Source organism: Ursus americanus, chromosome 35 (assembly GCF_024610735.1).
Source record: "Ursus americanus isolate L20-20 chromosome 35, mUrsAme1.1.p, whole genome shotgun sequence".
NCBI lineage: Eukaryota > Metazoa > Chordata > Mammalia > Carnivora > Ursidae > Ursus > Ursus americanus.
In genome coordinates, this window is record NC_142161.1 from 5,508,638 (window position 1) to 5,645,048 (window position 136,411).

Sequence of the window (136,411 nt, forward strand, 5' to 3'; positions counted from 1 at the left end):
ACGTATATTTGCTAGTTTTGTCTGCTAAGAAGTCCTGAAAGAAGGGGCACCACGTTAACAATAGGCACACCTAATATCCAAATGTTGGTTTCTAAATACCATTCTTCAATAAAAAGAACTACGGTTCATTGGAAAAATGACTAATTCTAGGGCTGGACTATCTAACTCAAGATAAACCTGGAGCAACTTGAATTTCTAGAAAGTTAGGGCTAAAATAATAAGCAGGGGGATATCAAAAGGATGCAGGAGCCAACTCAAAAGATGTCCTAATAGCCAAGGCTGAAATAATTTGAGCAATGTAATAAATAACAATGATATTAGATTATAATGCAAAGAATAAAATAAACCTCTCTAAGTCCATACTGACACAAATAAATGGTTGAATAAATAACTCACTGGGGGAGAAGCAACAAGTTTCCTTTAAAGAAGAATTCCAGGGGTCCTTGGTGGCTCAGTCATTAAGCTTCGGCTCAGGGCGTGATCCCGGAGTCCTGGGATCGAGCCCCACATCAGGCTCCTCTGCTGGAAGCCTGCTTCTTCCTCTCCCACTCCCCCTGCTTGTGTTCCCTCTCTTGCTGGCTGTCTCTCTCTCTGTCAAATAAATAAATAAAATCTTAAAAAAAAAAAAAGAAGAATTCCAGTTAATAAATGTAGAAGGAATACGTGAAATAGAAAATCACCATTAGACCATCACATTAATAATTGCTACAGGCAAGATCCATTGATGAATGCTAAAATCAGTAGGTAAAACTTTAAGGAAGAGCAGGATATTTGCGGGCCTCAAAATATCTGTTCCAAAATATACTAGTTACGGTGAGGGTTTTAAAATGCAATCCCAAATTCTCCGGTACCCCTTGCTCTAAGAGGTAGAGCTTCCTCAAGTCCTCTTACTTTGAACTTGGTATGGACTTAGCAACTTGTTCTAACACATAGAGTACGGCGAGGGGAAAAGAGCAACTTTACAGTAGAGAAACCAAGCAAACACCACCTTAACCAAGTAATCGAGGTTAACATCATCTGCAATAATTCACGTTGATATCAGATGCCCCGTGATAGGATACATTGAGAGGCACACATCGCCTTTGTGATATTCTTTCCCAAACTCCATAACCTCAGTCTAACCTAAACTGGGCAACATTCTACAGAAGATCTAACCACAAATCTTGAAAGGGGTTGAGATTTCAGTTTTCGTTCGGAGGAAAAACACTCGCATATTTACATATTGATGACAGGAAGGGAGTGGAGCTGAAGCCCTAGTAGAGGGAGGGGCCGTGCATTCTAAAGCTTTGTGATTCTGTAACCTTTGGAGACGGAGCCCATGTAGACCCAGCACCCATCTGATGGGTCACAGGCCTTTCCCTCTCCAAGGACAATAATTCTGTTTTTCCCTTTCCTACACCCAGGCAGTTGCTGTTTGTGTCCTGGTCCAGGCTGGAGAATCTGAAGAAGAGAGACCTCCTTTCTTCCCAGGGGGACCGGGATCAGTTTCAAGTCCTGCCCAGCTGTGCCATTGGTAAGTGGCTGCCTCTCCCTCCAGACTGCCCTAGGGGTGACCAGTGTCCGGATTATCACCCGGGAGTGCCCGGAAGGTGCCTGACACCAGGGGGCAGCAGCATCCAAGTGGAGGGTGGGGTGGGCAGGCAGGAGGAGGAGAAAGGTCAGAAAAACACTGCCCCTGTGCCTATGTGAACTCCACATCCGCTTCTCTTGTGTGTTTTCTCAGAATGTCCTTCATAGATTGGCTCCCACTTCTCAGAATCGTCAGTCGTTTGGCGCTCAGTAATCATAGATTTGCCTCATTAACTGTATTTTTAGGGGGCTTTCCCTGTTTCCCCTGCCAGATTGTAAGGTCCTAAAGAGCAGAGCGAGTGTTTATATTTATAACTCTTGATGCCTCCTTGTGCAGAGTGAATAATAAAAGCTGACATTTTGTGACGCATATTAGGGGAGTGCTTTCTGTGTTTCAAGTCCAAGTTTGCTGCAATCCCAAACTAAGGCTCGGAGGTACTCACTGAGAATAGCTGTGACCTAAATAGGTAACAGGGGTGCTCACTCTGCTCCCACCACCTCATCAAGCCCTTACATAGCTCAGCTCATTTAATCTCTCCCAACAATCCTCTCCCAACAATCCTCCCGACAACTTCCTATTATTACCCCTGTTTCCTAGATGAGGAAACGGAGGCACAGAGGGCGTAAGTAATGGCTGAAGTCACAGCTCCCCAGGGACAGTGCTGGAATTGGAAGGCTAGATCCCAACTCCAGGTCCAGTGATCTTTCCCACCATCCTGCAGCCAGTTCCTTATCACACGGGTGAAATCATATTAAAAGTAAACATCCAAAGGGGCGCCTGGGGGGCTCAGTGGGTTAAGCGTCTGACTTAGGCTCAGGTTGTGATCTCGGGGTCCTGGCATCCAGCCCTGCTTCAGGCTCCTCACTCAGCGGGGGGGGGGGGGAGTCTGCTTGTCCCTCTGCCTCTCCCCCTGCTCATACTCTCTCTCTCTCAAATAAATAAAGTCTTAAAAAAAAAAGTAAACATCAAGGGCTCCCTTTAAATGAGGTAGCCAGACAGCCCAGAGATTGAACTTCAGACTTTTTTTTTTAAAAGACTTCATTTATTTACTTGACAGAGAGAGAGGGAGAGAGCACAAACAGGGGAGCGGCAGAGGGAAAGGGAGAAGCAAGAGAGATAGAGAGAGAGAGAGAGAGAGAGAACTGACAAATACCCAGGACCCTGGGATCATGACCTGAGCCAAAGGCAGGTGCCTAAGGAAGTGAGCCACCCAGGCGCCCCTGAACTTGAGACTTTTAATCAAAGGTCTTGGGATTCATGCTCCTGTCTGGGTATCAAATACAGGAGTTGGACTGGCACAAACAGTGCCTGAAATCTCTTCCAATTCTAACACTCCAGGAATTTATATGGCAAATGGCAGTGTGCAGAGGAGCCTGTAGGAGACTGCCCACTCAGGGTCCCTAAATAAACAACAGGACGTCCTCATCCCCTCTGACGTTGTGGGGTGGAGAGGGGTACACAGGCTGGGTGTATGTAGAGATGAGGGGCAGAACTTGTTCTGAGCCCCCACTGAACCCTTTCCCCTCCATTTAAAAAAAATTTTTTTTATTACGTTGTGTTAGTCACTATACAGTACATCATTAGTTTCTGATGTAGTGTTCCATGATTCATTACTTGCGTATAACACCCAGTGCTCCATGCAATGCGTGCCCTCTACTACCCATCACCAGTCTATCCCATTCCCCCCCCCCCCGAGGCCCTCAGTTTGTTTCCCAGAGTCCAATGTCTCTCGTGGTTCATTCCCCCTTCTGTTTACCCCCCTTCATTCTTCCCTTCCTTCTCCTACCGATCTCCCTGCTATTCCTTAATGTTCCATAAATGAGTGAAACCATATGATAATTGTCTTTCTCTGCTTGACTTATTTCACTTAGCATAATCTCCTCCAGTCCCATCCATGTTGCAGCAAATGTTGGGTAATCGTTCTTTCTGATGGCTGAGTAATATTCCACTGTATATACGGACCACATCTTCTTTATCCATTTGTCTGTCGAAGGGCATCTTGGCTCCTTCCACAGTTTAGCTATTGTGGACAATGCTGCTATGAACATTGGGGTGCATATGGCCCTTCTCTTTACTACATCTGTCTGTATCATTTCCCCTCCATTCTTTAAGTCCTTTAAGGATGTTGCTCAGTGGGGTGCCTGGGTGGCCCAGTCGTTAAGCATCTGCCTTCGGCTCAGGGCGTGATCCCTGAGTCCTGGGATGGAGCCCCACATCGGGCTTCTCCTCTAGGAGCCTGCTCCTTCCTCTCCCACTCCCCCTGCTTGTGTTCCCTCTCTCTCTGTCAAATAAATAAATAAATAAATAAATCTTAAAAAAAAAAAAAAAGGATGTTGCTCGGCCTCAGAGAGAGATCTTCTTCATTCTTTGTCCCCCAGGTGGCAAAGGGCAGAGGAAGAAAGCGGGCTAACACCTTGGCCTGCCTTGGTACCTGGCCAGCCGCCACACCTGGCTGTGTAGACAAAGCCATAGTCCTTAAACTCAGCCAGGTGCTGGAAGGCTTTAGGACCCCTAACAGGAATGACGCTGCAGAGCACGAAAGGTTTTTCCAAGGCAGAAAAGATGAAGTTTCGATTGCATTTTGGATTGTTTTGGATTCTTTTCTCCATCCTGAAAATTCCAGTACTTCCCAATTTACCACCCCATTGGCTACCAGCTGAAACCATGCCTGGTTTTGGAGTTTCCCAGCTTTAGGTGGCCCCGGCTCCATTCTGTTTCCTGCCTCCATCAAGACTCCCCGTTGTTTCTTTGAGGTTGTAGTTGGTCAGAGTGACCTTCTCTTGCTCTCCCAAGAATGTAACACTCTGTCACCAAAATTCTTGTTGGCTTAACTGTTCATTAGGCATACAGAATTCCATGCTAGTATGCAGTTTACACTACGAATCCATCATTTTTATTTATTTATTTATTTGAGAGAGAGAGAGCATAAGCAGGGGGAGTGGCAGAGGGAGAGGGAAAAGCAGACTTCCTGCTGAGCGGGGACTCCATCCCAGGCCCCTGGGATCATGACCTGAGCCGAAGGCAGACGCTGAACCGACTGAGCCACCCAGGCGCCCCATTAATCCATCATGTAGCAAACACTGTTTTTACAAGGAGTATGGAACTGTAGGAAAAGTGTAGGTCTTTACTGGGATTTAAGAGGCATATAGAACAAAGGCCTGTCCTCCAGGATGCTGCAGCTGCAATAGGAGTCTGTCACATAGCCACATTTATTTTTTCACAAAGGGTTTATTTTTTAAGTTTTTTAAAATAATTTTTAATTAATTAATTAATTAATTTATTTATTTATTTTTATTTATGTGACAGAGAGACAGCCAGCGAGAGAGGGAACACAGCAGGGGAGTGAGAGAGGAAGAAGCAGGCTCCCAGCGGAGGAGCCTGATGTGGGACTCGATCCCAGAACGGAGCCCGATGTGGGACTGGATCCCGGAACGCCAGGATCATGCCCTGAGCCGAAGGCAGACGCTTAACGACTGGGCTACCCAGGCGCCCTACACAGAGGGTTTATTTTTTAAAGATTTGATTTATTTATTTTTGCAAGAGCGATAGAGAGAGAGAGAGAGAGAACTGACAGATACCACAAATACCTCAAAATCCAGAAAAATGACATGGTATTAAAAAATTACTAACTGGGCCCCTGGGTGGCTCAGTTGGTTAAGCATCTGCCTTCAGCTCAGGTCATGATCCCAGGGTCCTGGGATCGAGTCCTGTGTAGGGCTCCCTGCTCAGCCAGGAGTCTGCTTCTCCCTCTCCCTTTTTTTTTTTTTGTTTTAAAGATTTTATTTATTTATTTTGACAGAGAAAGAACCAGCGAGAGAGGGAACACAAGCAGGGGGAGTGGGAGAGGAAGAAGCAGGCTCCCAGCAGAGCAGGGAGCCCGATGCGGGGCTCAATCCCAGGACCCTGGGATCAGGCCCTGAGCCGAAGGCAGACACTTAACGACTGAGCCACCCAGGCGCCCCTCCATCTCCCTTTACCCCTCCACCCCACTCATGTTCTCTTTCTCTCAAATAAATGGATAAAACCCTTAAAATTTTTATTTTAATTTAAAAATTATTAACTGCCTGATGTGAGTTTGTATGACTTACATCTTTGTGTGGCCATACCGGGGCAGGCAAAAGGCATTATTTCTGAAAGCCATTTCAGCACAGGGATGGCAAGCAATAGCTTAACTCTGTGTGGAAGTTGCCACACGCCACATAAATCTATCCCACTAAACTTATAAGTAACGTGTCTCCAACCCACCTGCCCTTTTGCTAGATTCCCAAACTGCCCTTGGCTCCTCCAGCGGCACCTGACGCAAGGGGAAGTGTGACAGAGGGAAGTCTGAAGGGAAAGACACAGTAGTCTGACCCACTGGGGTTAAAATACTTTTTGCACATTTCACTAAAACATAAGCCTGCATGAACCCATGGCAGGGGCCTGTGCTTCGGGGGCCCCTTCAGCCTCAGCTTCCTTAGCCCACAGTACACATGCCTTTGGTGGGTGCTGGCCGGGGCGCTGGGGCAATCAATCAGTAACCAGATGGTTCCCCCCAGCCCTCCTTCTCCTGCACTAGGCATAAAGTTCACTCTGATATGCCTTGGACCTAGCTTCACATTAGGACGGTTCTCCCCCCTTCTTTTTTTGAATGATAGTTTCCCATTGCATGAATGAACGTCCACATTTTGCCACGGCAAACAAGGCTGCAAAGAGCACCCTTGCTCCTCTTTTTTTAAGCTCGTGTGAGAATATATTTGTAAAAGACATTCTTAGAGTATGATTGCTGGGCTCCAGAGTATATCCAATTAAAATGTAATGGACACTAATTGCTGTCCTTGGAGGTCGTGAGGACACGCCAGCAGGGCCTGAGCGTGGCCAACACTGCGTTAGCAAATGTTGCTGGTTTTTGCCAGTCTGTAGGTGAAAAATCTTGCCACAGTTTTGATTTGCATTTCTCTGACGAAGAATGACAGGGGGTATCTTTTCATATGTTTAAGAACCATTTATATCTCCTCCTTTGTGGACAGTTTATATCCTTTGTCCATTTTTCTATTGAGTTAGTCTGTGTCTTATTGATTTGTACCAACTGTTTAAATATCCAGGAAATCAGCTCTTGGTCTGTGATGTAATTGGCAAATCAGTTTTCTCAGCTTTTCATTTGTCTGTTGACTCTACTTAGGGGGTTTATTTTCCCATGGGAAAAAAATGCTACATTTATGTAACAGAATGTATTTTTTTAAAAAGATTATTTATTTATTTATTTGACAGACAGAGAGGAGAGAGAGAGACAGAGAGACAGTACAAGCAGGGGGAGCAGCAGAGGAAGAGGGAGAAGCAGGCTTCCCGCTGATCAGGGAGCCTGATGCGGGGCTCCATCCCAGAACCCTGAGATCATGACCTGAGCCGAAGGCAGCTGCTTAACTGATTGAGCCACCCAGGCACCCCTGTATTTTTTTTTTTTTAAGATTATATTTTCAAGTAATCTCTACACCCAACTTGGGACTCAGACTCATAACCTGGAGATCAAGGGTCACAGGCCCTACCGACTGAGCCAGCCAGGCGCCCCTATGTAATGGAATGTATTAAACAAGTTTTCGATGACTTCTGATCTGATGTCATTCTTAGAAAGGTCTGCTTCTTCCAAATATAATAATAAAAAAATCCTCCCATGGCTATAGTATTTTGACGATTTCATTTTTAATATTTAAATAGTTGATTTTTCAGGAATTTGGTTTGGTGTATGAGGTGAGGCGTGGCTGTTTTATTTTCGCTCAGAAGGCTACCCTGTTATCCCAAGATCTTTATGGAAAATTCATCTTATCTTCACGGACTGAAGGCTATCTCTGTCATATACTAAATTCCAGCGTGTAGTTGCTCTTCCTTTCTACATTGTTGGTCTGTTCCCCTCGACAGTTCGTCTATCCATGCACCAAGTTGCTAATAGTGGCTCTATATGTTTTCGTTTCAAACTTTTAGCTTCCTGCACTGTGAGAGAATACATTTCTGTGGTTTTCAGCCACCCCCCTGGTTTGTGGCAACGTGTAATGCTGATGCAGTGACAGAGCTGGGGTTTGAAGGTGAGTCTGAGCCCTGTATTCTGAGCGGGGGGAGCACAGGGGTATTCATCCCTGTCGCTGAGAGAGTGTGTGAGGGGAAGAGCAGGGGAAATTACTATAGCCCCAGTTTCCTTGGGCCTTATCAGCCTGTGGGTGTTACAGACAAAGGGGTATGCTGGCCATTCCGTGTCCCTTCCAGTTCTTCTCTTTGCTCTCCAACACCCTGCGCAGTGTCCAGGAGGCTGACCTCAATGGCCTGCCGTCACCCTACTTCTTTGTCCTTTGGCTTCCGTCTGGGTTTGGCCAATGCCAGTCACTGGCAGCAAGTTGGAAGTCTGCTCCCTCCGCGCTGGGTCACAGCTTGTAGCGGCTGTGCGTCCTTACGTACGGTCCCAGCTCCTGTCTTGTGGCCCTCTACAGCTCCAGCTCTGGTCCGTTAGCTGGTTCCAGTAACCACTTCTTCCCCTTTCCCTTTCAGGCCTATGGTGGTAACAGCTTCCCCCACACTAACCCTAGAACCTCTTACTGGTTTTCCTTCACCCTGCCCACATCCCCAGAAAGATCCAGTCTGTAAACTTCCTTCAGCCATTCCTTTTGAGGGGACCATGTGCTTCCTATTGAGATCCTGACCAATAAGGGGAGCCATCACTCTCCCCCAGAGTAACTCCAGTTTCCTTGGCTCTTGCCTCTGCTTGCTTATCTGGAACCACCTCAAGTCCTGACCATTCTTTGTGCCTCTGGGAAGCTACTTCTGTTCCAATGGGAGCCCTCCGGGGCAAGCTGCTCAGGATTCTGGCAAAGTCAGGGAGAAGCCTATCTCCTCTCTGGGTTACTCCCACACACAGGTCCCAAGCAGGCTGCCTGGATCCCAGGGCTCCCCACTCGCACCTCCAGCAACTGGAATAGGCCTATCTGTCAGGCTTACAGGGCAGGCCCCTCCTTTAATCACGGAGCTTTCTCTGGAGGTTTCTCATTCCTTATGCAAACAGGCTCCTGGCAGGGTGTGCTGCCCCGTTGCCAGACATGCCGAGACAGATCAGATTCTCCTTAGACTTGAGCTGGGATCCTTCCATACAAGGTTGGGAAGGTAGATTTGGGCCAGGGCAAGGAAAGCCTCTAACACAACTGAACAAGTTTTAACCTCTGTTGTAGGCAAGGAACCACTAAACAGATGACGCTGGGAGAGGCTTGGATCAAAAATCGTTGAGAGCTTTGCACATCGCCACCTCAGTGCCCCCGTCCCTGCTCTCCCTGTAGCTGAATTATCCCCTCCCCAGAGAGGCCCCATCGGGCACTCTTCATCAGCACACCTTGCTTTTATTTCCAGAATATTTATCATCCCCTGATATCCCAGCTGTTTTCTTCTTTCTTCTCCCCGTCCATGCAGGCCAGGAGTTAACGTAGTCAATGCTATACTCCCAGGGCTTGGCTTATAGTAAACAATAAATACGTGTTGAATTTGTTGAATGAGTGAATGAGTTTCGCCCAGTGAATGAATTTAGAGGAGGAAGCCCAGAGAGGTCAAGGACTCAGCTACCTGCTTAATCGTGCACAACTCATCACTGGTGAAGTCGGGACTGGAGCCAGGCTATTTAATTAAATCGACTACATCCAGGAGGAGAGGCAGGAGGAGGGGCTGGGTAAGCAGGAAGGGTGAGGAGAGCCTGATCCAGGGGCCAGGCTGGTGACTGTGGAAAAATGAGGGGATCTCTGGGAAGCTACGGTGATATATGGGCCAGAGGTGAGGTGGGGACAAGAGACAAGATCCCGGAAGGGAACATTAAAAGGCATTGGGTATCTATTCGGTGCCAGAAAGTGTGCCAGGTGTGTACCCGTACCTGTGTGGTCTCATTTACAGCCTGTGTGGTAGGTATTATTATCCCCATTTTTAAGAGCTGAAGAAATGGAGTCAGAGGAGTTGACATAAATTACCCTCTTTTATCCATTTATCAAGTCCCTGACTCCTAAACTTGACCTCTTTCCATCCTCCACACGGCAGTTTTGAACCTAGGATTAAACCTGAGCATTTTCCTTGAGGATGCTACTGTGCGTGGGGTCCCCCATCAACTGGAAAAGGTCAACAAGAGTTACGTATTTATTCAGGGAAGAGTGAACAGCAGGGGTAGGGGGCTCTCACCTCGCTTCTGAGGACAATCGGAAGCGTGAGGAGGCAGGAGCCTCTTCTGAATGAGGAGAGCGGATAGAGGTAGAAGAGTGGAGAGGCCTTGACAGTTCACCCTGCCGGTCTGCTTCAAGGTGCGCGGAAGAGGCAGGACGGGGCGGCAGGTGGGGCAGAGCAGAGGGCTGTGGAGCCAGAGGTGAGACACATCACCTCTTCCTTTTCAGGATTCCAATCTCCAGAGAAGCAGCAGGGGTGGGGGCGGGCTGGGACAGGATGGGCTGAGTCCAGTCCAGACTAGGAGTAGTGTGAGCCCCCTCCTCTCCCCAGCCGGGCCCCTTCCTTGCAGTGGGGTGCTCTTGGCCCCTTGCCTGCATGTACACAAACAGGCCATGGCCCCGTGGGCCAGATGTTCCAGGGCCAGCCTAAAATTGAAGTCCACTGCCCTTTGTCCTCATAGGTACACTTGTGCCTGTTAGAATACAGGTCTCATTTGGGGTTTGTGAAATAAAGGTCAAGGAAGCCCGGGGACCCAGACTGTGCCCTTCCACAGAGCCAGGTTCTGTTCAGGCCGCAGGGCTGCATAAGGTGCTCTTTGTGCGGGTGATGCCTGCGGGGCAGGGTGTTGGAGGCGGGCCCCCCAGCCCAGGGCTTGTCCCTGACCGCTGATGCCAAGCGGTTGGCTGTGGGTCAAGGGTTGGGGGAACCCTCAAAGGCGGCGTTACAGGCCAGACCCTCACTCCCATCCTGAAGCCTCCCCTCCGGGCATTACTCAAACTTGCTGAAAGGGGCTTTCATAAACAACGCGAGTCTGAAAACTCGGGCGGCTCTCCCGCCCCTCCAGCCCCGGGGGCTTCAGGAGGGTCTGGGCTGCCTGCCAGCCCCGGCTGTCCCCAGACTTGGGGGTGGGGTGGGGAGGCGGTGCCGTTACCCTCAGCTTCCTGCTAGGTTTCCAGCCCGGAGTTTCCTCAGGCCCCGGCCTCCCCGGCTCCCCACCCTGCACTCCCTTAACCCTTTCCTCCGGGGGGAGGAGTGGCACAGGTCCTCTCCTCCGGGGAGGGCTGGGAGGGGCGCGGTGGGAGGAGCTGGGAGAAAGTCCCAGAAACCAAGCCCCCTCTCCCGCACCCGAACGCCACTCCTTCCCCTTCCTCTTCCTTCCACCCAGGAAAGGGGAACGTGGAAGGAAATTAACTTTGACCCCTGATTCTGGCTCGGGGCCTAAAACTCGGGTGGAAGGCGGAGGTTTCGCAGACCCCCCCGGCCCCCTCCCTCAGCCTCGTCGCCCCCTCCCCCGGCCTTCCGCGCCCCTTCTAGCCACCCGGCAGACGGAGAAAGGGTTCATCCAGCGGGGGCTGGCGCAGCGCTGAAGGGGGAAGGCTAGGGGCGGAGGGAAGGGCGGCGGGAGCCCCGGCGGTCCCACCCCCAGCTGCAGCCCCTGGCAGGAAGAGATTGTCGCGGGAGCCGCCGCCAAAAGGGACGGAGCTCGGGCGGACGGGCGCCCGGGCGGTGGCGGGTGGGCCGGCGAGCCGGGAGGACCCGGGCCCCGGCGGGGGGCGCGCCGCTCGGAGGAGGGGGCGTGGCCTGGGCTCGTCGGGCACCCGGCTGGGGCGCCTCCCGCGCAGGGAGCCCGGTGACACTGTCGGCGCCCTCCTTCCAGGGGCGGGCGGGGCAGCCATGCTCCTGTCCGGGGGCGACCCTCCGGCGCAGGAATGGTTCATGGTGCAGACCAAGTCCAAGCCCCGGGTGCAGCGGCAGCGGCTGCAAGTGCAGCGCATCTTCAGGGTCAAGCTGAACGCCTTCCAGAGCCGCCCAGACACCCCCTACTTCTGGCTGCAGCTCGAGGGGCCCAAGGAGAACATGAGCAAAGCCAAGGTAAACAGCTCGTCCCCACCCCCACCCGCCCCTTCCAGCGCGACCCCTCTCGCGCTCCCCTGCCCCGGGGAGACAGGGGTCCCCAGAGGTTCTTGGACCAGGATTCGGCACTATGGCGGGCAGGTAGTGGGCCGGTCTCCTGCCTTTCCAGATCTGCAGCCTTGGTTCCTTCCCTCTGGTTCCCTTTTTCCTTTCTGCCTCACCCCACTCATGCGTGTCACTTCTGTCCCTCAAGTGCGCTGAGAGAGCCTCCATGGCGTGTGTTCCCCCATGAGCCTTCCAAGGCCAGGACCCCAGCATCCATAGCCTGCTCCTCCATCTGGGGAACAACTTGAGGTCCAGCATTTCTATGGCCTCTGCAACACCTCTTTGTTCTCCACCAAGACGCTGGAAGGCCCAGGTCCTTCTATCTCCTTTTAAGTCTCCTTAGATCCTGGGCTGCCCCTTAGAGCCTCTCAGAGTGCTGGACTGGAAGGGCCCTTAGAGACCTTTCTAGAGAGATGCTGGCATTTTACAGATGAGGTTTCAGGGATCGGAGAGGGTAAAGGGCTTGCTGGAGCACACAGTGTCAGGTGGGGGTGGGGGGGAGGGTGGCAAGTCCTGGAACCAGAACCCAGGGCTCTGGGCTCCCTGCCCCACACTCTTGATGCCCTAGGCAGCCTCTTGCAGGGGCGTGTGTGTGTGTGTGTGTGTGTGTGTGTGTGTGTGTGTATGCAGCTGCTCTGGAAGGCAGCAGCCCTTGGGGATGGGTGGGAATCTTGGAGGAGGGCTGTGGGCTTTCTCAGATGAAAGAGTCTGCTATGTGGGGCTGGGCGCTGGACAGGCCAGGTCACAGTGCACCTCTCTTGCATTCTCCCTGGCTTCTCTCACAAGCTTCTTCTCCACTTGGGCCTCTCAGGTTCCCTCTGACCCCCAATCATGGCCAAGTTCTCCCTCTTCCCCTAGATTCCCTTATCTTTTCCTGGTAGGAATGCTATAGCTTCCCTGGGTCCCAGGCCACCCACTCCCAGTCACCTCTCACCCTGCCCACCCCCCCTCCCGGACCAACACACACCCCTTCCCCAGATGGGTCTATATCAATATCCTAATTGGTCAAGGCCATGGGTGGGAGAGCCCAGAATACACTGGCCAGTGGCAGGCAAGCGGCTGGAAAGTTCCTCCCTCAGCCCCTCCACTGAGCTGCTTCGTCAGCAGTTTTTCCAATTCTGACAGAGGTGCTGGGGGACGGGAGGGGTGCCTGCCCAGAGAATGGATGGGCAGGAGCCCCTGAAATTCAGACTTTTCAGTAGCTGGAATAGGGTGGGTTAACAAGAGGAGCCTTTGGGGTTGTTTTGGGTTCTTAATCTTTTTATTAATTTGAAATAGAACAACTCACCCTTTTTGGGATTTGTACTTTCAGAGGTGACCAGCGTCCCTGCCCTCTACTTTAAATCCCAGATCAGCTTCTCCAGGCCTGTCTGCTTCTGCTCCCACCGCTGCCCCGGGCTTCCTAGGGCCACTGATCCCTCCCTCACACCCCGGGCCCTGCTAATGTAACCAGTGGCTCTCTTGATTCCCCTACCTGTCACCTCATTCCCCTTTGTCTTCCCTTGGGGGGAAACATAACACGAGGGTCTTCTGGGTAAGTCCCTCTCTTATTGCACAGAATGAGCAGAAAGAAGAGATGGTTGGAGGTTTGGAGCAGGAGAGCAGGGAAAGTGGGAGGATAAGGCTTTGTCCCAGGAGTCAGGAGATCTGGGCTCCACCTGTTGTCACCAAGCTATGTCTGGGATAGAGAGGTGTGGCAGAGAGAGTTTGAGATCGGGGTTTGCTACCCTGTCACTGGGTGACCTGGGTTAAAAAATTTACTGTCCCTTGAGCCTATTTCTTCACCTATAAAATAATAATGTAACACCCATATCATGGAGGGGTTGTGAGTCAGCTGAAATAATGCATGCCTAAGTACGTTTGCAAATGTGGAGAGCCATGCGGTATAGATAACAGTTATCGTTATGTCATTATTTTTCAAAGATTTATTTATTTTGTGGGGGAGGGGCAGAGGAGGAGGGAGTGAATCCTCAAGCAGACTCCCCACTGAGGCCTCCATGGTGGTGGTCGTGGGGGCCTTGATCCCAGGACCCTGAGATGGTGACCCGAGCTGAAACCAAGAGCCGGGCGCTCAGCCGACCCAGCCACCCAGGCTCCCCATAGATGTCAGTTATTACTGTATAACTTTGAACGAGTGCTTTTGTCTCTGAGTTTTGGTCTCCTTGTTTGTAAAGTGAAAAGCTGAAATTAAAGTAAGATGAAATGCTCCCCAAGGTCCAGCAATCTGAGACGTGACAATTTGTCAAGTATTAGGATGTCCTGTGGCTTCCATGTGGAGGTGCTGTGGCTGACCCCAATCCCAGCTGTAGGGACAAGGAATCCTGCACTTTGATAAATGTGCTATAAAACACAGGCCAACGGGCAGAGAGGACCTAGTGAGACCAGAGGCTGAAGGATGGGAGAGGGGTGAGCATGGGAGTGACTAGATGGGGAGAGTAGGGGTGAAGGAGACAGGCTCACCTGGAGAAGGGTCTGGGTATGTTTCTAAATTATATGCGCTGGCTTTCCAGGAAAATGTCCGTAGAACTCGAGTGCCTTTAAATTGTTATCTTGTGGTGGGATTTGAAAAATAATGAAGACATTGGCCGGAAATCACCTCCCCAGACGGCAAAAAACAAACACTGGGGTGGCTTGGCCTCTCTGAGGTGACATCAGCAAGTGGAAAGGAGGGTTTTAATAATGATTAGAGTTGCCAACGGACAGGCCCTGCTCAGCCCTCTGTCCTTGGCAACAGTGAGGAAGCATTGAGCGTAGAGAGGAGAGGTGAGGTGACATTTCACTTTTCTCCTTTCTGGAGATGATGGAGGGAGGTGAGGGGAGCCAAAGACTGGGTTGGGGGAGCAGAGGGACAGGGCGTGGTTTGCTGACTTTGGGCTTGGTGGTCAGATGGAAGCTTATCTGTCTCTTGCTCCACACTGTCAGGAGTCACATGGAAGTTGGTGGCCAGGGATATGCTGGAGCTCCCAACCCGCTGTTAACACTTTGGGAAGTTTGCAAACCAGTGGAGTCCCGTTGGTTGTTTGATATCAGCCATGGTGGGAGTATTTATGCCATAGAAATTGTCAAATGCTACATACAAATCAGGGCTATCTCCCCCCACAACCCCCCCATCGGCTGATTGCTAAACTCTTACCACACACCCAGTTGTGTTTTGGGCAACTAATCTTTCCCTTTCTTTTTTTAAACTTAATTTTTCTTCTATCAACGTAATGCACAAATAAAAAGTCCAATAGTAATGCACAATAGGACACCGTGATTCCCTGCCTTGTCCCTCCCAACTCCGTCTTCGGTGCTCTTCCTCCTAGACAGTATTCTCTTTCGCATTTCCTCATCTCCGCATTCCTAAAAAAGATATATATATATATATATATATGTAGGTACTATTATCTTTTGATTAATTGATTTTATTTTTTGTGTGTATTTATTTATTTTTCTATTTTTTTCAATTTAAATTCAATTAATTACCATATAGTGTACTATACGTTATAGTTTCAGAGGTGACTAATTGATTTTAGATCTCCCTCTCTCTTTTTAAGATTTTATTTTTATTGCTAAAATTTAACAGGCTGTCAACATCCAGTATTAAGGAGAGCGTGGAGCTATGGAATTCTGGAACATGGTGGACAGGCGTGGTAAAGGTCCAATCCATTTCGGAGAGTAGTTTAGCAATTTCTATTAGTGTGAAACATGCAGTTACTCTTTGACCCAACAATTACACTTTGGGGGAGGGGTCTTCTTTCTTTAGCATTTTTTATGTCTATTTTTTAATTGAAGGATGTTTGACACAATCTTATGTTAGTTTCACAATTATACTTCTTGTATATACTCACGAGGATGAAAATACGTCCATCAAAAGTTTCACTTTCATATAGCCCTCCCCCCAAAAAAGATTTTATTTTTAAGTAGTCGCTACACCCAGCGTGGGATTTGAACGCACAACCCTGAGGTCAAGAGTCACACGCTGTACCACCTGAGCTAGCCGGGAGCCCCAGTTTTAGATACCTTTTTACTTCCTGTGTTGGATTTAGTCCCTTACCTCACCATCCCTTCTTTTCTCCCAATATAGTTATATCTCAATTTTCTGTCAGACCTGCACTTACTGTTTGCATCGTCATGCCTGCACATGTGTCATTCACATCACTTACTGTTTGCATCGTCGTGCCTGCGCATGCGTCATTCACATCACTTACTGTTTGCATCGTCGTGCCTGCGCATGCGTCATTCACAACACTTACTGTTTGCATCGTCATGCCTGCGCATGCGTCATTCACATCTGGGCCTTGCCGTGTACTCTGCTTGTTTGTTTTCTTACTTTTTTATTTCACTAAGGCTAAGATCCCCTTGTTTTTCAATTTGCTTGTTTTTCTTTGTACCGTAGCCAGTTCTTACAACTTCAGTAGCCTCTCACTACGTTTTTCCAGAAGGTCGATCTACGGGTTCAGGGTGTTGTTGCGGTCCCAGCTTTCTTCTTGGAGACATCTTTCCGTCTATCCAGGACTGCACAGCTGTCCTCCGAGACTTCAGTTGGCTGTCGTTCTTGGCATCCCTTTTTTCTTTGTCAAATTCCTTGTTTCCTGGACCGAATGTCTCTATCTTGGCTTGGTGGAGCATGTCCATCGGTGACGTCATCAAGTGAGAAAGATGGTACAGTGCTAGAGAGCATGCCGGTGACTGCTCTCAACAAGCTTGTGTCTTGAGTCCTACCCTCCAGTTCGAACTAGCTGTCCCCCATGCGTGCTGATGCTCGTAGTCTTGGGACAGTGCCCGGCATCGAGGAGATGCTCAGTGACCATTTGTTGAATGGATGAATCCATTCTGAGATCTCTCTTAGCTGGAGTTTGTCTTAGCTTTTTTCCTATGTCGGATCTCCTTTCTTGGTTTCCTGTGTTGATTTGCTGGAAAATGCTCCTCAGCAGCTTCCCGAGAAAGGTACCCCCCCCCCCCCAAAGGTTTTATAGGAGGTAGAATGTTGGAGGAGGTAAAATGATATGCATCTTGGCACATCTGCATTGCACATCTGAAGGTCACTGGATACTGATAGTTTGCTTGGTATTGAATTATAAATGGAAAATAATTTTCCTTCAGAAATGCAGAGGCATTATGCCATTCATGTCCTGCTTTTGAGGCATCTGAAGCTCTGCAGGTCCCAGGTCCTTTGTGTGTGAAATGTTTTCTGTCTGGAAGTTTGTAGTTTTCCCACTGTTTTGAAGTTTCTCGGTAAGACCCCTTTGTGTGGGTCTGTCTTTATCGATCTGCGGTTACTCCTGTGGTCCTCTGTGGGCCCGTCTCTCTGGGCACTCGTGTGCTTTAGATCTAGAAAATTTTCTGAAACTGTTTTGTTGATGATTCCTCTCCCCCACCCCCGGTGTTTTCTCTGTCCTCTCTTTCTGGAACTCCTCTTCAGACATTGACCTTTCTGGCCTGGTGTACTTTTTCTTATTTTTCTTCCTGTTCTCCAATTCTGACTTTTTGCTCTGTTTTCTGGAGATTTCCTGAAGTTTATCTTCCAACCTTTTTATTTTTTAATTTTTTAAAAGATTTTATCTATTTATTGGAGGGGAGGGGCAGAGCGAGAGGGAGAGAATCTCAAGCAGATTCCCCACTGAGTATGGAGCCTGATCTGGGGCTCAATCCCATGATCCCGACATCATAACCTGAGCTGAAATCAAGAGTCAGACGCTCAACTGCCTGAATCACCCAGGAGCTCCACTGCCATCATATTTTTAATATCTAAAAGTCATTTATGGGAGCGCCTGGCTGGCTTAGCTGGTGGAGCGTATGACTTGATCTCGGAGTTGTAGGTTTGAACCCCACATTAGGTGTAGAGGTTACTTAAAAATTAAATCTTAAAAAAAAGTCATTTATATTCTCTGAATTCTCTTTTCAAAGGGGTGCCTGGGTGGCTCATTCAGTTAAGCGGCCATCTCTTGGTTACGGCTCAGGTCATGATCTCAGGGTCCTGGGATCAAGCCCTGCATCGGGCTCCATGCTCAGCAGGGTCTGCTTGAGGATTCTCTCTCTCCCTCTTCCTCTGCGCCCCCCCCCCACTTGCACACACTCTCTCTCTCAAATAAATAAATCTTAAAAAAAATAGTATCCTATTCTTGTTTAATGTGCCAATGTTCTCTATTACCTCTCTGAGAGAGCAATGATAGTAAATGTTTTGAAGTTTTCTTCTCCCTGCCTAGTTTCTCTTCCTTCAAATTGTTCCCCGCCCCTTTCTGTATGTTTTCTTTTCTTTCTTTATTTTTTTTTTTAAAGATTTTATTTATTTATTTGACAGAGACAGAGACAGCCAGTGAGAGAGGGAACACAAGCAGGGGGAGTGGGAGAGGAAGAAGCAGGCTCATAGCGGAGGAGCCTGATGTGGGGCTCGATCCCATAACGCCGGGATCACGCCCTGAGCCGAAGGCAGACGCTTAACCGCTGTGCCACCCAGGCGCCCCTCTTTCTTTTTTTTTTTAAGTGGGCTCCATGCAGGGCATGGAGCGCAGTGTGGGGCTTGAACTCAGGACCCTGAGATCAAGACCTGAGCTGAGATCAAGAGTCAGATGCTTAACGGACTGAGCCACCCAGGCGCTCCCATATGTTTATTTCACATTAGAAGCTTTCCTCATATGGTCATCCTTGCATGAGGCTGACACTTAACTGGTTTTGAGCCTGGTTGTTCAGAGATCTGCGGGCACTGTCTGTTAGGGAACCTGTTTCGTGATCTTTAGGTCTTTGCTCTCTGGCTGGCCAGATTTCCAGAATGTATTTCTCTATTCTCTGTGCTGAAGGGTCACAGTCTGGCTGCTGAATTGTTGAATGGGAAGAGTGAGTTTCTCTGCACTCAGCTCTCCTTGTAGAAATCATCACTTGGCCCGCCTCCCGTCCTTCACGTTTTTGGGTGGTAGCCACACCCTCAAGTATGGTGATCAACCTCTAATCCCGGGACCTTGGTTCTGGCCTGCTAGTTTGTCTAGAGAACAAACCTCCAGGGGTGTGGAAGTACTTACCCAACCTTTGTGTAGGGTCTGGTTGGTCTCCTGGCTCTAACTGCTCCTCAAACAACTTTTTCAGTCTGCTTATTTATTTATTTATTTATTTTCATTTTTAAAATTTATTTATTATTTATTTTATTTTTAAGTAATCACTATACCCAACGTGCGGCTCAGATTTACAACCCTGTTGTTTCTTTATCTTTTTTTGCTGAATGGTGTAGACAGTGCCACGGTTAAGACCCCAGACTTTGGAGTCAGAGTGCCTGAGTATCCCAGCCTACTATCTATGTAACCTTGGACTTGTGCCCTTCCTTGCTCATCTAAAATGGGGATGGTAGTAATTTCCTTCTAGGGCTGAGAGAGGAATAGATGAGATCATGGGTATATAGAGGCTGACGCACAGTAAGTATTCGATGGATATTAGTTCACATTTATTATTTGGAAAATAATCTTAGTTTTTAATGTATCTTTTAGTTAAAAAATATTGAACAGTTAATGGAACAATAACTATTTTAAGCTCTTTGCACAAAGAAAAAGAAACCACCCACAATCTTCTTCTCCAGCACATCTCTTCATTTTTACATATTGTTTTTCAAGTCATTGGAATGTAGGATGCTGGGGTGGGGATTGGTTAAGATCTGCGACAGTTATCCCGCACCTGGTCAGATTCACCCTTGCTGGAGCGTAGGACCCGCAGAGGTTCTGGGTGGGAGAGGTTGGCTTGGGATGTCTATCAGGTTTTGAGCTGGTTTTGGACTGATCACAAAGGGGTTAGACCAGGGCCCAAGTGCCTAGATGTCTTTCAGGCCCTTCGGGGAAGGGGTTGGGATCTGTGGCCTGGCCCAGGTAGAAGAGGTAAGCATCGTTCTGAGCAGGATGGTCTGAGGAGGGGGCTGGAGTGGTCTTCAGAATGGGCTGCTGGAGATCTAAAATGGAGCCTTTGTTCCCTAATGGAACTGTTAGGGGAAAACAGGAAGAGGGATGACTGTCATGGGCGTGGGGATGTGGAGGGACAGGAGGGCCATGAGGGCGAATGCAATGAACACGGGTTGGCTGATTAAGAGGGGGTGCCTATGCTGCCTTGGAGCTCATGGGTCCGTGCTGGGGCAGGTCAGCCATATGGGGGAGCCCCAACCTCTCCCCTCCCCACGGCTGGTGAAGACTGAGTGTGTGAGCCCTGTGAAGATGAGGACTTGGTCTGCCCAGAGAGCCAGAGGCCTTCCTTGTGGTTAAGCCATTGTGCATATCTGCGGGGTTCCCCTGGATGCTGGCCCAGTGACTTACCTCCTCCTCTGTTCCCTCTGGGCAACAGAGTTACCATGGTTACAGGTACAGGTTGTGCTAGAGACCTTCTGGAGGGGGATTAAGCCAGAATCCCACAGGATTACCCTGTAGTCACTATGCAGTCTGAGGAGGTGGAAAGAGCTCTGGTTTCAGAGTCAGACAGATGTGGATTGTGTTCCCGGCCCATCAGCCTCTAGCTCTGTGTCCCTGGGCAAGCGAAGTGTCCCTTCTGAGCCTACAGAATGGGAACAGGCTATGTCAGACACAAGCCTAAGCACTCCCTTTGTATTAACTCATCAAAGCTTCATAATAGCCTAGTGTTGGGGGGGACTGTTTTCCCCATTTTACAGATGCGGAATCGCAAGCACGGGAGGGTAAACAATTCGCCCCGGGTCACATAGCTTCCTGGCACGTGGAGGGTACTCAGTAGCGTGCAATTCTCCTTCTCCTGGCTGGCTTGCATTTCTAGAACTGGAGAAGACCGGACCTTAGGGGTATCTCACTTCACTTGCCATCTTACAGGCCAAGGGACAGAGGTCCTGAGAAGAAGGGAAATTTCCCACAGTTAACCTGCCTAACCTGTGGCAGACGAGTTGGAGCTAGAACCAGGGCCCCGACTCCAAGCCTAGGTGCTTTCCCCTTCCCCTGGGTGCCTCCCTCATCCTGTCTGAGAGCTCCCTGGGAAGAAAGGAGTGTGTGAGGGGGCAGGACCAGGAGAGAGGGGCTGGCCATGGGGGAGGTATTTGGATTGCGGTAGGCAAGGGGAGGGCATGTCCTTTGCGCAGGGCAGTCCTGGAGGGTGGGGAGCGCAAGCCAGTGAGTGCTGGCCCTTAAAGGAATGACTTCTTTTGTGCTTCTCTCCCCACTGTGGCTTCAGGAGTACCTGAAGGGCCTGTGCAGCCCGGAGCTGTGGAAGGAGGTGCGCTACCCGCAGGCCCTGCACTGCGCCTTCCTTGGGGCCCAGGGCCTCTTTCTCGACTGTCTCTGCTGGAGCACCCTGGCCTACCTGGTGCCTGGCCCCCCCGGCTCTCTGATGGTGGGGGGGCTGACTGAGTCTTTCGTCATGACCCAGAACTGGCTGGAGGAGCTGGTGGGGCGGCTGCGCTGGGGCCCTGCCGCTCTGCTCACCCCCAGAGGAATCTGGGAAGCTGAGGTGACCAGGGCCTTTGGGGCCTTGGTCTGGATCCGTGGTGACCAGTACGCAGGGGATCTGCTGCAGCTGCCCCCAGCAGTCCAAGAGCTGCTGCTGAGCCTCGTGCGGGATGCTGCGGGCAAGGAGGACATCATCGAGTGGCTCAGCCGCATCGGCCCCTCCGACTCGCGCTCTGACCCCGAGGTCCTGATCTGCCCCCCTCACCAGCAGAAGGAAGGCCCGGCCATGGTGTCTGTGGGAGACGGTCCTGGGCCCTTCCTGGAGGTGGGGACACTCCAGAACAGGAGTCAAGAACATTCAAAGAGATTAACCAGCCTGGGAGCCACCAGGGCCCTTGTCGCAGCCACCCCAGGCCAGAACACACAGCAGGAGGCCGCCAGCCAGCTGGTACGGTAAGTTCTGAAGAATCTCTTTGCTTCTTTGATCCTTCCCCTGCTCCCCCATCTCAAGGAAGTAGTGGGGGACTTAAGTGGTCTAACCACCCTTCCAACAAACCTGGGCTTCCTCCAGGGTCGATTCCAACAGCCACGGTGGCACAGACAGCGCTCGAGACGAAGGGCCAGCGCGAGCCACTGGCAGCCAGGACTCTGCAGCCCACACACAGGCCCTGTCACAGCAGAGGCAGGGCCAGAGAGTGGAAGACAAACTCCCCTTCCAGCCTCCCGTGTCAGCCCTGGGTGTGTGCCCGCCCTGGAAGGCCTGGACCCCAGGGCCAGCCTTTGGGCCCTTGTGGCCGGGGGCTATCGCTGCCACCTTCTGGAGGATCAATGAGCTGCACTCCCTCCACCTGGCCTGGCTCCTGTCCCAGGCCTGCTTCAGTTTCCCCTTCTGGCAGAGGCCGCTGGGCCCCATTCAGTTCAAGCTACCAGGGCAGAATCCTTTGCCCTTAAATCTCGAGTGGAAGCAGAAGGAGCTGGTTCCTTTGCCCAGCATGGAAGGCCCAGACTGCCGACCAGATGCGGGACCCGGAGGAGATGTGGCCCTCCAGAATTGCCCGAGGCCGGAGACCCCCCAAAAAGTCATGAGTTTATTGGTGGTCTCGGGGGGCTCAGGTGTCAAGGACAAGACTAGCTCCGGACTTCCGCAGATAGGGCCACCCTCGACCTCTGTAGCCCAGCTGCAAGCTGGAAGCGAGCCAGGGGATCAAGGAAGTGGGCAGTGGGATAGTAAAGGGCCAGAAGAGGGGCCCTTTCCAGCACCGCCGCCAGGGCAAGGAGTGGCTACAGCTCAGGGGGGGCCCGTGGCTCAAGGGGAGCCGAGCGCTCCGTCAGTACCCGATACTCAAACAGTGCCTGAAACTCTCGAAGTGCCCATGGCTGCAGCAGTGGCCACAGCGCAAACCCCACCCACGGATCAAGGGCCGCCTGCAGTCCCCAAAGTGCCTACAGCCCAGACGACGCTGGCGGTCCACGCAGAAACTGCCGCTCTCGAAGTGCCTTCGGCTCCGACAAAGCCAGCAGCTCAAGGGGTGCCCACGGCTCAGAAGGCAGCCGGGGCTCCGCCGGCACCAGCAGCTCCAGCGGTACCTGCCGCTCCAAGAGCTCCCGCGGCTCAGAAAACGCCTGCGGCGAAGTCATCACCTGCGGGGCCCAAAGCACCCAAAGCTCAAACTGGGCCTGCAGCCAAAACGGGGTCTGCAGCCCCCAGAGCACCTGCCGCCCCCAAAGCCTCCAGAGCTCCCAAACCACCTGCGGCTCAGAAGACGCCCACAGATCCGGGGCCAGTCTCGGATCCGGCCAAACTCCTGAGCGAGGGCCAGCCTTCGTCAAGGGGCAACGCCTCCTTCCCAAAGGGCCAGGGGGAGGCCGAAAGGCAGGGTCCCCAGTCCGGCAGCACCTCGGCTCCCAGTAGTAAGCACCAACCTCAGATGGAGGGGGTCCTGGGGGCTCGGGAGGGGGCCCCGAGGCAGCCGCCTCGCCACCCGCAGGCGAACAGCACAGTGACCAGCTTTCAGAGGTACCACGAGGCCCTGAATACACCCTTCGAGCTGAACCTGTCGGGGGAACCCGGGAACCAGGCGTTGCGGCGAGTGGTCATTGATGGCAGCAGTGTGGCCATGGTGTGAGTACCCGCGGGCGTGGGGTGGGTGGGGGTTCTGGGCAGCTGGGGCAGGCATCCCTGGGGGGCCAGAGTGTGGCATCCCCTCTTGACCTCTGACATGGGGTTCAAATGGGGAACCGGTGGGTGGCTACGGCGTGCTAGCAGCGTGCTCGGAATTATTAAGACAGCCCTTAGAAAGGAGATTTCGGTTCTCCCTCTTTGATAGAAGCAGAGCCAGGCTCGAAGAGGTGACGAATCTTGCCCCAGATTCCAGAGCCTAGTAAGGGGCCTGGCTGGCCTTGGCTTCCCATCTGTCCCCTGCCAAGGCCTGTCCTGCTCCCACTGCTGCCTGCCCCACGTGGCCTGGTGTCTGTCAACCCCAGGCCAGCTGTCAGTGTTGAGCCCAAGCCTTAAGGCCTGGCCCAGGTGTCCTTTGTGCAGCGTTTCCTGCCTGTGCCCATCGGCCCTTAGAGGCCGTCCTGCCGTACACGTGTTAGCCAACGTGTGTGGAGGACTGTGGTCGTTGCCCACACAGGACAGTAGTTACCATGCTAGCGCGCTCCCAGCATGCAGTAAGTGGCGATGCGTGTTTGTCTGCTCTCAGCCCTGAGTGGAGCTCTCAGGTGTAGAGGTTGCCTTCTTTTTCCTCTTTTTTTTTTTTTTTTAAAGATTTATTTATTTATTTATTTGACAGAGATAGAGACAGCCAGCGAGAGAGGGAACACAAGCAGGGGGAGTGGGAGAGGAAGAAGCAGGCTCATAGCGGAGGAGCCTGATGTGGGGCTCGATCCCATAACGCTGGGATCACGCCCTGAGCCGAAGGCAGACGCTTAACCGCTGTGCCACCCAGGCGCCCAATTCTTTTTCCTTTTGTCCTGGAGGTCCCCCTGCCACACACACGCAGGTGCACACAGGTGCATCTGCCACCCAAGCGTGCGTGCACACACACACACACACACACACAGTGTAGGTGAGTGAACCTGGTAGGTGTTCCCAGAAGGTTCGATGATGGAGGAAAGGGAGAAGGGCCTTGCTGGCTCGATGCAGGGGGTGTGGCATTGCCTGCTCTGCTCCCTGGCTGGTTCTGAGGGAGGGCGGGGAGGCAGGGCCATAGTCTTCAGGTGGGACTTGTTCTCTCGCCTTCCACCACCCCCACAGGCACGGCCTCCAGCACTTCTTCTCCTGCCGTGGCATTGCCATGGCGGTGCAGTATTTCTGGAACCGGGGCCACCGAGAGGTCACTGTGTTCGTACCCACCTGGCAGCTGAAGAAGAACCGGAGGGTGAGAGGTGAGCTGCCTGCTGTCTCTCTGTCCCGACCTTGGCCTCTGCCACGTGGCCCTTCCTCTGAGCATTTCCGTCTTCTGCCTTTCACCCCCAGAGAGCCACTTCCTGACGAAGCTGCACTCCCTCAAGATGCTTTCCATCACCCCCTCCCAGCTCGAGAATGGCAAGAAGATCGCCACCTACGACTATAGGTGTGCTAGTCCCAGGCCTTCTTTCTGCAGGGCTCCGGGGGCTGGGCTGCTGTGTCAGGTGGAGTCCTGCCTCCCCCGCCCTGGGGGAGATGGAGGCCAGAGTGTCCGAGGGTCACGTCGGAGAGGATGGCCTGGTGCTTGGGCCCTCTGCAGGCAGAGGGAGGGACACAGTGAGGAGTGGGCTCCAAGCTCGGCTCTCCCTGAGGCCAAGGGAGAGTCCTGACTTTGGGACTCTGCAGCTCCACTCCCTCGGTCAACAGGCTTTCTTCCCCCATGACCTATGGGCTGAGACCTTCTACTTTGGGTAGGACTAGCCCAGGGGACTTCCGGTGTTTCCAGGAAGCTGCTTGCCCAAGTGACTGGTTTGGGGCTCCAGTTTGGGCTAAAGTTCATGTCTCAAGGAACGGCCTCAGTCTTTTCCTCCTCGCAGCCCTGGCACTGGGAGGAGGCGTGTGCGTGACTGTATATGGTTGAAGCCCTGGCTGGGCTCTGAAAATGGAGTTAGACTGGCCCTGTCTCCTGGCTAAAGCCCCAGTGTCTCCCTACTTGTCGATCTGAAGCACCCAGCCCCCAGCGTGGCTGCAGGACCAGTATGCACGGGAGAGGTCGGGGGGCTGTGATGCTGCCTGTGTTGGGGCAGGGAAGGCCCTGCCACAGTCACTGGTCCCAGGCTGGAGCCGATGCTGGGCACACACAGGTCTTGGCTGCCCTTAGGCACCTCCTATACCGGGCAATGAGAAGTTCTGTTCCTCTCCATTTTTCCCAAGACCTGGCATCCACCCAGCCTGGGGAGGGCTGGGCATGGTAGCCCAGGCATCCCTCCTTCAAGAGCTAGGCCCTTTGGTGAGGTCTTGAAGGGCCTCTAATTTCAGTTCTGGGTTTGAGGGAAGATGGCTTTTCCGCAAAGGCCCCTCTGCTGGGCACTTGTGGAATAGCACGCTTGGGGCCACCAGAATGGCAACGTTCCGGGAAAGCCGAGAAGTAGGTGGCCTTTGCTTTCTTTCCTGGTCACAGCCCTCTTTCAAGGAGAGGTGATCCTTGGAAAAGTGGATATGTTTATTCAGGTATGTGGTTTTATATATGTTTATATGCTATACATACATGCATACATACAGGTGTATCTGTAGCGTGTATACATACATATGGATGTATGTATATCTGTCTTGGCACGTATGGGAATGTTGTGCACTGGTGAAGAGGAATAAGGGAATATTTGTGTGCACGCTGTGGCAGGCACTGAGGCATACTTCAGTGTCCTATCTCATTCTGTTTAATCCTCACAGCAATACAGGGTAGGTATTTTATGTCCATTTTACAGACGTGGGAACTGAGGCCGTAAAAATGCATGTGTGAATGCGGACGAGTGTGCAGGCTCCCGTGTGCGTGTCTGTGCATGTGTCTGTGAATGTCTGTCTGTTAAACAGGGGTCCGTGTTTGTATGTGCAGTTGGGGGTGTGCGTCCAACTTCGCCCTCCCAGGGGCTAGTGGTGATCCAGATGGCTGCATAGACGAGGGGATGGGCTCCTGAGCCCCGGCTCCCCGACCACCAAGGGCAGCATTTTTGGTCAGCACACCTCCGCGTGACACTGTGAGTTCATTTGCCACGAAGGCCTGGCGAGGGCGGGTTTCTGGGTGGTTAGCAGCGTGCCCTCTCCCTGCAGGTTCATGGTAAAGCTGGCAGAGGAGACAGATGGCATCATCGTCACCAACGAGCAGCTTCACGTCCTGATGAACAATTCCAAGAAACTGATGGTCAAAGATCGGTGAGGTGATCCCAGGGGCTGGAGCCGTTCCTTCCCTGTGGATGTCGGGCAGCCCCTGGCACGGGCTGCTAGGCCCGGGAGAGGGGCCTTGGAGCCGTGCCCACCGGCCCCTGCCTGGGAGGAGATGTGGGTCTCAACCTCCATACGGACACCCGAGGAGCAATGGGCCACAGGTGAGTCAAGGCGTCCTCTGTGACCGTGTCTCCTCTCTCCCGCGTCTAGCCTGCTGCCCTTCACCTTTGCGGGGAATCTCTTCATGGTGCCGGATGACCCGCTGGGCCGTGATGGCCCCACCCTGGACGAGTTTCTGAAGAAGCCAAACAGGTAATGGGCCAGGCCTCTGCTGCCTCCCAGCCCCTTCTGGGACTGAACCAGAAACTTCTCGGTCCTAGCCAACATTTGTCTAGTGCTTAACAATGAGCAGAGTGGTTCGATTTTCCAGGTCTTTACACTTCTACCACATGTCGATGCAGCCGTAAACCAGCCGTGGTATGGTTTTTCAGTTTTCCGGTTTTGCACACGTGCTCTCTGCGTGCACGCTGCCACAGCTGGCATTTGTACTCAGCGTTTTATTGTTTTTTCCCCAGATCTGTGCCGTGTGAATTCGCGCGGCTCATTTTACTGGCTGTGTGGTGTTCCATTCCATAAGTTCCCAACGGATGTATCAGATCTTTGGTTGGGGCTCATTTGACGTTTTCCAGTGCTGCCGTGGACGGCCTCGTTCCTGTTTCCTGGTGAATAAGGGCAGCTGTGCTAGACCACATTCTGGGGGATTTTTCCCCTATCTCTTATCTTGGATTCTCACAACCTGAGTTAGACATACATGACCATTGTCCTGGGCCAGCTTTGCAGTAACTCAGATGTCCTGGTGTACGTCCCCTCTGAGCTCCCTTACTGCCCACCTCTTAGTTCCCGGGGCCCAGCAGGGAACTGTGGTCAGGACCGCACGGACAGGGCATTGCTTCCGGGGCCAGGGCCCTCAGACTCATTGCCCTGGGTTCGGGAAAAAGTGCTGTGGAGGACGTTTGTCTGCTGTGCCCTCCCAATCCCTTGTCAGGCCCCGTTCCCTCTCTTGACCTTCCCCTGGCTTGCTCATCGTTGGGGCCGAGCGGAAGTGCCAGTCGCCTAACTCCTACCAAATCGTCGGCTTAGACCTGGTTGAAATGTCGCTTGGATAATGAGGTTTGGTTGGCCGCGCCTTCAGGGTGTAGCTGAACCTCTGATGCGGGGGCCGGGCACGCGCTGGAGGTGGAGGAGGCACTGGTGGGCAGGGTCCCGACAGAGCCTCTGCCGTGTCGCTGGCTGGCGCTTGGCCCGGCCTCAGGGACACTCGGCTGCAGGGTGAGGCTCCGCAGAGGCGGGTTTCCCTGTGGGCGCCCCTCCGTCCTCCACGAGGCCCCTCAGCGCCTCCGCTCTGCTCTTCTGCTGTAGGCTGGACACCGACGTTGGCAACTTCCTGAAGGTGTGGAAGACCCTTCCTCCCAGCTCGGCCGGCGCCTCTGAGCCGAGTGACGGTGCTGACCCTGCGCCTCGGGAGGGTCTGCGGAATATGGAAGAAGTCAAGGAGGAGAAGGGGGAGGGGCAGGATGAGCAGCAGGGGGAGGGGCAGGTGGTGCAGGAGCCGCCTGAAGAAGACGCCCCGGACTCCTCACTGGCCTCTGTGTTCAGGGCTGAGTGCCCGTCCCTTTCAGAGGAGATCCTCCGGTGCCTCAGCCTCCACGACCCCCCTGACGGGGCCCTAGACATCGATCTCCTGCCCGCGCCGGCGTCTCCCTACCTGGGCATCCCCTGGGACGGGAAGGCTCCCTGCCAGCAGGTCCTGGCCCAGCTGGCCCAGCTGACCGTCCCCAGCAACTTCACTGCACTCTCCTTCTTCGTGGGGTTCATGGACTCCCACCGGGATGTCATCCCTGACTACGAAGCTCTCGTGGGCCCCCTGCACGGCCTCCTCAAGCAGAAGCCGGACTGGCAGTGGGACTGGGAGCATGAGAAGGCCTTCCTGGCTCTGAAGCGAGCCCTGGTGTCCGCCCTCTGTCTGACGGCCCCCAATGCCCAGCTGCCCTTCCGCCTGGAGGTGACAGTGAGCCAGGTGGCCCTGACGGCCGTGGTCTATCAGGAGCACTCAGGGAGGAAGCACCCCATAGCCTATACCTCAAAACCCCTCCTCCCCGATGAGGAGAGCGAGGGCCCCCAGTCAGGGGGAGACAGCCCCTACGCAGTGGCCTGGGCCCTCAAACATTTTTCCCGCTGCATCGGAGACACCCCGGTGGTCCTGGACCTTTCCTATGCCTCCCGGACCACTGTGGGCCCCGAGACGCGGGAGGGCCGCAAGGTTTCCAAAGCGTGGTTGATCCGATGGTCCCTCTTGGTACAGGACAAAGGCAAGAGGGCCCTGGAACTGACCCTACTCCAGGGCCTGCTGGGAGAAAACCGACTGCTGACGCCCGCGTCCTCGATGCCTCGCTTTTTCCAGGTCCTGCCTCCCTTTTCCGACCTGTCCACTTTCGTCTGCATCCACATGTCGGGCTATTGCTTTTACCGTGAGGACGAGTGGTGTGCCGGCTTTGGCCTCTACGTCCTGTCTCCCACCAGCGCCCCCGTCTCCCTTTCCTTCTCGTGCTCCCCTTACACACCAACCTATGCCCACCTGGCAGCCGTGGCCTGCGGCCTGGAGCGCTTTGGCCAGTCCCGCCTCCCCGTGGTTTTCCTCACGCACTGCAACTGGATCTTCAGCCTCCTGTGGGAGCTCCTGCCCCTGTGGAGGGCTCGAGGCTTCCTCTCCTCCGACGGGGCCCCGCTACCTCACCCAAGCCTGCTCTCCTACATCATCTCGCTCACCTCCGGCCTCTCGTCCCTCCCGTTTATCTACCGGACCTCCTACCGGGGCTCCCTGTTTGCCGTGACGGTGGACACCCTGGCCAAGCAGGGCGCACAGGGGGGCGGGCAGTGGTGGGACCTGCCGAAGGACGTGCCGGCCCCCGTCGTGTCCCCCCACACCATGGGCAGGAGGCCCGACTTGCTGGCACTGCAGCGGAGCGACAGCACTCTGGCCGAGATCATCACCAAACTGCGGGCCGGGCAGAAGCTGCCTGGCTCCTCGCCCTTCAGTTCAGTCTTTAACTCCCTCAGCCTGGACCAGGAGAGCGGCCTGCTCATGTTCAAGGGGGATAAGAGGCCCAAGGTCTGGGTGGTCCCGAGGCAACTCCGGAGGGACCTGATTTTCTCCGTGCACGACCTGCCCCTGGGCGCCCACCAGAGGCCCGAGGAGACCTACAAGAAGCTGCGCCTGCTGGGCTGGTGGCCCGGGATGCAGGAGCACGTGAGGGACTACTGCCGGAGCTGCCTGTTCTGCATCCCCCGGAGCCTCCCTGGCAGCGACCTGAAGGTCATCGAGTCCCCGTGGCCCCTCAGGTCCACTGCCCCCTGGTCCACCCTGCAGATCGAGGTGGTGGGCCCCGTCACCATCAGCGAGGAGGGCCACAAGCACGTGCTGATCGTGGCCGACGCCAACACCAGGTGGGTGGAGGCGTTCCCGCTGAAGCCCTACACGCACACGGCGGTGGCGCAGCTGCTGCTGCAGCACGTGTTCGCCAGGTGGGGCGTCCCCGTGAGGCTGGAGGCCGCCCAGGGCCCCCAGTTCGCTCGGCACGTCCTGGTGAGCTGCGGGCTGGCCCTGGGAGCCCAGGCGGCCTCCCTGAGCCGGGACCTCCAGTTCCCCTGCCTGACCAGCTCGGACGCCTACTGGGAGTTCAAGAGGGCCCTCAAGGAGTTCATCTTCCTGCATGGCAAGAAGTGGGCGGCCTCCCTGCCCTTGCTGCACCTGGCCTTCAGGGCCTCCTCCGCCCAGGCCACGCCCGTCCAGATCCTGACCGGGGATGAGGTGAGGCTGAGCGAGCCCCTGTGGTGGGATATAAGCAGCGCCAATATCGAAGGCCTCAAGATGGACGTCTTCCTGCTGCAGCTCATCGGGGAGCTGCTGGAGGTCCACTGGCGGGTGGCCGACAAGCCCAGCGAAAAGGCGGAGAACAGGCGTTTCAAGCGGGAGAGTCAGGAGAAGGAGTGGAATGTGGGCGACCAAGTCCTCCTGCTGTCCCTCCCCAGGAACGGCAGCAGTGCCAAATGGGTGGGCCCCTTCTATATCGGGGACCGCCTGAGCCTGTCTCTCTATAGGGTCTGGGGCTTCCCGACTCCGGAGAAGCTTGGCTGCATCTATCCCTGCAGTCTGATGAAGGCCTTTGCCAAGAGCGGCACACCCCTGTCCTTCAAGGTCTTGGAGCAGTGACCGGGGCGGTGGGAGAGCCCCCCCCCCCCCGCTCCAAGGTCCTGGGCTTTTGCTGCTAGGCCTCCCCCAGCCCTGGGAAGTGGTCTCACAGCCCCCTGGGGGCCTCGGTTGTGCCTTTTGTGGAGAAGTGAATTCACAAAGCTTCGCTGAATTGCCTTGAACTGGGGACCAGTGTCCCTACAGAAACATCCCCAGTTTGGGGTATTGGGAGAATCTGTCAAAGGCTGTGAGATATGGGCCTCTGGCGACTTCACCCTGGGGTAAGGGTAGGCCCGGCTCCGTGTCTTTCCCCGAGTATCCCCTTCGTCCTGTCACATGTGGGTGGGTATGTACACATGCCCCCCAGAATCTTACTTCTGGTGTGATTCTGGGCCTCAAAATCGGAACTACATTCCCTCCTCTAATGTGGACTCTTCTGCTGGATTGTTCATGTGGGGAGCCTTTGCCCTTCGAGTTGTCACAGCTGACACAAATCCCTGAGGTTGTTATGGCTCATTCCCAGTCTCGTGGCCACCTTCCTCAGGCCAGGCTACGCCTGCCCCGCCGTCAAGGAGAAGCTGGCAGTACGGGGCCCGAGGCTCGGAGCTGGGGTAGGAGTACGGCCAGCCACACAGAGTGTCCTGCTTATCAGCAGGGGAAGGGCAGGGGGAGACAGCCTACCTCAGTTGGCTCCAGCCAGTGGAGACAAGTCCCCATCCCCTGCTTCCATGGCGTCAACCATACAGAAATCAAAGGATCTCGATGCCGAGTGTGGCGTCTCTACCTGACAAGCGACTTCAACTAGACCAAGGGGCCCAGGCCTCTGTCTCAAGGGGGCAGGGCATCTGAAACGAGCAGTCTGGCACACGGTGACGTGCTGGTGTGGCTCTATGTCCCAACCCCACCCCAAAGCCCGCAGCCCTCTCCTCCTCCCATGGCTACTGTACCTTGCATCCCCGGACCCTGCACAGTGTGTGACTGCTTTGGCTGGATCACCCCATCCCCTGCACCTGCCTTCTGTGTGGAGCAAGACCCAGCTCCCTCCGAGCCACTCTCTGCAGAGATCATCTTGTAGGGAGAGTGAATTTCTCCTAGGTGTGTGTGCTTACACCGACCCCTCCGAGTTGCTGCTGTTTCCACCGGCAGAGTAATTCCAGGTGAAGACCAGCACCGGATCACTCTGGCGGGGCCTCTGCGTCGTGTTATTTCTTCAAAGCTGAGCCAGTGTCCTGGCCCGGCCCAGGTTGCCAAAGCACTTGGCGTTGCTCGAGCTAGGCATTACCTACCAGCGCATCCAGTCTGCTTGTTTTACGGCTAAGGAGAGAGGCCCAGAGGGGGAAGCGATGTGCCCAAAGTCACACAGCTAGTTGGTGGCTGAGTGGAGACCAGGATTCAGCTTCCTGACTCTCAGTTCACTTTAAACAGGGTTCTGGTGACAGGTTCAAGGGAGAGAATCCCTCAGAATCCTCTTCAATTCCCCGTCTCCCAGCTCTGTAGACAAACTGCTTCGATGTTGCCCTTAAACCATTTCCAGCTGCTTATTCTGTCCAGCAGAGAATGACTGGGTGACAGCTGAGAAATTGAACCAAGAGCTGTGGGATTGTTAGCAGATAACTTCTTTCCTTTTTTCCCTCCGCTCCCCTGGCTTCTCTGCCTCCCTCCAGTGGTATGCCAACCTCTTCCCGCTCCTCGCTCCTCCGTGCTGGACCCACGTCCCGCCTCCCTCCCCCACCCCAACTCTTAACCACATTTATGATCTTATACCCTTTTATATGATTTTTTTTCATTCAATTTGTCAATAAATGGATCCAAATGGAGCCCCTGTCTAGTTCTTTTTAGCTGCGGACTCAATTCTGGGAGTAGGGAGGGTGGGAGGTGGTCGTGGGTTACGGCTGCTGCCCGCGGAGTTGAAGGCCTGGGCACCACCTTTCCGAGCCCATCTGACCCACGCTCTTGTTTTACAGATGAGGAGAGCGGCACCCAGCAGCGATAGGCCGGATAGGCCGCTTTGCGGCAGGGCTGGGAGGGGGCCCGGGATACGCGCTTCCATGCTGGTGCTCTTCCCAGTTCTTGTCTCGGAATCTGGAGGAAGGCTGGCGTGGGAGAATGCCATCAGCGCTGGCTCGGCCACGTGGGACTGGACGCAGGATAGAATCAGGCTTGGACGTTGACTCTGTATGCTATCTGTGTGAGCCGTTTCCCGAGGCCTCAGTTTCCCCATCTACCTGATGCAGGGTAACGATTCCCAAGTCATGGGGTGGTGCGAGGTTTACGGAAATAACCTGTGTAGAGGCTCCTGTGGTGCTGGGTATGGCGTAAGCCTCCTTCTCTGCTGTGGACGGCATGTCCGAGTCCCCCGAGTCGTATGTTGAAGCCCTGTCCCCTGGGAGAATGCTGTTAGGAGGTCTTAGATATTAGAGGTATTAGAAGGTATTAGAAAGGCTCTCCGGAGGTAATCAGATTTAGATGAGGTCATTAGGGTGGAGCCTCCTTGGTGGGACTCGTGTCCTTATAAGAAGAGAAAGAGGCTAGACGGTGCTCTGTCCCCACTATGTGGGGCACAGGGAGAAGAGGGCCATCTGCAAGCCCAGAAGTGGGCTGTCACCAGGCACCGGATCTGTCGGCACCTTGATCTTGACCGTGCAGCCTTCCGAACGGTGAGAAAGAAACGCCTGTTGTGTGAGCCCCCTAGTCTATGGCGTCTTGTTACAGCAGCCCAAGCTGACTGTGCCAATTGCACGCCAGCTAGCATTTCTCTTCTTCCTGTCCCCGGACTCATGCTGTTATTGACCTTCAGGCTCAGAGACCTTGCTCATGGTAGCCAAGCTTCCCAAAGTTGGGCCTCTGCTTCTTGTTGCCTTTTTCACCTGCCCAAACTTTTTTTTTAAAAGATTTTATTTATTTATTTTTAGAGAGACAGAGACAGAGACAGAGAGCGTGGGGTGGGGGGAGAAACAGAAGGAGAAGAGAACCTCAAGCAGACTCCATGCTGAGTTTGGAGCCTGTTGCTAGAGCTCCATCCCAGAGATCAAGACGTGAACCAAGAGCAAGAATCAGACACTTAGCTGACTGTGCCACCCAGGTGCCCCTCACCTGCCCAAGCTTCTGTTCAGCACTGGCAGGCGTATGGGGTGGTAGGAACGAAATGTCCTTCCTGAGAACTCCCCAGTTCGTATATACTCTGTCATTCATTAATTATGGAGTACCACTACGTGCCAGGCCCTGCCTAGGTGTGGGGTGGCTAGCAGGTAACCTGAGTGATATGGTCTCTGCCCCTTTGGTATCCGCACCTAGGTGAGGGAGATGACTCAAGATGATTCAACAAGCAAATCTGGTGCAGGGCGGTAAGAGAGCGTGGCAGAGAAGGCGCCCTGTGGCTCAGGCACCTGGGATCTCAGCTCACAGGCCTTTCAGAGAGGTCCTGGTCTTCCCTGACCCCTTCACCAAGAGCAACGCACATGCCTGTAGTACAGGTCAGCCAGTGAGCGGCACGGAACCCCTAAGTGGAAGGCTGATCAGCAAGGTGGTTCAGCAAAATCTGTTTGCTACTCAGGATGACTTGAAGCGAGAATCGGATTTTATCCACATTGGCTTCTGAGCCCTCTGATAGTGAGATTTTTCTTCTTCACTGTTGAACAACTTCAAGGTCTGAGCAGGATTTGAGATCCCTCCTGTCTTTGGGGGAGTGAATAAAAACCGTTTGTCTACAGCTAAGCATCATGGGCACGGTAGACCACCAGTCACCGCTCCCCTCATTTATACCCATCACGATTTTCCCTTCTTATATGGGGCACTGGCAGGCGGGCTTCCCACGTCTCTGCAGAGAAGTTACAGAACAGCCCAGGATGCAGATAGTCCCACGACGTAACGTTCCACACTGTATCTCGTTCCTATGTTAAAACTTAACATAAACTAGCTGGTGAGATAAGGACCCCTAAGCTTTGCTGTACCACGTTTTCTGAGCAACCATTGACTAAGCCCTTGTGTGCAGGGTAAAAGTGAACACATCTGAATGAAAGGAGCTTTGTAACAGGTAAATGGCCACTATAAAACAAAACAAAAATCCTACCTGCTTTTTAAAGATTGCCCAAGAATCCTTGAGACACGCAGCGGTTTAAATTTGTTTACTAATCTAAACGGTAACAGTAACTTCCGTATATTGAGGACTTGCTTTGTGCCAGGCACGGCTCTAAGGGTTTTCCAGCCCTGTGGAGCAGATCCAATGATTTTTTCCATCGAATAGAGGACAGAGAGGTGAAGTCACGGAAGGCTAAGCGAGAGGCTCACTTCTCACTGCTTCTCACGCGAGCATGGTCACTTGGTGGCTCAGGTTGCTTCCCGCTACCTGCCTTCAGTCTGGGGCCTCTCCGTCTTTCACTAACGTGTTACACAGTGTCAGTTCAGATTTCTCCATTTCGGGTTAGCTCAGATTAAGATGCTTCACAAACGAAAACCGGTCCCGATATACCTCGGGTAGGCCCAAGAACGATTCTCTTGGCCCTGATCAATTTTGACTTGAAAGCCATTCCTTCTTTCTCTGAGGTGTGCTGAGAAAACAGTGATTTTGAATTGCTGCTTGGCCATTTCACAGTACGGTAACCCTGCCCATGCCCAGAGGCTGGGACATTTTCAGGGGTCAGAGCTTAGGTTGCCACACTCCCCCTGCCCCCACCCCGCCCCAGGTTCTCTCTTGGCTTTTCCTAGGAGCACCTTTTAAAATAATCACTTAGGTCCATATATACAATGGAATATTACTCAGCTATCAGAAAGAACGAGTTCTCAACATTTGCTGCAACATGGACGGCACTGGAGGAGATAATGCTAAGTGAAATAAGTCAAGCAGAGAAAGACAATTATCATATGATTTCTCTCATCTATGGAACATAAGAACTAGGATGATCCGTAGGGGAAGAAAGGGATAAAGAAAGGGGGGATAATCAGAAGAGGGAATGAAGCATGAGAGACTATGGACTATGAGAAACAAACTGAGGGCTTCAGAGGGGAGGGGGGTGGGGGAATGGGATAGACTGGTGATGGGTAGTAAGGAGGGCACGTATTGCATGGTGCACTGGGTGTTATATGCAACTAATGAATCATCGAGCCTTACATCGGAAACCGGGGATGTACTGTATGGTGACTAACATAATATAGTAAAAAATCATCAAAAAAAAAATCACTTAGAGCTGAGCCCACAGACATTATAGTGACCTCTGGGCCAACCACCTTATGAATCATAGGTGCTTGTCACCCTGCTCTCTACCTTCTGCTCGCTCATTCGTGACCAAGGACAGACAGCTGCCCTTCCCTTGGTTCATTGCGTGTACCCCCACCCCCAATTCTGGGATTTGCAAGTAATAAATCTTGTGTTTTTCCTTCGTGTGCGTGTACTGAAACTGCACCTTCCGTGAAAATGGCCCAGGGGTTTTCAGTCCCCTGTGGTGAGAGCTCAGACAGGGAAGGAGTGACCTGCCTTCGACGTCCGTGTGGGTGGCTTGGGCCTCCTCACTCAGCGGGTCTTAAGCTGCGTATTTTTAATTTAATACACCAGCTCCAGGTCCCCCAACAGAGGACAGTGCCGCTTTCGCTCAGCTAGTACCTGGGGCGACTGCGTAAGCCTCCACATTCTTGCAGACGGTGACAGTGAAGCAGGAGGTTTCCAGCGGCTGGACTGCCAAGGATCTCAGACACCACACAAAGAAATGTCTCATTCTGAGACTCGGCCCCATCCCCTAAAGGGCTTTAGGCAGTGAAGTTCATTTACGAAGATCATTATGGCAGCGCCAGTGTGGAGAACGGGCAGAGGGAGGCACAACTGGAGGCCAAGGGATCAGTTAGACAGCTTTTGGGGAACCCAGGGGCACCTGGGTGGCACAGTCGGTTAAGCGTCCCACTCTTTATTTCAGCTCAGGTTATGATCTCCGGGTTGTGGGATTGAGCCCCACACTGGGCTCCACTCTGGGTGTAGAGTCTGCTTAACATTTTCTCTCTCCCTCTGCCCCTCCCTCACCTAAAAAGAAAGAAAGAAAGAAAGAAAGAAAGAAAGAAAGAAAGAAAGAAAGAAAGAAAGAAAGAAAGGAAGAAAGAAGAAAGAAAGAAAGAGAGAGAAAAAAGAAAGGTTTTGGGAAACTCCATCTGAGAGATTGGTCTTTTGAGCCCGGGTGGGTGGAAAACAATGAATGGAACTCATGAGTGTAAGTGATTGGCTATGGGGAGTAAGGGGGAGGGGAGAACCGAGGACAATGGCTAGTGCTGGGTTAGGGCAACATGGAGGCTCCATTTACAAAGAACAGACAGAGAGAACAGATCTAGGCAGGAAAGACTATCATTTTAGGAGGTTGACTTTAAGGTGGGATGCCCAATGTATGAGTCTGAGATGTAGGAGGAGATCAGGGATAGAGATAACCAGTATGGAAGCTGTCAGCACACGGATGGGAATTCAAGCTTTTCAGGGTATGTCAGGACAGAAGGACTCCTAGGGCAGAACCTTGAGGAAAACCAACCTTCAAGCCATGGGCAGAGGTAGAGGAGCCCGAAAAAGAAACTGGAGCCTGGTCAGGGCAAGCCCAGAAGGCGTATATTCAGGGAAACTGACGCAGAGAGTTCTATCTAGTAGGAGGTGTGGCCAACAGGCTCAAATGTTAGGGAGAGCCTGAAAAACAGAAGGACCAGGAAGTGTCCATTGACTTTAGTGACACGGAAGTTGCAAGTGACCAACTGAGAGCGGTTTAGGTGGAGCAGTGGAGGCCACAGCTGACTTAAGAGGTGAGAAACTGGTGGACATAAATATTTGACTCTAAAGAGGAGGAGAGATGATGCCAGCTAGCCTTGGGGGCCTATAAAGCCGAGGACAACTCGAGACCTACAGCTATTTCCATTCCTGTCTTTTTCTCTTTCAGATTTAAGATACTTGGGTCTAGTTAACTGCTGAAGGGACAGAGTAGAGAGGGAGAAGTTGCACCTGCAAGAGAGAAGCGAGGAAAAGAAAAAGGGGATGTCTGGAGGAAGTGAGCTCCGTGACTGGTGGATGGAGATGGCTGCTCTGACAAGAAGAGGGACCCATCTTCTACTGAGCCAGATAGGAGGAAGGAGAGATGAGAACGGTGAGTTTCTAGATGTGGTTGGTGGTGAGAAGGGTTCCCGCCTGGTGTTTCTGCTTCTTCAATGAAGGAGGCTGTCTCCTGCTAACAAGAGGGGTGGAGCTGGTGGTGTGACAGGTTTCGCTTCAGCTGGATGCTGGGGGGGATGAGGAGAACACTTGGCAGAGGAAACCACAGAAGACTTGCCTGGAGGCTTGAGGACAGGGGTGGCTGGACACCATGAGTTTAGACCTAGAGTGCAACTTTCAGTGGTGGGACTTTCTCTGCCACAGTCAGCTGCCAGGATGTGGCATAGGGAGGTGGGACAGCTGGCTTCTATGCTTAGGATCCTTAAAGTCCGGGGAGATTTTTGTACCTGGAGAGGAATACTAACTGCCATTTGTTATTTGATCTATTTACCTCGTAAACCTACTTAAGCAAAATTGTCTAAATGATTTATATACCCAATAATCCAAATCTACGTGTTTTACAAATATAATGATTTAAACATTGATTGTAAAAACGTAAATCCTCGTACATATTTCGATAGGATCACCAGTATAATGTATTAACTGCTCGAAAAGCATGATTTTGGTAAAGCACACATCCTACAAGGACCATGACATTTATTATACCTACACTTACAGTTATTATGAAAATGGGTTTGGAGACCCAAGAGATGGATACTATCTCAGTTTAGATATCCAAGAAAAGAAACTTATCTCAGTGCAGATGAAGTTTTGTATTACTAATCCATGAATTCTTGGTGGGGACCTGGGAACTGGATCCCCTTCTAAAATGATTAAAATTGGAGCGAGTGTTTACCTTGAATAGTGTGGGAATTCTTCAAGCTCACATTTTTTTCACATGATAAGTGTGTTGTAGCTGGGTGCCTTTCCTTTAGATAATGCCATCTTTAAGTTTAATGACAAGGATATTCCAAGAAGGTCCATGTTCCATGCAGATGTTCCAAAAATGTCCATGCCCTGATTCCTGGAAACTTGATTATGTTTCATGGTGAAGTGGACATTTTCATATGTAATTAGGGTTCAAATAGGGAGATTATCCCGGATTATCTGGGTGGGCCCAATCTAATCACATGATCACTTAAAATCAGAGAACTTTCTCCACCGAAGTCAGAGACATGGATGGGTCAGGGAGATTCAAAGTGTATGAAGGACTTGGCCCAACATTGTTGGCTCAAAGATGGTGGACCTCAGTGCTATAGCTGTAAGAACCTGAACTCTGAATGAGCTTGAAAGTGGATTCTTCCCCTTCAACAAGGAAGGCAGCCCTTGTTTTCGACCTTATGAAACCCCAAGTAGAGAGTCCAGTCATGCTCTGCTGGACTTCTGACCTACAGAAAATGGTGAGATAATGGGTAGGTGTTACGTTGAGCCGCTAAATGTGTGGTCACTCGTTGCACAGCAGTGGAAAACCAATACAACAATTTCATTGTCATCATTTACAAATTTATGTAGCCCATTTGCACTTTCAAAAACATCTAGTTGTTTTCCCCCGATATGCAGTTTCCTCCTCTTCCTCGGTATAAAACTTCTGACATTTATTTAGCTGAGCATAGCTGCCTGGAATAAAGACTCTACTTCCTAGCCTCTGTCCCTGGCCTGGGGTGGCCAGGTGTGAGTCAATTCTAGCCAATGAGATTCAACCACAATGTGGGATGCACCGTTCAGAAGGCTCCTATAAAGGAAAGTGGTGTGCCCTTTCTTCCTTCTTCCTTCTTGGGGGGCTGTAAGGCTGATGTAATGGCTGGAGTGCAAGGAGCCATCTTGGGCCATGAGATGGCGTGCTAAAGACAGTAGAATGGCAAGAAGGGAAACTGAGCTGTGATCATCATAAAACTGCAGTCTGGCCCTAGACTCTATGCATGAATTCTTCTATGTGAGACAGAAATAATACTCCTTGGCTAAGCCATTATTATTTTGGGTTTACTGTTACTGCAATCTCATTGTAATTAGTATCGTAATATAGAGGCTCCCTTTCCCCAGAGATGAAGGATCAAGTTTGAGTTGGGAGCAGTTATCTTTTGGACGTCTGACTAATTCATCATCTTGCAAAACACTGTTGGACTCCTTTTCTTCCTAGGGGTAATATATGACCAGATGGTGCCAATTCTTCTTCATTCTTGACACAGTTCCAACTTTCTGTGGAACTACTCACAGTTCTAGGTGTCCACCCCTCCTTACTTACACAGATAAAGAGAATGAGTGTACCTTATGAAGAGATAAAATGCCTACTATGTTTATACTCTTCTACTTATCAGCATTAACTAAAAATATACCATTATATTTGTTCTTCTCCACTTGGTATATTAACTATCTTTTTGCACGTTTTATAGTGACTTTTTCCGTTTTGAATCTGCTATAGAGTCATGGATTTTCAAAACTCACCTTGTTCCAATTAATTATATTATCTTCCTTTTTTTAAAAATTAAAAAAAATATTTTTAAAAAATATTTTATTTATTTATTTGAGAAAGAGAGCAAGAGTGGGGCTAGGGGCAGAGGGACAGGAAGAGGGAGAAGCAGACTCCCCACTGAGTGGGGAACCTGATCCCAGAACCCCAAGATCACGACCTGAGCCGAAGGCAGGCGCTTAATTGACTGAGCCACCCAGGTGCCCCTATTATTTTCCTTTTGATGATCAAATTGCCACAGCATGTCAGGTGGGAGCATTTTAAGATGGATTCCTTTGCCTTTTCAGCTCTACCTTATACAGTTTAAAAAGTGTCCTTGCTTTTTGTCATTAACCACATGTCCCAGGACTAGAGTCATTTAAGACGTGGAGCTATTTATTCTCCAAGGAACACTGACTATTTATTTATTTATTTATTTAAGATTTTTATTTTTTTTATTATTTATTTTTAAAGATTTTATTTATTTATGTGACAGAGAGACAGCCAGCGAGAGAGGGAACACAGGCAAGGGAGGTGGGAGAGGAAGAAGCAGGCTCCCAGCGGAGGAGCCCGATGTGGGGCTCGATCCCAGGACTCCGGGATCACGCCCTGAGCCGAAGACAGACGCGCAATGACTAAGCCACTCAAGCGCCCCTAAGATTTTTATTTTTAAGTAATCTCTACACCCAACATGGGGCTTGAACGTACAACCCTGAGATCAAGGGTCACGTGTTCCACTGACTGAGCCAGCCAGGCGCCCTGTCCCCTGAGTTATTTAATTTAATTAAATTAATTTAATTAATTAATTTATTTTTAAAGATTTTATTTATTAATTTGAGTGAGAGAGAGAGAGAGAGCGAGCACAAGTGGGTGGAGGGGCAGAGGGAGAAGCCGACTCTCCCCTGAGCAGGGAGCCCAAGGTGGGGCTCCATCTCTGGACCCTGGGATCATGACCTGAGCCAGAGGCAGCTGCTTAACTGGCTGAGTCACCCAGGTGCCCCTCCCCTGGGAGTTATTTTAAAGATGAATAATATTTGAGGCAACGATCCAGGTGCTAAGAATGCATATCACATTTTTCCTGATGTTGTTTCTAGGCTACTTTGGTGACAACATTTGAAAAAGTTATTTCTTTTGAAAACCACAAATTCACATTGGTATTTCCTATTTAATTCAAGCATTACTAATTTCCTTTTTTATTTGACTCGAATATACAATCTTACATTTCTCTTCTCAACAACATACCTGCTTGTATCCTGTAACCCCTGACCCAAATTGTAATGGCATCTTGTCTCTTCAGTGATCCAGCAGTTTCTCACTGACCATCACTCTCCAGCTGCTTTACTGATAGGTTCGTCCGTGCTGGGAGAATGGGACAGCGCGGTAAGACAGAGAGATTTTATAATACCGGCAGGGGAGTGGTTGAAGGGATGAATCATAGCATCCAAGATAACAGGAAGTTTAAGAAAGGAGAACAAGAGAGCACAAATCAGGAGAAAGAAGAGAGGCTGAGGGACCGTCTGGAACAGGTACCGTGAAGGTAGCCGAGAGAGCTGGGAGGTGACGGTCAGAGTGTGGAGGGGACGAAGTTCAGATCACAAAGGTGGAGCAGTTCTAGGAGGTGGCCTTGTCAGTGACACATTCCATGCCTGGAGATCTACACTTGCTCACGTGTGACTTTCCACCCCTACCTCCAGCTGTCTAAGGAAGCTCAGTGCACCCGCTCTTGGCTAGAATGAGCACACACACCCTATGTCTTGGATGGGGGGGAGGGCCAGAGTCCATCTGGGACCTAGCACAGATGGATACCCAGGTTCACAGCCTGCTGGCTGCCTCCACGTAAATGAAACCTGTTACCATGTTCAGGCTGGCCACATGCCCTTCCTGCCCCACCAGCCACAGGCTCTGGGCCGCTCTGTGATCTTCCCCACACTTTTGCTGGTGCCTAAGTCTCCTGTCCTAGCCCACGCAGCGCTGGCTCGGCTTCTGGTTGTGCTGGCCAAGATCCGTGATGCTGGCACACCTCATAGGAAGGAGCCCGCAGGGTACACTGAGGCTGGTCCATCTGGGCCCCAGTGGGGGCCTGTCAGGCTCACCTGTGCCACCTGTCCCCAAATAGCACTGAGTGGAGAGCTGGGGGTGGAGGAACAGGAAGAGCAGAGTCTGCAAAGTAGCACAGGACTCCCTACCTGCCAAGCCCTGCAGGCACAAGGAGATGCGGTGGGAGGCTGGGGGTGGGAGGGGAGATAAGAGGGGCCAGGTCCCCAGACACCACAGCTCTACTCTTCACTCTTCGCCTTGGGTGTTAGGCACAGGGTCCCATGCAAGAAGGGAGAATACAGGCAGCCAGAGGGAGCCTCTCTCCTACCCCAAAGGTGCCGTTTCTGGGGCAGGAGAGGGCAGAAGGCAGAGGTCAGAAGTCAGGGGTTAGATTCCGGACCTTGAAAGGCTTGAGCGTTTAGAGTGGGAAAATGAGGAAGCCAGAGAAGCTTGAATATTTCCAGCCACCCAATAGGTTCCCCCGACGGAGGCGCAGGGACACCCGGTCCCCAGGGTCCAGGGGCAGTAACACAGAGCTGGTGGCTGCCTCTCGAGTCACATCAGGGTCGTTGGCAAAGGCTGAGATGACAGGCCATGTGTTCAGCATCAGGCTCACCTGGGGAGGTAAGCCCAGTTAGCACTTCTCCCCAGCCCTTGTCCAAGACCCCCACTTTCCTGAGGGCTTCTTCTTTTCTCCAGGCCTCAAGGGACTGTGTAATCCTGGGAACTTGGGGCTCAGTGCACTCTCACAGGAGGGCTGAAAGGTGGCCAGTGTTGGCCTCTACCTCCTCCACCGTCTCTGCTAGGCTGGTCCTTTCCTCCCTTGCTCCGGCCAGCACCCCCTCCCCCACGGTCAGTGGAGGGTCTACCTAGGAGTCACAGCTGAATTCCACTTATCCCCCCCCGCTCCTGAGCCAGGACAGGGCCCCAGCACACAGGTCACCTGGACAGTTTGGCGGTTGTACACCTTCACCACATGGAACCGGAAGCTATAGACACCTCGGACAGGGGCCACGAAGGAGCCTGAGGCCCGGTCAAAGCCACCACCCTCATTTACCAGGACCTGTGGGAAGCAGACTCTGCTGAGTAGGGCTCAGGAAGCTACTGGGTTGGGGGGGGGGGCAGGAGTAAGGAAAAGAAGGGGTGGCAAGTAGACAAGAACAGGAGAAAGGCACAGATTCAAAAGAAATGGTGAGAAAGGGCATGGAGGGATGTGGGTAGGAGTGGAGGGAAGGGAGATGGGCAGTTGGGCTGAGGAGCACCTGGTCACAGTGGGAGGCTTCTCCTTAAGGGCAGTTGGTTCCAGGTCCTTACAGGTCGTCCGTACAAGGGTAGGGGGTTACCTGGTCGAAGTAGATGGCCCCACTGGTGCCATTGCTGATCTCTCCTGCTGGCTCATGGTGGTGGCTTCGGACTGCGGCAAATGCCACTCTTCCGGGGGGGGCCTCTCCCAGGGCTGCTCCCCCAGGCCCCCCTGCAGCAGCTCGCCCAGGTTCACAGACCACCAGGCACTCACCCTCCAGGAGGACAGGCTCTGCCCCCTCTTGGGCCCACCCACACCCTAGGGCTAGAAGCATCAGGGCCAAGGGCAGCCTGGGGCTGGGCCAGTGTCGCTTGGCTCCCAGCATGGCTGAGTGGCTCTGTGACCTGCAAGTCCTCCTGTCTTCTATCTCCTCTCACCGTTCCTTTCTGTTGGCTCTTCTCACGGACTCTCACTACCTCTCACCCTGTTCCTCAGCCCCCTCTTTGGGTCTCACTGTTCCCTGGTCTCAGCATCTCTCTCTCCATACCTCTCTGTGTCCCACGACTCTGTCCTGCCTCTCTCTCCCGCTGTCACTGCAGTTCCCTCCTCCTTGGCAGGGCATGAAGTGACAGCAGCAGTTGGGCTCAAGGAGGGAGAGGGGGGGATGAAGCAGCCAGACAGGAGGGCTACAGCCAGAACCCAGGGCAGCCCCTCTGGAGAGCACTGAAGGCTGCATCTGGGATGACAGACAACTTGGTGTATTCGTAAGCGTGTACACGTGCCTGTGAGAACGTGTGAGTGCCTTTATGTGTGTGCGTGTGAGCGCATGTGTGTGCAAGACAGCCCTACAGCCCCTTCCTTCTCCTTGTTTCTCCCCTCTTCAAAATCCCTCGCTAGTCAACAGCCCACTCAGTGGCCCTTTTCCGCTGTTGGAAGAAGGCGGGAGCCCTTGTCTTTTCCCTACAATCGTTTTGGTGCAAAGTGCTTGGGCCAACGGTGTCAGTATCTTGTGACCCTGGGCCAGTCTCTTTCTCTCCTTGGTCTTCCATATCTTCATCCGAAGGTAATGGATTAGTTCCTTTAAGGCCCTCTTCACCTCCAGCTCTCAACTCTTCTCTCCCCAGACACAGCTGCTCAGACGAGCGAGAGCTCAGACGTACGGGGACAGACAAACCCATCAGGCAGGCTTGGAAGCGGAGCCGGAGGGAGCTGCGGGCCAGTGGGCGGGCCTGGGAGGCGGGGCCGGGGGCGGACCGGGGGCGGACCGGGGAGGAGCCCGGTGGCAGGCGCGCGCTAGGGCCCGGAGCCGGCCCAGCGCGGGGTGGGGTCTGGCTGACTCCACCCCGGGCCAGGAAGTGACTCAAAAACTGTTCGAGATGTGGAGAAGACAGGTCCCAGTTGGGTGAGGACTTCGGGAAGGCCCGCCCAGATTCGGACCCCCCCGCCCCCCGCCCTTCTCCACCGGGCCTGGGGCGCGGGCGAAGCTGGGGCCAGCAGGCACCGAGAGGCGCCGGCGGGACTGAGGCCGGAGCGGGCGGCCGAGGCGGGTAGGCGCGCTCTCCCCCGCGCCCGGGCCGCGGGAGCCGAGCCGGAGGCCCCAGTGCGGAGCGCGGCCGGGGGGAGGGGCGGCCGGGGGCGGCGGCTGTGGGCGGTACCCGGCCTGGCCCCTGGGCCCCGGGTGGGGCCGTAGCGCCACGGAGAGGAGCGGCGGACCTCGGAGGGAGGGGGGTGGGTGGGAGGGGCTAGAACCTTGGACATGGCAGATCGGGGACTTCAGAGGACATCCCAGTTCAAGCCCCGGTGAGGATTCGTCTTTAAGAGGCCGCTTTGGACCCGGAGACTGCAGAGACCCTGAGGAGAGAGACTGTTTCGTCATCTGTCCACTTCTGGTCTCCAGACAGAGCTGGAGCCCCCCACTCTTCCTGCTTAGGGCTGTGGTCAGCCTTTTCCAAAGGCCAGATGCCCATCCCCAATAGGCAGCCTTGTTTGCCCATGACTTCCACTCGGAGAGAAGACCCGGTTCCGGATAATCTGACCTTCCCTTCCTAGATGGACCCAGGGTGTTTACTAGATCGCTAACTAGGTGCGACCTGTTGATAGCTGGTGTAGGCTGGGAGACCAACATTTGGGTTGAGGGGACGAGGAGGCTCTGAGCTGCCTTCCCTCCTTCCAGGGCTGGGTAGCCAAGCAGCCATGCCTACCTGGGGGGCCGGCTCCCCGTCCCCTGACCGCTTTGCCGTGTCTGCCGAGGCTGAGGACAAGGTGCGGGAGCAGCAACCGTACGTGGAGCGCATCTTCAGCGTGGGGATGAGTGTCCTCCCGAAGGACTGTCCTGAGAACCCTCACATCTGGCTGCAGCTGGAGGGCCCCAAGGAGAACGCCAGCAGAGCGAAGGTGAACACCCCTCTCTGACCCTTCAGGGAACGATGACTCCCTCCCCTACGCGGAGGCAGAGGAGAGGAGGGGCTGCTGGGGAGGATCTCCAGTCACTCCTTGGTTGTCTTACTGGCAACCTCAGTGGCCCTGAACTTTGAGGGACTTTGCAAATCTGCCTTTCTTTGGAATTTTGGTTTCATTTCAGCCGTGAGGAGCCAGGTTCTGCCAAGACTTAGAGAGAGGTGATTGATCGTGTTCAAATCAGTTGTGCTGTTGGGGGAGACTGGAGATAATCCAGTTGGGCAAGCAGGCCCCACCAAGGAATTCACTGGGGGATGGGAAGCCAGTCCCCATTGCTTCCTTCGGTCAGAGGTTCCAGTACAGCTCCACCACCTACCAGCCCTGTAACAGAGTCTCCCGTTTCCTTATTTATGAAATGTGAATAATAGCAGTGTCCACCTCATTGGGCTTATTGCGAATGAGATAAAGCATGAGGTCAGCGAAAGTTCGCAATGACAGTCATTGTGATGGAAATATATAACACGCATACACACGCATACATATTTAGAGAGACAACCTTGTTAATTATAATCAGTTAATTATAATAGTATCTTAAATAGAGGCAAGTTCTAAATGGAAATATTAGCCGTAGACTATCAGCTGAGAAGGGGCAGAGGTAGATTCTTGATCCCTTTTTAATCCTCGCGTTTGGCAGGACCTGTGGGGCTCCATTGCTCTGCCCAGGCATCCTGGAGCTTGGGGCGGGGGGTGCAATGGGCTTGAAGAGGCTACTGGGCCATGTAGAATTCTAGCAGTCTCCACCCCCACCCCCCGCCCGTTCCTCCCCCAGGAGTTCCTGAAGGGTCTTTGCAGCCCAGAACTGCAGGATGAAGTCCACTACCCACCCAAACTGCACTGCATCTTCCTGGGAGCCCAGGGCTTCTTCCTTGATTGTCTGGTCTGGAGCACATCAGCCCACCTCGTGCCAGGGCCCCCCGGTTCGCTGATGGTCAGTGGCCTGACCGAGGCCTTCGTCATGGCTCAGAGCAGAGTGGAGGAGCTGGTGGAGCGGCTGAGCTGGGACTTCCGGCCGGGGCGCTCCCCTGAAGCCTCTCAGTGTGCTGGAGTGCGGAGAGACTTCTCTGCCCTGCTGCAGCCCTGTGGGGATGCCCACAGAGAGGCCCTGCTGCAGCTGCCCCTGGCTGTCCAGGAGGAACTGTTGAGCCTGGTGCAGGAGGCATCCAGGGGGCAGGGGCCCCAGGCACTCCCCCCCTGCGGCGGGGGGAGCCCAGGCCCACTGGGTGCTCAGTACCAGGGAGTCAGAGCTCCCTCGAGTGAAGGCGGGGAGTCCCTGGACCCTGGACCTACGGGGTGGCAAGAGTCAAGGGGAGAGAGACAGGTTATGGAGAAGGAGGGAGGGAAGCAGGGTGGTCCCAGGGAGATGGATTTGGAATGGAAGGAGCTGCGTGGGGAAGAGGCCTGGGATAAAGACGGGGCCTTCAGATCACAGTCAGGAGGGGGAGTGGCAGGGCAGGTAGGGCCCCTGACAGGAAAGGCCGTGGGCAAGGAGGGGGTGCCTCAGGACAGAGGAAGGTCGTTCTGTGTCCAGGGTGAGCCTGCTGGTGCCCAGGGCCCCTGTCAGAGGGCAGCTCAGCCCCGGGGAGCCTCCCTCCTCCAGCGGCTACACAACGGAAAAGCCTCACCTCCAAGGGTGCCTAGCCCTCCACCTGCGCCCGAGCCCCCGTGGCACTGTGGAGACCGAGGAGACAGGGGAGACAAGCAGCAGGTCGTGGCTCGAGGTCGTGGGTCTCCGTGGAAACGAGGCACGCGTGGGGGCAACTTGGTGACCGGCACGCAGCGTTTCCAGGAGGCCCTGCAGGACCCTTTCACCCTGTGCCTTGCCAATGTGCCCGGCCAGCCAGACCTCCGTCACATTGTCATTGATGGCAGCAACGTGGCCATGGTGTGAGTACCCAGTGGGCCTGAGGATCCTGGGGGTGGGGATGATCCGAGCAGTTTTACTGACTCGGGACATGTGCTGAGTGGCCCCTCCTCTGGGGCCCCAGAGCGCTGACCCCTTCGCACCGCAGGCACGGTCTCCAACACTACTTCTCCAGCCGGGGCATCGCCATCGCTGTGCAGTACTTCTGGGACCGGGGCCACCGGGACATAACTGTCTTTGTGCCTCAGTGGCGCTTCAGTAAGGATGCCAAGGTCAGAGGTGAGTTGGGCCTGCTCTTTTGTAACCTGGGATAGGCCCCTCTTCGGCCTGAGGATAACCCCCTTGTGCTCCTGTGTTTCTCCAGAGGGCCACTTCCTGCAGAAGCTCTACTCCCTCAGCCTGCTCTCCCTCACTCCCTCCCGAGTCATGGATGGCAAGAGGATCTCCTCTTACGATGATAGGTACTTGCCTCCCTCCTGGCCCCAGTCTTGAGATTCAAGGAACACCCTGGGGGGACCGAAGGAGAGACAGAAGCGCCTGACCCCTTGTGCTGTCTCTAAGCCCGGGTAGCAGGAACATGGCCGGTTATTCCTCCGTGGACCTGTACGAATGGGTCAGTACACCTGCCTTACAGGCGCGACGAAACGGATGGTAGACATTCCTCAAACTGGAGGCTGCCCTGTATTTGTATAGTGCCTTCCTCTCTAGAAAATACTAGTTTAATGGAAAGCTGGGAAGGCTGGTGACGTAAGTAACTGACAAGTACCTTCTGACTGCCCACATTTCCAAACATGTAGAGAAATTCCCCAGCATTCTGGAAGCACCAGGGTAGATGTTCAGAATCACAGGTCAGATGAAGAGACACACGCCCCGCGCGCTAAGACTACAAAACACATTCGAATAGAAAGATCACTGGACTTAGAATCAGAAGATCTGAATTTAAGCCCCACGTTGTACTATTCATTGACTCTGCCCATGGACCAGTCTCTTAGTGGGCTCACCTCTTTGTCTTAGGGTCCTCTTCATTTAGTCACCCTCCCTTGTGAATATCAAAAGGGGCTAAGGGATGTGCTTGCCTCACTCAAGGTCCTACGCAGGCATACCGTGATATTCCTTACCTGTTCATGGACCCAGTCAAGTGTGGCAGTGGGTCTCTTCTGTGTCATAACAGAACCACAGACACAGGGTAAGAGAGGTTCACTCTCTTGACCAAGGCTATTATATGGCAGAGGAAAAGTGAGAACTTAAAGCTGCCAAAATGTTTAAATGAAAAATGCAGGGCGCATTATCTCTCCAGGGTACACACGTAGTGGGGAAATGGGCAGATTTTAAAGATTTAATTAATTTATTTTGGAGATAGGGAGAGCAGGTGAGGGGTGGGGTGGAGGGGAGGGGTAGAGGGAAGGGAACAGGAAGACTCCACACTGAGCACAGAGCCTGACGCAGGGCTCCATCCCACGACCCTGAGATCATGACCTGAGCTAAAATCAAGAGTCAGACGCTTAACCAACTGAGCCACCCAGGCGCCCCAGAAATGGGCAGATTTAAAAACCCAGTGAACCAATTAAAAAATTTTACGACGAGTTCTTTATTCTCTAGGATTTTCAGTTTGAAAGAGAAAACTTGTTTCCAGACTACAGTGATTATATATTTTGTCTTTTCAAATACATAATGTTTTCTCCCTAACAAGCAAATGGTATTCTACAAAAAGGCAGTTCCCTTTCTCCCAGTGCTCTTCTGTTTTATGTCTAGATTTCACAGATTATCCAAGATATGGAAACTTTCCACACCAGCATTGACACAGAATTGAAACCGAAGAGCGAGTCAGTTGTAATGAATTTTAAAGGCACGTGTCTGTACAGTTATGTAGGTCCCACTAGGCAGGCAGCCCAGTGCGAATCTGGAATTCTGTCTGGTTACAGTGAGTAACACAGTGGCGCGTGGTGCAGGCCTGCTGAATGAGGAGTGCTGAGCAACAGATGAAGTAACGTGCTAGTAAAATACCCTTAACCTGCGAATGCCTTTGTATATCCTCTGATACCACGTACGTTCATATGTCCTCTCCTTCGTCTCCCAGACAGAAACTCCGAACCAGACATCTGTTACACTGAATCCTGTGCACTAGTCTCCTGTACGCACACTGTCTTTCAAATCCTGCCTGCCCACTTAGCACCTAGCAGTAGGCCCACAGCCTGTAGAAGGAGGTGGGGATGCTGGGAATTAGGGAAGGCCTGATCATTGACTTCAGTCCACACAAACCCCAAACCAGACACAGTGGCAACTTGGAGGAAAGGGAGCCCCCTTCTGGTGAGGGTTTTCTGGGAAGGGAGGGATTTGCCTTTTTTGTTGTTGATTGAGGACCTGGGCTGGGCTGGGCTGCATCTTTTGGCTTCTAAACCTGTTAGAAAAGACCCCCATCCACTGCCTCATGAGTCCCGTCCCAGTCTTATGGAATCGGAATTACTGAAGTGGGGCCCAGGCATCTCTTTTTGAAAAGTTCCCTGGTGATTCTGTTCGTCAGTGTAGTTAGGGAAGCACCTCCAGATGGAGGGAATAGTTTGAGAAATGTCGTGGCAGTCAGACAGCACAGGACATGTTTGGAGAACAGGGTGTTATCTGATCATTGATTTTGGCAGAGTTGAAAGTTTATTAGGAATACCGGGAGAGAGAAGGCTGTAAGGGTGGCTTGAACTGGGTTCTAGAAGGCCTTAGCCGCCAGGCCTGGGCGTGTGGACTTTACTCGGTAGATAAAGGGCAAGCAGGGGGGAGATTTGTTGAGGGGAAGGCAGGAGAGGCTGGAGGGTGGTAAATGGTTGGGGTCAGGGGACCCCCTTATCAGGCTATGCGGTGTCTCAGCTGCAGTGTCCAGATAGCTAACTAAGGTAATGGTAGGACTGGAAAGGAAGGGGCAGAGTGGAAGGCTTTAGAGCAAGAACGTGATGGCTTTGGGACTGACTCACCAGGGTAGGGTGAGAGAAGACAGAGCTTGAGCCAGATCTCACTGTCTCTCACTAATGAGGCACAAAGCGTTGGGTGGAGGATTGTGGCGGGTGGAGGGGATGCTCTTGGGACACCACGCTGGATTCATCTTTGTTTCCTCTCCAACCCATGGCACCTGAATCTGTCAGTCACTTGGTGGTGGGGTCAGGGCGAGGTGGGGGCCCATGTCTCCATCCCCAGAAGTGGGTCATGGTTGTCGATAATACTCCCTGGGGTCGGGGCCTTGGAGACCCCCAGAACGGCTGCCGTGATTTTTGAGACAGGTTCATGGTGAAGCTGGCCGAAGAGACCGATGGGGTCATCGTGTCCAACGACCAGTTCCGGGACCTGGCGGAGGAGTCTGAGAAGTGGATGGCGATCATCAGGGAGCGGTGAGGGACCCCTCCCCTGAGAACACGGCGCGTGCTCAGACCTTCCTCTAAACCAGTTCTGCTCTGCCACCGGGTGAAGACTGGGAAGGGGCTTGATACGGTCTTGAAGGGTGGTGGCCAGTTTTCGGGTGTTGTTGGTCTCAGCTGTCTGGGAGGTTCGTCAGGGCCCCTCTGTGACCATGTGTTCTCTTTCCGCACCCAGCCTGCTGCCTTTCACTTTTGTGGGAAACCTCTTCATGGTTCCTGATGACCCGTTAGGGCGAAATGGCCCCACACTGGATGAGTTCTTGAAGAAGCCAGTCAGGTAATGCCCCAGATTCTCCTAGGCAGCCCCCAGCCCTGGCCTTCTGTCTGCAGGGGCCTTGTAGACCTGGCGACTTGGGGGCAGTGTGAGCTCATCTGGGCCAGCTTAATTCTGTAGTGGTTCGGGTTGCTGCGGGCTTGGCCTTTAACTGCTTTTCAGGGAATCCTGCCATAGGTCCTCCTGGCTGGGCGGGGAGCTTCCCCCAATCCATTTGGAACATGGTTGCTTTTACTTACAGCCAGTTGTATTCCGCACTCCCTCTTCTGGACTGTTAGTAAGCGATCAACGTATCAGACTAGAACTAGATCGGCATAGTGACAGGCTTCACCTTCCTGGTTCTAAAGGAACTGTTCTTCTCCCCTTCAGAAGAGGCTTGATGCTGCCGCTCCGTGGTCAGCTTGGGGAACTTCAGGACTGTGTCTTCAGCCGTGACCCCAGCCCCACTCCCAAGCCAGGAATAGGCGGGCCGTTAACCCGGAGCCCACTGAGCTCTCGCTTCCCTCCAGGGTGGTCATCAGCTCTTCTTGTTCTGCTTCTTCCCAGGGCACAGGGGGCTTCTAAGGCTCAGCATCCTTCCAGGGGCTTCACAGAACCCGGGCAGCAGCAGCAGGGGAGAGAAGAGGAGGAAAAAGGCATCGGTGGCATCCGGAAGACCCGGGAGACCGAGCGGCTGCGGCGCCAGCTGCTGGAGGTGTTCTGGGGCCAGGACCACAAGGTGGACTTTATCCTGCAGCGGGAGCCGTACTGCCGGGACATCAACCAGCTCTCGGAGGCCCTGCTGAGTCTCAACTTCTGAGCCTCACCTGCCCGGCTGACTGGCTGCCACGTCGTCAGCTCCAGCCTGGCCCGGCTCAGCTCTTTCTGTGAGGGTCCTTGTGCTGCTAAGACCCTGACCTAGACTCACTCTGAGTTGGTGGGACTTGATCTCATCTTGAGTCAGGACCTTAAATAGCTCTCAAGAGGTTCTGCTCAGCCTTAAGTTCTCAACCTTGCCATAGCACAGGGTTTCTGTAGGGAGTGGGGGCCTGCTGGGAAGAGCAGGTCCTGGAGATCGGGACTGCCGGCTCCTCCTTCAAACTGAGCTGGGGATGGAGGCTGGGGGGGTGGGGAACCAGGAGCAGGTGGCAAGGAAGCGATGTCTTTCCTCCCCCTGGCTGTGGCTCTGGATGTCAGAGGGACAGGTTCCTTCCCAGGCCTGGCTGGGCTCCAGGGTGCATCGAAGGGAATGCTGGGCCCTGGGGAGGCTAGTGTCATGGGGTCTGGGTCACAGTGGGGCAGCAGGGAGCTGGTGGAGAAGGCAGAAGGAGATGTGGCTTCCGGTCTCAGCTATATCTGTCTGTGACCTTGATGGAGCTGCTTGGCCTTTACTTCTGCCTGTAAATCAAGGGTAAAAATGCCGGCTGGGAAGAGAAATGAGAACATAAGAGGAAAGCTCAGAGGAAAGGTACTTGCATCAAGTCTCAGGTGTGTCTGTCTGTGGCTGCACAGGCTGCCTAACCAAAACCTCACTTCGCCAGAGCTGAGGATCCCCAGGCCCCAGATTTTAACACTGCATCCTCAGTAGCCTATGCCCTATAATGGCTGCGTCCCTTTTGGGCAACCCCCCAAGTCCACATTTACAAAACAATTAGGGGTGACTGTTTGCATTACCAGAATACTCTCAGGGTTCCTATAAACGGCAGCTTTCCTGTTGCATTCAAGTGTTTACAGATGAACAAATGTGTCAGAAAGTCCCTGGTTAGACGCACTTGCTGAAGTGTTGAGTGTTCGCCAAACTGATGAAGCCATGCTCTGCAATGACAATGTTAATGTGAACTGACCCCAGCATTTTCTCTACAGAACACATACGTGGCATAAAGTGAGCCCCACTTCTGCTTTGTGTGTCTGTGTGTGGGGATGGGAGGGTTTTTAGACGTTGGATCAAGATAAACCAGTTATCTGGAAAATGAAAACCGCAGGTGCCCCTGGATTCTGTGCTGTCTGGGCTCTGTGGCAAGTCCCTGGACATGGTCCTTTTCAGGCTGTGATGTCCCCCGAGTGGCACGGCGAGTTAAGTACTGCCACCACAGTTCTTTGTTCCAGCGACCAGTGTGGGGAGCTGGATGATGCTGGAGGAGTCTCTGGGTCCCAGTGTCTTCACCCCTCCTCCCTAATGCTGCTTTGTACCACTAGCCTGTTATTGACCTGAGCTGGGGGCAGGTGTGTTGGAAAGAAGCTAGTTAGGGGGCAACAGTGACTCAAAGACAGCCCATACCCTCTGGAAAGAAAGGACATTGGTTAATATGGCCCAAATTGGGGGCTAGGGGAACTGCTGGTTAAGTTGTGGCTGATAACCAGGGATCATCTGCACTTTCGTGCTAAGGACCCGGGTTGCCTCAAGTGGCCCCAGTGAGATGAGAGGCAAGTCCTTAGCTTCTTACAGACAGGGACGTTGGCTTTGTCCTACTGCAACTTGATGACCTAGGACCCGCGTGTGATTGCTTTATTAATTCACTGCTGTTCAGTGACAGACTGGAGGCTGTTGCAGACTGGGGCCTTGTCTCTTGCTCTGATGGCACCCTAATGGCACTGTGTGGACAAGTATGCAGGGGGACCACAGAATCCACTGTTAATGGATCATCATCTTTCTCATTTTCTCGTCTCCACCTTTATCGGAACCTCATGCCCCAGATTTGTTACCAGCTCTTGGCAATGAAGGGACCAAGAAGGGAGATAATCACCCATTATAACGTTCAAAACCCCACGTAGGGGAAAAAGTCATCTGGCATTTTTTTCTCTCATCTGGACATAAATTCCAGGAGAATCTAGGCCAAAGAGGCAAACCGAAGCCTGTGAAATAATTTATCTTTATTGCCTCAATCGTAGAGCATTCTACACAACATATAGGATACCTGGGACGGTAATGGAACATGTAGGGAAACCAAACTTGGAAATTCTTTTACAAGGAGTTGAAGAGGTTAAGGACCCAACCTGACGAGACTGCAACCTTGAGACGGTGGACAGTCTCTCAGTTAAATAAGGTGAAGCAACAACAATGAGAAGGAGGGCAGGGAGAGGAATCCCTAAGAACCAGATGGTTTCAGGCCTCAGAGGAGTACCTGAACCTACTTATGGTCTTTAACCAGGAAGCCTCTGGAGAGGGCTAGGCCTCAGGCCCTGCCAGGAGCCTCCCCACTTAGGCTACGACTTCCTTCAACGCAGCCCCTAACTCTGGGAAGGAATACTGGTAGCCTGTGGCCAGTGTCCGCCGTGGGACCACCTTCTGGCCCTCTAGCAGCATGATGGCACGCTCTCGTCCAAAGACCGCTTGCACCACCATGCTGGGGAGAGGGATGAAGGCTGGGCGGCCCAGGGCGGCGCCGAAGGCCTTGGCAAACTCAGCATTTGTAGTGGTGGGGGCTGGAGCCACTCCATTCAGGACCCCCTGCACGTAGCTTGCTTCAACGGCATGGGTCAGGATTCCTGCCAGGTCCCTGATGTGAATCCAGGGGAAGAATTGGTGGCCTGGACCGATGGGGCCCCCCAGGCCCAGGCGGAAGGGCAGCAGCATGTGACTGATGGCACCGCCCCCACGGCCCAGCACAACCCCTAGAGCAGGCAAGTGGGACAGAACGGCCCTTAGCCTCCAGGCAGTTCCACTGTTCCTCCCTCTCCCCTCCCCTGTGCCAACTTAGCTCTGTAGCAACTGAGGGATGTGGCTCTCTCTGGGGCTTCCCGTCCCCTACCCCCTTGCAGGCTGGCCAGAAATGGCAGCCTCCTCTCACTCTCTGGACACTCAGCTCCCCTGACTCCCCCACACCCCTGGCCCATGGAAGACATTCCAACCCCGTGTGATACCCAGGCCCCTGGTTCTCACCGGAGCGCACCACCACCTGGCGTGTAGACTCTCCAGGAAGCCTGGCTGCAGCTTCCCATTTGGTTACCAGGTTGGAGAAAAAGTCAAAATCCCCTCCCGGGCTGTCCTCATCATACTCCGCAGTCAGGCTGGGCTGGTAGTAAGCTGCCGGTAGAACAGCACTGGTTTGGCCCAGTGTCCTTGGTCCTGCCTGGGCCTTGGCACCCAATGTTCCTCTTGGTCTCACCTTCCTCGGCCCCTAGGATCTTCCCATAGGAAGACAGAGCCATAGATATTTTCCTTTTGAGCTGCTCCGTGGGTTGACCCATTCTCATCCTGGGGTAACTTACCTTTGGTTGCAAGGCTAAGCCGAGGGGCTGCTAGAGTGTAGTGGTTAAGAGCAAAGATCTGGGGGCCAGGCTGCCTGAGATCTACTCTTAGCTCTGCCATATTAAGCCTGTGACCTCAGGCAAGTTATATAAGCTCTCTGTGGCATCTTTAAAATGGGAATCATAATAGTACCTACCCTTTAGGGTTTCTGTGAAGATTAAATGCAGTAATACATGTAAAACACTTAGAATAATGGCTGACATATGCTCTATAGTTGTTTGCAATGACCCGGTCCCAATGATGAAATACAAGAATCAGGAATTCTATTTGTAAAGAACAGTGCCATGACATGCAAGGGACTTGGGAGTAGGTGGGACTTTTTCCCGGCATCAGGAACAGTGCCACTATCCCCTCTTCCTCTAGGGATCCCCATTTCTCAGTGAAAGTACACAAAGGTCAGGAGAAATATGCATGAATGGAAGGCCTAGGAAGTTCCTGTGTTTGGAAAAGACCAGCGCTCTGGGGCATGTAGAGCTAGAAGGGCCTGAGCTAGGCCCTTCTCACTGTGTGCGACCTCTCTTCCTCTGGGTAATGTAAGGGGTGGCGATTTGGGACATACCTACACCAGTGACTAAGACCCAGGCCTGGGGGGGTTGTGGGGCCTTGTTGATGGCTCTAGCCAGTATCTGGGTGGTCTCCAAGCGGCTGCTGAGAACCTCTTTTTGGAAGGTTTCGTTCCACCTGCAGGAGAGACAAAAGGGAAATAAGCCACTAAATACATACATGCACATATCCTTTCCTCTTTCCCTGGGGCTTAAGACCCCTTTCTAGCGAAACCCTGCATTGTGGTTTAGAGAAATGGTCCATCTCTCCTGGAGAAAGAAAAGGCATATATTTTGGGCATCCTGAGGTATAAGTGAGGACATAAGTCAATGGCTGGGAGGGCAGAAGCGCAGGTGGCCGTGCAGGGAGGAGTGGGGCGGGATGAATAGTTTGGGATTGGAGTTTAGTTGTCAATCTGACATCTCCATTCTCCACAGCTCACAGGTTCTCATCAGGGTCACACGGTCCTCCCCTGCTCTGAAGGATATCAGCTTCAGGGCCGTGGCTGACCTTCGGAGAGGGTTGAGGATGTTCTCTCCCGCCAGGTTGACAGCAGCATCGCAGCGGGGCAGCCCCGACGTAGCAAGTTCATCCTGTCAGAGAAAACACAGTGCTGGCGGGTGGGGGTGGGGGCTCGCCCTGCGCTGCCAAACCAGACCTTCTCCCACAGTTTCCAGAGGATGGACATACCCACGTGATCCTACCGGGCCCCGGCTTTCGGGAGACCAACGTCACTTCGTGGCCCCTGGCTTTCAGCAGCTGGGTTAGGGCTGTCCCAATGAAGCCCGTCCCACCACCTGCAGAAAATACGAGGTATTTATTCTCTCGGGGTCGCCGTCTGTCCCCGCTTGTGGCCCCCTCCTCTGCTGCCATCCCATCTGACTCCAGACTTCTCGCCTCCTTCTCTCCCCCTCCCCGCGATACAGAGGTGACACAGGTCACAGGGACTGGGGAGATACGGCTTCCTGGGGTAGGAGGCCAAGGCTGCTGCACGATAACCTGTGCACGATTCAGTGCCCTCCCTCAGAAACGGCCTCCCACCTCTCAAGTTTTGTTTCAACCTTTCCATAAGCCCGCCCCCGACTCTCCCTTTCTCCCCTCCCTCACCCACGAGCACCCGCATAGCGACCAGGACCTAACCCGCTTGCGCAAGATTTGGTGGAGGGGGTGGTGGTGCTGTTGTGCCCAATCTTGGAAGCGACTACGTCCTCTGTGCGCATGCGTCCTTCGGGAAGCGCGGTCCAATGGGCGGCCGCGCAGGATTGAGACTGGGCGTGGCCCTGCCTGGCAACCCGGAAGAATTCATGGAGAAGGCCGTGTATTTCATTCCAAGGAGTGGCGGGGACGGGCGGGGGGCGGTGGACTTGGACGGGGGAGGAAGGGACGAAGGCCGAGGAGGGAATGTTTTAGTGCAGGAACAAACCAAAACAAAATACCAACCCCCCAAAACCTCTTGACCGAAAGCCTGTAGGTACTCAAACCGCCGAAATCTGGACGTCCATTCAGCCCGGTGGATCAGTAGTAATGCAAGAGAATTCGCCTACCCCTACGATGGATTCCTTTCAACCCTGCCTCTTTATCTTTTCTTCTCCCCCTTCCGATTCCTTCCTGTCTTCTTTTGAACATTCTGAAGTTCCCCTCCTCTTAAAATAACACATCTCTAGCTCTTTTCTTAGAATGCTAATGCCCTCTGTCTTCGCCTGCATAGCCAAACTTCTCAAAAGAGTGGTGTCCGTTTTCTAATCCTTAATTCACTCCCGTCTTTTATTTATTTATTTATTTATTTATTTATTTATTTATTTATTTATTTATTTATTTTTTATTTGTTTTTAAAGATTTTATTTATTTATTTGACAGAGCGAGAGAGCACAAGCAGGGGGAATAGCAGAGGCAGAGGGAGAAGCAGGCTCCCCGGGAGCAGGGAGCCGGATTCGGGGCTCAATCCCAGGACCCTGGGATCATGACCTGAGCCAAAGCAAGACGCTTAACCACCTGAGCCACCCAGGCGCCCCATTTTTTTTTTTTTTTAATATGGAATGCTTTGCTTATTTGCGTGTCACCCTCGCGTAGGGGACGTGCTAATCTCTGGATCGTTCCAATTCTAGGATAGGTGCGGGCAAAGCGAGCGCCGCTCCTGCCTTTTGCCTTTATCATTCATTGACTCTCTCGCCAAGATCACCAATTTCCCGTGTCACCAAAGCGAATGCCCAGTTTTCAGTCATTTTTCTTGACTTCTGTTTCACTGGACACTTGCTGGACACTTCCCCCCTTTGGAAATGGCCTCAGTGAAAGCCACAGCTCTCTTTTGGGTCTTTCCAGTCTTTTTTCAGTTTCTGTTGCTTCCCCCGCCTCCTCTGAGGTCTTAAAATGTTGGTATGTCTCCAAGCTGGGTCCTAAGACCTTCCTTTCTTCCCTCTGCACCTTCTCCCAAGTATCTATGTTGGTGAATTTGAATCTGGACACCTGGTTCCTGGGTCTGCTTTAAAGCCTAAGCAGAGCTATAGTTGTGTTAGTTGCATTATTAACTTAGGTCTACGATCTGTTTTGTTCCCTACTTAATTATGTTATAGCACCTCTTATCAATCAAGAACTTGGCCTTTTCCACCCTTCCTCCCTGTTTACCCACTGACTGTAGAAAACTAATGAGGACTGGATGGTAACATTCATCTTGAAATTATCTGATGTACCTGATGTACCAGGTCCTGATTGACCCCTCATTCTCAGGAAAAATGCATACCTCCAGATTGCCCCCTTTCGGGGTTTCAAGAAATACCTCATCCTCCTCTCACATACTCACCTCCTTCCACAAACATACGTAAGCTGTCCCTAGGCTCAACAGGACAAGGCAGCTTTGGGAATGGCTGCTCTTCTGATAATAAAACTTTCTTTGCTTCAAAACTGGTGTCTCAGACACTGGCTTCGGGTGCAACGACAAGTTTTGAGTTTCGATAACATTTAGTTACCACTTTTTCAAAGACTTGCTAATATCCTATGCAACTTGAATCTCTCCTCTGACCTAACCTCTATTAAAACTTCCCACTAGACATCTCTTTTTGAATGTCTGAATCCTTGTTGATTTTACTTACTAAGTATCTCCCAGATCCATCTATTTCTGTTTATCTCTGCTACCACCACTCTTCTTGAAGTTATTATCCTCTTTTGTGTGAATTTCTGCAGCAGGCTCCTAGTAGTCTCCCTGCTTCTGCGTGTTTCTCTTCTCCAAACTGTTCCACACATTACAAACCGCATGATTTAAAAACTTGTGGGAAGAGCACGACGGTGGCATATCTCTCTTAAAAAAACCTCCCATTGCAGATTTCCTGGATATGCTGGATCAAGTTGAACACATCTTCGTTTAAGTGCGTTGTGTAACTAGAAAATAAAGGAAATCCTCAGAGACCAAAACCAAAGTATGTCTTTGAAGTGAGGCTGTCTTGTGGTTGTTTGTAAGTCTCAGTAACCCAGAGGCTTGGGTGACAGCAGATGATGCCTGGGACCCCTGCACAAAGCTCTTGGTGGGCTATGTCCTAAAGGAAAAAGTGAATTTAAAAAAGCCCACTTAGGATCAAAGAATATGACTAGGAAACTTGTTTGTACAGCCTTGGCTCTCCACCAGGATTGGTTGTAAAAAACTTGTCATCCCTGGGAAGTTGTATATCTGTCTGGTCCTCCTGCAGATGTGGAGTTTGAATTACTTGTTACCTGCTTGGCCTAGGAAGCCCAAAGCCAAGAATTGAAGTTAAGCGTTCCAGATAGGAGCAGATATAAATCCTCCCTAGATTTCACAGGATCCCAATTGATAAAATCCTGCCAATCATGAGCACACAATCCAAAATAACAAAACGCACAAGGAAACAAGCCACTCTGAGGAGGGGTCAGCTGAACCAACACACAGTGGAGTTAGACCAAAAAAGATTTCCGATATTAGAATTATGAGATATAGAATATTAAACTACTAAGTATAAATGTTTCAAGAGAAGACATTAAAAACATGAGAAAGAGACAAGATACTACTTTCTAAAAAGATTTTATTTATTTATTGGAGAGAGAGCACAAGCAGGGGGAGCAGCAGGTAGAGGGAGAGGGAGAAGCAGGCTTCCACTGAGCAGGGACCCTGACGGGGGCTCGATCCCAGGACGCTGGGATCATGACTTGAGCCAAAGGCAGACGCTTAATCGATTGAGCCACTGAGGTGCCCTGCGACAAGGTAATATCAAAAAAATTCCAGCAGAATTGATAAAAACCAATTTGAACTTCCAAAGATTAAAAATATAATGATTGAAATTTAAAAATTCCCACAAGTGAGTTTAAACGGCAGGGAATAGATTTAGTATTGGTTAGGAGACGATTAACTAGATTTGAAGACATTACCCAGAATGCAGCACAGACAGAAAAAAAGGTAGAAAATATGAAAGAGGGGGTAAGATATAAGGAAGATAACGTGAGAGATTAGAACTCTTCCTCTTCTTTTTTTTTTAAAGGGAAATTTTTTAAAAAAGATTTTATTTATTTGACAGCTAGAGAGAGAGAGAGGGAGAACACAAGCAAGGGGAGCAGTGGTCAGAGGAGAGGGAGAAGCAGGCTCCCCAGTGAGCAGAGAGCCCAACACAGGGCTCAATCGCAAGACCCCCCTCCCTCCCCAGGAGGCATGGTCCTTGCCTTGATCCCAGTGTTCTGGAGTGTCCCCCGGGAGAGTGAGGAACACTCGGCTTGTCTTCTGGCCAGCAGCATGGAATGTACAGGGCTTTGTAAATCTCCCCTTACACTCATCTCTTGGTTATCTGCCATAGTCATTATTGCCCGAGCACCTCGCTGCAGTCTAGCACTGTTAGTTATATACCGCTGTTAACAGATTATCTCAAAACTTAGTGGCTTGAGGGGTGCCTGGTTCGCTGCGTTGGTAGAGTGTGTGACTCTTGATCTCGGGCTAGTAAGTTTGAGTCCCATGTTGGGTGGAGAGATGACTTAAAAAAATAAAATCTTAAAAAAATACTTAGTGGTTTGAAACAACAATAATAATACTTGTTATCTCATAAGGTTTCTGTGGGTTAGAAATCTAGGAGCAGCTTAGCTAGGTGCTTCTGGCTCAGGGTCTCTCAAGAGGTTATGGCCAAGATAATGGGCAGGGCTGCAATCGTCTGAAGACACGGAGGATCCTTTCCCAAGGTGGCTCCCTCACTCGGCCCTTGGCAGGAGGCCTTCGTTTCTTGTTGGTTGTTGATAGAAAACCTCAATTTCTTGGGGTGCCTGGGTGGTACAGTGGTTAAGCGTCTGCCTTCAGCTCAGGGCGTGATCCCGGCGTTATGGGATCGAGCCCCATATCAGGCTCTTCCACTGTGAGCCTGCTTCTTCCTTTCCCACTGCCCCTGCTTGTGTTCCCTCTCTCACTGGCTGTCTCTATCTCTGTTGAATGAATAAATAAATAAAATCTTAAAAAAAAAAAAGAAAACCTCAATTTCTTGCCACGTGGGTGTCTCCATAGTGCTGTGTGAGCGTCCTTATGACATGGTGGCTGGCTTCCCTGGAGCCAGTGATCTAAGAGGGTAAGATTGAAGCTTCAGTGCCCTTAATGACCCCCCTAGACTTGGAAGTTCTGTACAGCTGCGTTGACCATGATCTGTTTGTTAGAAGTGAGTCACCATGTCCAAGGGGAGGGGAACTTGGCTCCAACTTTTGAAGGGAGAGGTGTCGAAGAATTTGTGGATGTATTTTATTTTATTTTATTATTATTATTTTTAAAGATTTTATTTTATTTATTTGACAGAGATAGAGACAGCCAGCGAGAGAGGGAACACAAGCAGGGGGAGTGGGAGAGGCAGAAGCAGGCTTCCAGCAGTGGAGCCTGATGTGGGGCTCGATCCCATAATGCCGGGATCACGCCCTGAGCCGAAGGCAGACACTTAATGACTGAGCCACCCAGGCGCCCCTGTGGATGTATTTTAGAAGCACCACAAGCTCTGTGCTCTCATTAGGGCTTCTCTGAGAAGTTTGCAGTCTCCAGGCTATGCTTGGGGATTGTGGCACGATCCTGCTGCTTTCGGGTATGCCTTCTACCTCTCTGGGTCCGGTATCTCTCTCTGCCCCTCTAGCTGAGTTCCTTCTCAGAGAAGCCAGGCAGCATTTATAATCTAGTTTGGACCTTGCCAAATCTCTTTGAGCTCCTTCCCAACACCCAGTAAAACTGGGTAACTGCTCTGATGTCATATCCTGTTTCTTTTCTATTTTTTTTAAAGATTTTATTTATTTGTTTGACAGAGATAGAGACAGCCAGTGAGAGAGGGAACACAAGCAGGGGGAGTGGGAGAGGAAGAAGCAGGCTCATAGTGGAGGAGCCTGATGTGGGGCTCGATCCCACAACGCCGGGATCACGCCCTGAGCCGAAGGCAGACGCTTAACCGCTGTGCCACCCAGGCGCCCCATCTATTCTTTGATTTACAGAACAAATTCTTTGCTCAATCTTCCAAGATCTGATTTGTTGGAACACGTAAAAATTTTTTCTGTCAACAAAACTTTGCCCTTGCAAGTGAATCTTCTACTTTCCAGGCTATTCCAGGCTCTTCTCTATTGTAATTTGGCTTTATTTTCAGGAAGATTTATCCCTTTTATGGCAAGGATGGCTTCTTGGCTTCTAATCCCAGCAAAAATCTCAGGATTGGGGGTGCCTGGGTGGCTCAGTCAGTTAAGCACCTGCCTTTGGCTCAGGTCATGATCCCAGGTCCTGGGGTCGAAGAGGAAACGTTGAGTCTGTTTCTTCCTCTCCTCTCCACTCTTGCTCTCTGTCGCTATCTCTCAAATAAATAAATAAATAAATAAATAAATAAATAAATAAAGTCTTTAGAAAAACATCTCAGAATTGACTCTTATTGGACTGATTTGATTTGTGTGTCCATCTCCGAACCAACCAATGTGGTCAAGTCTGGAGTGTTCTGACTGGCTAGGCCTGGGACATGTGTCTACAGCTGGACCAGGTTGGAGGGGAGCCCCTACTCACTGTTCTCCAGTGTGCAACCCCAGCCAGGTCACTGAGGTATCAAGGGACTCCTCCCCTCTTCAACCACACCCTAGTTATTGACAACCCCTTCTTTTTCTCCGGCTTTGTCTTTTCTTACAGTGAGCTGGGGACTGGGCAGAGGGAGAGGAGGTTCTGCTAAATCAGATGCCTTTAGACCATGGATTCAGGAGGGTGGAGTTTCATCAATATCCTCATGGAGGTGAGGCAGGATTTCCTTCCAGAGCTTTGTGCCCTGCGTGGGAGGGGATAGACATAGGGACAGTGCTAGCTCCCAGCAACCACTTCTCTTCTCCTGGAGGCTGATGCGGAACAGGTCCTGTCTGAGTGTCCTCAAACTCCCCTCAAACCCCATAAAGTCTTTCTTTTTCTGGGTCCTGGGGATGAGTGGGTTGACGTCTCCTTCCTTCTTAGCCTCTCCTTTTACAACCGAACTAGTTAAATTAAACCCTTTGCAGCTCTCACAGTCCATCTGACACTTTAGCAGTTAAAACATTCAAATCTGAGCCAGACAAGAAGACATGAGAAATTTCTGTCTACATCTGGGTGTTGGTGCAAATGCAGCTGGTTTGCCCTTCAGAAGACAAGGGTCTCTTCTGAGTCTGTAGCAATCACAAGGACTTCATTCATTGAAATGGGACTGTTTCCCCCACAGCTGCTTCCTGAAACAGCAAAAGGAGCTGAGCACGGTCCCTCTGGGTGGTGAGGCCATCACCACAGGGCATGATGGGAAGCCAAGACTTGGGGGGGGTATCCTGGCTGCTCCCCTCAGTTTGGGCACAGGATGGGGTGTTTGCTGGTGACAGGCACCTCTACCCTTCCCCTCTGCCACCCCTAACTATGTGGATGTCCCCTGCTTCATTTCGTTTGGGCGGATTTTTGCAACTTCTCTCAGGCTCTGGGATGTTACTTGCTAAATGCAATTCGCACCATCATTTCACATAGTTTCTTATTTAAATATGGTAGAACAAACCAACCAACCATCCAACCAAAATCTTGATACTGTAGACACAGCAGATTAAGGATCCTGGAAACCCCTTCCTCCCTTTAAAGGTAGTCTCCTCTGGGGCGCCTGGGTGGCTCAGTCAGTTAAGTGTCTGCCTTTGGCTCAGGTCATGATCCCGGGGTCTGGGATTGAGCCCCGCATGAGGCTCCCTGTTCCGAGGGGAGACTGCTTCTCCCTCTCTCTCTGCCTCCCCCTCCCCCTGCTTGTGCTCTCTCTCTCTGTCAAACAAAAAAAAAATTCTTTAAATATAGTCTCCTCTGACTCCAGACTTTGTGGTGAAAAAAGCAGTGTTCCTGGAGGCTCACCCTCTGTGGAAGTGCCAGCTTTTCTCCTGGGGCTCCATTGTCTCTTCTCTTCTCTGCCCTCCATGCAAAGTTCTAGATGCTGCCTTCTCCAGTCAGACCTCTGTCCAGATCTCTGTTCCCAGTGGAGGAGCTGATACCTTCTCCCCTCCAGCATCAGCTCCAGCTCTGTCTGTTCTTGGTCTGCACCTGCTGTGAAGACCAAGGGCCCCTGACATCTCTCTGAGTCTGATTTCCAGAGCAGTGAGTGAGAAATGAAATGAGCTAAGGATTGTGCTGGAGTGTGTGTGTGTGTGTGTGTGAGAGAGAGAGAGAGAGAGAGAGAGACAGAGACAGAGAGACAGAGACAGAGACAGACACATCCACAGAAATCAGCCTTTCGTCAGGCTGAAGGGAAATGTTCAGCAGGAACAACAGCTCTTCTTACACCACCAGAGGCCTCACTAGCCCAGAAATGCCATTTCTTATCCTGTCAAAGGGAGGGCCACCGTCTGCAGACTGTTGTCAGTGGTCTGGCTCTGGGCTGTAAAACGGCCATCAGGGGCTTTTCCTGGGTTCATTTCCCCCATGGCCAACAGTGGAGCAGACAGAGGCGAGAAAGCCACACCACATCACGGGAGAGAGTGGTCCTCCTATTTCATTGCTGGGTCACAGATTACTAAACACGACATTTGCAACTCTTAGTGGAGTGTGAAGAACTTGCGAAGGTTCGTCTGGTCAGTGGGACTTCGTGGGAAGATGATGTATGGGACGGAATTCCAGAGAAGAAGAAGGAGGTGGAGAGGAAGCTGCGGGTGAAGTGGCCCCGTATGAGGAAGACAGGAATACTCCTACAGTGGAAGCTTACGCAATGTCTACGGGAGGAACTCACCTTCTCCTGTGAGTCTCAGAATCACAGTCATGGACAATAACGTGTTTGCTGATTTGATGACATAGCGGACTCTTGTGATTGCTTTAGAAGAAAGATCATTGCCAGATGAGTATCAGTTATGTATTCATTGGCCTGCTACTACTATTCGGCACCTGTCTGGGGAGCTCTCGAGTGAGGGGGTGAGGTGTCGAGAAGCTAAAGCATGCTTTTATTATTCCAGATTGAATGGATAGAAGGATGAAGCACGAATCTAAAGCAGCAGAGCTCTCTCCACCGTGGATCACCCGACCAGTCTGAAGAGGAAATAGAGAGGTTAGAGCAGCTGTTACTTTGACGGGAACTGGGTCACTTGACGGAGGGGTAGAATAGGCCTCGTTCGGGCGGAACGCATTAGACTTGATGTTTTTACCTTGGGTTTGGAACTGGGCTGCAGGACAGACCAGGCCAGGTGTGAGCTGCACTTGCTTAGTAATAGTGTTTATGCCCAATTAAATCCAGCATCCTTGGGGAAGAAGGGAGATCACAGATAAAGTAGGAAAATTAGTTAATGAAAAATTGAAAGGTAAAATAGTAAAAGACAACAGCCCTGTAAATTAGGAAAGGAAATGTCTGGATTAATGTTTCCATGCATTAAAAAAAATACCCTCATGGGTGATTAACCAGCATAGTCTAAGAGCCTGCTACAGGTAAAAATACGTCTTTAAAAAATATGGTCAGGGGCGCCTGGCTGGTGCAGTTGGTTGGGCACCTGACTCTTGGTTTCAGCTCTGGTTGTGAGTGATCTCAGGGTCGTGGGATCGAGCCCCACATGGGCTCTGTGCTCAGCATGGAGTCTGCTTGAGATGCTCTCCCTCTCCCTCTGCCCCTCCCCCTCGTGTTCTCTCTCTCTCTCTAAAATAAATAAATAAATCTTTAAGAAAAATATGGTCAGATTGCCTGAGCAATAAGGTAACCAAATATCAGCTAGAAATAAGGTAACCAAAACACTGAGCGGGACTGAGAGCAACTTAACGACAACAAGAACAAAATCCAATTGCCGTGTGTAACACGAATATCACTCAGTGAGTTATCACCGAGTGAGCACATCCCTGTAACCACTGCCCCAGTCGGGAACAGAACATTATCAGCTCTCCAGAAGGTCCTCATTCCCCCACCGCATACATGTCTTGTCCTAATTCCTGCCTTCTCCATCCTCAGCAAAGGTAACCGCTATCTTGACTTCGAACACATACGTTGGTTTTGCTGGTTTCTGAAATGACTAACACGATAGGTCTTCTTTTAAGTCTTGCTTTTTGTCTCCTTCCCAATAATATGCTTGTGAGGTTCATCCATGTTATTGTATGTAACAGCCGTTGTGTTTTATTGTGGGGTGGTATCCCATGTACTATTACCATATCGCAGTTGTATTTATTCGTTCTGCTGTGAATGGACTTTAGATTGTTCCTAAGTACCCTGTCGTTATGAGTGTTCTTGTTCCTGCTTTGTGATGCAGGTCTTTCTTTTGGGTATATTCCTAGAAGTGGAGTTGATAGGTCAGAGGATGTGCATGTTTTCAGTTTCTCAACTGAAGCTGTCCAAGTGGTTGAATCCGTTTACATGCCCGCCAGCCCCATAGGAACATTCCTGTCGCCGTCCTTGGTGGTACTGATATTATCAGTCCTTGTTTGTAGGCATTCCGGTGAGTGTGTAGTGGTATTGCGTTGTGGTTTTAATTTGTATTTTCCTGATTGCAAATGAGGTTGGTACCTTTCATATGTTTATTGGCCATTTGGATATCTTGTTTTGTCAATTTCCTGTTCAAGTCTCTCGTTTGTGTTTCTATTGGGTGGTCTGATTTTTTTTTAAAGATTTTATTTATTTATTTGACAGAGACAGCCAGCGAGAGAGGGAACACAAGCAGGGGGAGTGGGAGAGGAAGAAGCAGGCTCCTAGCAGAGGAGCCTGATGTGGGGCTTGATCCCAGAATGCTGGGATCACGCCCTGAGCCGAAGGCAGACGCTTAACGACTGCGCCACCCAGGCGCCCCATAGAAATTCTGCATATGTGATACAAGGATTTTCCTCCACTCGATGGCTTGCTTTTTTATTCTCTTAAAGGTGTCTTTTGATAAATAGAGGTTCTTCTTGTCATCCAATATATCAAATCACTTTTCCTTTGAGACAGTAGTTCTTTACTGAAGGTAATTTTCAGATAAAATATAGGACATCTAATTAAATCTGAATATCAGAGAAACAATGAAACCAATTTAATGTAGGTATTTCCCACATAATATTTGGGACACATTCTGTTTTGCTGTTGTTGGTCTGAGATTCAGGTTTAACTGGGTGTTCTGTTTTTTCCCCCTAAATATTGCAACTGTACTGCCAGGGGACATCTGACAATGCCTTGGAGACATTTTTGGTTGTTGTAAGTGGGGTAGTATTGGCAGTGGTACTGGCATCTCACAGAAGCCATGGCTACGGTTAAACACCTTTCAATGCACAGGACAGCCCCCATAACAAAAATGGATCCAGTTCAAAATGTCGGTAATGCAAGGTGGAGAAAGTTGCTTTTAAGTTAGTGGTTTTTTCGTGCCTGGAAGAAATCATTCCAAACCCCAAGGTAAAAAGGTGCTCTTTGTCACATTGTCTAGAAGTTTTGTTGTTTTACCCCTCATGTGTGGACCACCTGGAATTGATTTTTATGTATTTGTGAGATGTGGTCAAATTTCATTTTCCCCATGGATATTCACTTGGCCCAGCGGTAAGTACTGAAAGGACTGTCTTTTCCCACTATCCTGCGGTTGTTCCTTGGTCGTAGTCCGTAGATGAATGTGTCTCTTTCTAGAGTCTGTTCTGTTTCATTGCTCTAATTGATTGTCTTTGCCTCCACATCACGTTGTACTAATTACAAGAGATTTAATAAATCTTGATTTCTGGGAATATTTTAGTTTGGGTTTTCCCACAACAGACCCTGATACAAAGATTCAAATGCAAGTAGTTTATTTGTGATGTGACTCCTGGAAGCGTCAACAGAGGAGTGGAGAGGAGAAGTAGAGTAGGGAAGGAAAGAGGGAAAGAAATACAGGGTAGGTTACTGAGCAGATCACCGCTGTGGACACCCGGAGCTTCATGCCACCTGGGGCTTTTGGGAGATGGTGTAAGACGTGCCTCAGAGTTGTCTCACCTGCAGAGTGATGACACTGGGTTAATTACGCACTAATCTCTATCTCTTTTGGGGTGAGGCCCTTTAGGGGCCACTTCTCGTCTGCTGTGTGCACTGGGTGAGTGTGCTCCTGCCCCGGAGAAACTGGTAGGGAAAGAGTTGAGGGTGACCAGAGTAAGAAGCCTTCTGGGGAAGCGCCCTTCAGTGAGCAGTGATGGAGTAGAGACAGTGTCAGGTCGGGTTTCTTCCTGCCCCACACTGAGTTCATTTCACCTTGTCATTGGTTCTTCAAGGTAGCGGTCATTTCGATTTATAGAAAAAGTACACACACACACACACACACACAGACACACACACACACACAGACACACAGACACACACACACACACACACACACACATATATATATATTGGTATCTATCTATAAGAGATGTTATTATTTTTAAAAAGATTTTATTTATTTATTTTAGAGAGAGAGAAAGAGAGCGAGTGGGAGGAGCAGAGGGAAAGACAGAGAATCCCAAGCAGACTCTGTGCTGAGCACTGAGCTAGACGCGTGGCTTGACCCATGACTCCGAGATCACTACCTGAGCGGAAACCAAGAGTCTGTGGCTTAACCGACAGGACCATCCAGGCCCTGCATGTAGGACATATTATTTTAAGGAATTGGTTCACACCATCATGGGAGCTGGCAAGTTTGGTATCTGTAGGTCATGCCAGCAGGCTGGAAATTCAGGTCAGAGTTGATGTTGAAGTCTTGAATCTGAATTTCTCAAGGCAGCCGTCTAGAAACAGACAGGTTTTCTTTGTTGCAGTCTTGAGAATTCCTTTGTAGGGAACTGTCTTTGCTCATAAGGCCTTCACTTGATGGGATGAAGCCCCCTTGCATTATGGAAGTTTACTTAAAGTCTTCTGATTTAAAAGATTTTTAAAAAAGCTTTTATTTATTCACCTGGGTGGCTCAATCGGTTAAGCGTCTGCCTTTGGCTCAGGTCATGATCCCAGGGTCCTGGGATGGAACCCTGTCATCAGATTCCCTGCTCAGCGGGGAGCCAGCTTCTCCCTCTCCTGCTCCGCCTGCCTGTGCTCTCTCTTTCTGTCAAATAAATAAATAAAACCTTTTTTTTTTAAAAGATTTTATTTATTTATTTGCTCCCCAGGACCATGGGATCATGACCTAAGCTGAAGTCAGATGCTTAACCAACTGAAGCACCCAGGCGTCCCAATAAATAAAACCTTGGGGAAAGAAAAAAGGGTTTATTTATTTATTTTAGAGAGACAGCACGAGCAGGGGGAGGAGCAGAGGGTAAATAGACTCTGCGCTGAGCAGGGAGCCCAAGGCAGGGCTTGATCCCAGGACCGTGAAAGCATGACCTGAGCGGAAACCAAGAGTCAGATGCTTAACCCACTAAGCCACCCAGGCACCTCACAAAGTCTGCTGACTTAAACGATAATCACTTTGTAAGGACAGGCTATAGTCCCTCTGGCAGCAGCTGGTCCTAGGGTCACCACGAGTAGTTGCCTTCCTCCTCGGGCACCTATCTCCCATCTCCCTCCTGTTCCACTCCTTGGCCAGCTCTTCTGTTGGTTTAAATTGTTTACCCACTAGGGTAACCCAGACCTGCATCTCTGAGGTTCCTGGGCATTTTGTTAGGGTAGGGTCGCTACAGCTACACGTTTTAGTTGTCAGTGGGCATAAAAGCCCCAAAGAGTGCCTCCTGCTTCTCCCTGCCCTCGTTATGTGGCAACTCTATCTTTGTGTGTTAATAAGGGTGAGTTTTCCATGCCAGTAGGGGAAGTTCACTGTTGCCTAGGGATTCACTCACGATCAAGACAGGCTTGACATGACAGGTGGCAGCCATCACTTTAGATTTTAGTGGAACCCTTACTATAGCCTCAGTCCTGGTGGAAGCAAGTCCCCCAGTCTATGCCTGGGAACCAGGGCTTTTAATTCAATTGGTGTGATCACAGTCACTTGATGTCCCGAGAGCAGATACTCAGTGTCCGTTAGGGTCCTTCCACAGCCCGCCATTCCTGTCCTGCTGCTACGGCTCGAGTTGGTGGAGGTGGGGCTTCAGCTCTCCCTCTGTGTTCCAGTAACCACTGCTTACCCAGCCCCCTTCATGCCAAAGGGACAGTGGTGGCTTCACACTGTTGCCAGCTCTGGAGTGCATGACCACCCCCTCTTGGTTTCCTGTCCCCTCTGCATACAGATCTTCCATTGAACTTTTCCTAAATTACCCTGGGTGATTGTGCCATCTGACAGACAGACCCTTTGACAATAAAGCCTTAAAGAACACGTGGATGTGACTGTTTCTCAGCCCAGAGGTGGGGCTGGTGATGGAAAATTTGCAGTTGGTCATGCAGCACTTTTCAGAGCCTGCAAGCCCAACACAGATAAGCTCATGTGTGAGATGAAAATCAGAGAAGATTGTCATCAGGAAAACCATCACGAAAACGAACGAAGATCTCAGCTTCCTGGCTACCCTGGCCCAAGAACGCAATCCTTTCCTAATTGATGAGGAAATGAACTCGAAGTAATGCAGCCAGCTCCTCTTTTGGGGAGCCATGGTGTGTCATAGCTTTAGAGCCAAGTCACAGAAACGAAAACACAACATTCCAAATACTTAAACTACCCAGGTAAGTTGAAAGTACTGAAAGGTTGAGTAAGGACAGAAGACTTTCATCATTTAATCAAAAACATAGACTCAGTAAGGGTGCCTGGGTGGTTCAGCCGTTAAACATCCGACTCTTGGTTTGGGCTCAGGTCATGATCTCGGGGTCCTGGGACTGAGTCCTACGCTGGCTCTGTGCTCAGTGCAGAGTCCGCTTGAGGCTCTCTCTCTCCCTCTGCCCCTCCCCCGCTCATTTTGTCTCTTTCTCTCAAATAAATAAATCAATCTTAAAAAACAAACAGATACACAAACAAAACACAAACTCAGTGAATAATGGCCCTAGTCACAAATTGCATAACCCGGGCAGAGATCTGTTAGCTGCTTCTTAATCTCGCGTGGCCTGGTAGAGGGACATTTGGTCAAGGGATATTTACAGTGAGAAGAGGAAAAGTCCAGCGTCTTCCCAGGAAAAACAAATCCTGCATTACATTACACTGAAGTTTTGAATTTTCCCACACTGACTGAATGTTTTTGAAAACAAATTTTTAATGAATTCGAAATATTCAATCATATGAATTTACCATCTAAACTTAGTTCCGTGGCTGGGATTCCAATTTTCCAATTATTAACGATGCTGAGGTGAAAATCTTCATTCATGAATCTTTGTGTAAGACATTATCCCTGATTATGTCTTAAAGACGAATTGCTAGAAAGAGTTCCCCTGGGGCAGGGACTCACTATACCCTCAGAAGCCAGGAAAGCAGGCTCCCGTTATACCCGTCTCCATCCTCCTGCCCTGACTTCTTTCCTCTGGCCAGTTCCTCAACTGGTAAGACCTTGTGTTGGGTAGACTCTAGGCTTTTGACTTCCGACTGGTTTGGGTGCAGCCCTTGTGGCTGGGTGTTGCTCACGCAGACCTTGTGATGCTATCCCTCCTCTTATCTGCTCCAGCTCTCTGTTTTTTTAGCAGGGAGTGAGAGACAATCTTCTTTGCATCTCTGATTGAAGGTCCACAGATGGTAGACCTTCTCTTATCCAGGTGGACTGTGAGGAGAGCCCTATGTGGCACCACCTGCCTTCCCTAGATAGCATATTTAAACGGGTGGTTCTCACTGAGGATGATTCCTGCTCCCCTGCCCCCTTGGGGACCACCTGGCAATGCCCTGAGACACTTCTGGTTGGCATAACTTAGTGGAGATGAGTGCTAATCCTGGCACCTCATGGGGAGAGGTCAGGGATGCTCTAAACATCTGACGTCATTGCTTGTGATTCACACTGTTCTTAGTGATTCTGAATATTACTAGAGATAAATCTGGATTGGTAGGTATAGAGTTGATGATTACGGCAAGGATCTGGTGTAACATCTTGTTTAATTCAGAAATACCGATCCTGCCTCTCCAGGGGTTCCCTCTGTCTTCTTTCTTTCCCTAATTTTTCTTCATTATTTCCTCTCTGTCTCTGTCTCTCTCACACTCACCCGCCCCCATACCCCCACACCTTCCAAAGCTTGTAGGCTGCCTAGGCTGGGGGCCGGTTGCTCTGTGCCAGGAGAAGGGAGTGTCAGAGGGAGGACACATGCTCAAGTCTGGAAGCTGGGTCTTTATTGAGGTTTACTGAGGACTCTGTGACTTGGAGGAGACCACTCAGGTCTGAGGGATGTGGCGGGGCCTCAGCAGAGACCAGAGGCAGCACTGGAGTAAGTGGTACAGAGAGCCTGATCAGGTCTGGTTCCAGATTTCCCCTTGGGCTGGCCCAGGATCCAGCCAGGCTTAATTCTCCTTCAGGACCTCATTGATCCAGAGCCGGTAGTGGGAGATTCGGGTGAAGACAGCAGGGGGCTTTGCATTCTTCTGTCCATAGGAGACAATGCCCTGGGCCACCCCAGCACACAGAAGAGGGCCCCCTGAATCTCCCTGTGGGGCAGAGGGAGAGAGGGGAGAAAGAGAGAGCACAGAAGGTGAGCAGGGAAGTCATCCACTACTGCCTGTGGGTCCCAGCTCTGAGTCAAGGGAGACCTTGGGTCAGACCCAGCAGCCCTGGCTTCTCATGGGGTTCTACATCTTGGTATGATGCCCCCTTTCCCTTTCCTTCTTGCCACGCCACGTGAGCTGTGCAGCAGCCTGGGGGGGATGGTCAGAGACTGCATGGGGGGTGGGATAGATGTGCAATGGGCCAATTCCAGTTCCTTCGGCCTATGATCTGAAACCCTGTCACTGGCTGACAGTCTTCCCACCCCATCTCCTTCCATGAGACATTCTGGACCCCAAACAGTGATTTGTGGAAAAGAACCCGCGTTGGAGAATCACCTTAAATGCAGTTTTTCTCTTCCTGGGATTGCCAACACACAGCTGGAGGTTGTGGTCAAAAGCTAAGTAGTGTCTACAGGCCTGGGGATCCATGAGCCTCAGCTTCACCTCTTGCAGAGTGTCAGAGCCTTCTCCGTGCACCTGTCTTCTTCCCCAGCCAGCCACCCGGCACATTCTCCCAGGTGGGACGAAGTTGAACTGGGGTGGAAGGGGGAGTGTCCCCACGGCCAGGGTCAGGTTGGCTTTCTCCTTCAACTGTGAAGGGCATGAGGGGCTGTCAGGGCTAGAAAAGGGTGACGGGGTAGCTGGAGAAAATCAGGGGAGGACAGCGCAAACGGTTTCACATTAGAACTACACCCAGTGGGGTAACTTGGTGGGGTTGGAGTCCGGAGGCAGGTTGGGGAAATTTCAGGGCAATGGGGACCTGAAGGAGAAAACTAAGAGAACAGGAAGTGGAGAAGGGGGAAAAAGAAGCATCACCTTCAGTAGCATGATGTCATGGCGAGTAGTAAGGTCATCGTATTTTGGGTGAGGAAATTGTTTTATGACCTCAAGCTTCTGCCATGTGTCTTCTTTCTTTCGTATGTTATGGGCTCCGAGGGTGACCGTTATGAACCTGTGGTGAGGGAGAAGGAAGGACAAGGAGAAACAGTGATGGTCTACGATTTCTCCTGGGATGTGTCCACTCTGAGGAAAGGGAACTGGAGTCTATCACAGGGGTTACTGGACTCTACCCACCTCCCTTTTCTTGGGCCACTTGTGGCATTTGGGGAGCTCAAGTTTCACTCAGGGAACGGGGACAATTTCCAGGACCCTTGGGAATTGCTGGGGACTGAGCCGGTCATGGAGGATCCAGGGGGCAGGGTTAGCACTTGCTAATTCGGGGAGCCCTAGATGAGGGCCAGCCCTCTGGAGCCAGAGATACCAAAGGAAGGGGGGAGGTGGTGGAGTCCCTGGTAGACCCTGTTCTCTGCCTCTGCTGGAAAGGATGGGTCAAGTCCCTGAGAACTAAAGGCCAGTGTTCTTGGAAAGGACAGAGAGGAAGTGGCCTGGAAAACTGGGTGGGTCCCTGAAAGTCACATATCTCATATATTGGGGTCGGGGAGAGGGGAGCTACTTTCAGAGGAAGGACACTTGGATAGGGCCTCCTTTTTCCTTTGTAGGGCTGCCGAGCTCACAGTGATTGAAGATCAGGGCATTCATCAATTATGGGACCAATTTCCTTAAATTCAAGTCTTGCCTCTCCCAGTCCGGGGACCCCTCCTCTGGCTGCCCAAGCATGAGTCCCTGACTGCTACCCTGGCTGTTTATCTCCCTCGGGAGTTAAACAGGACTCTGTTGTGTCACCTTCCTGCACAGTGGGCAGCTGTCAGCACGAAGTTCCGTCTTATCAGGAAACCACCACAAGATACCAGGTGATTCTGGGGAGTGAGGATCTCCAGGTGGGCCATGTAAGGGCGGGAGTGTGGCTTGCACTCTGTGCCCCCGATGATCTCCCCTGGAACAGAGAGCCCCCAGGGCCTGAACACAGAGAATGCATAGGCTGGGCTGAAGTTGGGAAGGGCTTCTCTTGACTCTCATCCTCACCTTGTACTCTGCCCATCGTCCCCCTCAGGAGGCTCTGGTATCTGGTCTTCCCAGCCACAGCCTCCCGTATGAATTCTCATTCCTTCTTCCAGGTGTAACAGCCAATCCGGCCGCAGATGCCGTTCAGGCATTTGTCACCTCTGTTTCCCCCCCACTCCCATACTGCCTGTGCCTTAATGCCCCTCTGTCACCGTGCAGGACAGGCTCTCCAGGTTCCTGGCTTGACCTTCTCCAGAGGTCGTGAGCAGCGTCACAGAATGGCCACATTACAAGGTAAAATGTAGCCCCAAAGCTCAGAGGATGAAGAGAACGTAGGACCTTCTACACAGTATCTCCCATTGTAGCATGAGAAGATGCCCCTCTTCCTCCCACATGCGGTAGGCTTTCCCTGGTCAGTGGGGTCCCTTGTCCCTGGGAACTACCATAGGCTGCAGAGATTGGGTGGGCACATTGCAGCTGGAACTTCAGTCTGCAGTCCTGCAGAGAGCTCCTGCGACCTTGCTTAAGAGTCAGCTCTATTCAGACTAAACTTTGTTTTGGGGGCTGATCCTGCCGCTTCCAGAGGGAAGGACCCCGACACTCACCAGCTTCAGCTCGGCGGCATAGGAGAAGGAGCAGCAGGGTGAGAGGAGGACGATGCATCTTCTCAGAGACCCTGCCCCGGGGCAGATGCTGCTTCTATTTTCCGGTCTTGGGTTTTATAACCCCAGCAGTGACCGCAGGGCTGGGCTGGTAACCACAGGAACTGCGTGGGCATGGTTTCTTCTCCCATCCTAGGCTTGCAGTCTTTCAGATCAGAAGTTCCCTCCAAGTTACCCTCTGTTTTGCTGGAGGTGAAGCAGAGGCCTGACCTCCAAGTTCTGGCTTCCAGAATGAGACTTCAACCACGGTGCCTTATCTGGGGAGCGGGGGTGCAGGGATCATGTCTTCCCCAGGTAGGGCAGTTTGTTAAAGGCTCTTCAGAAACATGGGTGGGAGAGTCCTTACGTGGAACATCCAGAAACATGTGCACTTTCATGGCCCGCGATAGGAAACGCATTTTGCAGAAGGACCCAATGCACGTACACGTGTGCGTGAGTACACGAGCACAAATACACACACATCCAGATGAATCAGGAATTTCAGGAAACAGTATTTACCCTTGACACGTGCAGTGCTTTCCGTTCCATTCCATCCCGGTCCACTCCAAATTCAAATATGAACAGCACCCCACTTAGAGGATGATTACCTGCAACCTGAAAACCATTGATCTGGGTCTCTCGCTTCCTCCGAACCAAGTGTTCATTGGCAGAAGATCCATGGAGAGTAGATGTGGGAAGGGAACAGACCCTACCGTAGGACTTCACACATATTATCACAACAACAAATGGGATTGGAACCCACATTTTTTGAGAGCCTACGCGTCCTTCATTGTCCCAACTCTTAGATGTATTTGCATAATGACCCTGTGAAGTAGGTCTTCTTAGCTCAGTTTTATGGACTGGCTTTTGAGGCTTATGGATCAGAAATAGATTTTCCTGATTCCGAAGCAAGGGCCTTCTCTGCTCTACCACCACAGAGAAACAGAGAAACAGAGCCCCACTCACGGGGCCGTAGATGGAGAAGAGCAGTTTGCTCCGGGAGCCTGGGGTTTCCTACTCTCACATTGTAATTCAAACTTATTTTGCAGAAATAGAAGGTACACGGATGTCAGTATCTGAGGTTTTACTCTTTTATTCCACAACAACTCAGGAAGTACCATTACTGTCACTTTACAAATGTGGGATCGAGGCTCAGACACGTTAACACGAATATGATCATAGGACTCATTACCATCATAACTGGGTTTCAAGCACGTATGTGTTGTTCTTCCCGGATTTGGAGGAGCAGGGAGTCCAGGGAAGAGTTGGGTAACAGGTGGTGTGTCATTTCTCTTGGAGATTTATTTATTTATTTGTTTGTTTGTTTATTTAAAGATTCTACTTATTTGACACAGAGAGAGAGAGCGAGCACAATCAGGGGGAGCTGCAGATGAAGAGGGAGAAGCAGGCCCCCTGATGAGCTAAGGGAACCCAACGTGGGGCTCCCTCCCAGGACCCTGGGATCATGACCTGAGCCGAAGGCGGACACTTAACCGACTGAGCCACCCAGGCACCCCCCCCCCCCCGCCCTTGGAGATTTAGGAGCCATTTAATTCGGAGATGGGGAAGCACAGGGAAAAGAATACCTTCCCCAAATCATTCTACCATGCTGTTGGTCTCAGCTTGGGCTCGTGACTGGGGTGATCTGTTCCTTAGTAAGTATTGTGAGGTCCTCCGTTGTCCTCAGCTCTGACCCTCTCTAGAATAACTACATTTACACATATTTGTAGAGTCTGATGAGTCCCTGTACTAATTTTTTCACTTTCTTTATCTGACAGACAAAATACAGAATGCCCAGGGGTGTCTGGGTGGCTCAGTCGGTACGGGGTAGAGTCTTTCAGCTCAGGTCATGCCCTGGGGGGGGGGTGCCCTGGGATTGAGCCCTCATCAGGCTCTGCACTCAGCGGGGAGTCTGCTTGAGGATTCTCCCTCTCCCTCTGCCCTTCCCCCTGCTCACGCTCTCTCTCTCTCTCAAATAAATAAATATTAAAACAATACAGAATGCCCAGTTAAATTTGTATTTCAGATGAACAACAAATCATTTTTTTAGTATAAGTATGCCTCAATATTAAATGAGACATAGTAAAAGAAATTGTCTATCCGAAATTCAAATTTGTTTGGGAGTCCTCCGTTTTACTTGCTAAAGATAGCAACCAGGGGCGCCTGGGTGGCACAGGGGTTAAGCGTCTGCCTTCGGCTCAGGGTGTGATCCCGGCGTTCTGGGATCGAGCCCCGCATCAGGCTCCTCCGCTATGAGCCTGCTTCTTCCTCTCCCACTCCCCCTGCTTGTGTTCCCTCTGTCGCTGGCTGTCTCTATCTCTGTCAAATAAATAAATAAAATCTTAAAAAAAAAATAAAGATGGCAACCTTACTCTGGGCATTCCACCATCAGCAGAACAGAGGTGAATCTGGACCTGGAGAAGTCCTGTCCTGTGGGCCCGCCCCAGTTGTACCCCAAATCAGAGGAGTAAATGAAGCGTTTCTAGCTTTCACTCACGCGTGAGAAGTTGAGAGGTGGGTAGTCTGGGGATAGTTCCACAGCGTCTCGAAGACTCAGGCTCACCAATATTCAATTTTGTTTCACCTGTACTGGCAGAGGGCGAGAGAAAGAAATAGGTACCGCTCTGGTCAGGAGCCAATTTCAGAACTAACGAGGGCACTCTGTCCATATTTTCTTCCTTGCTCTGTTATGTGTGTATCTGCAGATTTGAACCAATTTCCTTTTTCTCTGTCCTCTGCCTTCCTTCTGCTCTTTTATAGGTAGGATGCTGTTGGTGATGAACCTTCGGCTTAGTCCACGGTTTATAGACTATCAGTTTGGGGGTCTGACTAAATTAGAGGTGGAATGGGTGTCACCTGGAGATCCTGTACTTGGAGCTGGAAGCAGTAAGTGCTGAGACGGGCTTATTTCAGTGCTGGGGGGAGTCGAGCCTCATTTTCCTTTGCACAAGAGATAGGATTACGTTCTGCGAGGGCATTCTGTTTTAGGAAAGTTACGTATGGAGAAGGAGTGTGTGTTCACGTTGGTCAGCCAAGTGATGGACCGTAGTGGACATTTGCCACGTATGTGGTGGACCCTTAGTGTCTTCTGAACACCCTTCCTATTATTAGGGGAATTCCTAACCATGATTCTCGCTTTCCTAAGGTGGAATCTGTGAACTTTCTTTCTCAGATTCTCTTGCACTTAGGCCCCAATCTTTTGTCCGAGACTCTGCCAGTCGGATGGGTTGGTGTACAATTTGATTTAGAATTGTAACCTGAGGGAGCAGGCACCATGTGGAATTACTTTTTCTAGTGAGGGTGAGTGGCCGAGCGGTCTGGTTTTGCAAGAAAAATTAGATATGGTTCCGGTGTCTGGGGTTGGCTACAGCATCTGGGCCAAGCCCATGGGCTGTGAGGTCTTGGTTGAACAATCCGGTGGTGTATTTCAACGTTGTTTCTGGCTACGTGGCCTCCATATCTGATTCCACAGCATCTGAGGAAGATATTGAGTCTGTAGAAGGAAGAATTTACTAATAATCTGTTGTTACAACATGAATGTGCGGGGAGGGAACTCAAGTCATTCCCCCATTGCTGAAGATAATAAAGCAGAGGTTGGACAGTCTCGTTTAAGAGTCACAGTTACTGGGAAGGAAAGGGTTGGGCCTGATATAAAAGCACTGGCGTTTAATGATGGCAGTGTTCCTTGGCCACGATAAGGCCGAGGGATCATCCCTTCTCTGAGTTCCTGAAACATTTATCATCTGCGCCATTGTTCATGTTGACATTAAAGGCACGCGGCCTGCTTTGCAGTCCGATGGGAAGGCTTGAACCCCGCTTCTGCCACTTGACGATCTGTCCCACTTTAGGAAAGTCCCTTAAGTTCTCAGTCTTAGTTACTACCTCCGTAAAATAGGAAGAATGAGGTGAAACAGGGCTTTTGGAGAATTCAATATGGTGTTAAATGAAAAACGCCGCATGGTTGGTCCTTAAGAAGTACTGATTTTGTCCCCTTGTGTTATCTCTTGTGCTGCCATGTAAACATTTGATGGGTAAGGGGTTCCTGTGTCCTCATGGAGGCTAGTTATCTTTTCCTCTAAATCTCCCTAAACATGTTGCTGAGGAAGCAGACGTAGCGGACTCGAGTCACGTTATGCTTTGTACGGAGTCTTGTTTCACTCTTCGAACTTTGAGCAACCAGGCTGTTTCTTAACCTTGCTCTTTGAGTGATAGCTGTATCTTTCTTTTTCTTTTCTTTTTTTAAAAAATTTGTTTATTTGAGATAGAGAGAGTGCATGAGCAGGGGGGAGGGGTAGAGGGAGAAGCAGACTCCCCACTGAACAGGGAGCCCAATGTGGGGCTCGATCCCAGGACCCCGGGATCCTGACCTGAGTCGAAGGCAGACGCTTAACCGACTGAGCCACCCAGGCGCCCTAGCTGTATCTTTCTTGATTGAGTATGTGACTGAGAATGGGTTTAACCTTCCAGTTGCCATGGAGGGATACAACGGGTGTAAACTTCGCACCTGTTGAAGTCTCTTGTAAGAACTACTATGGAGAGGGACAGCTGAGGGTCCGGGCTTGTGCCACCTGGCATCCGACTGACACAGCAATGCCACTGAGCAGGCACAGTAGGGCATCCTTTATGGCATGGGCTGCATTTTCCTGCAGTAGGCTGGAGCTTGCTGTGCTTGCCTCCTTCGGTTGGTGATGTTTCCGAATAACCAAGGTTTTCTTTTTTTTTTAATAAACAAATTTTTAAAAAAGATTTTATTTATTTATTTGACAGAGAGAGAGACAGCCAGCGAGAGAGGGAACACAAGCAGGGGGAGTGGGAGAAGAAGAAGCAGGCTCCCAGCAGAGCAGGGAGCCCGATGTGGGGCTCGATCCCAGCCCCCTGGGATCACGCCCTGAGCCAAAGGCAGATGCTTAATGACTGAGTCACCCAGGCGCCCCCCAAATTTTTTAAAATTTAAGTTCAAATTTAAATTAGATGTAGAGTTCAATAACCCATCAGTTGGATAGAACACCCAGTGCTCATCACATCACGTGCCCTCCTTGATGCCCATCAACCAGTTACCCCCTCCCCCCACCCCCTTCCCCAGCCAAGGTTTTCTGAACTTAACTGCTACTAGCTTACATTCAGTATCTGCAAAGTAATTTAGAAGGATATAAGCTGATTTAGTCTACTATACCCTGACCTCTAATCCTAACACACTACTTCCTTTTTGAATGACTGCTCTCAGTGCGATTTTTTCAGTGGACAGAGTATGATGAATGGTGAGGTCCTGGGAGATGACCCCAAGTTTTGGGTTGGGAGGAATACGTCTCATGGCCTCACACAGCAAGAGCCAGCTCCCACCCAAGGTGGTTTTCTTTGGATTTTCTTCCGCTATGTCTGTTTTCCATTTACCCGCTGGTGTTTGAGGAGGGAGAGTCTTAGGGTGCCCCCTCTCACGGTTTGGGCAAGCTCCTTTCCCTGGCCGCTTCTTGTCTGGCCCCTGGGCTGCTACCACTCCCCCATAGCGCTCAGCATCCGTCAGGCTGGCCATCACCTTCTGCGTCTCCGAATTAACGTTGTGGCCCTGGTGGCCTTATCTTTTCCAGGTGGGCTCCGGGGGAGACCAGAGAGGCAGCAACTGTTCTTTCCATTCCAGGGGTCTGCATGATGCACATTTAATCTGTGGCTGCTGCCCATGGGAGAGTCAGCGCCCAGAGGCTCAGCCCTCCTCACGGTTTCCGTGCTGCTTCCTGTGGCCCATGCTGTCTGGGTGTCCCTCCTGGATTCGGAGTGGCTTGTCTTCCAATAGTCCTAGAGGGCCTGGTGTCCTCCTTCTACTGGGATCGCCATTCTTTGTGGAGGGTGTCTCATTTGTCTCCTTTGCTCTCCACATCCTATGCTCTTAGTTGCAAGGTGATTCCTTTCGTTCCTTGAGTGGCAGATGCTGCCCAGCTACAGGCAGGTGCCAGTGAGGCCGTCGGGGCAGGTGGGAGGGGAAGTTACGTGAGACGTCGGCGGCACCTGGTGTACAGCACGTGGGGGACGGCCGGCCCTCCGGGTGCCCCCGAGAATTTTCACTGCTGCTTCTGCTGCAAGACGCTTGCGTCGTGTCCCAGGTTTTGTAATTGTGAATAGAGTCGCTAGAAACATTTGTGGACAGGTTTTTGTGTGAACTTCAGTTTTCATATCTGTAAGATACACAGCCAGGCATAGGATTCTAGGTCATATAATACGTGTATATTTAGTTTGCTAAGAAACTGCTGAACTCTTCTCTAAAGTGGCCATACCATTTTGCACTCCCGCAGCAACGGAAGAGAGCTCGTGTTGGTCTATATCCGTGCAAACCCTGGGTATTTTCAGTATTTAAAAAAATATCTATCTATCTATCATCTATCTATTAGAGAGAGAGAGAGGGAGCACGAGCACGGGGGCGGGGGGATGGTCAGGGGAGAGGGAGAACTGACTCCCTGCTGAGCAGGGAACCCGTGAAGGGGCGGGGCTTGATCCCAGGATCCTGGGATCATGACCAGAGGTGAAGGCAGACACTTAACCCACTGAGCCACCCAGGTGCCCCTTAGTATTTTTAATTTTAGCCATTCTAATTGGTGTGTAGTAGTGTTTCATTGTGTTTTTTAATTTGCATTTTTCTAATGGCTAATGAAGTTGAACATTTAAAAAATATTATATTTATTTATTGGACAGAGAGAGAGAGAGAGACACAGCGAGAGAAGGAACAGCAGCAGGGGGAGTGGGAGAGGGAGAAGCAGGCTCCCAGTGGAGGAGCCTGATGTGGGGCTCGATCCCAGGACTCCGGGATCACGCCCTGAGCTGAAGGCAGATGCTTAACGACTGCGCCACCCAGGCGCCCCATGAAGCTGAACATTTTCATGTGCTTATTTGCCACCCATAAATCCTCTTGGGTGAAGTGTGCTTATGCCTTTGGCCCATATTTTAACTGGGTTTTTGTTTTCCTCCTGGTGAGTTTTGTCAGTACTTTATACATTCTGGATACAAGTCATTTGTCAGCCTTGTGATTTCCAAATATTTTCTTTCAGTCTGTAGCTTGTCCTTTCATTCTCATAACGGACACCTTCCGCAGCTCAAAGGATTTAAATTTAGTTGAGTCCAAAAGATGTCGATACCTTCTTTTAAGGATTGTGCTTTTGCCTAAGAATTTTTTGCTTACCTTCAGACCATGAAGATTTTCTAGAAGTTTCATAGTTTTACATTTAGTTTAAGAATCCATTTTGAGTTATTTTTTGTGTAAGGTATGACATTTAGATTGATATATATATATATATATATATATATATATATATATATTTTTTTTTTTTTTTTTGCATATGGTGTCATGAGAATTAAATGAGGCAAAGCAGGTAAAATGGTACCAAGGGGCCCCCGATAGAAGTTAGTTCTTGCCCTTGAATTTTGGATGGCCTTGGGGTGAATGACCTCTTTGTGGATGTGGTGCCGACTCCTAGACACTGCAGACCTACAAGGACTGGGGTACAGTTCACCTTAGGTTTCTTTTGGATCTTCTGGGTGAATCACAAGTCCACAGAATGATTATCAACCTCACCCATTGCCAGCTCTTTATAAACGTATGTCCTTGGGATCTAAATTATCCTCCATCTGTAACCTTGGCTCTCGCTCACTTTGGGATTGAAGAATAGAAATGTCCTTGGGGCGCCTGGGTGGCTCAGTCGGTTAAGCATCCGACTTCGGCTCAGGTCATGATCCCAGGGTCCCGGGATCGAGCCCTGTGTTGGGCTCCCCACTCAGCAGGGAGTCTACTTCTCCCTCTGCCCCTCGCCCTGCTCGTGCTCTCTCCCTCTCTCTCAAATAAATAAATTAACCCCCCCACAAGTGTCCTTTATATGACAGTGATCTTGAATAAAAATTCATTTGAACTATGTAGAGGCCGAGAAGAGGCCTGCCACAAGCCATGACCACTCTCAAAGTGGTAGCTGGGGCTGGGACTAGGACGCAGCAAGAGAGGCACATAGGACATACTGTTGAGGAGATGCTCGCTCTCGGGGTCCTTCAAGTGCCTCCCTAAGCGACTGTCTCCTTAAATTTTGCATCCACATGGCTTTCGTGCCTCCCTCTGAGGCAGGTCTCCTGCAGGGTGGCAGCAGGGTCCCTGCAAGGTCTCTTGCAGGGAAAGGCCTGAAAGACAGAGCAGCCCATGGGGTGGGCTCAGGAGCAGGGAACAGCAGATGGTGAGGACAAGTTGGGAGTGAAACCCTGGACCTGTTATTCTAATTACCGTAAAGAAAAAAAAATAAAGACACAACCAGAGAATTTTCTGAAGCAGGCTGGAGCTGCACTCTGTAAATGTGGTTTTAACAAGCTCTTTATCGCACTCACTGCAGATTCTTTCCTTGGTATGTTGGAATGGTGAAGCTTTTTATGAATTTAGTGCCCACTCCTAATATAAAGGATTTATTAAAGTAAATAGTGGGGAGGGGAGTGGGGGGATGGGGTACCTGGGTGATGGGCATGAAAGAGGTCACTTGAAATAACGAGCGCTGGGGGTTATATGCAACTGAGGAATCACTAAATTCTACCTCGAAACTAATCACACACTATATGTTAATTAAATTGAATGTAAATAAAAAAATTTAAAAATAAAGTAAATGGTGATTTTTTTGGAGAAAATTTTGAATTCCTAAAACTCTGCCTTAACTCCTGTATGAATTTTCTGGAATTACTATAACAAAGAACCCCAACTAGGTGGCTTAAGACGATAGAAATGTATCTGCTCACGGTTCTGGAGGCTAGAAGTCTGAGGTGAAGGTGTGGGTGGTGTGGATTTCTTGTGAGGGCTGCGAGGAGCGACCCGCCCATGCGTCTCCCTGGCTTTGGTGACAGCCGGCAATCCTTGGTGTTCTTTGGCCCGCAGATGCGTCATTCAGTCTGTGCTTTCACGCAGCCTTCTCCCTGTGTGTGTCTTTCCTGCTAGGAGGACTCGGGCCATATTGGATTAGGGGCTCACCTGACTTCTGCACGACCTCGTCTTCCATGAACTGTCCCTGCAGGCTGACAACCGCTTCAGTGTGGGCCCATGCCAACCCCTTACACAGCGCACGACGGCGTGAGCGGGGAAGGTGCCAGAGGAACTGTGGGTGCAGGAGAGACAATTCCCAGGTTCTCAGGGCAAGACCTCACACTGGGGGGGTGGTGGTCAGAGGGGCAAATGTTTTCCTGTTGGGCTTTGTGACCTGGGCCCCCACAATCCTGGCTCTGGAGAAGCCGGGTCCTCGGCAAACGCCCGTGTGCCGCCCTCAGCTGTCCGGGGGCCCTCTTCCCATGCGTTGGGGCAAAACCATTTTATCCGACAGTTTCTCCTGTTGACCCTGTGGTGCTGAGACTCTCCTATTGCTCTCGGTGCCGTCAGGCAGGCTCATTTCTTAGGCCCTACCGTCCCTACTGTGCAACTAACACTGTAGGGATAATGATGGGCTGAACTTCTCCGCGTGGCTGGGCCACAAATTGCTCTTTCCATAGCAGGGGTCCATAAGATGCTTGTTCGGTTGGCACTGGTGGCCGTGCTTGGAGTCCGTGCCTGTCAACCCCTTGGGGTCCAATTCAGCCTGCAGACTCAGTGCAGCTCCCTGCGGTCTCCACAGGACACAGTACTTCTTGGAGGCCAGGCTGGCAGGGTAACCTGACCACTCTCTCCACGTCTCCAGTTGTCCAGCTTCCCGGGAAGGGAAGCTGCCCTGAAAACATGCTGCCCAAGGGGTCCGGAGCTGGTGGGGCTTTAGCAGCAATTCGGGAGTGGTCTGGTCTCCTGAGCAAACATTATGCATAATGTCCCTGTTCCTTGTCTTTCATATTTTAAAACTATTATTTAATTATATAAATCTAAAAGGAGATTTGGGGCTAAAAGAAGAAAATACACCTTTTTTTTTTAAAGATTTTATTTTTTCATTTAGAGAGAGAGAAAGACAGAGTGCATGCCAGCAGTGGGGAGCGGCGGAGGGAGAGAGAATCTCAGACTCTGTGCTGAGCGCGAAGCCAAACAAGGGCCACTAGAGCTGGGGGGGGGGGAGGCGGGGGCTCGATCTCATGACCTTGAGATCATGACCTGAGCCGAAATCAAGAGTCAGACGCTTAACTGACTGAGCCATCCAGGTGCCCTAAAAAACCACATCTTTTAATTACTATTTCCAGCGTAAGTTCTTTTATTTTTTGAGATCTTTCCAGGTTTTCTCTCTCTCTCTTTTTTTTTGTGAAGATTTTATTTATTTATTTGAGAGAGAGAGTGCTGCGGGAGGGGCAGAGGGAGAGGGAGAGAGAGAATCGCAAGCAGACTCCTCTAGGAGCCTGAGGTGAGGCTTGATCTCAAGACCCTGAGACCATGACCTGAGCTGAAACCAAGAGTCGGCCACTTAATCGACCAAACCACTCAGGCACCCCTGCTTTTTTCTTTTATAAAAGGTAATTAAAATATTTTCACAGTCATGTTTTATTCATACCACATATATATCACAAATTATATTTTATACATTATGTGACCATTAACATAGGTCTATTATTATTTTTAATGAATTTTTCTTTTAAATCATAAAACTGTACTATTTGCTATTGTGTTTATATTTATGTATTTTGAGTGCTTTTCACCAGTCCTTTTTATTTCATCATACGTCTTCAAGTTTCTGTCTATTGTTCTTTCATGTCAGCCTGAAGGGCTCCATCTAGCTTTCCTTTTTTTTTTTTTGTATTTATGGATTTTTTTTTTTAAAGATTTTATTTATTTATTTGACAGAGATAGAGACAGCCAGCGAGAGAGGGAACACAAGCAGGGGGAGTGGGAGAGGAAGAAGCAGGCTCATAATGGAGGAGCCTGATGTGGGACTCGATCCCGGAACGCCGGGATCATGCCCTGAGCCGAAGGCAGATGCTTAACCGCTGTGCCACCCAGGCGCCCCTATGGATTTTTAAAAAAAAATTGAAGTATCGTTGACACATAATGCTACATTAATTTCAGATGTACAACAGAGTGAACTGACAAGTCTATACATTATGCTAAATTCACAAGTATAGCTGCCATCTGTCACCGTGCAAGGCGGCTACAATACCCTGATTCCCTGTGCCGTGCCTTTCAATCTCATGACTTATTCATTCTGTGACTGGGAGCCTGGATCTCTTCTCCCCTTCACCCATTTTGCCCATCCCCCCGCGAAACTCCCCTCTGGCAACTGTCAGTTTGGTTTCTGTATTTATGGGTCTGTGTCTGCTTTTTTTTGTCTGTTCATTTTGTTTTTAAGATTCCACATATAAGTGAAATCATATTTGATTTGTCTTTCTCCGTCTGACTTATCACACTTAGCATAATACATTCTAGGTCCATCCGTGTTGTCGCAGGTGGCAAGATCTCATTCTTTTTTATGGCCCTTGAATTGCAGGCTCCTGAGAGCGAGTTGGAGTTCATGCCCTGTTTCCCCGTGTGGGGCAGGCGTGGCTGTGGTGTACTCGCCCCGCACAGATGCTGGTGGGCATAGGGTTCAGGGTCGTAGGTCACTTGGACGAGGCAACTTTGGAGAACTTGGCCTAATTCAGATATTCTTCTTCTGGAAGACCTGCGACTCTGTGTCATTTCTGGAGGAAAATGACAGTTGAATCTGGGTGGCTCTGTTGAACTCACAGACTAGGCTGACACTGATATTCTTGGGGCTCTCCCCTCAGCTAGAATGGCCCTGTCCCACGTACGGCTCTGTGCTGACCGCTGTGCCAAACAGACTCATCCTGAGTCCTCCTAGGGGTCATCCCTTCCCCCCTCCCTCCTGAGCTCTGGTGCTTGGGAACTTTCCTGCTCTCCCCCTCGGCACAGGCTCCCCTGGCCGCAGAGCCAGTATTGAGGGGGGACGGTAATGAGAAGGTAGAAGTGGGTGTAAGGACACAAGATAACAACAGGCCAGGCCTGCCTGGGGCCATTTCTAGAAACAGTCATGGGGAGTTTGCTATGGTGCATCTAAGCCCTGAACCGCAGGGGCTGAGACACGGGTTTCGGGGAAAGAGGAGAATTGAGAGGAGGAGGACGAAGCAGAGGGGGAAGAAGGTAAGTTAGTGCAACATTACTCCGAATGTTAAATCCTACGTGCAGATTCTTCCGTAATCTGTAACACCACACAATGTACAGGGTAATTAGGAGGCAAGATTATTAATCCGGCAAGAAAGGAGCCCAGAACAATTCTTCATTCAAGCCAGAGAGGAGTATCTGGACTCCTCCATCAGAGCAGACCAGCTCCGTGGGCAAGAGGAGTCTCACACGCACATGCTGAAGGCACCATGTTTATTGAACTTTGCCGGGGATACAATCGGCAGGGGCTTTGTGCGCCTCTGAGAGCCTCCCTGGAGCTGAGGCTGGGGCCAGGCTCTGTGGAAGCCGGGTCGGCCTAGGGAGGCCTCTGGCTTTGGGACTCTCACACAGACTGGCCAGACTTCCGTGACTATATGTTCTTCAAGATTTTATTAATCCAGGGCACGTATGGGGAGATTCGAGTGAAGACAGCTGGAGGCTTTGCATCTCCACGTCCGTAAGACACAATACCTTGGGCCACCCCTGCACACAACAGGGGGCCCCCAGAATCCCCCTGTGGTTTCGAGAAAGCAGATCATGAGCAAGGAATGTCCTCCCGCTACTGTCACCTTATCCTGGTTCTATCAGCACCCCTGCCAGCTCCAAGATACTCCAGAGTCAGATCAGGAGTCCTGGCTCCTCATGGAGTCCTAAGTTAGGAGATTCATGTCTTATTCCTCTCTGGCATGGAACCACCACTCTAGATCCTGTCCCTTCCGTTTCTTCCTTTCTCTCCTGGAGTCCTCTTCAGCCAACTAGAAGGGAGGGTTAGAGGCAGGGCTTGAGTATATGAGGATGGAACCCAGAGAGAAGATTCCAGTTCCCGTGTTGCTAGGAACCCACAGACTCAGACACCAGTCCCTGTACTAGGGGACTTCCCGCCCCCGCCCCCTCCCAGGAGGATGCTATCTCCCAGGGACTGCATTGTGAGGAGGAAGTGTAGCTGTACGGCCGATCTTGTCTTCCTGGGATTGCCCACACAGATTTGTAAGTTATGGTCGTAAAAGAAATAGTGGTTGCAGGCCCTGGTGTCCATGAGTCTCAACTTCACCTCTCTCAGAGTATCTGACTCCAGCTCCGTCACTCCCGTTCTTCCCCAGCCGGCCGCCCTGCACGTTCTCCCAGGTGGAATAAAGGTAGACCAGGTGGGCAGGGAGATTGTCCCCACGGCGTGGGTCAGCTTGGCTCTCGTTTGTAGCTGTGAGGGAGGGAGAGTAGATGGACCTCCCATCCCAGGGAAAGTGGGGGGTGTGCTGTGGTAGGGGCTCCCTGGGCAGGGCCAAGAGTTGCTCCCCAGGGGGGTGGTGATGACACGGAGTGGGAGGGTGGGATTCAAGGAAATGGTTTGGAAGAGAGAATGAGAAGTGCTCAGGTCAGGAGAAAGGTTCAAGAAGGGGGTTTGGAGACATGCTGGAAGGTTAATGGCACCTTCAGTAACATGATGTCATTGAGTTTGGTGAACGAGTTGTAATTTGGGTGAATGATTTGTTCTGAGACTTCTAGCTTCTGCCATGTGGATTCTTCTTGTTTCATGTCATGAGCTCCCAGGGTGACAGTAATTTTCCTGTTGAGAAGGAAAAGAGAAGCAGGAGAAGGTGCTGGTCTCCTAGAAATGGTCCATTCTGAGCAAGGAGACAGTAGGCTCTCTTCCTCCCCAGTGCAGGGCCATCTGAGGAACTCAGGTCTTACTTGGGGCAGAAGTGCCCCCCCCCCCGGGATCGAAGCCAGTTCAGGAAGGGCCAGGCCGTGGCAGCTATGGGGGACTGAGAGAACTCAGCTGGCAGCAGGACGAGAGGGCCCGTTGGCCTGCTGGGACCTGGCTGCCCTGAATAATGCTGTGGCCTCTGGATGTGGAGATGGCTAATGAGAAGGGGCTGGTTCCTTGCAATACACATCACTGACCATCTTGAGATGAGCAGGGCTCAAGACTCTCTCCTCAGGCCACTTTGAAGCTGCGTGTAACTCTGGTTCCTACAGCTCCTCACATGAAAAGAGAATAAGTCAAAGTTTTCTTTCCTTCCCTTACAATGAGCAGCTGTCATCACGAATTCTTGACTTACGAGAAACCCGCCACAGCTGGCAACGTAACCCCGGTCAGTGAGGATTTCCAGATGGGCCATGTAGGGGCGGGAATGTGGCTTAGACTCAACGCCATTGATAATTTCCTCTGAAACAGAGAACCCCAGGTCCCTAAACAGAGGCTCGCTTGCCTTCAGACAGAGCACTGGGTGAGGAAAATGAGGTGGAAGCCGAGGGCCCACAGAGCTTCTATCTTACTTCTGATGGAGCTCAGCCCTCCATGTATCCTTACTGTTTGCTTTCTTGGCGCCAATCCGCCCCATCAACCAACCCTCAGCCTATTGTCAGAATTTGATGGTTAGTTTTGATTCTGAGCTGTCATTTGAGAGTTTCTCCCCCCCCTTTTCAAAGATTTTATTTATTTAAGAGAGAGAGAGAGAGAGAGAGAGAGAGAGAAAGAGAAAAGAGTACATGCGCAGGGAGGGGGCAGAGGGAGAGGGACAAGCAGACTCCCCGCTGAGTGGGGAGCCAGATGGACATGGGGCTCATACCAGGACCCTGAGGTCATGACCCGAGCCAAAGGCAGACAGACACTTAACTGACTGAGCCACCCACGTGCCCCTAAACATTTCTTCATGTCTTTATCCTGGCCTCCTCTGCATGACAGCAAGCACCAAGAAGAATTGTGAATGAGAATGGTAGCTATTTTGAAGAAAGCAGGTTAGGAGGAGCTTTCAAAGCCGGTTTTCTGATTCTTTCTCCACCCAAGACTTCTCATCCCAGGGAAACTATCATCAACTGCAGGGAAAGAGTCTGACTCTTCCAGCTGGAGATTGCCACCTAGAATACTTGCAGTGGGATCTTGTGACCTCATTTGAGGTCTTCTTTCATAGGGAGTTACACCCTAGACTCACCAGCTCCAGCTTCAGGAGGCAAGAGAAAGGCCAACAAAAGAAAGAGTCTGCATTTTCCCAGTGATGGTGTCCATGGTGAGCTGCTTCTGTCCCTGCCCTCCCTTGCCCCTGCTTTTATAATCCCAGAAGTAAAAGAAAGGGGAGGGCTGGAAACCACAGAAACAACTTAGTCACATTTTTGTTTTTCACTTTGGCCCTGCTATCTTCCTCATCAGAAATTCTTACAACCCTCTTGTATTCTCTGCTGGTGTTGAAACTGTGGTCAGAGCCCAAGAGTCCTGTTTACTAGGATAAGGCATGAACCTTTCTCGTCTAATGTAGCTCTCTTGAGGCAGAATAGCAGCACAGATGGGGGGTAGATAAAATTTTATTTTATTATTTATTTATTTATTTATTTTTTAAAAGATTTTATTTATTTATTCGACAGAGATAGAGACAGCCAGCGAGAGAGGGAACACAAGCAGGGGGAGTGGGAGAGGAAGAAGCAGGCTCATAGCAGAGGAGCCTGATGTGGGGCTCGATCCCATAACGCTGGGATCACGCCCTGAGCCGAAGGCAGACGCTTAACCGCTGTGCCACCCAGGCGCCCCTCTATTTTTAATTTTCTGAGGAAACTCCCTACTCTTCTCCACAGTGGTTTCCATTCCCACCAACTGTACATGAGGGTTTCTTTTTCTCCATATCCTTACCAGCCCAGGGGAGTTGGTTTAGGGGATGTAGGAATCTAGAACAGAGATCAGCAAACTTTTTTTGTAAATAGCCACATAGTGAGTGTTTTCAGCTTTGCAAGTCATACCACTGTCTCTGTGGTAACTCTTCAACTCTGTTGTAATACAACAGCAGCCATAGACGAGATATAAACAAATAGGTGTGAGTGTGTTCCAATAAAACTTTATTTAAAAAACAGGTGGTGAGCCGGTATGGCTTGAGGGCTGTAGTTGGCCAACCCCTGATCTAGGAGATCAGCCCTTTCTTCAATCCAAAGAATCAGTAGAACAGAATGTGGCAGTGAGAGAAAGAAGGAAAAATGGAGAATTTATTGACTACCCATGATACGTTTGGCACTGATAGAACTTTACATGCATCATCTCATTTGTAATAGTCCTTTTGGGTATTATTATACACAATTATGGAGCGCTCAAGCGAGGCTCAGGGTGTCACATAGCAGCAAGTTCCAAAATTTCATATGTCAGATTCTGAAACTTGTACTTTTTCCATGCCACTAATCTGAATAACAAGGGATGTGGGAGGAAGGGTTAGTCCAATAAACAGAGAAAGGAATGGAATGTATATAGAACAGCTGTGTTCTCTAGGGGGTGCTGGGGTTTTCCACTTGTGCATTGAGAGTCACACTTAGTTTGATAACGAAATGATATCTGCACTTGTCATTATTTGAGATATGACTCTGGGCTCTCATTCGTTTACGTGCGTTGAGAAAGGAAAAAGTTCTTTTTTTTTTTTTTAAAGATTTTCTTTCATTTATTTGAGAGCGAGTGAGCACATGAGCATGGGGAGGGGCAGAGGGAGAGGGAGAAGCAGTCTCCCCACTGGGCAGGGAGCCTGATCCGGGCTGATCCCAGGACCCTGAGATCATGACCTGAGCCAAAGGCAGATGCTTAACCAACCGAGCCACCCAGGCACCCAAGAAAAAGTTGTTCTTCATTAAACAACGACATGCCACTGATTAGAAGATTCATTCCTGTTGCAAAGGGGTTAAAAGGTAAAATGTTGTGCATCTTGGAATCAATGAAATATGATATATTGCAAGTATCTCATTTGCTCTCACATCAACCCTGGGAGCTATTATTGTTTTCATTTTACAGATGAGGAACCTGAGGCTCATAGAATTGGAGTCACTTGGCAAGATTTCAAAGCCAATAAATATCAGAACTAGGTGTCAAACACATACCTGTTTGACTTCAATCACATAATCTTTCCGTATATCACCCTGCTTTCCTAGACTGTAAAAACAGAACAACAACAATAAGAAGAAGGATCTAGAGAGGATTTCTCTACCAGTTCCCACAATTTTATAAGATGCAATCCTTATAAGAAGTCCCTTATTTTACATAACTCACAGTGGTTCTGCTTTCCCCAATTGAACGCTAAATAATAGAGATACTGGCACTGGAAGTGAGCTCAGAAGAACCTTCACTCAGGTTCTGTACCTTGGCTTGGGTTCTCTACTGCAAGTTCTCTAATCTGAATATATTTAAAGGCATTGCTTACCCTGTTGTAAGTGGTAAAGGATATTAGTTGTAAGTTGTTAGTAAGCATTATGGCATACGGAGCAAATGTATTAAATTACTGTCTGTAGATATCTGTAATCAAAAGCAGACTCTGGGTGACTAAATAGTTGGTGACATAGAACATATCAGTGGATATAAGGAGTATCAGGGGCTTGATTGGTTGCTTCTAAGTGGACTAAAGAATTTAGGAAAAATAGGGGCGCCTGCGTGGCACAGCGGTTAAGCGTCTGCCTTCAGCTCAGGGCGTGATCTCAGTGTTCTGGGATCGAGCCCCACATCAGGCTCTTCCGCTACGAGCCTGCTTCTTCCTCTCCCACTCCCCCTGCTTGTGTTCCCTCTCTCGTTGGCTGTCTCTGTCTCTGTCGAATAAATAAATAAAATCTTAAAAAAAAAAGAATTAAGGAAAAATAAATGATGAGCTCTAGACTTTCAATTCCAAGCTTATGATCTAAGTAAGGGTCCAGAAATCTTCTCTACCATAAAAGAAACTCTTTTTTTTTTTTAAAAGAAACTCTTGTCTCACGTAACCTCCTGTCTAAGATTTCTAAAAATCAAACCAATGTCTTATCCTGTGGGTGGTTTGATCCTGTCTTGAATCACCAAACTGGCAGGGTCTCTTAGATGAAGTTAAAGCATTAATTGAGACTCTGAAAATTGGAGTGGGAGTATATGTGTGCATATTCTGATGAAGCTGGGATCTCGAACCCCTAAATTCCTCCAACCCTCCTTCGTCCGTAACAGCAGCCTATCTTTTGCAGTCTGAGGAGGCTAGTCTTCCGTCGCTTGAAGAATCTGTAATGAGATTCCCTGAGGTAGTTACTTTGCAGCAGACTCCTGGCTGCCCCCTCCTACCACCTTTACTGCTTCTGGAGCTATAACCAGATTCAATTCTCAACTCCCAGTATATCCCAGACATGAGATCCATAAGGAATTGCAATACGCACCAAAACACGATTTTTGCTAATTGACCTCAAGAGAACCATGAGTGGAGTGGGTCTTAAAGGCATTGGTGTAGGTGTTGGGCCAAGCTGACTTTGTTGATGGGATGCACTAAATACAGATACCAATGTCAGCATATTAGATCAAGCATGTCGACGTGGCTCTAACTATTTGACTAGTTGGTTGGATTGAAAAATGGATCCAAAGGTGGCCTATACTCAGTGAAGCTGAGATGCCAGACTTCTTTGATATTAGAGAAAGGTATTCTAAGCTTTGGGGAAATCAGAAGGTAGAGAAGATTTATTATTGTGAGACTGGTTTACTCACCCCCCCGAAGTGTGTCTAAGGAGAGCACAGAGAACATTCTTTCCACCAAAGCTGTGAAAAATACATTAGGGTGGGGGAGCACTGGCATTTTTGGAGAGTGCTGTGGTGGCTGTTCGCTACAGGCGTGGAGTGATCATAAGAACTCCTGCTACTGGATCTGGATCCCTGAGTTCCGTGGTGATGGGATCTCTGGGTGGGAGAAGCCAGGCTACCAGAGGTACAGTGGGCTTGGTTACTCTAATGGGTATCAGAGTTGAGGCAGACGTCAAGACAGAAGTCCATGACTTTGACTAGTTGACCATGGTGTCCCTGAACTGAAATAGATAGGCAGACTTCTAAGGTCTTAGTTGATTTGTATAAGTAGAAGCATTCTGGATCTGGTGAACAGAGGTCTTAAATATCACAAGGCACATCGACTGGTTGATGAGACTTGAGCCAGCTCACTGACCCAGAGCTCCTTGAATGAAAAGGGTGAACTGCCTTTGAGGAAGGTCCTTGCTGCATAGCCAAAAACTGTGTTGTACATCTTCCTCTTTGCCTTCTTCAAAGCTACCTATGGCCATTTGCCAGTGTGACCATGAATTAGAGAAAAAAAAAATCTGAAACATAATCATGCCCTTTTTGTTTTTTATTACTGGGCCCTGGCTCTAAACTGATATGAATTCCCAAAGACCCCAAATCGCCATGTGAATCACCAGTCAGAGGAGGGGCTTATGGACTGATCAACAAAGTTTTGGCATGTTTCCATCTCATAGTGGACTCAGTGGTTCCCAAATCAACCTTTGACTATTTCGCAAGCTCCAGAATGCACAGGTAGAATGGATATATTAAAAAGTGGCAGAATCTCCACAATGGTTGCCTGAATCATGGAGGGAGGGCTATTATGGTAGAGAAGACCAAGTGGAGCCACCAGAATGGCCTCTACCTACAAAATAGCAAACTAAGAGCAATATTATACTCATAGAGACATTCAGGTATTAGTGCAAGCACCAAATTATAGAAGGATGTAGGGGTGATGATTCCTACCACATCTCCATTCAGACACCTGTTTGGTCTACTTAGTCTTTAGTTATAGGACTTCTGGGCTCTCTGTCTTATGCCTGAAGAACTCTTAATTTTGTTTTTTTTTTGTTCTTTTTTTTAAAATTGTGCTGGTGTTTGAAGGTGTTAGAGAACAAAGTGGTCAGGGAGGTAAAAGTTTGGGGGGGAGTGGAGTCTAATGTCTCAGGGGGAGAACTCCCTCTAGGGTGAGAGATGGCAGGAGAATTTCGTGTTTTACTTTCTCATTTCTGTTGTAGGCTCACGGCAGACCTGAGAACAGTTGGCTTTGTGCTGTTCTCTGCTCCATCTCATCTCCTTTCAATAGCCTCTGAATTGATCCAGTAGTCATGCTAGGCAGTCCTCAAGCCATCCCCTTCCCAAGGGTTTGGGTAGTCCCTTAAATCTGGGCGGCTTCTTTCATAAACCCTGTGGTGCTGCCAGTCTATCAGCAGGCAGCATTGGCCAGGCTGGCAAGAGATAGCTCCCTGCGTCTTAGAATCAAATCTATCAACGGCGATCTTCTCTTATCTGGTGGGCTGTTGGAGGAAGCCTGTTCGTACCAACTGTCCTTTTCACGTGCCTACTTGAAGTTTGATTTGTGGTTGCTGCCAAGAATGGGGTGGGGCAACTGCTCTGAGCCAGCGCGGCAAGAAGGGACAGAGGCATAGCCGCAAGGTGTCTTTTATGCTCTCCCTTCTGTGGCTTCGATTAACCGAAGGGGTGCTACTCAGGACCCTTCATTTAACCTTCCAGGACGTTTTCCCATGCAATCATTCTTCCGTTTGTTTGCTCCTTCTTGCATTTCCTTATCTCTTTACAGAACTATCCAAGAATAACATTGTTCCTCCTCTTAGGTGCCATATATGATTGATATAATTTTGAACATTTGGCTGGTATATTGATACTGCCACGGTGAAGGGACCTAAGCACCAACATCTCCTGGTTAGGACTGATTTTTTAGTGCTTCTAAGAGGATTGTCATAAGGAGAAGAAAAGATGACATTTCCTAGGGCAAGTATCTCTCATTTAGATGCAAAGATCACGCGGTGAAGGCCATATTTCTGTGGATTCTTCAAGTTGCTCAACTCCTTCCTAATTTCATGGCCTTTCTATCCAGTCTTTTTTTTTTAATTAAGATTTTTATTTATTTATTTGACAGAGAGAGACAGCCAGCGAGAGAGGGAACACAAGCACGGAGAGTGGGAGAGGAAGAAACAGGCTCCCAGTGGAGGAGCCTGATGTGGGGCTCGATCCCAGAATGCTGGGATCATGCCCTGAGCCGAAGGCAGACGCTTAACGACTGCGCCACCCAGGCGCCCCTCTATCCAGTCTTACTCCCTTGATAACCACATGACACCTGATTGGCACTATCTCCCTCATCCCAACCTTCCATTCATTTTCTCTTACTAACATATGAGTTCTTTCAGTGACGATATTTGTGTCAGTCTGGATATCAAAATTCTCTATTCCTCCCAGGCTCTGGGTTTCTGGGTGAAATGCCACTCATTCACCCACTTTAGCAGAGTCAAAAAATGTTTTGATGGGCATTTAGTAGATGCCAGACCCTGGCGATACAACAAGGTGCGTCCATATTCTTATGATGACAACACAAATAGCAAAGTGCTGCAATGGAGAGATGTAGAGATATTGCGGGATGGGAAGAGAAGCTCCCAGTCTGCCCTGGGAAGGCGGCAACATTGTCATTCCACCTGAGATCTCGACGATAGGTTATATTTTGCCATTGGATAAATTGAGACATGCTTTCTGACCAGAGGTAGCAGCATATCCAAAAAGGGCTGGAGAAAGGCTGGGTGACTGGGGGAACCACAAGTCACTCAGTATTACTGAAGCACAGTTAATGGAGAAAGGGTGGGAATGATGTAAGAGGAGGCTGGATAGGAGCCAGTTTAGGAATGGCTCTTCTGCTGCAAAAGTGTGGAGTGTGTCCCTACGTCAGCGGTTAAAATATTGTGGTCAAAACCACATTAATACGACATTTACCGTCGCCACCATTTCTAAGTGTGCAGAACTGTGGTGTTAACCATATGCGGATTATTGTGCAATAATCACTAGGAATTCTTTTTCATTTTGCAAAACAGAAACTACCATTGCTGCCCTCTCCTTCCCACAGCCTCTGGCCATCACCAATCTATTTGTCTCTAAGAGTTTGACTGCTTTAGATACTTCATATAAGTGGAGTATTTGTCTTTTTGCGACCGGCTTGTTTCACTCAGTATAATGTCCTCAAGGTTCATCTATGTTGTAACATATGACAGGATTTCCTTCTTTTTTAGGGCTAAATAATATTCCACGGTGTGTATTTATCATGTTTTCTTTAAATGTTCCACTGTAGACGGTGGACATTTAGGTGCTTCTACCTGTTGGGTTGTTCTTTGTTTTTTTTTTTTTTTTTAAAGATTTTATTTATTTATTTGACAGAGAGACAGCCAGCGAGAGAGGGAACACAGCAGGGCGAGTGGGAGAGGAAGAAGCAGGCTCATAGCGGAGGAGCCCGATGTGGGACTCGATCCCGGTATGCCGGGATCACGCCCTGAGCCGAAGGCAGACGCTTTAACGACTGTGCTACCTAGGCACCCCTGTTCTTTGTTTTTTAATTGTGAAATCGATCATCTATACATGTAGGGCTAATAACTTACATGTATGGCTTAGCGAACAATTATCGAGCAGGCGCTCATATAACTATCACCCAGATTAAAAAATAGAACACAGCCAGCACCCAAAAGCTCTGTGTGGCTTCTGATAACAACCTGTCACTCCCACTAGAGGTAACCACTAACTTGACTTCTGGGATAATTATTCCCACCTCCCCCTTTTTTTTCTGTATCTACTTGTTTCCTGAGTTTGGATAAGAGTAAATCTATTTTTACTGCTCATGTATGTAACTCTAGACGATATAATTTAGTTGAATCTACTTTTGAACTTTATGTAAATGGGATGATATGTATGTTTTAAAAAGATTTTGTTTATTCATTTAAAGAGTGGGAGAGAGCGTGCGAGCTGGGGGAGGGGCAGAGGCAGAAGGAGGGAGAGAACGTCAAGTAGACGCCACACCAAGCATGGAGCCCAGTGTGGGGCTCGATCCCACAACAGTGAGATGATGACCTGAGCCGAAATCAGGAGTTGTAGGCTTAACCAGCTGAGCCACCCAGGTGCCCCATGTATTTTTTCGTAAGTTGCTTCTTTCATTTAAAATTATATTTGTGGGATTTGTTAATGTTGTTGTGTGTAACCCTGGGTCATTGTTTCTATTGCATGGATACATAACAACTTATATATTCATTTTACAGATTATGGACACCTGTTTCTAGTTTTTGATTATTACAGATAATGGCAGTGAAAGCATTCTTGTATCCCAGTGCACATTTGTGTGAGTTTCTTTATGGCTGTAAGAAGGAATGCAATCATTTGGTCCAAGCATATGCATACCTTCAACTTTAATAGGAAATGCCAAACTGTTTCCTGAATCATTGTACCGGTTTATGCTCTCACCAGCAGCTTGGAGGACCTCTCTTTGCTCCATATCTGCACTAACATATGGTATTTGCAGACAATTTTACAGAAAATTTCTTATTGGAGAATGACACAAACATATCAAAGTATACAAATTTTGTGCCAGAAGTCCTAGGGAGAGCAATTAGGCAAGACAAAGATGTAAAAGACATCCAAGAAAGCAAGAAGCAGAATTGTTATTTGCAGATGATATGATCTCATATGTAGACAACCCTAAAGACTCAGCCAAAACTCAAGGAATTCAGCAAATTTATAGGATATAGAATCAACATACAGAAATCAATTGCATTTCTTTCTTTCTTTCTTTCTTTTTTTTTTTAGATTTTACTTACTTATTTGAGAGAGAGAGAATGAGCAGGGGAAAGGGAGAAGCAGACTCCCCACTGAGCAGGAAGCCCGTTGGAGAGTTCCATCCCAAAACCCTGGGATCATGACCTGAGCGGAAGGCAGACGCTTAACTGACTGAGCCCCCCAGGCGCCCCATCAGTTGCATTTCTCTACGCTCACAACAAAATACCTGACAAATAAATGAGGACAACTATCCTATTCATAATACCCAAAACAATAAAATACTTAGGAATAGATTTAAACATATATCAGATAAGGGGTGAATATCCAAAATATATCAGGGACTCCTACAAGCCAAAAGCAAAAACCAAAACAATCTGATTTAAAAATGGGTAGAGGAAATGAATATACATTTTCTGAAGAAGACATCCAAGTGGCTAATAGGTACATGGAAAGATGTTCAACATCACTAATCACCAGGGAAATGCAAATCAGAATCACAGTGAGATATCGGCTTACATATGTTAGAATGGCTTTCCTTAAGAAGACAAGATTTTTTTTTTAAAAGATTTTATTTATTTATTTGAGAGAGAGAGAGACAGCCAGCGAGAGAGGGAGGGAACACAAGCAGGGGGAGTGAGAGAGGAAGAAGCAGGCTCATAGCGGAGGAGCCTGATGTGGGGCTCGATCCCATAACGCCGGGATCACGCCCTGAGCCGAAGGCAGACGCCCAACGACTGAGCCACCCAGGCGCCCCAGAAGACAAGATTTAACAAGTGTTGGAGAGGATGTGGAGAAAAGGCAATCCTTGTGCGCTGTTGGTGGGAACGTAAATGGTTTAGCTATTATGGAAAGCAGTGTGGAGATTCCTTAAAAAGTTAAAAATAGAACTACCATATAACCCAGCAATTCCACCTCCTGGTGTATATCCAGAGGAAATGAGAACAAGATATCAAGAAGATACCTGCACTCCCATTTTAATGCGGCATTATTCACAATAGCCAAGACATGCAGACAACCTATGTATCCATCAATGGATGAATTGATAAAGGCGATACATATACAAGGGATACTATGCAGCCATGAGAAAGAAGGAAATCTTTCGTTTACAACATGGATGGATACTGAGGGCATTCTTTTTTGGGAGAGAAGAGAGACAGAGAAAGACCGATATTGTATACCACTTTTATGTGGCATCTAGAAAAGCCAAAGTTGTAGAAACAGAGAGAAGAATGGTGGTTACCAGGGTCAGGGGTGGGGGGAATTGGGCAGATGTTGTGAAGGAGTCCAAACTTGCAACTAAAAGAGGAGTAAGTTCTAGAGATCTAATGCATACCATAGTGACTACAGTTAACAAGATTGTATTATATACTTCAGAATTGCTAAGAGACTAAATCTTACATGTTCTTACCACAAAAAAGAAATGAAATGATAATTATGTACCGTGATAGAGATTTTATCCAAAGTTAGAGTGGTAATTGAATTACAATATGTAAATGTTATCAAATCAATACATTACACACTTTAAAGTCACACAATATTATATATAAGTTATATCTCAGCAAAGAAACGCTCACAAAACCCCATGAAGTCTACAAATCTTTTTTTTTTTTTTAAAGATTTTATTTATTTATTTGACAGAGACAGAGACAGCCAGCGAGAGAGGGAACACAAGCAGGGGGAGTGGGAGAGGAAGGAGCAGGCCCATAGCAGAGGAGCCTGATGTGGGGCTCGATCCCATAACGCCGGGATCACGCCCTAAGCTGAAGGCAGATGCTTAACCGCTGTGCCACCCAGGCGCCCCTGAAGTCTACAAATCTTAAATAGACTTTCAATATACAGTCTGCAGAGCAAAGTGCCTAAGTTTTATTGTGACTACTGTGAGCCATACCTCACCCTCGACTCTCCATCTGGGAGAAAGACACACTGCACTGGCAGGAAACGCAAAGAGAATGTGAAAGATATTATCAGAAACGGTTGGAAGGGCAGGCTCAGAGCCGGAAGGACAAAACAAAAGATGCATTTTGACAAGGAAAGATCCCTCCTACTCCATTCTCTGCTCCTCCTCCTGCAGGGGCAATGATCACGTCTCCCGCCAGTCTCCCAGGTCCTCCTCGGGCCCTTAGTATGATGCCAGCACCCCATATGGGGGGGTCCTCTTCCTCCTGGGATGATGCCAGCGGGAGCTGCTCCCGGAATGAAGTAGCCCGTGGAAGGCCACATGCCAACGATGTCTGGGCCCCCAGTGGTGACACCTCCCGCCTGCCCCCTGCTGGTGCCGGCTCCATCAGACAAATAAGGAGAGAGGGGACCCTCTTTATATCCATTTTATTTTGTTTTTTTTTAAGATTTTATTTGTTTATTTGAGAGAGAGAGCGAGTGCAAGTGTGGTGGGCGATCAGGGGAGCAAAGGGAGGGGGACAAGCGGACTCGGAACTGAGTGCTGAGACGGAGGCCGGGCTTGATCCCACGACCCTGAGATCATGCCCTGAGTCAAAATCAAAAGTCACTTGCCCAGTCCACTGAGCCACCCACGTGCCCTTCCTTAAGCCTGTTTTATATTACTTGTTCTATTTCCCCAGAAGATAACGGTGCTGTGACTCTGGGTGTTTCCTAACAGCAGGGCAAGGAAGACTTGCTCTCCCTTCCTCTCAAAGAGAGGATAGTTTTGGAAGGCAAGTAGTGGGGGGTGGGGAGGAAAAAGCAAGCAAGCAATTTTCATTTGTATTGTGAAATGTGAAAATAAAAGGTCAACTATTTTAATATATATATATATATATATATATATATATATATATATATGCTCCCAATAAACTATCACAAAGTGACACACTCGTGAACCCACAACCTAGATCAGAAAAGAGACCATGGCCTGCAGCCCAGAAGCTCCTCTCTGCTCTTCCCAGTCACTATCTTTCTTTTCTCTAAATTAACCTCTATCCTGACTTTCATCACCTTACATTAATCTTGCCAATTTGTTTTTAAACTTTATGTAATTAGAATCAACCAGGATGTATTCTTTTGTGTGTGGTTTCTTTGATTCAATGTTACGTTCTTAAAGACTCATCCATATGGTCGTTTGGAATGGTGTTCCTTCCTTCTCCTGTATGATTTGTGTTCTTTCACGATTATGCTACAATTTATATATCCATTCTACTGGATATTGGAATTTCCAGAGTTTTTGCTATTGGCAATAGATCTGCCATGAACACCATGTATCCGTATCTTATTGTGGTTTTTTAATTTATATTTCTCTGAAGACTAAAACTGTTGAAAAATGTTTTACAAACTTATTGGCTACTTTGATATTCTGTTTTGCAAAACGTGTGAGATTTTGCTCCTTTAAAAAGTTACATTGCCCAGGGCTGCCTGGCTGGCTCAGTAGGAGGAGTGTGCGACTCTTGATCTGGGGGCTGTGAATTGGACCCCCACGTTGGGTGTAGAGTTACTTAAAAATAAAATCTTAAAAAAATTACATTGCCTGGGTTTATCTCCGTGATTTGTGGAAGTTTTGTGTCTTCATATATTCTGGATATGAGTCCTTTGTCAGATATATGCATTGCAAATGTTTTCTCCCACTTTGTGGTTTGACTTTTCACCCTCTCAAGTTTTCATCAACAAAATTCTTTTTAAAGATATTTTCCTCTATGATTAGTGTTTTTTTTTTTTTAAAGATTTTATTTATTTATTCGACAGAGATAGAGACAGCCAGCGAGAGAGGGAACACAAGCAGGGGGAGTGGGAGAGGAAGAAGCAGGCTCATAGTGGAGGAGCCTGATGTGGGGCTCAATCCCAGAACGCCGGGATCACGCCCTGAGCCGAAGGCAGACGCTTAACCGCTGTGCCACCCAGGCGCCCTTGATTAGTGGTTTTTGTGCCTTATTTAAGAAAATTCTTACCCACCTGCAAGTTGTAAAGATAGTCTTCTATATTAACTTCTGAATTTTTTTTGGGAGAAGATTTTATTTTTAAAAGCTTTTATTTATTTATTTGACAGCAAGAGAGAGAGAGTGCACAAGCACCAGCACAAGCTGGCAGGGGTGGGGGGCAGAGGGAGAGGGAGAGGGAGAAGTAGATTCCCCACTGAGCAGGGAGCCTGATGCGGGCTCCAAACCCAGGACCTTGGGATCATGACCTGAGTGGAAGGCAGATGTTTAACTGGCTGAGCCACCCAGGCGCCCCAAAGATTTTATTCTTATTATTTATTTACTGTTTATTTTTTTAAGATTTTATTTTATTATTTTTTAAAGTAAATCTCTATACCCAGCATGGGACTCAAACTCACCACCCTGAGATCAAGAGTTGCCAGCCAGGTGCCCCCTCTGTGAGAAGATTTTTTAAATTAATTCTATCTCTTTAAGACATTGGGCTATTTATATTTTCAAATTTTCTTGTTTCAGTTTTGGTGAGTTATGTTTTTCTGAGAAACAATCAATTTTCTTTTTTTTTAAAGATTTTATTTATTTATTTGACAGAGAGAGACAGCCAGCGAGAGAGGGAACACAAGCAGGGGGAGTGGGAGAGGAAGAGGCAGGCTCCCAGCGGAGGAGCCTGATGTGGGGCTTGATCCCATAACGCCGGGATCACGCCCTGAGCCGAAGGCAGACGCTCAACGACTGTGCCACCCAGGCGCCCCTCTCTAGCATCTTTCTTGACTCAAGGTCAGGGTTGTCCTGTGGTCCCCTGAAGAGGTGACAGAAGATGCTTCTCGAAGAACCCCAGCCCTCAATATCCTATTCTCTGTCTAACTTTCTGTATCTGTCCAACTTATTCTTGGGTCACCCTCCTTTACCCAGACGAACTCAGACATCATTCTCAAGGTCACCAGCCCTCTCCTCTGTGGCTCTGGTATAGTTAGTGTCTAGTTACAGTTAGTGAATTGCCAGTGTCTAGTTTCTCCTGACTCTGATGTTCTGCCCCGGGCGTGGGGGCACCGAGTCTCTGTAGGCAGCAAGTCGGCCGGAACTATCGGTTTGGGAGAGAAGTTCCTGGTGAGGTTTCTGCGTATGAGCTTGTCATGGTTTTGTGACCTTTTGGTCAAGTCAGAAGGGCCTGTAACACAGAGTCTGCACCTGGAGAAAGAAAGTGGGAGGAACTGAGTCCTTTTGCACTAGTTTTCAGTGTGCAAAATGCTTTCTTTACCAAAGTTCTACGGCTGATATTTACATAATAGGGAAGAGTACGGACCTGTGGAGGGGGGAAGGGGCTTGGCTTCTGGGGTGGTCATGTTGGGAATTGTCTTCTGGCGGAGAACACTGTGAGGTCTGTAGAAATCTTTCCAACAGCGCAGCTGGAGGCAAAGAGCTGCCTTGGAAGTGCTGACTGGCGGAGAAAGACACGGAGGCGAGATGGGCATGCCCTGCTGTTTCCTTGGCACTGAGTCCAGAGTGGTGCTCTGGGGCTCTAAGTAAATATCACAGAGAGGGAGGGCCGAATGGATTCTTCTATCGCTCTCCCCTCCCCGCTTCCCCACCACCTAGTAATCTTTCTACTTGCCAGTGCAAACACTTAATAATGAGACTGTTATCCCAGAGCAGGCAAATAATAGATAATTCCTATGGGTAGATGGTAGCGAGTGCAGAGAGTGCCTGAGTATTGTCAAAGACGTAATGTTGATGAAAATTTTGTTGACACATGGCTTACGCTGAATATTACAGGCAAATGATTTTCTGATTAAAAAAATAGCCATCCAATAATGATTAAATTTACCAAAGTATTTTTGTATATAGCCAGTTAGACTCGATAAAATATGTGTTCAGTGATTATTCCATTTAAGATTATGGAAACTGCCAAAGTTCAGATGGTCAATGTCACACTGCAAGGAGTAATTAGCATTTTGAGGGACATAAAAAAACCCTCCCAGCTTATTCTGTACAGTTATCTTAAGAAGGTGTTTAAAGTATGGTTTAAATTATGTGACTTCAGTAATCTTTTATTTGGATACGATATTGATAGAGATAGTCATGGGCTAATTTTTAGGGTACAAGTCATTATTTTAGTCAACATTTTGTGTGGAGCTTTGTATAACCTCAGAGTATCAAAATTAGAAAAAGAGAGCAGTGGTCTGTAATTCAGTGGGGGTTGGTGTGGTTAAGGGTTTACGAGAACACTGGCGGTGGATAGGCGCTTGGGTTGTTTGGTCTCTTGGCCATTGTGAATAGCGATGCCATGAACGTCAGTATTTGGTAGCTATTTTTAAGCAAGCAAACCTTTATTTTTTTCTTCTTTCTAGTACATGTATGGTTTCATTTTTTTGCATTTATTTATTTTAAAAAAGATTTTGTTTATTTATTTGAGACAGAGAATGAGAGAGAGAAAGAGAGAGATGGAATAGGGAGAGGGGGAGAGGGAGAGGGAAAAGCAGATTCTCTGCTAAGCAGGGAGCTGAGCAAGGATGCACCAGGGGGGAATGGAAGGTCATAGGGGAAGGATGGGGGAAGGCTTGGTGCTTGATCCCAGCACTCTGGGATCATGACCTGCGCTGCAAACAGACGTTTAACCGACTGAGCCACCGAGGCAGCCGATTTTTTTGCATTTAGTTATCTTACCTATTTGAGGTTTATTTTGGCTTTTAGTGTGAGGAATAGGTCCGATTTTATCTTTCTTCCCCCCAAATAACTATCTAGTTGTTCTAATACCATCTATTAAAAGTTCATTGTTTCCCAGCGATTTGCCACCTTTATCAAATATTAAATTGAGCTTTCTATGGAACTTCAAGTCTGTGCCTTTGGTCTGCCTGTCCTACACCTAGCACTGGCATTTGGTGTCAGAGTAGTAGGCTACTACTAGTAGCCTAGTAGTACTAGTCTACTTAATACCTAGTAGGGGACTCTCAGGTAGCTTGGAGAGTAGGGAGCTTTGCCCAGGGCAGAGATGTGTCTTTCCATCCTTCTCCAAGGTGGTGGGGGAGGAGAATTGGGGGATTGGATGGCTTGGAGAAGGGAGGAAGCTCCTCCCCACCGTGGTGTGGGAGGGGTTAATTTGTCCTGGGGAAGAACCTCATTTTCCTGGAAGCTCAGACTCCGTTCTGGCATGCGTTTGTTGTGTACCGAAGGGTGTTTAATGAACACAAGCGAGCTCAATTATTTCCACTCTGGACATGGACATTTATTAAGGCTCTGGCACGCTCCCTGGAGCCACCCCAGAGCAGAGTCAGTCACCGCGCCGTCTAGGTCTGGCAAGGCTGTTTGAAGCGTCTCATTGTTCTGTTGATCCAGGGCATGAAGCTCTTAACCCTGGTGAAGACTGCTGGAGGAGTCCCCCTCCTATCTCCATAGGAGACAATGCCCTGGGCCACGCCGTTACACACCAGGGGGCCTCCGGAGTCGCCCTGTGGGCGCGGAGAGAAAAAGACCCTAAGCCACGCCTCCCCGCTGCTCCCCCTGCCCTAGGGCCTGGCTCTCAGAGAAAGCAAGGGTGGGTGGGTGAGATGGAAGGGCAGTGGAGGTATGCAAGTCAACCTTCTGGATCTTTCCATGGCTGGGCTTCAGGCCTGGCTACAGTTACTGTCTGTCACTCAACCCATGTCAGCATACCTTCCCCTTTGGCAGGAAAGCCCTGCACGTGTATATGTTGTGTGCCAGCTCCTCCTCCTGTTCCCCTGGGGACCGGATGGATGGGAAAAGCCCCCACCTCACTCTGCTCTGACCCCACCAGACTGTGCGGGTGGGGGTGGCCGTGGGGATAGAACTTGTTCCTACTGCCCAGCCTGCCCCGGCCCCTGTGTCGGGCAGTGCTGGCAGCTGCCCGCGGCCTTACCATGAAGGCGGACTTCCTCTGCCCTGGGTTTCCCACACAAATTTGCGTTTGGCTGTCGTAGAAACGGAAGCGATTGGAGCACCTCGAGTCCCTCTGCACGGTTAGCTGCACCTCGTGGAGTTTGTTTGTTCTCCTGTTCAGGCCCAGCAGGCCCCAGCCCGCCACAGTGCACCTGTTCCCCGGTCTCACCCTGCCCGGGCCCCGAGGCAGAGCCACTGGCCTCACAGCTGACGTCCGGCGCATTCTCTTTGCCAGCTGGCAGGAGGAGGGCAGGCACTCAGGGACTGTCTGTGCCGAGAGCTCGGCCTGCGCTCCATCCCCACCTGGGACTCTGCCCCTGCTTCCTCCCCCGAATCCCATGATGGCGAGGCCCCCTGGCACTGGGCGCAGACTGGGGGGGGGGGCAGAGAACCAGAGGGTCAGAGGGTCGGGGCGGGCCGTACCTGCACTAACATGATGTCATTCCTGGTGGTCTGGGGATTATAGCCAGGGTGGCGGATGGCTCTGAGCGCCCTCGTGTGCTGCTGGGTCCTTTCCCGCCTCTGGATGTTGTGGGCCCCCATGATGACGGTGATAGTTCTGCAAAGGAGAGGTGGCCCAGAGGTACGCTGAGCCTCAGGAGCTCTGCAGGGCAGGTGGACAGCCCCGGGCAGCAAGACTACAGCTGAGGGAGTTGAAGGGGCAGGGGGGTTCAGGGGCCCAGCGCTCTGTTCTTCTCCTCAGCCCTGAGCTGGGGGTGGTGTGGGATGCGGTGACTTTGAGTTTTGCTTCCCCTGGAAGAAGTTGAGAAATAGCTTAAATTCCTATTTTGAACCCCAGCAGGTGCCTTCATCAGCCCCTGCTCTTTTCTGATCATGTCCCCTTTTGGTCCTCATTCGTCCTGGCCTGTTCCCCGCCCCCAAAGTCCCACCGGTCTCTTTTTCACTCCTGGAGCCCTGCTTTCACACCTGGCCTGCGGCTCCCCGGGGCTGCGGTCCTGGCCGTCAGGGAGCACCTGAGCCGCTCACCTTCCCCAGCAGTGCGCTGCCGTCAGCACGAAGTCGTTTCTCACCAGGAAGCCCCCGCAGGCTAGGAGCCCATTTGGAGACTGGATTCGGAGAAATGCCATGTAGGGGTGGGAATGAGGCCTGGCCTCACGGCCTCCGATGATCTCCCCTGGAAGGAAGCATTTGGCACTGATCTCTGCGCTCGCGGAACCCGCAGTGTGGGCACCAGGCTGGAGGCTCCAGAAGGGCTCGCAGATGGGGAGCGGGGAGAGATGATGCAGGGGAAGGAGCAGCTGGCCGTGAGAATTGGGTGTGCAGGGCCCCACACTTTGGGAGAGGGCTCCGGGGTTCTGCCGGAAACACCGCTGGCTCCCTGTCCCAGACCTCAGCCCCCTCCCAGCTCCCCGGAGAGCAGCCCCAGCCCCGGGGGAGGGGGAGGGGTCAGCTCCAGGCGGGGTCAGCTTCAGGCCCCCACCCTGAGGAGAGATGGTCTGCGGCTGGGTGGCAAATCCGGAGCCCTCTGGAGAGGGCTGCCCCAAGTGCCCCAGGGCCTTTCCTCCTCAGGGACATTCCCAGGTCCCTCCCAGGTGTGCTCAGGGCCCGCTCACGACCAGCATGGGACTGGATTTTCAGAATCTAGACAAGAGCTGTTGGTAGTTCCTGCGTATTCTTATTGCCTCGGCTCGGAGCCCTGGGCAGCAGGACGAATTTAGAGAGCACACTGATATCACACGTACTGCGTGCTGGGGCGATTCCAAGAGTTTTATGTACACTAACTCAAGTCTCCTAGAACTCGAGGAGGTCTGCATGGGTATCGTTCCTAATTATTATAAATGAGGAATTCGAGGGGCTGTGAATTCAAATAACTTGCCCAACGATACAGAGTTAGGAGGTGTCTAGGCAGTCTGGCTCCAGGGTCTAGGAGAGGGGTCGGGCCTGAGGTTGGGGACGGTCACTCACCTGCCCCAGCCCCAGGGGGTAGGAGAAAGGCCATCAGGAGCAGGAGCAGCGGCATCTTCTCGGGAAGCCTGCCCCAGTCAGGTGCTGTAGGTGCTCTCTCCTGCCTGACTTGTAGCCCCCCGAGAGAGAGGAAGGAAGTCTGGGGGGCAGGAGGGGGCTCGAGAACAGTTCCATTCTCCTGCTGGTGTGATAGGTTTCGTCACCCAAGGCTGCCCAGGAGGCTTGCCCACCAACTGCCAGTGATCTGGGGGGAAGAGAGTGGTCCCAGCCAACACCGCAGGCGTCCGCACAGCAGCTGAGTCAGTGCTGGCTGCACAAATGGGAACCTGGGGCAACGAGGAAGGGGGCTTGGGGCGCCATGTCCCAGAACCCTAAGCCCACCAAATTCAATAATATCCCAACAATGCGTGAAAGCTGGTAGCTGCCTCTCTCCACCATGTCCAGCCTCTCCAGGGTTAGAGCCTCAGTCCTTTGGAACTTCAGGGTTCCTCCAAACGCACATTTCCTAGATTGCTTATTTAATTTATACCATAGTAAGGTGTGGACATGGGGGAATGAAAGACGGGGGTGGGGTGGTGGTGGGCTGTGGTGAGGACACCAGGAATAAGTCAGAGGAGGCAGAAGAGGGAGGAGGAGGAAGCCTGCCTGTCTTTACCCTTTGGCCCCTGGACCCCCTGTGGATACCTTTGCTGCTCCCAATTCTTTCTAGAAGTTGGCAAGGCAGGTTGAGTAGCTCTCCTGAGTGGGTACAGGGCACTCCCAGGGAAGGAAAAGGGGAGAACAAGACTGTGCCACTGATAATTACTTTCTCAGGACACTTGAGCCCCAACAAACTCTCAGTGAAAATTATGACCCAGTTGAAGATTTCTATTTTCCTGCTTCCTACTCAAGGTGAGCGCTTTTGTGTCCCAGAAGGTTCCCTGCACACAGAAAAGACCCTGGCTGAAAGAAAAGCAGCTAGATCCTTTTCATCCGTGATATGAGTCCAATTCACCTAATCCCCATTCTCTGCCCCAGGGACTTCAGGGGAGGGAAGGCATGCTGGCTGTGCTCTCTGGAATCCCAAAAGAACGGCCTGTAATACAGAAAGTACACGCACTCCGCAGCGAGAGTCAGGCCTCGCGGATCACTGCAGAGTAACACAGACACCCTCACAGATACTTAGAAGACTCTGTGGGTGCACAGATAAACACTGTAACACGGTATAATTTTTGCAAAAGTGTCAGAATTAAAAATTAATACAACTCTTTTTTTTTTTTTAAAGATTTTATTTATTTATTCGATAGAGATAGAGACAGCCAGCGAGAGGGAACACAAGCAGGGGGAGTGGGAGAGGAAGAAGCAGGCTCACAGCGGAGGAGCCTGATGTGGGGCTCGATCCCATAACGCCGGGATCACGCCTTGAGCCGAAGGCAGACGCTTAACCGCTGTGCCACCCAGGCGCCCCCAAAATTAATACAATTCTTAAACTTTTATGGATGTGAGAGCCCCACTTGAAAATCTTACGGAAATGAAGGATCCTCTCCTTGCATATAAATATACCTGATTTTCACGGCTGCAAAGGACTTAATTCCTCTGTGATACCTGCTTAATGATTGCAACCTCATGAAATTTCTTTATGCATCTGAAAAGTAATATGCAGAAAAAAGAGAAAACATTATAATGGCTTTATTAGTGCCTTAGCATTAAGGGTAATTTTAATTTATTAATCTATTAACTTTTTCAACACTTTATTTTTTTAAATTTTTTAAGAAGATTTTATTTATGTATTTGACAGAGAGAGAGACAGCCAGCGAGAGAGGGAACACAGGCAGGGGGAGTGGGAGAGGAAGAAGCAGGCTCCCAGCGGAGGAGCCTGATGCGGGGCTCGATCCCAGGACTCTGGGATCACGCCCTGAGCTGAAGGCAGTCGCTTAACGACTGAGCCACCCAGGTGCCCCTCAACACTTTGTTTTAAAACCATTAGTCGAACTTCTTTTTTAAAGATTTTATTTATTTATTTGGGGGGGCGGGGTGGAGGGGCTCAGCAGCCAGTCTGCTAAAGTTTCTGTCTCCCTCTCTCTGCCCCTCCCTGCCACATGCATGTGCTCTCTCTCTCTCAAAAATAAATAAATCTTTTTAAAAAAGTCACAATGGTAAGTTCATTCTGGGGTTGGAGGGCAGAGAGGGCATTTTTTACCGGGAAGAGACACTTGGGGGGGGGGAATTCTGAAATTTGGCCATTGTTGTTTAAGTTTTGGGTACTTTTCATGGGTGTATATTTTGCAATAAAAATTCTTTAAAAGTCTGATTGCCAGGGTTGGGGATTAGACAGAACATTTGGGTAGAGAGTGGAATGTGGGAGACTAAAGAGGGGCACATATGTTTTTAATGTTTGTATTTTCTATTTTAATAAAAATTGTGGTATTGGAACAAGGAAGACTGTGATCCATTTCACAATATTCATAGCTGGTTACATCTACTTTTGACTGTTTTATTACATTTCCGTCAGTTACAATAGTTTTCTCCTCTGGGATGTTGGGACATTAAAGTAGGATGTTTCCCATCTCCTCCCAGGCCCTGTATACTGCTAAAATGCAAAACCGCTGGGCAGGCAGTTGCCTGCTGAGGCCGGGCCACTTCCCTCTCTGTCCCTTTGATGCTGCTTTGGTCAGAAACCGATCTGGTTGCTCTTGGCATCGTAGGAGACCAGTGCACTACTGAGGCATTCCGGACATTCTCAGGGCTGCCTCAGTATCACATTTAGAAGGACAGATTGGAAGCTCCTTGGGAAGTTTCCGCTGATGAGCTTCTGATTGTGTTTGGAGTGCCAGTGCTGGGCGGGGGGGCAGAGGGGGAAGCAGGTGTCTGTACTGTCGTCTTCCCACACACACGTGTCTGCTGGGACTGAGACTCTCTTGCCAAGAACTGGCCTGTGCTCTGCTCCAGTAGGAAAGAAAGGGTGACAAGGGAAATTCTAGGCGGACATATTCCCTGAGACCCTCTTCCCGCAATGCTCAGACCATCCAACTCTTCAACAATAGGAGATCAGTAATCTTTTTTTTTTAATGATTTTTTATTATATTATGTTAGTCACCATACAGTACATCCCCGGTTTCCGATGTAAGGCTCGATGATTCATTAGTTGTGTATAACACCCAGTGCACCATGCAATACGTGCCCTCCTTACTACCCATCACCAGCCTATCCCATTCCCCCACCCCCCTCCCCTCTGAAGCCCTCAGTTTGTTTCTCATAGTCCATAGTCTCTCATGCTTCATTCCCCCTTCTGATTACCCCCCCTTCTTTATCCCTTTCTTCCCCTACCGATCTTCCTAGTTCTTATGTTCCATAGATGAGAGAAATCATATGATAGTTGTGTTTCTCTGCTTGACTTATTTCACTTAGCATTAGGGAGATCAGTAATCTTAATTCTAATATATTCATGGGGGTGAAATGCTATCCAGCCATCAAATAGCATCATGTTTTGAAGGCTGCTTCATGGCACGGAGCACTTTGCATCATCTAATAGTAAGTGGAAAAAGTAGAATGTGGAACGGTGTATACAATTTGATACTAATTCTTTTAAAAAAGAGCAACAGCAAGAACAATCAATTTATGACTCTTATTTTCCCTTTTATATTATCCAATTTTTTCTAAAATGGGTATGTATTGGTTTTACAGGCAGAACTTTACAGGCCCAAAATTTTGGGCCTGCGATCTGTATAAACAGCAAACACGATAAGGAATTGTGGTAGGCGAGCTAGCGGTTTAGCCAAACAATCTCCTTTTCTTCCAGGGCACCTGGGTACACGCCGTTGTGCAGCCTCACTTGACATTAGGTGTGACTATGTGACTGTTGTAGCAAACGGGATGTGACGGAGATGCTGTGGGTACCTTCCAGACCTGGCCTATCACCTGCTCCCCTGCCTGACAAGCCAGGTTCCTCCCCTACCTGGTTCAACCCAGATGAACTCGGGAGCTTGGAAGCCATCTTTAGGAGCCTTGAGTCTGGGCTCCTTAATCATGGGCACGCATGCAATTTATCGTCCCAGCTGGGACACTCGAGAGTAAAAGGGGGCACTACTCACCAGGAACATTCACTTTAGACTGTTCGTGAGCAAGAAATAGGTTTCTATTGTGTTAGTCACTGAACTGCTAAAGTTTATTGGTAGGACACTTAGTGTTATCTTAACTAACACATGTACCAACTTACTTAAGCCTAACTTCTTCTTTTCTTTTCTTTTTTTTAAGGATTTGTTTATTTGTCAGAGAAAGAGAGAGAGAGAGAATGGCAGGCAGAGGGAGAAGCAGACTCCCTGCTGAGCAGGAAGCCTGATGTGGGACTGGATCCCAGGACCCTGGGGTCATGACCTGGCAGACACTTAACCGACTGAGCCACCCGGCTGTCTCAAGCCTACCTTTTTCTTTTTTTTTTTTTTTTTAAAGATTTTACTTATTTATTCGACAGAGATAGAGACAGCCAGCGAGAGAGGGAACACAAGCAGGGGGAGTGGGAGAGGAAGAAGCAGGCTCATAGCGAAGGAGCCTGATGTGGGGCTCGATCCCAGAACGCCGGGATCACGCCCTGAGCCGAAGGCAGACGCTTAACCGCTGTGCCACCCAGGCGCCCCGAGCCTACCTTTTTCTGACATGGAATGTTTTCTTCAATTAAATTGTTGTTTAAAAAAAAATATTTTATTTATTTATTTGAGAGAGAGCATGAGAGGGAGAGCACGAGAAGGGGGGAGGGTGAAGCAGACACTCTGCTGAGCAGGGAGCCTGACTTGGGAAGGCGGGTGGTGGGGGGGGTGGGGGGTGGAGCTCAATCCTGGGGCTCTGAGATCATGACCTGAACGGAAAGCCGACACTTAACCGACTGAGCCACCCAGGTGCCCTCAAATTGTTTTCTCAATTATAAAATTTAAATATTGCATACATTAAAAAATAGGAAGAAACAAAATGTCAGCCTTAATCCCACCACCGAACTGACCACTGTTAACAGATGTATTTTCACCTGGGTGTTTTTCAATATTTATAGAGGTGTGATTATAATATATTTGGTTTTGAATTCTACAGTTTAAAATTAGCCAACATGGACCTCTCCACATCTCCCTCTGTTAGTGAATATCTGTTAATGAGTATTGTTTTAAGATCGCATTCGTATTTAATAAACAGGCTTTTAAGTTATTTAAATAATACATAAAGTTGCAGAAACATTAGGAAAATGGATATATAGGAAGAATAATAATAAAAACCTAAAAGGAAAATACACCTGTGAGCAAAAATTCGATTTTTTTTTTTTTTGAGAGTAGGATACACTGCTCTCAGTTACTTCTGACTTAAGTATACCTCGGAGCATTCTTCCACGGGGCAAAATATAATTCTATTTCATAACTTTAAAGTTTCCATAGTGTTCAGCAGTACATAATTTAAAAAAAACGAATCCCCGCATTAGTCCTGGACACTGGTGTTGTTTCTAAGATTTCACTTGTGTAACAAATGTATAAGGAATGACCTTGCCCAGTTTTCTCCGTGCGGTTGATGGGTAGGTCCAGGACTCCTTTGTTCCTTTTTTTTTTTTTTATAGAACCTTTGTGTAAAAAGTGTGAAAATGCCATCTTCTCCATGTCCTACAGAATCTCAGTTGTGAATTTTTCTCAGAGAAACAAAAAATTAATCTTTTGATTTGGATTAATGAATGAGATTTTACTTTTTCCAAATGTCTTTTTTTTTTTTTAAATAACTTGCCTATTAATGTTCCAAGCTTAGTTTGCTTTCTTTCGTTTCCTTAGCCTAGTTTTCTAGAGCGGTGGATAACGTAGATGTCAACGGCTGTATAGCACATTCATGTCAGTGTGCCATATTTCACCATTTCCCTAGTTTTTTTTTAAGATTTTATTTATGTGTTTGTCAGAGAGAGAGAGGGAGAGAGAGAGCGCGCGTGCGAGCAGGGGGAGGGGCAGGCAGAGGGAGAAGCAGACTCCCCACTGAGCAGGGAGCCTGATGCAGGACTCGATCCTAGGACCCTGGGATCATGACCCGAGCCGAAGGCAGCTGCTTCACCGACTGAGCCCCCAGGCGTCCCTCACAATTTCCCTATTTTGGACATTAATACTGATTCCAGTCTGAGGTCTATCGTTAAAGAGTGGTGTGATGAATGAACACCTTTTGAATAACCTCCCTGCATGCGTGGGTGCACACACACAAACACACACACACACACACACACACACACACACTTTAAACCTTATATAGGACGAAGTTCTAGAAACAAAAATCACAAAATCAAGAGAGAGAAACAGGTGCGAACTGACTTAGACATCATTTTAAGGGAATATCGACAGCAGCCCCGTCTTTCGATGCTGCTACGGTCCTTGTAGGGTGATAGTGTTTCTTCCTAATGTGTATCATACTCGGTCAAGTGCATCCATCAGGTGTGAGGCGAACACCGACCCATCAGGCTCTGTCTCTCAAGGCCACACACGTCCGCCCCTGGCGCTGGAGGTCCTTGGCCACTCTGCCGCCGGCTCAGGCTTACACCCTGGAGCTCCGTGGAGCTCTTCACGGTGCCTTTCCGAGGTCTCTACAATTCTTCGGTGTGGTGGCTTCTCCTAAGGGTGCTGTTTCTCCTGCTGGGCCCGAAGCTGCCCCCCGGCGTGTGCAGCTCCTACTGTCCGCTTGCTCAGCTCCACACGCGCACCTGCCTTAATCTCACCTGTGATGTTGCTGGTGCTGGGAGCTCCAGGGCACGCTTGGCAGACGGGCGGAGGCACAGTCGCATGTGGGAAAGTGGCTTTTATGTGCTTTTCACCTTATTTTTCAATGTGCTGGATTTTGCTTTTTCACATTCATGTGATTTATTTGTTATCCTTTTCAGGGAAATTCTCTTTTTGATGTGGGTCTCACCTGAGTCAGTGTTAGGCCAGTTGTCCAGCTATTGTGAGTTTATTGTGTTCTGTCACCTCCAACTCGCTAGTGGTGCTGTTTGAAGGATCGAGGGCTCTGGGGCACCTGGGGGGGCTCAGGCAGTTAAGCGTCTGACTCTTGATTTCGGCTCAGGTCATGATCTCAGGGTCCGAGCTCAGCGGGGAGTCTGCTTGAGATTCTCGCCCTCTCTCCCTGTCCTCCCCACTCCACTCTCACATGTGTGTGTGCTCTCTCTCTAAAATAAATAAATATTGGGGCGCCTGAGTGGCACAGCAGTTAAGCATCTGCCTTCGGCTCAGGGCGTGATCCCAGCGTTCTAGGATCGAGCGCCACATCAGGCTCCTCTGCTAGGAGCCTGCTTCTTCCTCTCCCACTCCCCCTGCCTGTGTTCCCTCTCTCGCTGGCTGTCTCTATCTCTGTCGAATAAATAAATAAAATCTTTAAAAATAAATAAATAAATATTTTAAAAAAAGGATACAGGACCCTTAAATAAGGATTATCTGGTCACAGTGAACTATCTTGCGCCTGAAATGTGGCATTTCATGGGTTTGTGGACAGCCTTCGACATATGAAATAAAAATAAGGCTGCCCTCCCTTCCTCACCTCAGGACGTGGCCTCTACCGTGCATAGATTTGGAAACCTCGGGACTCGTGGGTCTCCAACTTTCTTCCAATTTCACATTGCCTTTCTGGAACCAAAGTCATGCATGTGAAACTGTAACGTGCAATACAGAAAAAATTCAGGGATTTCAATTATTTTCAAGACTGGCTTTCTCATGGATTATTTTATTTTATTTTTTTTCTTATTGTGTTCAATTAGCCAACATATAGTACGTCTCGTGGGTTCTAAATACAGATCCATTTGTGCCAAACCCGAACTGCTTGGTGGAAGGAGATGGAAGGTGAATTTAGGAGACATTTCTCACAAAGTTTCCCAGTGGCAGGGACAGAGCCTATCATGTGCCTGGCACAGAGAGAGAGATGAACGTTTGATCTGATGGTCTGCGGCCCGGAGCCCTCTGGCTCACCAAGCTGCCGTAACCCAGGTTGCCAGCAGGGGGAGATGGGGTCCTGAGACCGGGCCAGGCTGAAAGGGGCTGAGGCTGTTGAGTGACTCCACAGGCTATGGTGGCTAAGCCCCTGGGGGATGGGATGCTGGTTTGGACAGAGGGACTCAGCTGGTCCTACCCTTCGGAGGTGGGTACTGGCTTCTCTGATAGGCATCCAGAGGGCTGGCAGCTCAGGTGCCAGGATGAAAGACAGAAGCTGTTGTGGGATGGGCAGCCAGGGAGGAAGTCTGACTAAATTCAGTGCTGAGCCCTGGGCAAGGCATGGAGGGGAACCCGGGGTGAGGCTGGGGGAGTTGTGCGCAGTCCTGGCTGTAGGAGAAACCTGCCCCTCCCTGCAGAGAGAGAGCCCCTGGAAACAGGAAACTGAGTGCCCATGCCATGGCCCCCTAGCCTCCTGGGTCCCTGGAGTTACCCCCTTTCTATTGACCAAATTGTTACCTTGGTGATGGAGGTTGGCTTAGAGAAGTTAAGAAATTTCTAAGGCCCAGAGGGGATACTTTTTGGATTGCCCTTCTGTAATAGAGTTTAGACTGAACTTTGGCAGAGGGCTAAACACCGAAGAGGTGTACTTGAGAAATTGATGAGAAGCTAGGCAGCATAGGGTTTGGGGGGGCAGAGGGCCGGGGGCGGGGGGTGGGCAGCAGAAGACTGCCTGGAGCAGTGTAGCTGGGTACCGGAAGTGGTTCAGTGAATGAATAAGACCTCAGTCATATTCACTCTAGAGATCCATTTATTATCGCCCTGCCATCCCTACCCCCCACCCCCCCAGCCCCCAGTCCCAAGGGATTCTTGCCTCTGCCCCAGAGAAGATGGCCAAACACAGAGGGAGGTCAGTCTCATGCTTGCTTCAGAGGCGTTTCATTGTTCTCTTTATCCAGGGCAGGAAGTGGGAGACCTTCATGAAGACCCCTGGAGGGGTCCCATCCGGTTTTCCATAGGAGAAAGTCCCCTGGACCACGTTGTTACACACGAGGGGGCCCCCGGAGTCCCCCTGTGGGCAGAGAGAGGAAGGACTGAGCAGGCCTCCCGGTGGTCCTGCCCTCCCCTCTGCTGCCCTGGGGATGGGTGGTCTATGTCAGGGGACTGCATGGGAGACTGGGCCCAGGGCAGGCCTTGTCCCCTGTCTCAGTCCCTGGGCTCCAGCCTGGCACCGACTGTTCTTCCTAGTGTCACCCAGGCCAAACCTTTCTCTCCGATCCTCAGGGAAACTCAGGGGTGGGGGGGGGGTGGGTAATGCTGCTGTGGGATGGCAGATCCTTCCTCCCCTCTGTCCCAACCCACTTGGGGGAAAACTGAAGACTGATTTGTGGACCCAGCTGCCCAAGCTCTCAGGCTGAGGCACGAAGATACGGCCACTCCCACACCCCGGACTCTCCCCAAGTTCCTCTCTCCTGGGGCCTATCTAGGTAGATGCTGGAAGCCTGACCTTGAAGCCGGTCTTCATCTCCTTCGGGTCTCCGACGCAAAGCTGGGTGGCCCCGCTGTAATAGCCATGGAAGAGGGATTCACACAGCCGATCCCTCTGCACTTCCAGAGACGCCTCCTGCAGAGTGGTTGCTGAAGTGCTCATTGAGACCCGCCCCCAGCCGGCCACACCGCACACCTGCCCTGGCCTCACCCGGTTCTTGGTCCCGGGCAGGCGGAGGGACCTCACAGCAGCAGTCTGCTGGGCCTTTCTCTCCAGCTGATGGGAAGAGGCGAGAGAGTCCAGCTCAGCCAGTGGCCTCTGGGCCTGGACGCCCGGATGAGGAGGCACTGTCTTCTCTCTGCCCTGAGCCACGGGGACTGGTCAGGTGGCCAGGGTGGGAGGGAGGGAAGGGACAGGTCCCAGTGGGAGGAGGAAACAGTCTGGACCCAGGAGAGTAAGAGCAGCAGGGAGGTTTCCTTACCTTCAGTAACATGATGTCGTTGGAATAGTTCTTCGGATTATAGTCTGGGTGGGGGATGGCTGTTTTCACGGGGATGACCTGCTGGGTCTTCTCCTGTTTCTGGATGTTGTGGGCCCCCAGGGTGACCTTGACGGAGCTGCACAGAAAACAGAACAGAGTGCGGGTGTGTGGAGTCACAGGATACAGCCCAGGGGCCGTGAAGGGCAGGTGCAGCTAGCAGGACTGGAGCTGAGGGGGAAATCGACGTGACAGATGAGTCCTGGATCCTCTTTTTTCCAATGACACTGAAGGTAGGGCTTCTTCGAGCTTTCTTTTGCCTTCAGACAACACTGTGAATTTACTCTGAGTTTGCATTTTGGCCCTAATGCAAAGAGCCACGGCTGCTTTATTTGCCTGGTGTGGTCCCTCCCTTTTCAACCGTACCCCTTGCCCTCACATCGGACCCTCTGACCCCAAAGCTTACCCGTCCTACTTCTCAGCCTTTTGTCACCCCCACCATGCTTTCAGCTGGCTCCTCTGATGGGCTCTCATAGGCTTGAGTTACCAGGAGCCCCGGGTGCTTCCCTGGGCTACAGCCCCTGGGGAGAGGACAGGGGTCCCTGTTGGGGTCTCAGATGTGTAGGCTGGCTGCTGCCCCTCACCTTCCCCAGCAGTGAGCAGCCGTCAGAACAAAGTACTTGTGCACGAGGACACCGCCACACCTCTTCTTCTTGCCCTTATCCAGAAACTGAACAAATGCCATGTAGGGCCGGGAGTGGGGCTTGGCCTCATGGCCCCCGATGATCTCCTCTGAAAGAAAAGGCTGGAACATGGGGTGTCTGGGGGCGGCTGTGGTCAGGAGGGAAGGCTTAGGAAGGTAGTGATAGAGGGCGGGGTGTACAGCGCCCTGTGGACCCCAGGGTGGGCAGTCCTCCAGGTTCTTGTAGCAGGATGACCTTTCTTGAAACTCGAGCCTCAGAACCTCCCTGAGAAGGGGGCAGTGCTCGTTCTCCACGTCCTACTTCAGACACACATATGGAGGAGATAAGACCTACCTTCAAGACGATGGAGCCCTGGAGCATGGTGGACAGGACTCCCTTGGCGCCTTGTTTCTCAGTGAATCTCCCAGGTGCCTCTGAGCCTCTGCTAACATCCCGATGGGTGCCATTTTCTAATAAACTACCTATGAGTTTATGGAGTTGGATTTTCTAAAATCCTCATGTCCTAGGGGCTAGCACATGGTCTCAGTAGACATTTTGAAGTTGCAGAAAGGAATGGCCTGCAGTGAGCTTTTGGCTGAGGTTGGGTGCAGACGGTGGTGGCGGGATGCGAGGCCACAGGAATCGGGGAGGACACTGCCGAGGGCCCCGGACAGGCAGGGAGAGGTGGTGCTGGCATGGGCTGCACAGGCCTGGGGCTGAGCTTTGGGTGCACTCATCTGGCTGCTGCTCAGATCAGCAGCACCCTGGGCTCCTCTCCCAGGCAGGCATGAGTGGGAGGAGAGCGCTGAGAAAGTTAACTGGTCTTTAGGCTGGGTCCAGTGACACCCCCCACTACTGCGGTCCGTTTGTCTGAGCTTACCTTCCCGGGGTTGGAGTGAGGGCTTTTAATTACCTGTCTTCTGTAGCTTTGTATCTTCTACCAAATGCCTTTCTCCAAACAACTCATTTTCCAAGTGACAAGAAGGAGGCTAACCCCTACTAACCCTTTTAGTGAGCACCCTTTTGGCCAGCCATCTTCGTTGAACGTCTGTCTCGCATCAGAGCTGTTAGTCTGGGATTGGGGGAGGAGCTGGGGTTCAGAAAGTTCCTGGGCTCCAATTGAGGACAATCCCTGACTGTGCTGGACAGAAGGGTCAAGAGTACAGGGGGCTTTGTGGGATGGGCTCAGATCTCTGGAATGGGGATGGTCACTCACCTGTCCCAGCCCCAAGGGGCAGAAGAAGGGCCAACAAAAGCAGGAGTGGCTGCATCTTCCCTGAAGTTCTGCCCAGGTCAGAGCTGCTGGTCTTCCTTCCAGATACAGAGCCCTGAAGGGAGTGATAGAAAGGTGGCTCACTGATCTCCTGGGCCCCTTTGAACTCTGCTCCTCACATAAGATGGCTTGTTGAAGTTCTCTGGCTTAGGTTAGGTGAGAATGGTGCAGCGATCACACTTGCACTCCCACTGCTGAGTCATAAGGGGAAAGCAAGAAGAAAGAACTAGAAAGTGAAGGCTGTGGCTCCTGCCAGCTGGAGGGCTGGTACCTCAGAAGCCCCTCAGTGACTGACTCAAGAATGTCTCCATTTCTCAGCTCTTGGCTCTTTTTCCATTCTGAGGAAATCATGAATGATTTTTGAGCTAGCTAGCTCCAGGGATATGAGAGACACAGCTCCTGCCCTGAGATGCCGATGGTCGTCTGGGGCAGACTAAGAATCTGTGCTGAGTACATTTTCCCACAGTCGAAGCACACTCATCAATGGCAGACATTTGGCAAACCACTTTTTCTTTTCAGCCTGCCTTCTCTGAAGTGGACGTTTTAAAAATGAGATTACTTTTTCTGAATACATTCTTATATAAGAGACTTAGAGGTTGTTGAAAAATGGAAGAAAAAATTTATTCAATAAACTATAGGCCATAGGACACCTTTGAAACCATAGGACACTTTTTTTTTTTAAGATTTTATTTGTTAATTTGACATAGAGAGACAGCCAGCGAGAGAGGGAACACAAGCAGGGGGAGTGGGAGAGGAAGAAGCAGGCTCATAGCAGAGGAGCCTGACGTGGGGCTCGATCCCAGAACGCTGGGATCACGCCCTGAGCCGAAGGCAGACGCTTAACGACTGAGCCACCCAGGCGCCCCCATAGGATACCTTTGAAACACAACTTTTTATTGTAAGGAGTTTCTTTTGGACACACACACACACACACACACACGGAAATAGCTTGAGGTGGGCAGAGGCTGGATCAGAGCAAGATGAAAGAGCACTCTCAGCATCCTTTGGGGCTGCGGGAAGATGGGCGTCAGGGCACCAGAGGCTGTGCTGGGCTCTGGGACCACGGCAAGGCTGTGACCGGCACTTGGGCCAGGCCTGGGAGTACCTACCGAAAGGCCTTTCTGAAACCCTCAGGCTCCCAAGCTGCCACTCTGATTTGGGGAGGGAGTGTTGCATGGGGTGAGTTACAGCTTTCCAGAATCTTCCTGCCCATTTCTATTAGGATGAAGTGGCCCCCTATCCCAGAGCTTCTTAGGTGGTCCTCCTTCCAAATGTGGATTCCTTTATCTTGCCATTTGGGGGTAGGATGGGGTGAGGGTGTAGGTATGAGATGAGGTAGGAGGGCAATATGGATGAGATAAGAGGGTCCTCTAGGAGAGGGTCATTTTTCTTGGGGCAGTGTCTCTCTTTTCCTGATGGAACTTGCATTCAGCCTGGCAGGGGGAGGTGGTGCTGGGAGGTGTATTTGGAAGGAGCTGGGTATCAAAGCAGCATGACTTTTTATTTTAGAGAAATATGAACAGATGGTTGCTGGACACATGGTAAGTAACTAACAAATGTTGTTTTGGCGATTAAAGGAGGAATCTAATTTCGACTCAAGAGATGGAAGTTTATTAATCTCTGGCAGCCTCCTCTCCACCCCCTTTCCTGGGGCAGTTCTGGCCTCTGCCCCAGAGAAGGTGGGCAGATTGATCCTGGGGCATCTTAGGCTGGTCCCTGCAGGCTGAAGCATCTCATTGTTCTTTCTATCCAGTGCAAAAAGCTCGAGATCCTGGTGTAGACACGTGGAGGTTCCCCATCTGTTTTTCCAAAGGAGACAATGCCCTGGGCCACATTGTTACACACGAGGGGGGCCCCCGGAGTCTCCGTATGGGCAGAGGGAGGAAGGACTGAGTTGGGCTTTCTCTCGGTCCTGTCCTCCCTGCTGCCCCTGGTAGGTGGTCTCTGTTAGGGGGCCGTGGGTGAGATCAGGGCCAGGGCAGGCCTTGTGACCTCCCTTGGTGCTCAGGCTGCAGCCTGGCCCTGATACTGCCCTCCTGGGCATGGACAATGTGGGGGATCTCACCTTAAAAGAGGACTTCTTCTTTTTCGGGTTCCCCACACACATCTGGGTCCTGCTGTCGTAGAGGTTTCTGTAGCATGAGATGCATCGCTTGTCCTTCTGGACTTCAAGCTCTACTTCGTGCAGCTTCCCTGCCCGGGAGGTGCTGTTCACGCGCAGGCGCCCCCCGCCGGCCACACTGCACACCATCCCTGGCCACACCCGCTCACTCCTCTTGGTGCAGCCTGAGGGGGGCTCACGGTGGCAGTCAGGTGAGCCTTCTTTTCCAGCTGAATGCAGAGGAAAGGAATTCTAATCTACCGATGGCTCACAAGGACTCCAGGGACAGTCATGGGGTTGACTTCCTCGTAGCTCTGGGACAAGTGAAAATGTCATACCGGGACAGGAATGAGGTCACAGGGGATGCAAAATCCCCAGGAATAAGGTGTGCAAGAACCAGTGGATCGAGGGCCGTACCTGCAGTAACATGATGTCGTTGAAGATGTATTTAGGATTACAGTCTGGGTGGCGGATGGCTTTTGTCACCGGAGTGACCTGCTGGGTACTCTCGTGCTTCCTGATGTTGTGGGCGCCCAGAATGACGTTGATGGAGCTGTGCAGAGAGTGAGTGGGAGGTGGGGTCACAGGAGGTACAGCCCAAAAGCCGTGGACGAAACAGGACAGCTCAGGGCTGGAGTGGAGAGGAATTCTAGCGGATGGGGCCCCGGGGCTGAGCATCTCTGAACCCGCTGCTTCTTGGCAGCCCAGGCTGGGTGGCAGTTCTTGGAAAAGGGTTCCCCATGGGGAGTTGACAAAAGGGTGGGCTTCCAGGCACTGCTTTTTACCTTCCCTTGCAGTGAGCTGCTGTTAGCACAAAGTCCTCACGTACAAGGAAACCCCACAGGTTTTGCTTGGATTCTGGATCCGGAGAAATGCCATGAAGGGACGAGAATGAGGCTTGACCTCATTCATGGCCCCCGATTATTTTCCCTGAAAGAAACATTTTATCCTGCCTGCTGTGCTCATGGAGCCAAAGGCTGGAGGAGGGGAGATGGGGATAAACCGAAGCAGGTGGGAAGGAGTTGGGGTGGCAGAGAGCAGAGTCGGTAGTAGCCAGCAGCAACCAAGAAGGGTTCCTCGGGCAGCATTCCTGGCTTGCAAATGACCCACAGGACTCAGATTCTACCTCTAACAAAGAGAAAAGCAGTCCTTGTTCCTTAATTCCTGCTGTGGACACATACGGTGGCAGATGGAATTTGCGTTTGGAACAAGCAGTGAAGTCCCCACAGGTCCTGGAAGATCCTTTCCCTGATAGTATCTGGGTCCTCTCAGACCCTGCTGAGCAGCTCCTTACGTGTAATGTTTGCAACACGAGCTCAGCATGCTCATGCTTGTGTTGTGGGTTGTGTTTGATCTTCGCTAGAGCCTGACACATACTAGGTGCTCAGTAAATGTCTTAGCTGCGTGAAGGAATGGCTCCCAGTTAGCTGCTGAATGAGTGTTGGTTGCGGTTCTAAGTACCAGGAAATATGGGACCTGCCAAAGCCATTGTGCCCATTGTGGCTGAAAAATTACTGAACATTAAGGATTAAGGGGACCAGGATGCCACCAACTCTGGGACCAACTGGGTCCTTGGCTTCTTTCTTGGGCAGCATAAGAATGACAAAGCTTGGAGAACTGGGTGGAGATTGAGGATAGATTTTAAGATATTGAGTTAGAAAGTTAGTGGGCCTTGGGGCGCCTGGGTGGCACAGCGGTTAAGCGTCTGCCTTCTGCTCAGGGCGTGATCCTGGCGTTACGGGATCGAGCCCCACGTCAGGCTCCTCTGCTATGAGCCTGCTTCTTCCTCTCCCACTCCCCCTGCTTGTGTTCCCTCTCTCGCTGGCTGTCTCTATCTCTGTCGAATAAATAAATAAAATCTTAAAAAAAAAAAAAAGAAAGTTAGTGGGCCTTGCTTTGAGTACAGAAGCCAGCCCCTTTCTCCAAACTGCCCATTCCTGGGGCCTTAGTTATTTCTCATTCCCACCTTCTACCTTCTTCTAGATGCCTTTGTATAAGAACCCAATTTCCGGATGATAAGTGTAGGACCTGGGGTAGGACCTACAGCCCCCCTGGGGAACAGCCTTCTGCCCTGCTATTCATGCTGAGTGTTTACCCTGCTTCAGATTTGCCCATCTTTGAGCGAGGCTGGCAAATCGGATGTGGGATAACGAGTCTGCAGGGCCAGGATGTGCCTGAGTGTAGCATTGGAGCAGGGCTATGCCACATTGGGATGGGGCTGGTCCTCTGTTGGGGGGGACAGTCACTCACCTGCCTCAACCTCGGGGGCCAGAAGAAAGGCCACCAGGAGCAGGAGTAGCTGCATGTCCCCAGGAAGGCTCCCCAGGTTGGAGCTGCTGGTATCTCCTCCTAGTCTCCTAACCCCCGCGTTCCTCTCTGGTGTTGCAGTCTTCCTCTGAGTGCCTCCTACTGCTGTCTGATCAAGTCCTGGCCTGAGTGAAATAATTTATCAGTCACCGCATCAGCACGGGTAGCTCTTGACCATACCAGCTGAGAACAGGAACCACAGGCTACAGGTGGGGTGGTTAGAGACGTTGCACCCGTGAGTAGCTGGGCCCTGAGCTTCAGAAGCCTGAGCCTCCTGAGGATAGATCCAAGAACGTCTTCTTTTCCTTGGCTCTCTTTAGACTGTCAGGATGATCCTTCAGTGAGCCCTCTTGTGTTGAGACTCAGGGGTATTGCAGGTGAGATCCTTTGCTTCTGGTGGAGGAGTCAAAATCACCAGAGGTCTGTTAAGGGTGGTGAGGGCCAGTTAGAGGGATGGACTGAATAAACGGTGTGGTTTAGAACAACAGCATCCGAGCCAGGCACTTCTGAATGTTGAAGAGTCTAGAAAGTCCCGGGCTTTGGGGATGCAGCAGGAACCACGGTGACCTGAAGAGCAGAAGCGATTCTCCATTTTTCCAGCCATGTGAGCCTTTCTGATTCTAGTTTGCTTCTGCACAGGTGGGAGCTTGCAGTCATGACAGAGACCGTTTCCGGCTTGTCCGATTGGGTGGGTGTCTAGAGTCAAACTTAGATTGCCTTCGGGCAATTGAATATTGTGGTTTTTGCCATTTGAATCTGTACAATGACATTCATATCTGCTACTTCTTTTTTTCCATTTTTTTAATAATGATTTTTTATTTTATTATGTTAGTCACCATACAGTACATCCCCGGTTTCCGATGTAAGGCTTGATGATTCATTAGTTGTGTATAACACCCAGTGCACCATGCAATACGTGCCCTCCTTACTACCCATCACCGGTCTATCCCATTCCCCCACCACCCTCCCCTCTGAGGCCCTCAGTTTGTTTCTCATAGTCCATAGTCTCTCATGTTTCATTCCCCCTTCTGATTACCCCCCTTTCTTTATCCCTTTCTTCCCCTACTGATCATCCTAGTTCTTATGTTCCATAGATGAGAGAAATCATATGATAATTGTCTTTCTCTGCTTGACTTATTTCACTTAGTATTATCTCCTCCAGTGCCGTCCATGTTGTCATATCTGCTACTTCTTAAAATTTATTTTATTTTTATTTAAAATTTTTTTTATGTATTTATCCGTGAGAGAGACAAAGAGCACACGCTTGCGAGTGAGTGGGGGTAGGGGAGTAGGGGCAGAGGGAGAGGGAGAAGCAGACTCCCCGCTGAGCAGGGAGCCCATGCGGGGCTCCATCCCAGGATCCCAAGATCATGACCTGAGCCCAAGGCAGATGCTTAACCGACTGAGCCACCCGGGTGCCCCTTACACCAGTTACTTTTGAAGCAAATGAAAACAAGGCTGCCCTGTCCCTTAGGTGAAGAGGATGGTCAGTAAACAGTTTGGCGAGTTCACATCTAGGAACTAAATGACGAATGTCATTTCCAGATCCCATACACTGCTGTTCTATGGTCATATGCAATAATATTTATACAGACTGTAGCCAGCAATAAAAATAACCACAAATACTTGCTTCCCGTGGACTTCCCAAAGAGACGTAGGCCACATGGACTGGTGTGAAGAAGGGAGAAGGGGTTCGATGGTTTAAGTGAAATTCAACAGTGTCAGGTTCGCCTGGGCTCAGGTGAGAGGGTTTGCATTCTGTCCAATCAATGCCTGGCACTTAGTAGGTGCTCAATCAGCATTTGCTGGTCGGTCGATGGAAAAAACCATCCTTTCTAGTCCTACTGCACAGAGGAGCCCTTTCTAAGTCACAAGGCTGATGTAACCCAAGGTGGCCAGCAGGGAGTCTCAGCCTAGAGGTTGGCAGTGAGAGGGACTCAGGCTACTGAGTGACCAGGCAGCCAGTGGACCCTGAGCACATGGGGAGACACTGGGCTGGATGGGTGACAGATGGGGCCAGGGGTTCTGGAGAGCCACCCCACCAGCCCTGTCCTCCATGGATGCTGTCTGGTGCTTCTGCTGGGGCGTGAGCTGGGCCGGCGTCTCAGTGGTGAGGCCCTGCTGGAACTTGGGTGTTGTAGGTGGAAGGGAGGGGAGGCAGGGGCCAGTTCAGATCAGTGCTGTCTGGAGGGGACAGGAGTTGGTGGCCAATGAACACTCTCAGCGGTAAGCAGGGATGGAGAAGAAGGGGCAGCCAGAGACTCGAGGCCGAGCTGGTGCCTGAGCTCAGAGGAGGTCAGGGAAGGGAACTCAGTCGAGGGGAGACTCCAGAGCTGCTCAAGAGACCCAGCCCCACTCCGTGCCAGCTTCCTTGGCTGTGGAAGAGAAATGTCCTGCTTGAGAAGGTCCCTGTCACTTCCCAGTGGGATAGGGCTATGTCCTTGAGCTGTAGCCCTAGACTGTGCCAGCTTAGTGTCCAGGACCATGGTGTTACCCCCTTCCTCTCTGCCAGAGATCACAGAGGGAGGGGGTAAGATGTTCTCCCTGAGCCCAGATGGGCACCCAGGCCCAGAGAGGTACACGGTTTCTCCTGGTGGTGCTCAGCTTCAGCCCTGGCAGAAGGGCAGGCTCTGAGAGCCAGGTGTAGGTAAGAAGGAGCTGGGGGGCACCTGGGTGGCTCAGTCGTTAAGCGTCTGCCTTCGGCTCAGGGCGTGATCCTGGAGTCCTGGGACTGAGCCCCGCAACAGGCTCCCTGCTCCGCTGGGAGCCTGCTTCTTCCTCTCCCACTCCCCATGCCTGTGTTCCCTCTCTTGCTGGCTGTCTCTCTCTGTCAAATAAATAAATAAAATCTTTAAAAATAAAAAAAGAAGGAGCTGGAAAGAACTCTTCATGGGGTAGGGGGAAGTGGGGTGGAGGATGAAAAAAGAAGCAGAAAACAGCAGAATTGTGTCATTGGCCTTGTAAGCACAGAGCTGATGCCAGGAAATGCAGTCAATGAATAAACAAGAAACCAGCCCTTCACACTCAGGTAAGAGACATTTATTCAATTGCCAGCACCTTCCCTGCCGCCCTTCCCTGGGCGATTCTGGATCAGCGGAGCAAATAGTCTAGTTCCTGCAGGTAGGGACTTTTCATGGTTTTCTTTATCCAGGGCAGGAAACTTGAGATTTTGGTGTAGACACGTGGAGGTGTCCCCTCTTTTCGTCCAAAGGAGACAATGCCCTGAGCCACATTGTTACACACGAGAGGGCCCCCAGAGTCTCCCTGTGGACAGAGACAGGGAAAGCGTGAGTCAGCTCTCCTGCTGCCCCCGCCCTCCCCAGCTCCTCGGAGAAGGCTGCCTCGTGTGGCCACCATGGGAGATGGGAGGGCAGGGCGGGCTGGACCTTGTCACTGCCTCACTTCACCCCAGGTGGCAGCTCCCGCTCCTCCCCCGGGTCCCAGATCCTCTGGTGGCTTCACACCCCTGTTTAGGGGCCCGGAAGCAGGTGGGCGGGGCTGACACTCAGCAAGGAGCATGAGCCCCTTAACCCAGGTGGGCCCAGCTCTGAGGAGCCACGTGTTTTCGGCACTGCATGCCCAGGGAGCAGAGTTTTCCAGCATCAGTGGCCCGGCACGGGTCAGAGTGCAGCAAATTCATCCTTCTGGAGGAGTGCCTCTTTGGGATTCATCCTAGGCCCTCGGCAGGCTTACAGAGGGTCTGGGTGCCCCCATCTCTGGCTGCTCCCCCTCTCTTCCTCAGCAGAGAGATCACTGCTCAGGTTTTCAGATCCCAGGTCTTCCCCAAACACTGCTGTGCCCAGAGCCATGCTAAGCAGACACTCAGTCTCACCCGAAAGGAAGACTTCTTTTCGTTCGGGTCCCCCACGCACAGCTGAATGGTGCGGTCGTAATACTTGGGGAAGCGGGATTTGCACTCCTGATCATCCTGCACCGTCAGCCTCACCTCCTGCAGAGTGTCTGGGTACCTGCGTATCTGGGTGTCGACCCGCCCCCAGCCGGCCACACTGCACACCTGTCCTGGCCTCACCCGGTTCTTGGTCCCGGGCAGGCGGAGGGGCCTCACAGCGGCAGTCTGCTGGGCCTTTCTCTCCAGCTGATGGGAAGAGGCGAGAGAGTCCAGCTCAGCCAGTGGCCTCTGGGCCTTGACGCCCGGATGAGGAGGCACTGTCTTCTCTCTGCCCTGAGCCACGGGGACTGGTCAGGTGGCCAGGGTGGGAGGGAGGGAAGGGACAGGTCCCAGTGGGAGGAGGAAACAGTCTGGACCCAGGAGAGTAAGAGCAGCAGGGAGGTTTCCTTACCTTCAGTAACATGATGTCGTTGGAATAGTTCTTCGGATTATAGTCTGGGTGGGGGATGGCTGTTTTCACGGGGATGACCTGCTGGGTCTTCTCCTGTTTCTGGATGTTGTGGGCCCCCAGGGTGACCTTGATGGAGCTGCACAGAGAACAGAATCGGGTGTGGGTGTGTGGAGTCACAGGACACAGCCCAGGGGCCGTGAAGGGCAGGTGGCAGTGGGGGTGGGCAGGACTGAAGTTAATGGGGAAACTGAGGCAACAGGAGGGCCCAGGTTTGAGTTGTTTGTGTCTTCTGCTTCTCAGAAGCTGAGGTAGGATTCTGGAGCCATTGGTGACTATGGCAGGGATTCTCAGGGGTCAGATACCCAGAGAAACATGCTTAACGGCATGAGTTTGCGTTCTGATGCCTAAGCATGTCCCAGCTCTTCTCTTACTCCAGCAAAGCACCTGGTTGTGGCCTCCCCTCTCCCCACCACCTACCTGCCCTCCCTCACCCCCCTTTAGGAGCCCTCCTGGCTCCTGTGATCCTCAGAGCTCCCGGGGAAGAAGGCTCCGCGCCGGGTTCTCAGGGCAGTGCGGGCTGTTCGTGGCTCCTCACCTTCCCGAGCAGTGAGCGGCGGTCAGCACGAAGGTCTCCTGTATCAGGAACCCTCCACACGTAGTCTCCCCATCCTGATTCTGGATCCTAAGATATGCCATATAGGGCCGGGAGTGGGCCTTGGCCTCATGTCCCCCGATGATCTCTCCTGAGGGAAAATTCTGTTCTGCTCCTGTGTACCCACGGAATGCACCGGGCGGACAGGGCCTGGACTGGGGAGGGTAAGGGAGGGCCTTCCACTTCCTCCTCTGGGAAGGGAAAGGGCAGTGTCTTGGTCTATGAATCTGTCTTCTACACACCACCGGAGGAGAGCGTACCTGTCCCAGGGGTACTGAGTCCTAGAGACTTCTGAACAATCCCTCTCCTGACTTTGCTTTGTTTCCAGCGAGTTTCTAGGCCCCAGTCACCCTGTGAAGTCTTTTCCAGCGGCTAGGACCTAAGTTTAGTTACGTAGGTGTTGCCTGACATGGCTGATTTCCTAGGGCCTGACACGTAGTGAGTGCCTAGTAGCTGTCGGTTGGCTGCGTGAAAGCAAGCCTCCCCAGGGAGCTCCGGATGAAGGTTAGTAGGGCCAGTGCTGCTAGGATTCTGGAAAGCAGAGAAGTTTAGGTCTGCCAACATTCTGATTGAAAGAGGGGAGCCACTAACAGCCTGGGAAGAAAAGCAGCATTGGAGCTAGGGATGAGGAGCCTTGGGACAGAGCCAAGGCAACAGCAGTCTTCTGGGGACCGTGGTCTGTCCCACTGTGCGGTCAGCTGAGCCCCGGGCTCTCTCCCAAGCAGAGGCTGTGGGAAGCACCTGGCTCATCCCACTGGGAAGCCAGGCCTGCTCTGCCCTCTGCAGGGGGATTTATGATGTTCTCTTTTCCAGTTTCTCACCCTCTGCTATGCAAATGCAGGAAAGTTGCATTTCCAGATGGCAAAGGTAGAGCCTGGGGTGCGGGCAGTACCTAGGGGCTCTTCTGGAGACCAGCCCCTGCCCTGCCCTTCCAGCTGGTAGTTTAGGCAGCACCCTACTTGAGGGTGGGAGGCAGGGTGAAGGCAGGGTGCGGACCGTTCCTGGTGGATGGGTGGATCAGGGGTGTGCAGAAGGGATGGGAGTTCTGTGCCCATGTGGGATGGGGTTGGGCCCCTGAGGGTGGGGGTGGTCACTCACCTGCCTTGGCCCCGGAAGGCAGGCAAAAGGCCAGCGGGAGCAGGAGCAGGAAGGGCTGCATCTTTCCCAGGAGGCTGCACAGGTCCGAGTGGCTGGGGCTCCCTCTGCTTGCTCTACGCTGTCCTTTAGCTCCCAGGAGAGGGAAGGGGTGCAGATGGGCTCACTGACCTTGACCTCCTCTCTGGTTTGTGGTGCTTCATCGTAGAAGGCTTTCTATGAAAGCTTCCCTGCCCCCACCCCCTCTGTCTGATGACGTTCTCTGGGTGGTTGTGTGAGAATGGTGCTGTGACCACAGGAGAACCCACGCCAGCTGACTCAGAGCAGACCACTTGTTCCAGCCCAGAATAGGACAGGGGGCGTACAAGCTGGGGACTGGAGGATGTGGTGTCAGCCTGTAGGGGTTCTAGAGCCCAGAAACCTGAGTCCCCAGTGATAGGGCCACCACCGCCTCAGCTCCACGCTGCTAAGTCCATCAGGATAATTTCTTCAGCAGTATTTAGGCCACCTGGCTGGGTGAGCCCACATACCGGAGCTGCGTCTCCTTCCCTTAGAGAGCTGGCTGTCTGGTGGAGGAGACAGAAAGAGCAGTGACCAGGGTCCAGCATGGTCAGCGCCGTGGTAGAGGGAGGCACAAGTCGGTAAGAGAGCGTGAGCGCTACTACTAAATCCATAGGGCAACCCAGTCATCACCCCAGCTTCCTTCCTAGGGATTTTAACCACTGCTTTTAAATTACAAATGCTCAGAGTCATAAAGTCTCTTGTCAATGTTTTTAACAAATGTCTTACACTTGACACTTAGCTTCTAAGTTAATGGACCACCTTGACCCTAGACATTGAATCCACTGATTGAGGGAAGCCTAGGTCATTCCTCCTTTGGGTACACTGGGGTCAGTCCTGCCCAAACCATCCAAACCTCATGAACTAAGACTGGGAAAGGGCTGGTGCCCCCAAAGAAGTTCACATTGCTAGATTGCCAATACCACGTGAAGTTGGAAGTATGCAGGGCAAGCAAAGACCAAGAGTTGTCCTTTCAGTATTCTCTGGCCTCTGTCCAGAGAGCCACACTTCTGAGATAGCAGGTTTGCCACACAATAGACTCACTTTTGCTGAGCAAACTCTGCTGTTGATCTCACTACCATTGGATGTGAGGGGCCATTGTTTCTAAACAGCTAAGCCCAGTTCTGTTTAAAGAACGATTAAGTATCTCTGAGTGGGTAGAGTGTGGTGATTGAAGTTTCCATCTCTATATTTTCTGTCCTTTACAATTTTTCTATGAGGAAGATTACCTATCAAAATATATGATTCTGGTGTAAATATCCTCCTTATCAAAACAAGTACATTTATCAAACCTCTACTCTTTTTGAACTTAGCTTGCCCAGTTGTGGCCATTTAAAAAATAAAAGTGTCAATAGCTAAATCGTGGAAGGAGCCGAGATGCCCTTCAACAGATGACTGGATTAAGAAGTTGTGGTCCATATATACAATGGAATATTACTCAGCTATCAGAAAGAACGAGTTCTCAACATTTGCTACAACATGGACGGCACTGGAGGAGATAATGCTAAGTGAAATAAGTCAAGCAGAGAAAGACAACTATCATATGATTTCTCTCATCTATGGAACATAAGAACTAGGATGATCGGTAGGGGAAGAAAGGGATAAAGAAAGGGGGGGGTAATCAGAAGGGGGAATGAAACATGAGAGACTATGGACTATGAGAAACAAACTGAGGACTTCAGAGGGGAGGGGGTGGGAGAATGGGATAGACCGGTGATGGGTAGTAAGGAGGGCACGTATTGCATGGTGCACTGGGTGTTATACACAACTAATGAATCATCGAGCCTTACATCGGAAACCGGGGATGTACTGTATGGTGACTAACATAATATAATAAAAAATCATTAAAAAAAAATAAAAAATAAAAAATAAAAGTGTCTCTCTGATTATAGTGGTAAATATACGTCCATTGAGAAAATTTGGAAACTGGAAAGGAAAAATGTCAATTATTTGTGTATCTCCTACAAACTGTTACCTAAGCAATGCATTTTATTTTTTAAAAGATTTATTTATTTATTTATTTATTTATTTATTTATTTATTTATTTGAGAGAGAGAGAGAGTGCACACGTGCAACCAAGCAGAGGGAGGAGCAGAGGGGGAGGAAGAAAGAACCCCAAGCAGTCTCCAAGCTGAGCATGGAGCCCATCGTGGGGCTTGATCCCAAGAGCCCAAGATCACACCTGAGCCATAGGCTCCATGCTGGGTGAACTCACTCAAGCCAGGGTCTTGAACTCACGACCTTGAGATCAAGACCTGAGCTGAGATCAAGAGTCTGATGATCACCGATTGAGCCACCCAGGAGCCCTAGCAATACATTTTAAATACCTGGAATCATACTCTACATACAATGTAATTTTGTTTTCTCCTCACTTTACCCCATAACTGAAGTATTTTCTTCATGCTCTTAATGACTATTAGTTTCTCTTTCCTAGTCATTAAAAAATTTAGCAAGGAATTATTTTCTAAAATTGTGAAATTTGAAAAATAATTTAAGCAAAGAGAAAATTAAAATTATCTGATTTTTTTAAAGATTTATTTTTATTTTAGAGAGAGAGCAGAGGGCAGGGGCAGAGAGAGAGAGGGAAAGAGACTCTTAAGTGACTCCATGCTGAGTGCAGAGCCTATTTCAGGACTTGATCTCACAACCATCAAATCACTACCTGAGTCAAAACCAAGAATCCAATGCTTAACTGTGCCACTGAAGTGCCCCTAAAATTATCTGATTTCTGGGGTGCCTGGGTGGCTCAATTAGTTAAGCTGGCTTAATGTCAGCTAAGGTCTTGATCTCAGCTCAGGTCTTAATCTCAGGGTCATGAGTTCAAGCCCCATATTGGGCTCCATGCTGGGTGTGGAACCTACTTAATAAAAATGATCTGATTTCTCATCATTCATTGATAATCATCTTTAGTGCCTTGAAGTGTGATCTAACATATTTTTTCTCACGTATATCTGCATTTTTTTAAATTAAAAGAGGATTATGCTAAACATAAGGCTATGACCCACATAACAATTGAAGTGAATTTCACATAACCCACAACTCATGAAAGTGTACAATCCAGTGGTATTTAGTACATTCCAAATGTTGTAGGACTACCACCTCTTTCTACTTACAATTTTTTTTCATCACCCCAGGACATCCATCTATCCCATCGACAACTTAATGGGTACTTAATAACTTTCCATTCTCCCTTTAGGACCAAGCCTGCCTGGTCCATTGGCAACCACTAATCTTTCTGTCTCCATAGATTTGCATATTCTGAATATTTCATATAAAAGGATCATGCAATATGTGACCTGTTGTGTCTGGCTTCTTTACAGGGGTTCCTATTTCTGCACAACCTCATTAATACTTGTTAGTTTTCATTTTTTTATTATAGCCATCCTAGTGTGTAGAGTGGTATCTTGTGGTTTTTGTTTACATTTCCTTCATGACTAATTATGTTTAGCATCTTTACCTCTGTTTGCTGGTCATTTGTATATCTTCCTTGGAGGACTGTCAATTCAAGTTCTTCACCCATTTCTTAATTGAGTTGTTTGTCTTTTTTTTTTTAAGATTTTATTTCTTTATTTGAGAGAGTAAGAGAAAGAGAGAGAAAGAACGAGCCGGGGAGGGGCAAAGAAGCAGGCTCCCCACTGAGCAGGGAGCCTGCTGTGGGACTCGATTCCAGGATGCTGGGATCATGACCTGAGTCGAAGGCAGATGCTTAACTGACTGAGCCACCCAGGTGTCTTACTTGCTTGTCTTTTTGTGGTTGAGTTGTAAGAGTTCTTTGTATATTCTAGATACTATACTCCTATCAGATATATAATTTGCAAATATTTTCTCCCATTCTGTAGATTGTATTTTCACTTTCTTGATACTATTCTTTAGTGTACAAGTTTTAAATATTTATGAAATCCAATATATCTATTTTATCTTTTGTTGTTTGTGCTTTTGGTGTCAAATGTAAGAATCCAGTGTCAGATCAGAGGTCATGAAGATTTACCCTCTGTTTTCTTCTAAGAGTTTTATGGTTTAGCTCTTATATTTAGGCTGTTGATCCATTTTGAATGGATTATTGTGTATGGTGTGAGGTAGGGGTTCAACTATATTCTTTTCATGTAGTTATCTGGTTGTTCCAGCAACATTCATTGAAGATATCATTTTTTCTCCACCAAATGGTCTTGGCACCCTTGTCAAAAAATCAATTGGCCATAGACTTTTGGGTTTATTTCTGGGCTCTCAATTTTATCCCTTTCATCTATATGTCTATCCTTATGCTAGTACCACACTAGTTTTGATTGCTGTAGCTTCATAGTAAGTTCTGAAACCAAGAAGTGTGAGTCCTCCCACTTAGTTTTTCTTTTTTAATGTTGTTTTAGCTATTTGGGGCCCCTTGCAATTCCATATGAGTTCTAGAATTGGCTCTTCCATTTCAGCAGAAAAGGTCACTGGAATTTTGACAATGATTGCTTTGACTCTGTAGATGACTTTGGGGAGTATTGCCATCTTAACAATGTATGCCTTCCAATCCGTGAACATGGGATGTCTTTCCATTTAAGTAGTTCTTCTTTAACTACTTTCAACAACACTTTGTAGTTTTCGGTGTATAATTTGTTCACCTGCTTGGTTAAATTAACTTTAGTCCTAGGTATTTTATTCTTTTGGATTCTATAGTAAATGGAACTGTTTTTAAAACTTCCTTTTGGATTGTTCATTGCTGGTGTATAGAAACAATTTATTCTTCTTTCTCAAGATTTGTTAGGTTAGGTCTCAATGAGCATGTTGGCACTGAACTTTAAAATACAATAGCACTGGGGCGCCTGGGTGGCTCAGTTGATTAAGTGACCAACTTTGGATTTTGGCTCAGGTCATGATCTCAGGGTCCTGAGATTGAGCCCGGTGCCAGGTTCTGTGCTCAGTGGGGAGTCTGCTTGAGATTTTCTTTCCCTCTTCCTCTGCCTCTGCTCCTCCCCCTACTCTTTCTCTCTCTCTCTCAAATAAATGAAAAGATCTCAAAAAAAAAAAATAGTACCTCTTACAACTGCTCAAGAAAAGAGAAATACTGTGATATAAATTTCTCAAAACATGTACAGGACTTACCTTCTGTTTAAGAAGAACATAGCTGAATTGTTTTTGCATTCTTCGAATATCAATATTATGATGATGGAGAACATTTTAGTGGTTGCCAGTTGTCAGGGATGCGAGGGTGAGGGAGGCAGGTGGGTGTAGCTATCAAAGTGCAACAGGAGGAATCGTTGTGATGATAGAACTGTTCTGTGCTTTGCCCGAATCAATGTTATGTATCAATAGCCCAGTTATGATATCGTACTACAGTTGTGCAAGATGTTACCATTGGCTAAACCAGATAAAG

At 50.1% G+C, this 136,411-nt stretch overlaps 9 protein-coding genes, 1 long non-coding RNA gene, 1 other non-coding gene and 2 pseudogenes across 13 annotated transcripts; 4 read left to right on the forward strand and 9 right to left on the reverse strand.

Moving 5' to 3' along the window:
* The first annotated feature begins 1,301 nt into the window (after positions 1 to 1,301).
* Positions 1,302 to 8,997, forward strand: LOC148107098 (uncharacterized). The gene is made up of 3 exons (XR_015723064.1): positions 1,302 to 1,513; positions 7,529 to 7,629; positions 8,761 to 8,997. It is a non-coding gene; the product is annotated as an uncharacterized LOC148107098 (long non-coding RNA).
* A 1,771-nt stretch (positions 8,998 to 10,768) lies between these two features.
* NYNRIN (NYN domain and retroviral integrase containing) lies at positions 10,769 to 32,464 on the forward strand. Its single transcript, XM_045802645.2, has 8 exons — positions 10,769 to 11,599; positions 20,831 to 21,498; positions 21,617 to 23,167; positions 24,305 to 24,435; positions 24,527 to 24,623; positions 26,285 to 26,386; positions 26,609 to 26,710; positions 27,818 to 32,464. Exons 1-8 carry the CDS (start codon positions 11,402 to 11,404, stop codon positions 30,666 to 30,668), a joined length of 5,700 nt encoding a protein of 1,899 aa, XP_045658601.2. The 5' UTR covers positions 10,769 to 11,401; the 3' UTR covers positions 30,669 to 32,464.
* A 9,775-nt stretch (positions 32,465 to 42,239) lies between these two features.
* On the reverse strand, positions 42,240 to 44,102 carry CBLN3 (cerebellin 3 precursor). Its single transcript, XM_045802565.2, has 3 exons — positions 43,519 to 44,102; positions 43,119 to 43,238; positions 42,240 to 42,791 (listed from the first exon to the last, which is right to left on the reverse strand). The coding sequence occupies exons 1-3, from the start codon at positions 43,801 to 43,803 to the stop codon at positions 42,594 to 42,596; spliced, it is 603 nt and encodes a 200-aa protein (XP_045658521.1). The 5' UTR covers positions 43,804 to 44,102; the 3' UTR covers positions 42,240 to 42,593.
* A 666-nt stretch (positions 44,103 to 44,768) lies between these two features.
* On the forward strand, positions 44,769 to 53,285 carry KHNYN (KH and NYN domain containing). 2 transcript variants are annotated; one of them, XM_045802641.2, is made up of 8 exons: positions 44,769 to 44,965; positions 45,592 to 45,812; positions 46,645 to 47,759; positions 47,885 to 48,015; positions 48,101 to 48,197; positions 51,000 to 51,107; positions 51,310 to 51,411; positions 51,955 to 53,285. In XM_045802641.2, the coding sequence occupies exons 2-8, from the start codon at positions 45,612 to 45,614 to the stop codon at positions 52,205 to 52,207; spliced, it is 2,007 nt and encodes a 668-aa protein (XP_045658597.2). In that variant the 5' UTR covers positions 44,769 to 44,965; positions 45,592 to 45,611; the 3' UTR covers positions 52,208 to 53,285. The 2 variants fall into 2 exon arrangements, with proteins under 2 accessions (XP_045658597.2, XP_045658598.2); XM_045802642.2 differs by lacking the exon at positions 44,769 to 44,965 and adding an exon at positions 44,982 to 45,501.
* Positions 53,286 to 54,239: 954 nt separating this feature from the next.
* SDR39U1 (short chain dehydrogenase/reductase family 39U member 1) lies at positions 54,240 to 57,381 on the reverse strand. The gene is made up of 6 exons (XM_045802644.2): positions 57,287 to 57,381; positions 56,870 to 56,976; positions 56,690 to 56,772; positions 56,196 to 56,317; positions 55,268 to 55,411; positions 54,240 to 54,999 (listed from the first exon to the last, which is right to left on the reverse strand). Exons 1-6 carry the CDS (start codon positions 57,300 to 57,302, stop codon positions 54,587 to 54,589), a joined length of 885 nt encoding a protein of 294 aa, XP_045658600.2. The 5' UTR covers positions 57,303 to 57,381; the 3' UTR covers positions 54,240 to 54,586.
* Positions 57,382 to 58,204: 823 nt separating this feature from the next.
* Positions 58,205 to 58,308, reverse strand: LOC123795822 (U6 spliceosomal RNA). Its single transcript, XR_006780607.2, has one exon. It is a non-coding gene; the product is annotated as a U6 spliceosomal RNA (small nuclear RNA).
* A 14,397-nt stretch (positions 58,309 to 72,705) lies between these two features.
* LOC123795670 (chymase) lies at positions 72,706 to 75,690 on the reverse strand. The gene is made up of 5 exons (XM_045802564.2): positions 75,604 to 75,690; positions 74,780 to 74,930; positions 73,913 to 74,048; positions 73,433 to 73,687; positions 72,706 to 73,039 (listed from the first exon to the last, which is right to left on the reverse strand). Exons 1-5 carry the CDS (start codon positions 75,659 to 75,661, stop codon positions 72,896 to 72,898), a joined length of 744 nt encoding a protein of 247 aa, XP_045658520.1. The 5' UTR covers positions 75,662 to 75,690; the 3' UTR covers positions 72,706 to 72,895.
* Positions 75,691 to 87,905: 12,215 nt separating this feature from the next.
* Positions 87,906 to 95,544, reverse strand: LOC123795668 (mast cell protease 4). Its single transcript, XM_087858991.1, has 6 exons — positions 95,459 to 95,544; positions 90,640 to 90,686; positions 89,726 to 89,873; positions 89,135 to 89,273; positions 88,656 to 88,904; positions 87,906 to 88,220 (listed from the first exon to the last, which is right to left on the reverse strand). The coding sequence occupies exons 1-6, from the start codon at positions 95,542 to 95,544 to the stop codon at positions 88,077 to 88,079; spliced, it is 813 nt and encodes a 270-aa protein (XP_087715117.1). The 3' UTR covers positions 87,906 to 88,076.
* Positions 95,545 to 96,750: 1,206 nt separating this feature from the next.
* LOC123795690 (U1 small nuclear ribonucleoprotein C pseudogene) lies at positions 96,751 to 101,313 on the forward strand (annotated as a pseudogene).
* Positions 101,314 to 106,092: 4,779 nt separating this feature from the next.
* Positions 106,093 to 108,877, reverse strand: LOC123795667 (cathepsin G-like). Of its 2 annotated transcripts, XM_045802561.2 has the most exons (5): positions 108,719 to 108,877; positions 107,780 to 107,927; positions 107,216 to 107,351; positions 106,773 to 107,027; positions 106,093 to 106,344 (listed from the first exon to the last, which is right to left on the reverse strand). In XM_045802561.2, the coding sequence occupies exons 1-5, from the start codon at positions 108,771 to 108,773 to the stop codon at positions 106,183 to 106,185; spliced, it is 756 nt and encodes a 251-aa protein (XP_045658517.1). In that variant the 5' UTR covers positions 108,774 to 108,877; the 3' UTR covers positions 106,093 to 106,182. The 2 variants fall into 2 exon arrangements, with proteins under 2 accessions (XP_045658517.1, XP_045658518.1); XM_045802562.2 differs by lacking the exon at positions 106,773 to 107,027.
* Positions 108,878 to 117,484: 8,607 nt separating this feature from the next.
* On the reverse strand, positions 117,485 to 120,676 carry LOC123795666 (granzyme H-like). Its single transcript, XM_045802560.2, has 5 exons — positions 120,483 to 120,676; positions 119,228 to 119,375; positions 118,587 to 118,722; positions 118,124 to 118,381; positions 117,485 to 117,688 (listed from the first exon to the last, which is right to left on the reverse strand). Exons 1-5 carry the CDS (start codon positions 120,535 to 120,537, stop codon positions 117,545 to 117,547), a joined length of 741 nt encoding a protein of 246 aa, XP_045658516.2. The 5' UTR covers positions 120,538 to 120,676; the 3' UTR covers positions 117,485 to 117,544.
* Positions 120,677 to 122,243: 1,567 nt separating this feature from the next.
* Positions 122,244 to 124,945, reverse strand: LOC123795689 (mast cell protease 1A-like; annotated as a pseudogene).
* A 3,031-nt stretch (positions 124,946 to 127,976) lies between these two features.
* LOC123795665 (granzyme B-like) lies at positions 127,977 to 131,172 on the reverse strand. Its single transcript, XM_045802559.2, has 5 exons — positions 130,999 to 131,172; positions 129,844 to 129,991; positions 129,249 to 129,384; positions 128,780 to 129,043; positions 127,977 to 128,211 (listed from the first exon to the last, which is right to left on the reverse strand). Exons 1-5 carry the CDS (start codon positions 131,057 to 131,059, stop codon positions 128,038 to 128,040), a joined length of 783 nt encoding a protein of 260 aa, XP_045658515.1. The 5' UTR covers positions 131,060 to 131,172; the 3' UTR covers positions 127,977 to 128,037.
* Between the last annotated feature and the right edge of the window lie 5,239 nt (positions 131,173 to 136,411).

Excerpts from the sequence above, each read along its gene's own strand:
- LOC123795666 (XM_045802560.2), bottom strand. The coding sequence starts at position 120,537 with ATGCAGCCACTCCTGCTTTTGTTGGCCCTTCTTCTGCCCCTTGGGGCT. Across the intron at positions 118,723-119,227 it reads GCTGCTCACTGCTGGGGAAG|CTCCGTCAAGGTCACCCTGG; the intron begins GTGAGGGGCAGC and ends TTTTCTGTGCAG. Across the intron at positions 118,382-118,586 it reads ACGACATCATGTTACTGAAG|CTGGAGAGAAAGGCCCAGCA; the intron begins GTAAGGAAACCT and ends TCTTCCCATCAG.
- LOC123795668 (XM_087858991.1), bottom strand. The coding sequence starts at position 95,544 with ATGACTACTGGATCAATTCAGAGGCTATTGAAAGGAGATGAGATGGAG. Across the intron at positions 89,274-89,725 it reads ACAGCTGCTCATTGTAAGGG|CAGGAAAATTACTGTCACCC; the intron begins AAGGAAAGAAAA and ends TTTCCTTCTCAA. Across the intron at positions 88,221-88,655 it reads CCAGGAAGACAAGATCGGCC|GGGGATTCTGGGGGCCCCCT; the intron begins GTACAGCTACAC and ends TCGAAACCACAG.
- NYNRIN (XM_045802645.2), top strand. The coding sequence starts at position 11,402 with ATGCTCCTGTCCGGGGGCGACCCTCCGGCGCAGGAATGGTTCATGGTG. Across the intron at positions 11,600-20,830 it reads AGAACATGAGCAAAGCCAAG|GAGTACCTGAAGGGCCTGTG; the intron begins GTAAACAGCTCG and ends CTGTGGCTTCAG. Across the intron at positions 24,624-26,284 it reads ATCGCCACCTACGACTATAG|GTTCATGGTAAAGCTGGCAG; the intron begins GTGTGCTAGTCC and ends CTCTCCCTGCAG.
- SDR39U1 (XM_045802644.2), bottom strand. Across the intron at positions 56,318-56,689 it reads ATCCTCAACCCTCTCCGAAG|GTGGAACGAAACCTTCCAAA; the intron begins GTCAGCCACGGC and ends TCTCTCCTGCAG. Across the intron at positions 55,412-56,195 it reads GGTCTTAGTCACTGGTGTAG|CTTACTACCAGCCCAGCCTG; the intron begins GTATGTCCCAAA and ends TTCTACCGGCAG.
- KHNYN (XM_045802641.2), top strand. The coding sequence starts at position 45,612 with ATGCCTACCTGGGGGGCCGGCTCCCCGTCCCCTGACCGCTTTGCCGTG. Across the intron at positions 48,016-48,100 it reads TAAGGATGCCAAGGTCAGAG|AGGGCCACTTCCTGCAGAAG; the intron begins GTGAGTTGGGCC and ends GTGTTTCTCCAG. Across the intron at positions 51,108-51,309 it reads ATGGCGATCATCAGGGAGCG|CCTGCTGCCTTTCACTTTTG; the intron begins GTGAGGGACCCC and ends TTCCGCACCCAG.
- CBLN3 (XM_045802565.2), bottom strand. The coding sequence starts at position 43,803 with ATGCTGGGAGCCAAGCGACACTGGCCCAGCCCCAGGCTGCCCTTGGCC. Across the intron at positions 43,239-43,518 it reads GGGCCATCTACTTCGACCAG|GTCCTGGTAAATGAGGGTGG; the intron begins GTAACCCCCTAC and ends TGCTTCCCACAG. Across the intron at positions 42,792-43,118 it reads ACAACCGCCAAACTGTCCAG|GTGAGCCTGATGCTGAACAC; the intron begins GTGACCTGTGTG and ends TTACCTCCCCAG.
- LOC123795670 (XM_045802564.2), bottom strand. The coding sequence starts at position 75,661 with ATGCATCGTCCTCCTCTCACCCTGCTGCTCCTTCTCCTATGCCGCCGA. Across the intron at positions 74,931-75,603 it reads ATGCCGCCGAGCTGAAGCTG|GGGAGATCATCGGGGGCACA; the intron begins GTGAGTGTCGGG and ends TCTCTGTTCCAG. Across the intron at positions 74,049-74,779 it reads GCTGCCCACTGTGCAGGAAG|GTTCATAACGGTCACCCTCG; the intron begins GTGACACAACAG and ends CCCTCACCACAG.
- LOC123795665 (XM_045802559.2), bottom strand. The coding sequence starts at position 131,059 with ATGCAGCCCTTCCTGCTCCTGCTCCCGCTGGCCTTTTGCCTGCCTTCC. Across the intron at positions 129,385-129,843 it reads GCCGCTCACTGCTCGGGAAG|CTCCATCAAGGTCACCCTGG; the intron begins GTGAGGAGCCAC and ends TTCTCTGTGCAG. Across the intron at positions 128,212-128,779 it reads AAAAGAAGTCTTCCTTTCGG|GGAGACTCTGGGGGCCCTCT; the intron begins GTGAGACTGAGT and ends CTCTGTCCACAG.
- LOC123795667 (XM_045802561.2), bottom strand. The coding sequence starts at position 108,773 with ATGCCGCTGCTCCTGCTCCTGATGGCCTTTCTCCTACCCCCTGGGGCT. Across the intron at positions 107,928-108,718 it reads ACCCCCTGGGGCTGGGGCAG|GGGAGATCATCGGAGGCCGT; the intron begins GTGAGTGACCGT and ends GCTTCCTTCCAG. Across the intron at positions 106,345-106,772 it reads AGAGGAAGTCCGCCTTCATG|GGCGACTCCGGAGGCCCCCT; the intron begins GTAAGGCCGCGG and ends CCGCGCCCACAG.